This window comes from Hippopotamus amphibius, chromosome 16, assembly GCF_030028045.1.
Source record: "Hippopotamus amphibius kiboko isolate mHipAmp2 chromosome 16, mHipAmp2.hap2, whole genome shotgun sequence".
Taxonomy (NCBI): Eukaryota; Metazoa; Chordata; class Mammalia; order Artiodactyla; family Hippopotamidae; genus Hippopotamus; species Hippopotamus amphibius.
Window position 1 is genome coordinate 1163612 of NC_080201.1, and position 138230 is coordinate 1301841.

A 138230-nucleotide genomic window follows, 5' to 3' on the forward strand; every position below is an offset into this window, starting at 1 on the left:
CTAAGAGTTGGACCCAGGAGTCAATGGGGGATTGCTGAGAATTCTCCGGATTTTGGGTCTGCTGGGGCCTCTTTAGACGGCGGATGGAATCAGGGCCGTCAGGGCTGCCACGTTCAGAGACCCACCGGCCACACCCCCTGAAGGGGGGTGGGGAGCAGGCCTCACCCAGTGCTCCCGCGGGCTCCCTTGTGTCCGAGTGGCAGCCCCCGTGGCGGTGGTGGCTGGGCGCCCGCGTGGGCGGGGCGGGGGGGCTGGGGCCTTGTCCCGGGGTGGGAACCGGCTGCGGCAGCTACCTGTGCTTTGGTTCCCGTTGAGTGACTGGTGTTGGTCTCGGGGCGGCCCCTCCTGGGGGGGTCAGGTCACCTGTGTGTCCCTCAAGAGTTTGGTCCTCAGACTCTGGGGGTCTTTGAAAGGCTGTGCATTTTCGGGTCCTTGGAAATACTGGCTGGGGGCCCCCCTCGGGGGGGTGGGGAGGAGCGGCTCAGAGCTGGTGCTGCAGCCCCGCCTGCCTGCTGCGCGGAGTCTGCACCCTGTGAACCTCCAGACACCCTCGCGTCTCAAGTTTCCGCTTCTCATTCTCTGTGATCGCCCAGCGATGCGACCTCACGGAGTGTCACGTGGACGTCCCGGCGGCCGCTTCCCTCTGCAGGTGCCCCGCTCGGCGTCCCTGGGACAGGGTGGCCACCAGCACAGTGGCGGCAGGATCCTGGCCCCCGGCCCCTGAGCACAGCGCCTGGGCCACCTGTGCGGCGTTTGCACATGGTGGGGGGCTTGCTCCGCGCCTGGGTGTGTTGGGTGCACAGGGAGCCGTGCGCAGGCTGATTCTATCGGGGCGTTTGGTTTTGTGCTGCTCTTTGCGGGGGGGATGCTATCCATCTATCTACCTACCTATTGTCTGTCTCTCTGTCTGTCCATCCATCCCTGCGTGCGTGCACGCATCCCGCAGGCTCATGGGCGAGTGTGACAGTGGCAGGTGTGTGGCAGCAGAGGGGCAGTGGGCCTGGCCGTGCTCCCCGAGCACGGGTGCTCTATCACACCGGTCAGGACGCGGGGCCTGCGCCGCCGCAAGCGCTGCGTCAGGGATGCGGTCCCCTCTCCTCTCCTGGGGGAGCTGCCAGGCACCTCTATCCAGGACGGCTGCTGGGGGCGGCTCCCGCCCGTCAGCGCCTAGTTAACTAACGGGAGGGGACCCTGCGGAGCCTCAGCCTGCTGTCCCAGCCGCACGCCCTTCGGACTCTGCGCAGGGCGCCTCCGTGGCCTGGGCGCGCCTGCTGCCCCCAGCTGCCCCGCTCAGCAGTGTGGCCTGGGCTTAGCGGGGCCGGGGCGTCTGAAGCTCATCTGACGACGGATGAAGGCAGAGGGTATCGGGACAGAGCGCCTGGAATGTGGGGTTCTGAAGGGCTGAGGTCTGGCCCGGCCCCGTCCTCACTCGGTCCTGCCGCAGCTGACAGAGGCCCCTCGGCAGGGCCGCCCTGACCCTGCTGGGCTGATCAGAAGGCCATAAACAGTGTCTGAGCACTTGACCAGAGAAGAGTCTGCCGGCAAGGCCGATTCCCAGGCCCCAGCTGTCCAGCTCGTCAGGGGCCCCTGGAATGTGTATTCTCCTCGGGTGACTCGACGTGGCTGTCTTGGAGAAGAGTGCTCTCGGGAGCTGGGACCAACCGTGTCTCTCCTAAGTTGTCCCCCGTGGCGGTGGGGAGGCCGTCACATGGAGGCTGGGTTTGGCCGTGCAGGAGGGGAGGCCCGGGCTCAGCTGGTCTAAGCTGCTACCAGTGAGAGCGGGGCCGGGGCAGGTCTGCGAGCAAGGCTGGGCCGGGGTTGGGGAACCCTGGTGGCGACGGGAGGCGGCCGTGGTGGCCGTGTGCGCACTTAGCCGTGGCGCTCCCAGCACCGGCTCAGGCCACGGCCAGCCGCACCCCCTCCCGGAGCCGTGTCCTCCTGTGAGGATGGGGGTGGCGGCCGAGGCTGTGCCTCCGGGGATGCTGCACAGGCCGACTTACGGCCCACCTGGTGCTGCCGGGACTCTGCCCGGGGGCCCCGCCTTCTCCCGTGCGACCCCACACCCAGGGCCCGACCCTCGGGGCTCCTCCCGTGCTGGCCGGTCATCTCTGCTGCTCCTTCGCCTTCTGTGGAGACCCCGTGGCCCCAGACTCTGCAGGGGCTGCACACTGCCCTCCTCCACGCCCTCCCTGTTCCCTTTCCATCTGGGACCCCATGCCATCTCCCCCCCGCCCCTGCCCCCCTTCCTTCTGCCTCCTCAGAAGACAGGGTGGGCAGCCTGGCCAGCCGAGCGCGCGCTCCTGTGGCCTGGCCCGCTGGCCCCTGGTGCCAGGAACGTCCACCTGCAGTGATTCCTGGCGCAGGCTGTCCCCAGGGCTGTGCAGGCAGCACGGGCAGCGTGGGGCCAGGGGTGTGCAGGGCGGTGGAGAGCGATGACCTGGGTGAGGTTTGCACACAGGACTCGGGGTGGCCCAGTGAGGAGGAGATGGGGTTGGACGGTGGCCTTGATCGTGGACCAGGCGCTGTCCACGCCGTGTGTGCCTAACGTCACCTGACCGGAACTGGCGTGGGGAAGTGAAACCGGCAGTGTGGGGGGCCGGCCGAGGACGGGACGGAGGAGGGAGCCCAGGGCTCGGACAGGTGCGGCTGGCTTTGCGGAGGGCTGTGAAGAGTGGGGTGTGGGGGGGGGGGGCTTGCTCCTTTCTCTGCCGGCCCTTTCACTCCCGTGACTTGACTGACCACATGCCCGGCGCCCAGGAGGCAGTGCTTAAGGCAGGTGAGGCCCATGGGGGAGGCAGAGGGGATAAGAAAATTAAACCAGGCACCCCCGAGAGTGACCCCTGTGATGGGGAAATGACCAGGGTGTCAGGACGGAGGGTCAGGGAAGGTCTCTAAGCTGTGTGACAAAGGCAGCCCTCCGCAGGGGGCGGGTGGGGCCGAGGCGCCAGAGGCGCGTGCACAGGGCGTGGGGGCCAGGGCCTGGCAGCCCCCTCTGAGCAGCAGGAGCTTCCACGGGCCTCAAGCAGGGTGTGACACCACCGGGCCTCCCAACCACCCAACCCGGCCGTGAAGCGCAGTGCTGGCTGGGGCGGTGTGGCCAGTCCATCGGATGGGGTGTGGCCGGGGGCAGCCGTCCCCAGAGGCAGTCAGAGGCGCTGAAAGGTTGGAATTGGCGGCTGAGAAAGAACCAAGGTGGCCTGTGGACCTGGGATGGGCAGAGACAGAGGCAGATCGGGTGGGATCACCGTCACTTTGACAGCGAGGTGTGAGGAGGGGAGGGTGCTGCTGTCACCGGCTCCGGGGGCAGAGGGTTGATGGCCACATCTGCGCGGGTGTGGGGAGAAGACACAATGGGGAGAGCTGTTTTGGATGTGTCAGGGCCCTCGAGGGACATGTAGTGGGTGCACTGGTCTGGGTGGGGGCGGGGGCATGGCTGGGCTAGAGATTAGGGCACGGGAACCCAGCAGAGGGAGTGGAGCGAGCTTTGGAGGGGTTGGTGGCTTAGAGAACCGTGAAGCCCCGTGGGCAGGGGCGGGTCTGGGAGCATCAGGGCTCCTAGAGAGACCGGTGGGAAGCCCAAGCACTGCTGCTGGGCTGCAGCGGGCACGGTGGTGGCAGGTTCCCGGGGAGGATGTGGGGTGGCTTGAGGGAGCAGGGGGTGGGAAACGGGTCTGAGCATGAAGGAGGGCTCCGGGCTGTGGGGGGTGAGCCGAGCGCTGGGGACCTTGACCGGGACGAGGGCTGCAGGGTGCTGGCCACGCGCTGGGGGAGCGCAGGGGCACGTGACCCAGGATCCTGCTGCAGGGCCCAGAACCTCCTGGGCACAGGGCTGGGCCTGGCCAGCCGTGCAGGCCTGGGGTGGGGGTCAGGGGTCGGCTCTGGCTTCAGAGCTGGGCCCTCACAAGGGGCTTCAGGCGCACACCCCACCCCACATCTGTGGGCGTGGGCACGGAGGCCCTTTCCTGTGTGGCGCTGTCCTCCCCTCGGTGGTGCAGGGATGGGGGTGTGGAGGACGCCCTGTCCCACTTCCCCTCTGGGCACCTGCGCTCAGCACACAGGGACAGTCACCCTGCCTCAGGTGTGAGGACACCTGCCTCGGCAGGGGGTGGGGTGCAGAGGCGGGGCCTCGCTGTCTCCATGCAGATTCACGCAGGACAACGCACGTGAGCAGCAGGGCCCAGGAATCTGGGAGCCTCCCGCCCGCTGCAGGAGGGCAGAGCCGAGCACCGGCGGAGCATCTACCAGGAAGGCAGCTTGCTCCCCGCCCGCCTTCCCTGGTCCCACCCTGGTCCTCAGGGCCAGCGGAGGGCAGGTGGGAGCAGGGGTGTGCCATGGACCCGTGATGAAGCGTGGGGGCTGTTCTTGTTCAGACACAGGCTCCTCGGCCTGTCACCCCTGAGCGCGGGGGGGGGGGGGGTGGGAACCCGCCTTGAGCCGGCGGGTGAGTCCTGGTGGGTGGCAGAGGAAGGTCAAAGATCAGGTTTCACTCCTCTCTGCGGGGGGCTGCCAGGTGCACTGGAGACGACGTTCTGTACGTCACCCGGCGGCACAGGGCCGCAGCGGTGGACCCCGAGGGGCAGCGCCTGCTCTCCCCGTGCCCCAAGGAGGCCCCGAGCAGCGCCGTCAGCCCCCACCCAGGGTGCGGCCGAGCTCCGGGGGTCGGCGTGCGGCTCCGGCCTGCGGGTGGCCGTGCGTCCCCGGGGTCCCGCCCGCCCGCCCCGCGGGGCCCCCGCTCAGACAACGGCGCTCCGCACACCCAACTCCTTTATTAAGTGCCCAGGTGCGGGCGCGCCGGGCCCGGGCCCCCGCCGGCGGTCACTTCACGTGCTCGGCCGCGTGCGAGGAGCAGTAGTACTTCTTGTGGGCGATGAAGGTGGACAGGCTGCTGAAGCGGATGTTGCACAGGCGGCAGAACCTGTGGCCGCCGCTGGCCGCGGGGGCCGGCGCGCCCGGGTCCGAGGGCGGCGGGCCGGGCCGGGGGCTGCCGGCGCGCGGCTCGCGCGGGTCCCGGCCGTCGAGGCCGTCGCGGGGCGCGGCGGGCGAGGGCGTCCGGGCCTCGGCGGGGGGCCGGGCCGGCGGCGGGCCGTGCGCCCGGCGGAAGTGCTCCATGAGGTCGCCGCGCACCAGGCCGTTGGGCGGGCAGTAGGGGCAGACCACGGCGGGCGCGTCCTCGGGGGCGGCGCGCGCGCGGCGGGGCGCGGCGGGGCACGAGAACTTCTTGTGCGCCAGGTAGGCGTCGAGGCTGTGGAAGCTCACGCGGCAGGCCGTGCACTCGTGGTAGTCGGCCAGGGCGGCCAGGCCGGGCGCGGCGCGCGGGGGCTGCCGCCGCGGCTTCTTGCTCAGGTCGATGGGGCCCTCGGCCGGGTCCGCGCCGTCCCCGCCCGCGCTTCCGCCTCCGCCTGCGCTTCCGGGCCGCGGCGCCGGCGACGCGGGCGGCGTGGGGGCGGGGCCGGCCGCGGGCGGGGGCGCGGGGGCGGGGCCGGCCGGCGCGGGGGCGGGGCCGGCCGCGCGCAGCTCGTAGAGCCGGCGGCGTCTGCGCGTGCGCGCCGGCGGCGGCGCGGCGGGCGCGGGGGTCCCGGGGGCCCCGGCGGGCGCGGGCCGGCGCGGCGGCGGGTCGTGGCGGGAGGCGCAGTAGTAGCGCTTGTGCACCGTGTAGGTCTCGCGGCGGCTGAAGCGGATGTTGCAGGCCTCGCACAGCGTCCGGCGGGGGTCGTCGTCCTCGTCCGCCCCGCTGCCCGGGCTCGGGCTCGGGCTGCCCTCGCTGCCGCGGCCGCCCGCGTCGGCCTGGGCCTGGGCCTGGGCCTCGGGCGTGGCGGCGCCGGCCGCCTCCTCCCCGCGCGCCCCGGGGCCCGGCGGCGAGCGCGGCGCGTCGGCCTCGGCGGGCGGCGCGCGCGGCGGGGCGGGGGCCGCCCTGGGCCGGCGGGCGGGCGGCGCGTCGTCGGGCGCGCGGCGGCCGGAGCAGTAGAGGCGCTTGTGCACGTAGAAGTTGCTGAGGTTGCTGAAGGTGATGTCGCACTCGAAGCACGTGGCGCCCGGGGGGGCCCCCGCGAAGAGGCCGGCCGGCGCCCCCGCGCCCGCCCGCAGCCGGCCGTGCACCAGCTCGGACATCTTGGCCAGAATCTCGGAGGCCGGCGGCGGCGGCGGCGCGGGCGCCTGCGGCAGGAAGCGCGCGCCGGGCCCCGGGCTGGAGCCGGGCGTGGGGCTGGACAGCTCCGCCTTCACGCGCACGGGGCCGGGGCTGGGCGGGGACGGCGTCCGCGACGGGGCCGGCGGCCCTGGCTCCGCCTCGGGCTCCTCCGCCTTGATGCTCCTGGGGGTCGCCGGGGGCTCGCCGCCGCCCCCATTCTGGGCGCCCGCTCTGGTCTCTCCGTTGGTGGCCTCGGCTAGGACCTTCCTGTCCGGTCCCGGCGACGGGGAGGGCGCCAGGCCCGGGTCGGCAGAGGCCAGGGGGCCGTGTGGCGCCGCGTGCTGCTGGAAGCTGGCCAGGCCGTCTGCGGGGAGACCCCAGGGGCCACACTTCAGGGCTGGAGCAGGACCTGCCTGGGCCAGACCTGAAGGAAGGGGAGGGCAGGAAGGGAGAGCTGGGCGGGGCAGAGACTGTGGAGGGCCGACGCCGAAGCCCCCCCGCCCCGTGGATGAGCCTGCCTCCCCCTTCCCCGTCAGTCCTCGGGGCCCCCGCGGGCTCACCTGCGGGGAGCTTGGCAGTGGGGTGCCCGGCCCCTGGCGAGTAGATCTCAGCCTTGGAGCCCGGCTGGCAGACCATGTGGTTGGTCACCAGGTGGCTGTAGAGGATGTCCCTTGTGGTGGAGATGAAGCCGCAGCTGTGGCACACACCTGCCGGCGGGCCGTGGTCAGGGCGCTGCCCGTGGCGGGGCCCCCCCGCCGCCCCCTCCCGGCCGCGCTCACCCGTCAGCGTGTCTGTGTGCACCTTGAGGTGCCGCTCGCAGTTGGCCTTGGTGGTGAAGGCGGACAGGCAGATGAGACACACGAAGGGGCGCTCTCCTGGAACACAGGGCCCAGTGAGGGGCGGGCTGGCGGAGGACCGCGGCGCGGGCACGTGTGGAGGGCACCGAAGCTCTGCCTCCCGGGACCCCGGCGGGCGCTCAGTCCCCAGCTGACCACCCAAAGGGTTGCAGGCGGGCCATGTGCCCTGGGGCCCCCGTGGGAGGTGAGTGGTGTGGTGGGATGACCATGTGGGCACATCCGTGGCCGACGTGCAACCCCAGGACAGGTGCGGGGAGCATGTGTGGCTGGGGGGGGGGGGGGCGGGGCACTCGCTGTTCCCGGGGCGCTCACCGCTGTGGCTGCGCATGTGGATTTCCAGGGAGCTGGCGCTGGGGCAGCTTTTGCGACACTGGGGGAAGGGGCACACCCGCTCGTTGGGGTAGGTCTCCTTGGGCTTCTCGTCGGGGGCGGCCACGGCGGGGGAGCCGGTGCCCTGGCGGCTGGCGCAGTAGTAGAGGAGGTGGGCTTGCAGGTTCCGCTCGCTGCGGTACCAGATGCCGCAGTCCTTGCAGGGGAAGACGTCCTCTGTGGGGGGAGAGGCGGGCGCAGCCTGAGGGGGGCGCCCCAGCCGCGGTGCGGGCCACGTACCACCCGGGGCAGGCTGTGGGTGGGCCCTGTGCGGCACGAGGGCCGTGTCCTGCAGCTCGGCGTGTGACGGGGCCGGCCCCCTTCACTGCTGTGCCTCCTCGGGTGTCCCCTCTCTGTGGGTCCGCAGGGCGCCGTGGGGACCCGTGGGGGCGCCCGCGGGGGGCGCAGGCTGGGGGCCGTGACCTGACTGTGTGACGTGGTGTGGGCGACGGGGCGTGGGCGCGGTGCCCGTGGAGGTGGAGGAGACAGGCGTGTGGGTGGCCGGGTGCACGGTCCCCAGGCGCTGGGGCAGCCGGGCGAGAGGTGAGCGTGGCTCGGGGTGGGCAGAGGGCTGAGGCCCGGGGCTGGGAGGACGCAGAGCCTCCCGGTGCCCCAGCCCCACACCCCTGCCGGCTCCGCGCGTCCTGGGCAGAGCTTGCTGAGCTCCCCCGTCTCCCCTGGGGGTGGCCTCACCTGTCTGGCTTATGGGAGTCTGGACTGGGGGCAGGTTTCTCTGATGGGTGCTGCAGCAGCCCTCTGCGTCTCGGAATGTTAAGGGACGTTCTGTTTCTGCTCCTGCTCCTTGGCCAGCCACCCCTGGCTGAACCCAGGGCAGGGGGAGGCCTTGGTCTGTGTCTTAACCTTGACCTTGATGTGGAATGCAAGGGCCTGGGACCCCTTTTGGGGGTTTCAACGTCTGCAGGTTAGGATGTGTCTCTCACCCCGCTGGCTGGCAGTTCCTGAAGAGGCGGTCTGCCTCCCCACGGGGGCGGGGGGTGGGTGAGGTGGGTGGCAGGTTTCCACCTCTGCTTCCTTTAAGGACTTTAGGGGGAGGCGGCAACCCGTTATGGCCCCGTGCCTGCGGTTTTTCCAGCCCAAATCTCCCTGCTGTATTATTTCTGGTTTTCAGGTTTCCTTTTATTTGGGGGCCTTAAGGCAGCTCTCTTCTCTCTCAGCTGAGGCCTTGAGCTGGGTTCTGGATCTGAGGGGCCAGTGGTGGGCTTCTGTTTCTATCTGCAGGGTCAGCGCTGGGGACTGTGCTGCGGGCTGTGGCACAGGAAGGGGACTGGGAGCCTGGGAGGCCCGGGTGAGCTCCAGCCCTGAAACGTCACGAGGACGGTCATGGCCCCACGGACCCAGGGGCTGATCTCGGGTCAAGTCCTGGGTGGATGCAGCCCAGGTAACTTGCACAGATGCCTCAAGACTGGTATTAGCTTTATTCCTTTCACAGCTGAGAAAACTGAGGCCCAGAGGGGTGGAGTCTCAAGAATTAAAGCGGGTCTCATTGACTATAGGGCTGGGGTTCTTGAGGCCCTGCTAGACCACCAGTGGGAGAGGCCCACGTGGGGTTGGCGTGAACGACGGCTAGCACACCGTGCCTCGCAGATGAAGTGTGAGACCCAAGGGGAGGGAAGTGGAGGCCCAGAGCGGCTGCACCTGGGCCGGCCCGAGAGGAAGCCCTCCAGCGCCCGGGGCTCCCTGCAGCCCCCCACCCCCACCCCAGAGACGGGGAGGCGGCCCCCTGGGCGGTGGACGCCCTTCCCTCCCCTGGTGGGTGGCCATCCTGGCCTCAGACGCCCTTCCACCCGGCACCCTTTTTTCCTGAAACCTCGACGCTCCGACGAGACCCCCGCTGCAGGAGCCCGTTCTCCCTGGGGCAGCGGCCTTGCCCGGCTGGCCCCGTTCCTCCGTGTGGGCTCTGGGGACGGGCTCCCCCCCGTGCTTGTCCCCACTCCCTCTGGTGCCACCCCCCTCACTTGGCTGCAACTGTTTGGGTCACGGTGACCTCCATGCTGCCCGGTCCAGCGGTCACTGCCCTTGGTCCACACACAGCCAGGACGCAGCAGACCCCCGGCTCCAGTGTCTGCAGATCCTCTCTCCCTGGGGCCTCGTCCTGCCCGGAGCTCTAGCGCTCGGACTGCACCCTGAGCCCCGGCAGTGTCCGCCAGTCGCCCCCCTGGGCTCCACTTAGCGCTCAGCAGGCGTCTCGGGTCAGGCTGCTCAGAGTGGGCCCTCCTCCCTGGCTCCCTGCCCGTGATGGGATGGACCTCGTCCACCCCCACAGCCACGCCCAAGCCCGGGCCTCACGCAGCTACCTCTCCCCAGCAGGCCCTGCTGGCTCCAGTGGCCCTCTGGCCTCCGCCTCAGTGCCTCTGCCTGCTTCAGGCACCTGCTTCAAGCCATCACCACCTTCGACCTGCTTAGGAAGGTCACTTTTCTCCCAATTTTGCAACCCTACAGTTTCCACCTATCGGCCATGCAATTTTAGAACTCAGTGCTGCCCGAAAGCCCTCTGCTGGGGGCATTTCCCTGAGAAGGAACCCCAGCCCTCGCCCAGGACCACCCTGGAGTCTTGCTCTGGCCATGGCGGCCGTCTCGCGGGGCCTGGGCTGTCTGCTAGCTGCTCTCCCTGGAGCGCGGGTCTCCCGAGCCCCCAGGCCTCTGCCCACGTCACCGCTTTCCCTCCTTCGTGGGTGTGCCCGCGACCAACTGCCCCGGCACTTGGAGTGGTGGTGCCCGCAGGGCAGGCAGGTGCCCCCACCTTGGTGACCCCAGTGCCTCGACCGCTCGGTTCGGTGTGGAGGTCAAGGATTGGAGGAATACGTGAATCCCGTCCGCTTCTCAGACCCTCTGCCACTCGTGGGGAGGAGGGAGTGACAAACACGGCCCCTCCACCCCAGCTCTTCTCACGGGTGGCTTTGCCCCAGGGGACACTTGGCTGTGTCCGTCACAACTGGGAGGTGGGGGTGGTACCAACGCCTAGTGGGCGAGGGCAGGGCTGCTGCCGGCACCCCCCCCCCCCCCCCCCGTGCAGACATCAGACACCCCCCCCCCAAACCTGTGGGGCCTCTCCAACTGGTGGCCTAGAAGGGCCTTAGACCCCACGGGGTGTGTGTCAGACACGCACGTGAGGAGCCCGCTCTGCTGCAGGGCCCCCGGGGAGGCTGTGGGGCTGCCCGTCAGCATGTGCGGGCTCGCCACGCGCCCCCCCTGCGCCGGCTGCAGCCTGGAGCCCCACGCGCCCCTGTGGGGCGCACGCCCTCCCCCGCTCAGGTCCCAGCGGTGCCCGGCCTTTGCAGATCCTGAGCTGGGCACCGCCGGCAGCCCCGGGGCGGGGTTACTCACTGTTGATGACCGCGGTCGCGAGGATGGACGCCATGCCCGCCTGCTGGGGCAGGAGCTGGATGTCGGTGTGGGAGGGCGCTGGGCCCTCGGGCTCCGCCGGCTCCTCCTTCACAGGGCGGCTGGGGGCGCCGCGGGGCTCAGCTGCGAGGAGCACGCTAAGCTGTCCGCCCGCGGCCACCGGCCTGGTGAGCCTGCACCAGAGGGCTTCATCTGCGGGGAGAGGGCATCCGTGATGGGGCGCCGGCAGCGCCCGGCCACCACGGCCACGCCTCTGCAGAGACCCCCAGGGCCCCTCCGCACTGCCCCATCTTGGACACGGAGGCTTCGCAGCCAGTCGCGCAGGCTGGGGGAGGAGAGGCCACACCCCGGGTCTGCCGTTGTGGCCAGCTGGTCTCCGTGGTGCCCCTGCCTCCTTGGGGGTCACGGCGTGGTCCCCTGGGTCTGCCCGCTCCCGGGCCTCCCTGCCTGGGCCCATCTCAGCGGGAGGGCCCTTTTCCAGGAGAGGAGCTGAGTGGCTGGGAAGGCTGGTGGCCTCCCAGCTCCTCACAACTCAGCCAGCACGGCCGTTCACTTGGTGGCCTGCAGGGGGCAGCCTCGGCCAACAGGACCCAGGCCGAGCTGCCTGCAGGTCTGTCCACCTCCAGCGTCCGGCACAGAGGCGCCAGGAACCTTCCCGGAGAGGCGCAGGCCCGCAGGACCAGGCCAGCATCAGCACTGCCTGGGCAGGTGAGCCCTGCTGACCAGGCCGGCAGTGGGCGTGGGCCAGGCAGTGCTGACTGGGCCACGTCCTGGCCAGGCGCGCAAACCCCCTGCTGGTCACCTGCTGCCAGCCCGGGCCCTCCAGTGTTTTCTAGCTGTTCTCTGGGTCCTTGGAGCACCCCCAGCGGGAGGAGGGGCCAGGGTCCCATCCACTACGGAGGGGGAGCCAGGGACACAGGTGCCATGCGAGCCAGGTCCACGGGGTCAGTGGCAGGGCAGATGGAAAGCTCAGGCCCCCAGATGCTGACCTCAACCCCTGTCTGATCCCGTTGTGCCCCAGAGGTGCCCAGGTGCGGAGGGCTAGGGCAGGTGTCAGAGGAGCAGGCCAGCGCGGCCCCTGCCTGCCTCCAGCGGCCTGGGTCCTGAAACAAGGATGCCCACAGGACATTTTGTCCGGTGTGCGCAGGAGGGGAGGGTGAAGCCCCCAGAATGTTCTACCAGCGTGGAGCCCCTGCAGGGGGAGAAGGTGGGTTTGCCGTGGTCAGTGGGCACGTGGCCCTCCCAGGTGGCCATGCTGTGGTGGACGGCTCTCGCTTAGGTGTAGAAGTAGAAGTTATCCTGTGTCTGTCCCCACATCCTTCCCTGAGACCTGAGCTGCCTCATCTGTAATGGCTGTGGGAGCGGGTGGGTCCCCCTGCCCTGACGGCTGGGAAGGCCGTGCCGTGCTCTCCTCCACCCAGGGCAGGCAGGACATGGAAGGGGAGGATGGTGAGGACCCTGGCCTGCTCTTCCTCCTCCTGCCCAGGGCCACTCCTGGGCGGTGCTGGGACGCAGGAGGGGTGTGGGGGCCAGAGCTTTCCTCGGCCTCACGAAACAGAGGTCCTAGAAGGTGAGGGGACCTGTCCTGGGCCCCAGGGTTGGGTCTGGGTACGGCCCTCCTGACCGCTCCTGGAGGGAGCCAGGCCACACAGGGCCCTGGTGCAGCTGGCACCCCCGGTGGGCCCGCCTGGCCTGGTTCCTCGGCCACCCTGGTGGTCTCCCAGAGGCCCCCAGGGCAGTCCTGGCCTGGGCCTGCTCTCGGCCCCCCCTGGAGCAGACACCTGTCCAGCCCTGGACCAGCATGAACGGGGGAGGGGTGGCCAGCTGTCGGCCCGGCACGAGCCTGCTGGTTTCCCTTTAAGGACAGGCCCAGGGACCGCCGCGACCCCCGCCCTCCGGAAGGCCGTGAGGGAAGCGCCAGGATACCAACCCTTCCGGTAGATCTCCGCGTTGGCTTCGGCCTCGGTCAGGGCCCGGGGCAGCGTCCTGAGCCAGCAGGCCTTGTCCTCCAGCAGCAGGGTCAGGGCCGGGCTCTGGGGGCGGGAAGGGGGGCAGGCGGGGACTCAGGCGTGCCCTCGGACACAGCAGGAGAGAGGCTGGCGGGGCCCGTGGCGGGACGCCCGCGCGTCTGCCCCGTGGGTGTCCCGTCCAGGCTGGTGATAGACGCGCCGCAGGGAGCCGGTGCCTCCCGTGGGCCAGGCGCTGGCTACCCTTGGAAACAGCCCCAGAGAGGTCAAGCAACTTGCCCAAGGTGGCACGGCCAGTGAGCGGCACGGGGGGAGGCACGCCTGGATCTCTGCTGGCTCCTCGCTGCCCCTCCCCGGTGGGCCGCTGGACCGGGCACGGGCCCCTCCCCCACAGGCCCCCCGAGGGAACTCCGGGACTGGCCTGGGGGGGATGGCATCTCCCCAGAGGGGCCGACCTGTCCTCCCGCCCAGCTGCAGAGCCCGCAGGCCCACCTCGGTCCAGTCCATCCTGGGGCCAAGGCTGCCTCAGCACCGGGCCTTCCCACCGCTCCAGACGGCGGTCAGCCCCTCGACGCCTGCCTTGCGGCCACCCGGGAACCAGGCAGTGCCCTCCTCCCACCTCACAGGAGCAGGAGCGGCAGCTCATGCCCGCACCACCTTGCCTGGCCGTGCTCTCCCTGGCGGCCTGGTCTGCAAGCCGGGCCTTTGCGCCGCCCGCAAGGGAAGAGCTCTGAGCTCCGTCCTGCCTCGGGGCTTCCCGTGGCCTGTAGAGGGGTGGCCGGGTTTCCGGAGTACCCCCTCCCCCGCCCGCAGGCAGCAGAGGAAACACACGGCCCCTGTCCCAACACGGCCTGGTGCTGGGAGGGGGCTGGCCCTGGCCACACGGAGGGGATGAGGTACAGACTCTGACCCTGCTTGGCCCCAGGAGGTTAGGGTGACCACGGCTGCCCTTCAGGCCACAGCCCCAGGGCTGGACAAGTTCTGGACGGCTCCTCTCCCTGGGGGAGTCCCCAAGCTCAGCCACTGGGCGCAGTGTGGAAAGCACAGCACATTCGTGTCTGAGTATTTTGTTTTTTTGCAAATAAAAGCTTTTCACTCACACTGCGTATCAGGACCTCTAACTGGAGGACCAGTGTCACTCGCGGACACCCGGACGGGCAGGTTTCTGCACCCCAGAGGCACACGTGTCAGTCGGCCAGGATGCTACCGTGGTGGGATGGCTGGGGCAAGTGACGCATGGGGGTCCTCTGACAGGTTTTTGGACACCTCCCTGCCTAGTCCAAGCCCACAGCTTTACTGGGCTTTGCCTCCAGGGACCATGTGGGCCAGAGCTGGGCATCAGGTCCAGTCCAGACTCCCTGACTATGGCCTTGGGCAGGGTACCACCCCTCGACCTGCAGCAGCCTCTCTGTTCTCCTCTGCGTCCCCATCCTGCGGTGGACCCGGGCATCCCGGCTGGCAGACCAGTCCCACGGCTCAGTCATGGGACAGTGGAGTGGAGAATAGGCAGCGTCGTGCCCACCCTCCCTGGGCCTCAGCACCTCTGCAAACGGCGATGCCCTGAGCCCACAGGCTCCCTCGACCGTCCCTGTGCTGCCACCGGCTCTGGGGGCGGGTCACGCCTCTCTGTGACTCTGTCTCCCCTGGGGAAGTCACAGCCCACGTGAAGCCCTCCCTTGGGACAGTGCAGCCTGGCACGTGGCACACACAGGACAAACAGGAGCCCACCGCCCTTCTCCTTGCCCTTCGGCCGGTAGGACACCGCGGGCAGGGGCTGTGCCTTTGGACCCAGGCGGCTGGTGTCCACTGGGCCACCAGAGCAGCAACCACAAGATACCAACTGGGGGCAAGCATCTCCACCAAGAAGCCTGCTTTCACGGACGGCTGCAAAGGTTTCTGCCGCCCATAGCTGGGGAGAGGCTGGGCCCAAAGCGGAACCCGCGGCCCAGCTACCCTGACCTGGGCCAGCTGCTCGCAGAGAGGTGGAGGCCGGGGCCTCCCTGAGTCTCTAATGAATATTCATGAGTTGGAGGAGGGAGAAAAATTAATCTGCCTGATCCTCCGGTGGGTGCAGCGGTAACGGTATGAAATCTAATTATTCGTCCCAGTATTTCTAAACCCTCAACCTGAGACTGACAGCCTCCCGGCCGGTCTACTGCTTATCGCCACCGGGAGCGCGTGTTTGCCGCGTGATAAAAGCGCCCGCGCGGTTCTGCTGACGCTGCAGAACCCCCGAGCTTTCCACGCCCGTCCCAGCGCAGCGGAGACGGCAGCGCTGTGTCCCCGGCGGCCCTCTGCCTCCTGTGGGGAGCGGGCGCCCGTGAGGGTGGCCCTGGAGGGGGCTTGCACCCCGCACCCCGCGCGCAGCCCCCAGGAGGGAGACGGGCCCTTCACCCTCCCTTGGCCCTTACACTTGGGGGGGCCGGGCCCCCACTTAAATGCGGAAGGCTGAGCCCAGCACCCGCAGACTCCCCGCCCACGCCGGGACCCTAGGGGTGCCAGAGCCGGGACCCCACGACCCCGCCCAGCCTGCCCCGTCCCCGGGGGCGGCGCGCACAGGCCAGTCCTGAGCCGGCGATGCACCCCGTCCCGGGCAGCCGGAGCCCACCATGTGCTGGGGCTGCAGCCCGCCCCCCCCCCGACCCAGGAGGCCGCCCAGCCTTGGGGGGCAAGGACAGACTTCAGTCTCTGCTCCCCCCATGGAGGGGCCGACGCAGCACAGGGCTGCCCCATTACTTTTCCTCCCCAAATTCCGAGCAGCCCTGGAACAGAAGCCCTTTTCTGTGGTGGCGGAAGGCACGGGGCGGGGGCAGCCCCTTCCCGGCCCTGCCCTTGGGCAGTGGGGGGCGAACCTGGCGCGTCTGCCAAAACGATCAGAGACGCGCGTGCCGCCGGCCGCCTCTCCTCCGCGGGCGCCCCCAGGCTCACTGCCGGGTCTGGGGTCAGCAAGCTTGGACCCCACCCTGCCTGCACCCTGAGGGTCAGCCCCTCCCTCCCTCCCGACTCCAGGCTGCCTCACCCGGCCCCGGGCAGCACGCAGCCACTCCGCGTGCTCTGGGTGCATCTGAGAACCCTCCTGGTTCCCCCAACAAAGAGGTCAGTGTCTGGGTTCCGTGCCCGCCGACAACCATCAGAAACCCTATCTCGACCGCATCCGCGGTGACAGCCGCATCTGAGGCTGTTCCCAAACCAGCCGTGCACCGTGGGAAGCGGTGGCGAGGGGAGGCGGGGGCCAGACAGCCTGCATGCCGCCTCCGCAGGGCACGGTGGGCAGGTTCGCGGGAGGTCAGGGCTGGGACGCGCCTGGGGTGGGCTCTGGCCCGGCCGCACCCTCTCTCTCTGCCAGCGCGCCCTGAGAAGCCCCCGCCTGCGTCCCACTCACCCTCGCCAGAGGCGACGGCTTTCCGCCCTTGGCCCCCCCACCGCCATGGGCCGCTCAGACGGTTCTTCAGGCCAGAAGCACGACACGGGAGGCTCACAGCATGGCCCCGACCGGTAAAGAGAGACCCGTCGCACGCCATGCCGGGGCCGAGCATCTTCCTTGGGAATTATCCCCCATCACGGCCAGCGGGAGAGGGGCCTCACCAGGACGGCACCAGGCCGGCTGCAGCCCCACCACCCTCTGGCCAGGGCTCATCCTGCTGTGAGTTTGGCTCTGCCAGGCAATGACCGCTGACAACAGCCTTGGGAGGGGCTCCCATGTTGGGGGCCGCTCAGAGCCCGTGCTGCCCCAAGGGCCCAGCCCCATCTGTGTGGGGCCAGCGGACAGCTCGGCCCAGATGGTCCCACATCAGCCTCACGGGCAGGGGCTTTCTGCACAGACCTGCTGCCCTGCTTGCCATCCAGGGGGTACCTCCAGCTCTCACGGATGTCACAGTGGCCTCGTGGCTAAAGTAGGTGAGCCACGGGAGGACAACTGGACACAAGGGCCCAGCGAGTGTGGGCCCATTTGTTCATCCACCCATCCATCCACCCAACATCTATCTGTCCATTCACCATCCACCTTCTACCCATCCGTCCACCACCCATCAACATGCTACCTGTCCATCCACCATCCACCAACCCGTCAATCCACTATACACCAGTTCCTTCACCTTCCATCTGTCCATCCATCCATGCAGTCATCTAGCCATCCATCCGCCATTCTTTATCCATGCACACATCCACTCATCCACCTGTCCATCCGCCATCTACCTGCCCATCCACCCCTCTATCCACCTGCTACGTGTCCATCTACCATCCACCCATCCATTCACCATCCACCTGTATATCCATCACCCATGTATCCACTATGTACCTGTCCATCTACCATCCATCCCTCCATCCACATATCCACCTACCCACCCACCCATCCATCCACCCATCCATCCATCCACCATCAACACATTCACCCACTCATCTGGCATCCACCCGCCACCCACCATCCCTCCTCCCTCCACCCGCTATCCACCATCCACACGTCCATCCACCATCTACCCATCCATTTATCCATCCAGTATCCACTCACCCACCAACCCATCCGCCAGTCCATCCACCACCCCCGCTTCCAACTACCCTCTGTCCATCTATCCGCTGTGCATTTATCTATCCACACATTCACTCACCCATCCATGCATCCACCTATCCATTCACCCTTCCATCTACCCATCAAGCCACCATCCATGTATCCACCCACAATAAACTACCCACCCACCCATCCATCTTCTCCCCATCCATCTACCATTCATCCGTCCATCCACTATCCATTTATCCATCCCACATCTACTCACCCACCCTCCAACAATCCACCTGTCCATCCACCACACCCATCCATCTACCATCTACCTGTCCACCCATCTATCCACCCATCTACCCATCATTCACCCATCCATCCACCTTCTAATTGTCCATTCACCCTTCCATTCACCCATCCATCCACCATCTCTCCTCCACATCCATCCACCATCCATCCATCTATCCAGCATTCAACCTTGCACGCATCCATCTACTGTCTACCCGTCCATCCATCCATCCACCCGCCTGCTACGCATCCATCTACTGTCCACCCATCCATCCAGCTGGTCATCCATCATCCATGTGTCCAGCATCTACCCATCCACCTACCATCAACCCATCCATCCGCCATTTATCTGTCCATCTACCATTCATTTATCCATTCAATATCCACTCAACTGCCCCTCCACAACCATCCTTCGTCCATCCACCATCCACCCACCTTCTACCTGTCTTTCTGCCATCCATTTATCCATCCACACATCCACTCACCCATCCATCCATCCACCATGCACCCTCCCATCCATCATCAACTTATCCATCCACACACCCAGTCACACACCCATGCATTCGCCTTCTCCCTGTCCATCCACCTGGCCATCCACCTTCTACTCGTCCATCCACTATCCCCTGCAATCCACCAGCCACCTGTCTCTCTACCATCCACCCGTCCAACTACCATCAATCTGTCCACCTATCCACCAACTACCCATCCACCCACCATTTATCTATCCACACATCCACTCACCTGCCCATCCACCCACCTTCTCCTCATCCGTCTGCCATCCACCCCTCTGTCCACCATCCACACATGTCCATTCACCATCTTCCTGTCCATCCATCTTCTCCCCATCCACCCACCACTCACCCATCCATACACCTTCTGCCCATCCAGCATTCAACCTCCATCTACCATCCACCCATCCAACTACCATCTACCTATCCATCCACCATCCATCTACCATCCACCCATCCATCTACCATCTACCTGTCTATCCACCTTCCACCCATCCATCCACCTTCCACCCATCCATCCACCTTCCACCCTTCCATCCTTCCATCCACCTTCTACCATCTATCCGCCATCTACCTGTCCACACACCCATCCACCATCCACCCGTCCACCCGTCCACCCATCCACCCACCCATCTATCCTCCATCTACTCAGGCATCCACCATCCACCTATCCATCCATCTTTTACCTGTCCATCCGTCCATCCATCCATCCATCCATCCATTCTCCACCCACCATCCATTTATCCATCTACACATCCATTCACAACCCACCCATCCATCCTGAACATTTCTTCTGCACCTGAATACAAGTTGTAGAACTGCTGGGCCTCCAAGCCCTGGGTTTCTAGGGGTAGAGCCACAGCTGAGTCCTGAGAGACCTTAAGGTCTCACAGCAAGTTGGTTCCAAAACTGACTTTCGAGTCCTGGAAGCTCTGCACACTGTGACCTTTATGGGGTCCCACCCCAGATGCCCGCTGTGTCTGGGGACTGTGACGGGAGCCTCCTTGCCTCCCCTCCAGCCTGCGAGAGGCCTGTGCCTGAGGAGGCCAGCGGGAAAGGGTTGCCACACCCCAGAGTCGCCCCTCTCCCACTTCCCTCGCCAAACAGCGAAGACAAACTGCCTGGCGGGTGACGGGACCATCTGGGGCGGGAGGTACGTGGGGGAGAGGACTGGGGCCCATCAGCGGAGCTCGATAAGCGGCCCGCTGAAACGTTAGCGAAAATATTTAGACAATAAATGAAGTATCGGAAAGGCACGCGTATCTTTAAGAAATCAATCATCTTGTACGCGTGTCTGGACACTCGGCGCCAAGGCAGAGATAGCGCCTGCTGGGGAGATAAGGGTTAATCAGGGATTTAATTCTGTAGGAGATAAAGCTGCAGGGAAAAGCGGGCTCCTTCCTCCCTGGGCTCCTCTGCACCAGCCTCAAAGGCCAGCTTCTCCGGCGCGCGCACTCCCTGGACATTCTCTCTCCAACCTCATGCCAAGTCTCCCCAGGGACCGGTGGCCTGGGCCCAGGAAGGACAAACCCCCCTGAGAGGAGGCTGCAGGCGGGAAGGGGAGGCCGGGGTGGGCGTGCAGTGGGGATCCCAGGGCTAGGGTGGTGTCTCCAGCCCCCAGCCCCGTCCTGCAGCGGTTTCTGCAGTTGGGAAAACAGCCATTTTCCCTCTGCTATTTCGTCCTGGTGACTTTGGCAAGTTACCTAACCTCTTGGAGCCTCAGTTTTCTCACCTGGAAAATGCGAACAGGAGCACCCGCCTCAAGGGGGCTGGAGACCAGGACGGGCCAAGCTGCAAGGATGGGTGCAGGGCAGTGTCTGGAGCACAGCCTGCCCATCTCGGAAGGCCTTGACTGTCCCCAGGGAGGGAGCAGAGGTGAGAGGTGCGGGCCCTGCCCAGGACACACCGAGGTTCCCAGTCCGCAGCCATTCCACCTTTGTCCCCTCACCGCCTACAGCTCTTCTTGACACTCTGAGAGTTCAGACACAAGAGCCACGGAGCTCCCATTAACTCCCCCAACAGCCTACCCTCTCAAGAGTCAACTGCTGCTTGCATACCTCCAGTGACGGGGAGCTCACTGCCTCTAAGGACTGCTGTAAATACGACAGCATCGATCACACTGTGGAGCCAGAATCTGGCTCCTTCCAAGGAGCTGAAATCCACACGGGAGCTCCCACCGCCTCCTCCCTGCTTCGGACCACAGCACAAGAGGGTCACCCCTCCCACAGGGCTGCTGGCTACGCTGCCTGCTGAGCCACGCTGCCTGCTGGCTACGCCCTGTGGTCAATACCATGTGTGGATCATCGCGCTTAATTGCCTTGGCTGCCCTGGGAGGCCAGCTTCCCCGCTTCACAGACAAGCAGCCGCTCTGCCTGCCCTCTCCTCTGCGGGGAGCTTGCAGGCTCTGCCGGCTTGGCCTTCAAGGACCTTCTGGGCTCCCCTGTGTCCCCCGAGGTCCCAAAGGCTGAGGAGAAAGAAGCTGAGAGAGGTGGGGCCTGCCTGGGAGCACATGGAAAAACGGCCACAGGGTAGGAGGCCCCAGGATCTGGGCCCTGTGCCACGGGGACGGCCCAGCCTTGAAAGTGGGTGCCCTCGGTCCTGGGCCAGCCTCCCACCGCCTTGCTGCGTGGGCTGGGCAAGCGCCACCCTTTGAGCCTGGCAGCTCAGCTGGGACGGGCGGTGTGGGTGGCCCTGGGGCCTCCTCTGAGACGTCTCTGATCTCCTGAGGCCCAGGCTCCAGTTCTGAGATTCTGACGCTGTGTGACCTGCAGCCCAGGCTTCAGTGCACATGGGAGTGGGTGAGGGCTCGAAGCCACCGTCCAGTGGTGGCCGCTGGGGGTCCCGCCCACGACCCTCTCGCAGCCCTGCTGCCGGCCACGTTTCTGGGCCCCGGTTTCCTCGGCAGAGAGACGGGGGCTCTGCTGGGTTGGAGCTGGTTAGAGCTGTTAGGGCAGCATTTAGCCCCCAGGCACACAGCCCTGCCACTGGTGCTGAAGGCCCACCAGAGGCCCACGAGGCCCAGCACCATGGGGCACCTGCCAGCAGTGCGTACCCTGGATCCAGCCACACCTGAATGCCACATTAGGAATCAGAAGGGCCCAGGCCATGGCTGTGCCTGCACACTTGGGGCACCTGAGCTGGGCTTGAGGGGACCAAGCCGGGTGCAGCCTGCCCTTGCAGGCAAGTGTCACCACGGTGAGGAGGTGCTTCCTGACCTCTCACCATGCACCGGCCCCTCCCGGTACCCGTCGCCCTCTACATGCCCGTTCCACTGCCCCACACTTACTCACTCGCTTCCCACATGTCAACACCGTTTCTTCACTGAAACATATTTTAAAACGAGCATTTGTATCCCCTGCAAGAGGATGCCACACCGACTTGCCATAAACGGAGGCAGCTCAGCTGAGCCCTGGGCCAGATGCAGCCCAGGGGTCACGAGCACGCCCAAGGGCACGGAAACGCCACGCACCTCTCCCCCCCGGCTGCAGCTGCCCCCGCGTGTCCAGAAAACCACCTCGCTTACCACCGGGGACGGGGCACCTGGGGCAGTGCCTGCCGCCTCCCCAGCCCCACCACTCGGGTCCTTGTCACTTCCTCCCCTTGGCCGCCCTCCCCTTTCTCTGCCTGGCCAACTTCTACTCATCCATTAACGGCCTGCTCAAAGAACCCCTCCTCCAGGCAGCCCTCCTTGCGCTCCAGGAAGTGAACTCCTCTCTGCCCTCCTGGCCCCAGCACCTCATGCCTGCATCTCCTGGCACGTTTCACGTGTGGTGGCAAGAGCTCCTGGGCTGCAGTCTAGCCCAGGCCAGGCTCAGGGGGCTGAGGGGCCTGTACCCGGGGCTGGACGCTGTCCTGGCCGCTGCGGCTGCATGGGCTCGGGGCTCCTTACCGGTTCCGCCTGCCCGGGGGATGAGGCTCTGGTCTGGATGCTTCCACGGAAGGGGCCCCAGGACAGGCCCTCGGCCAGGCTGCACCGAGCCCGCACGCACCGCTGCCCGTCCTGCAGCTCCAGCTCCAGCTCATCTGCGGGGAGAGACGTCAGAGGCTTGAGGAGCCAGTCCCCTCAGGAGCCGCTGGGGGCTGAGTGCTGGGACGGGGGGTGGTCTGTGGCCCTGGCCCAGGTTCTGGGGCTGGTGGCTGCTGCCAGGTCCTGGGGCCAGGCCCAGCCCCTGCGTCGAGACCCTTTTCTAGGGCACGGCAGGCTCTAGAGGCAGGACAGCAAGGGGTGCCTGAGCTGGAGCTGAGCGCGGGGACCACGGCTGCTGCGTTGGGACACGTGTGCCTCGTGCAGCCCAGGACACACACACACGTGGAGCCAGGTCACCCCTCCTGCCTTACGTGGGGGTGGGCACGGAGAGAGGCTGAGGACGGGGACAAGACCCGCCTCCCATCCCCCCCATGGTCCTCCCGGCCACTTCCATTGGCTTGAGCCCCGGTACCCGCAGAGCATGCCTGTGCAGGCAGCTGTGGAAGTGCCGGCCTTGGGTCCGCGTCTGTGAGCCAGGGACCCCATACCTCCCACCTCCTGGGCTTGGGGTGAGGACCCAGCGAGTCCATCCTCTCAGCATTTCAGCACAGGGCCCGGCGGGGGAGCCAGGCCCTGGGCCAAGCGTCCCCCACCCCCTGCCCCCACCCCGAGGCCTTCAGCACAGCCACGCTGCGCCCGGGGGCGCCGACGTCACTCCCTGCAGGACCCCTGCCCACGGTCTGGAAATATCCAGACCTGACTCCTGTGAGGAGGCCCTTGGTCAGCTGCTGCCTGTCCGAGTCCGAGCGGCCTGTCACCCGGCTGGGGGGCGGAGGCCCTCGGGCCGCGGCCACCTGTGCTGTGGGCGGGGCCAAGCCCCAGACTCTGCCGGGCCGCGTGGCCGTGGCCGTGGCTCCCGTGGCGCGGCCAGGGTAGCGGCACCTGCTGCCAGCCCCCAGGAGGCTTCTGTTACGTCGGCGTGGACAGATGGGCCTCTGTCGGGAGCCCCGCCAGAGGCCTTCTCACGGGAGTGACCTTAGGGTCACACAGGGTCTGCCACTGGGCTCCCAGGTCCAGCCCGGCCTCGGCACGTGACCCACACGACCTGTGTGCTGGGCTGGATGGTGGCCCCCAAAAGACACCTCCGCCCGCAACCTGGATGTGTGCCCTTATTTGGAAAAGGGGTCTTTGCAGCTGTGACTGAGATTGGACCCCAAGGGGAGACAGCTGGATTATCTGCTGGGCCCTGCAGCCAGTGACAGACGTCCTCATAAGGGACACACAGGAAAAAGAGCCACAGGAAGAAGCCACATGAAGGGGGTGGGGCCTGGCGGGATACCGCGGGGCGGGGGGATGCCACGCCTGGAGCCTCTGTGAGAACGCAGCCCCGCCTACCCCTGGATCTGGGGCTCCTGGCTCCAGAGCTGTGGGGGTAGACTTCCCACGTTTCAAGGCACCAAGCTTGTGCAAATCCACCTGGCCGCCTGGGAGACACGCCCCTAGCACGTGACCCGCCCCTCGAGCCTCAGTGTTCTCACTGGCCAGGGCTGATGGTGGCCACACCCTCAGAGGGCGGTCCCCCCAGGCCACACGCCCTCTGCCCAGGAAGGCGGGGCCATCTTGTGCCTCGGTGGCCGCCTGGGCCGCCTGGGCCCGCAGAGGCCTCACGTGGCCTGGCCTGGGCCCTGTCAGCCCTACTTCCTGGATCCCTGATCCGGCAGCCTGTGGCCTTAATGGGCCCGATTATCAGATAACTGCCGGCCTAATGGCACAGATAACGTGTAAATACGCCAGGAGGCCCGGCTAAAACGTTCTAACTGGGTCCTTGTCTTCCCCAGGGCAGATAAGATGGCAGGGGACCAGGACGAGGCCAGGAGGCGGTGCCCTTTATCGGCCCTGCGGGGAGGGGGGCAGAGGCCGGCCCTGTTGCTTTGTGGCCCGCCCACGAGGGGCCGTGTCCTCTGCCCGCACACCCAGGAGGCCTGGGTCCTGGCCAGGGCTCTGCCCATGGTCCCCCTCCCCCGGGCCTGCAGGGTGCCAGCCGGCACACAGTCACCCGTTCCTGCCCAAACGGCCCCGTGAAGTGGGCCCTCTCCTTGAGCCACCCCCTCCCCCTCCCAGAAGCTTGCCCTCGTACAGATGAGGAAACTGAAGCCCCGAGAGGCCACACAGCTGGCAGTGGGATGCCAGGATCTGAGCGCTGGTCCCTGCTGTCCCCGGCGCATCTGGGCCTCTGGTCCCGGGGTATGGGCGTGTGGGGGAAGAGGCTGCCGGAAGGCGGGTTTGCCGGGCACTCATGTGTCCATCCAAATTGTCCACCCAGCCATCCGACGGGTCCACGTGCTACTTCTGAGGCTGCGGGAGGCGCCCCGTGGGCTGAGCAGTGTGCCGCCGGCCCCTCCCAGTCCCCCCACCCAGCAGCGCGGTCAAGGCAGAATCACCCAGAATCCCCACGCCACGGCCCATCCCCGTCCTGACAACCAGACCTGTCTAAGCCCCACGGGGTCGGCCCACACTTGGGCCTCCAGAGCAGGGAGGCCCACGTCCTCTCTGGACTTCAGCTCTGTGCTGGGGCCACAGATGAACCAGGGACAAGGGCCGCGCCTCCCTTGCTGCCACATCCTTTCCTTCCAGTGTCCAGGCCTGCTCCTGGCTTGTCAGGCCTGGGGACGCCAGCAGGAGGCAGTGCCGTCCACTCAAGGCCGGCACCCCCCTTCCCGGGGGGAGGAGGAGCGGGGAATCAGTTCAGTTTTCTCACGTGTGGGCCAAGTCCCACCCAGACTCGGGGACACAGCGGGGTCGGAGGTGGCTGGCCCAGGTCACCCTGTGGGTGAGAGGGGTGGGGTGCAGCCCAAGACTCCCTGTCCACCCCTGGCTTGCTGCTCCCGGGGGGTCCTGAGGCCCCTCTCTCAGAGCCCTGGTAGCCCCCTGAAGGGGCAGAGCCAGTGAGCCCCCGCCCACGCTGCACCACAGGCAAACTGCCGTGGCCCTTAATCGCAGCCCAGGGCTGGCAGCCCTGGCTCCCTGATAACAGCGTGGCCGGTGCTCCCCGTGGCAGCCGCTCTGTCTCCTGGGTATCACGCGCCACCAGAGAGAGAATGGCTCCCGATAAAGGCGGCCGTTCCGCACGACGGGCAGAACCCACCACTCAGGGCTTGCTGGTGGCTGGTCGAGGCCCGGGATCTGAGGGATGCAGGCTGAGGATCAGGCAATGGTTGCCATCGGAAGCCACTTCCCTGGTCCAGGGGAGGCCGCCCCTAAGAGACCGGGCATTAGAAAGGGAACCACATGTAGGTGGACGCAGGGCCATAGCTCCCCACGAGGGGAGCACGGCTGCATCTCAGCCCCAGCTCATTCAGTGCCCTTGTGCAGTGCACAACCTGTGCAACTGTCCATGGTGGTTCTGGTGATGTTCAACAAGCATCCACTCAGGTAACCTATTTCCAGCTCCCAGTTCCTGCCCAACCCCTTGCACAGTCAGGCAGGTGTTCAAGCACAGTCAGCACCTATCAGAGACCCTCTCCCAACCAGAAGTAAAAATGTATCCCAATACATTTTTGGGGTTGGAGTGGGAGAAGCCACCTACTCCTGGCAGACTGGGTGCCTGGCGAGGGCTCAGTTCAAGGCTGAGAATGAATGAAAGTATGAATGAGCGAGGAAGGGGCAGGAGACGCTGAGCTGGGGGCGGGAGCAGCCGGGAGAGGGACAGACAGGAAGACAAAGCTATGTTTAAACAGCCCCTGAAAGAGCCAGAGGATCTAGACAGTGGTGGCCGTGGAGATGGTCAGCTTCCAACCACACTGACAGGAAACCTGGGGCCCAGGGAGGCCCAGGAGTGCTCAAGCCACACCGCGAGCCCGGGCTGGAGGTGGGATTGGAACCCAGCGGGTACCTGGGGCAGAGCCGAGGGAGGCACAGCCTCCGCCCTCAGTGCTCCCAGGAAACACAGGTGGCGGCAGCGCCAACGGTGGGCCAGTCACGGTGGACTTCCAGGTGGAGGTGTCCTCCGCTCTGGCCGCCTCCTGTGACCCTTATCTCTGTTTCCTCCTCCCAGCTCCAGAGCAGGGCACAGAGGACTCCAGCTCCAGTGAGGTGCTGGTCGAATCCTCCCTGCCCTACGTACCGTGGCCTCCATCCCCATAAACGGACACCGGGGGTGATGCTATTTGCCCCGAGAACTCCCAGTCCTGACACAATTCCTGGCTTCTGTTTAGCGCTCCTTAGCCAAGCGCTTGGCAAAATCCACAGGGATTGCTCCCAGCCACGCTGAAGTTATTCCCCCCAGTGTACAGAGGGGGAGACTTCGGCTCAGAGAGGTTAAGCCCCTGGCCCAAGGTACACAGCTGGGAGGCAGGATTTGAACCAGAGCCCCATCATGCTCACAGCCAGGGCCTTGACGTCCTTTTCTGGGACTTTCTGGGCACAGGAAGGAGGCGACAGAGAGAAGTGCGTGGGGAGAGGCTGCTGAAGGGGAGGTGGGGGCAGCTGGCCAACCCCTGCTCTCCTGCCTCAGGGCTGACTCTTCCTGCGCCGCCTTCACTTTCCCCATCCGCAGCCTGGCGTCCTCTGGAGGAAGGGGCAGGCTTCGCGCTGCCTGGGTGGACCTCGCCACAGCAGTCAGGCCACCACTACAGGCACAGGGTCGGAACAAAGACTAATTTATTCCGGCAAACGACCCACACACGCTATTTCCAGAACAAGCATGCTGCACTGGGATTCAACTTCACCCCAAGCATCTGTGAGGATCGAGAAGAAAAAAATTCACCTTTTACAGATTGATATGATTTAAACATCTATGTAGGGGCTTCCCTGGTGGCTCAGTGGTTGGGAATCCGCCCAACCAATGCAGGCGACACGGGTTCGGGCCCTGGTCCAGGAAGATCCCACATGCCGCGGAGGAACTAAGCCCATGTGCCACAACGACTGAGCCTGAGCTCTAGAGCCTGCGAGCCACAACTACTGAGCCCATGTGTCGCAACTACTGAAGCCCGTGCACCTAGAACCCGTGCTCCGCAACAAGAGAGGCCACTGCACTGAGAAGCCTGCGCACCGCAACCAAGAGTAGCCCCAGCTCACGTGCACAACTAGAGAAAACCCGCGTGCTGCAACGAAAACCCTAGCCAATAAATAAATAAAGATATTAAAAAAAAAACCCAAACCAACCAAACAACAAAACATCTAGGTCTCAGAACCCTTCGATGGCATCCCGAGGGGCCAGGGAAAGGACGCAGGGCCGGGCATCGCCGCCCCAGGCCAGGCTCAGGACCCCATCCTGGGAGCTGGGGTCTGGCGTCGACAAGCTGGCCGCGTCCCGCTTCTGCCCACTCTCGCTGAGCCTCGGTTCACCTGCTGGGCTGGCGGCCGCGAGAGTAAAGACAGACGGTCGGCCGGTGCGGCCGGCCCTGTGCTTCTTCCCCAGGCGCCTGGGTGTCCCGAGGCCTGGGGCCCCCGCAGGGCTGCACAGAGCTGCCCTCAGACCTGGCTCTACCCCACACGCTGGAGCCCTTGGTGGCCTCCTTCAATAACACGCAAAACTAGCAGTGAGGAGGTTCTGATCTGCCTGCCCCTCCCACAGGGGCCGCCCAGAGAGCTCGAACGACCTGCTCAGGGCTCTGCACAGCAAGGGCTGCAGTCAACCCGCCAGACCTGAGCTCCACCCTGACACGGAATCCAGGGCTCCAACCCCGACCAGCCAGCCGCGGAGCCCACCGAGCCCAGCCGCCCCAGGCCCCAGGCCCGCAGAGCCTCGGCGCTGCAGCTCTGATCGGGCAGCCCTGTCGTCTGCAGGAGCGCTGCTGAACTCGGGGCTGCCTCCTGCGCGCTGCAAGCCGGCGCCTCCTTCCCGGGGGCTGTGCTGATGACCAGTGGCCTCCAGGGTCCAAAGGCCAGCCGCCCCGCAGCCCCCGCCCCGGACGGTGGGCTCTGGGATCGGCGTGTGGGTGCCCACCCTGGGGTCACTGCCAACACCCACGTATCTAATCAGCCTCATCGCTCCCGCCCAGCCCCGCCCTGTGGCTCCTGGGGGCCGGCTGGCCCTGGCTTTGTCGGGAGTGGCCCTATCTCAGGATCACGCTGTTTGCCTTTGATAAAAGTCACAAAAAAGGGACAGAAAAAGGAGAGGGAGAGGAAGAAAACCCCAGGGGTGAGCAGGCCCCGCCCCGGCGGGTTCTAGAAGTCTCCAAGGACCTGGGCCCAGAGCGGGACCAGCTGGGAGGCTGTGAGCCCGAGTGTGTGCGTCCAACATGTCCTGGACCAAATGGAAACCAGGCCCAGAGAGGGTGAGCATCTCCCTCAAGGTCACGCAGCAGACTTGGCGGTTGGGGTCAGTGGGGTGGGGTGAGCCCCTCCCACTGCAGATGCACCCCCCAGTCTGCAACTGAGGGCAGTGGGACCTGCCCACAGCCACCAGCTCTCAAGTCCAGCCCTACTCCTGCCTCCACCTCGACCCTCCTGACCGGTGGCCGCTGAGGCCCTGGGAAGACAGACAGACGCAGGGGACGGGGGGCAGGGGTGGGTGGGTGGGTGTCTGATGGTTCTCCTGCAGCCTCAGCAGCACAGCTGGCCCTGCCCCTCTGAGGCGGAGGTGCCTGGGAGGTGAGGGGTGGGGGCTCCTGGTGACCCAGCTGCCAGGGGATGAGGCCTGACCCCCGTCAGCCCCGAGACCCCAGGGCCCGGGTGCGTACCAGGGCGCGTTCTTCCCTGCCCGTGGCTGCCTCTTGTGTGAAGTGGGGGAGCGAGCACTCACCTCCCAGGTGGCTGCAAGGTCACATGACACAACAGGTGCAAGGCTGAAGGGCAGAGCCCGGCACGGCGGGTGCTCAGTTACCACGGACCGCTGGCGGGGCTTGGCTGGGGCAAGCGGCAGTCCGCGAATGACGCGGGCCAGGCTCTCAGTCCCTCTGGGCCTGGGGCCCCACCCCTACACAGACGACGCCAGCGCCCGCTCTCAGCGGGGACGGGGCTTCCCGCGGCCCTGATGCGGTGCCACGTGACCACCGTCCTCACCTCCACGGCAAGTGCCACAGTGGCAGGACACGGGTGCAGCCACCACCGGCCGCCTGCCTGGGTGCCCTGGTCCTGGCACGCTGGGGGGGTTGCTGCCCACGGAGGGACAGAGCCACGTGGATACACCAAACAAGGGCCACGGGCAGGCCCAGAAGGCCACCTCCTGGATGGTATGGGAGCTGAGGGCCTGGCCGTGTGGGGTGGGCACCACTGAGGCCGTGGGGGCCCGTGGCTGGTCACCTTCCCTTCTGCTCTGTGGCCACGGAGACTCTGGGCTGGGAGGGCACGCGTGGACACTGAGCTCTGCTCACGGGAGACCCTCCTGTGATCTGGCGGGAGGCTGCGTCGGGCCTGACAAGAGACGCCGGGCGGACGGCAGGTTCCCACCAGCTCCTTGGAGCACCGCCACTTCTGGGCCCCACCATGTTGGCCCGTTTTTTATTCCTGTTTACAGTTGGGGCAACAAGGCCCGGGGTGGGGTGCTGGGGACAGGCAAGGGAGACCTGGGTCCTGGGGCATGAGAAGGGCATGGGGCTGTGCCCCGGGGGGCCGGCAAGGTCAAGTGCGTGGTGGGCAGCCCACTGTCCGCAGGTGCCGTGCGGCTCCTCCCACCTGCTGGTCTCCCGGGCCGGGCAGCGCGAGACCCCCGCCCTGGCTGCTGACAGGCTTGGTGTCTTTCTCTGAGCTGTCCCCCCACCCCAGGGCAGGAAGAAGGCAGACAGGCCCATGCAGCAGGACCAGGAGACCCAGGGCCATGGGGCATTGACCAGCTGGCGTGTCCCCTGGATCAGGCCACGCCTGAATGCCACATCAAGAAACAAAAAGGGGTGGAGCTTGATCCTAACCCTGGCTGTCACCAGTGACCACAGCGCCTCTGGCAAGATTCAGGCTCCCATCTGTGACTCATGTGGACAAAGTGTCAAGGGGATGTGGTTAGAAAAGCTTTGGGGTAAAAACAGGTGGGGTCCATTTCTGCTGCTCTCTGCCGGTGGAGGAAAGCAGGTCTTGGAGAGGTCAAGGGATTGTCTGAGGTCACACGGCCAGCAAGTAGCACAGGAGACTGACGTCCACATCCCTTGGACCCTAAACCCAGACGCTAGCCGGGCTGTGTGCCCTCCCTTGCAGCACATCTGGCGCAGAGAGGGGCCAGGTGCTCTGGACCCTAAGTACAGCCCGGTCCCCATCTCACCGGCGGCGGCCACGGAGCTGAGCGGGGCAGGAATTGACCGCGACCCCACGGCAGGCGGCGCGGCCGAGATGGAAGGAATGATGTGACATGTGGCCTCCAGATCAGATGGGCCGAGGGGCTGCGGGAGCACCCGCCAGCTCAGAAGCAGAGCCACCTGAGCGCCTGCAGGACTGGCAGCTCTCCGGGGCTGGGGCGAGGGTGCCCGCCCTGCCTCCTGCCTGGGCGTCCCCGCAGAGCCCCTCGCAGGGCCTGGACCCTGGCGGGAGGGCCCGGAACTGGGCGAGGCGGCTGGAGGGGCCGGGGCCATGAGCTGAGGGCGAGTGTGAACACGGGACCGGCCCTTGCGGCTTAAACACCGGACGTCGCGTACAGCCTGGGACCTCCGGGCGCCGCGGCCGAGCCAGGCGCTGCTTCCCGCAGGGCCACGACCCGCTGGAGCCCAGCGCCCCCGGCCGGGGAGCCCCGCTCCCGGAGAGGCCGCCCCAGCCCGCCCCCCGCCTGGGGCTGAGCTGCGCCCGGTCGTGCGGTGTGGTTCATGCCCCTTTCACTGCGGGGAGACTGAGAGGAGGGCACAGGCCTGGGAGCTGCCCCCAGCGGCCCCGGTGCCCTCTGCAGGCACCCAGCCCCCGAGCCTCCCTGCAGCGGGGCGGCCTTCTCATTCCAGGCCAGGGGTTTTCAAAGGGCTTCGGGCCCAGAATGTCCTTCCTGAGCAGGTGCCCGCAGACGCTGCCCTCGCAGCAGCTGGTGGCAGGGGCGGGGCTGCAGGGGGTTCCAGAGCTCAGGCCCGGGACCCCTCGAAGGCCCTCCCTCGGGGTGGGACACACCTGCCCCGACACCTGCGGCCCCGCCGGCCTCTCCTCGCCTCACAGGCTCTGCTCGGTGGCTGCGTCGCGCGGGGCGGCCCGAGCCCGGGGTGGAGCTGGCGGGCAGGCGAGATTCCCGGAGCCGACGGCAGAGGGGGCTGTCAGGGCGGCGCCGCGGCCGGTGCCACGCGGGCCAGTGGGCTCAGGCACGGTGCCCGCCACGGGGCCTGGGCTGGGGAGGCCTCCAGGGGCGCTCTGGCCGGGCCCCTCTGTGTTCCCGAGTCCCCTCACGCGCGCCGAGGGGGCGATGCCACTGGCGGCCGGCCCCTCCCTGCCTCCGCCGGCTCGCTGTGCCCTGACCTCCCGCCCCCTGCCCCGTGGAGGCCACGTGCGCATGTCAGTCACTCCCAGTCCCTCCACTAGAATGTCAGCCCCGTGAGCCGGGGTCACTGGCAGCTGCTGTGTCCTGAAGGTGCCTGGGCCCAGCAGCTCGCGCGGCACCTGTGTCTGGAAGACAGCGGCCGGAGGCGGAACTGGGTGCCTGCGCCCTGCTGATGAGCCACAGGCCTGGGAGAAGGGACAGCTGGTCCTGCTGGGCCGGCGGCGGCGGGGGGGGGGGGGGGGGGGTCCTCCTCTCTGCTCTCACCTCCCCTGACCCCGGGATGCACAGAAGCTCTGCAAAGAGGTGGCACGGGGGGGTCGAGGCGGGGACGTGCTGTCCCCTCGGTCTGGAGTCCCTTGTGGATCGGCCCAAGCAGCCAGGCGGGTGACAGCCCGGCAGGGCGGGTGGCCCCCAGCTGCTGGAGCCCTGGCCCCCCACCCCCCGGCCAGCTGGTGCCTTGAACTTCTCCCCTTATCACTGGGACATCGCTGGGGATTATTGATTTTTTGACACAGAACAACAGCCTATCTTTATCGAGCTGAACCCTGGCCCCGGCTGATGGTGGAGCTGGGACCGCCTGGGAGTAGCCAGCAGCGCAGGGTGGGGCCGGCCCCATGCTAGGCTTCCGAGGGCCCCTTCCCCTCCCCACCCTGGTCAGAGCCTTGCCCCCCGCCCCGCAGAGGCTGAGCACCACGGCGCCTGGGCGCCTCAGAGTGGCAGGTCTCACGGTCTCTCCAGCCTTCTTGAAAAGATTAAAAAAAATAAAAGCATCCTGGGTCTCTGGGCCTCAGCCTTCCCACCTGTGAAGTGGGGAGAGGGGTCCCATCAGCTCCTGGCCCTGGTACTTTGGTCTTCAGAGACCCTGCGGCCTGAGGACTGGGGTGGGTGGGGGTCCCTGGCTCTCTCCAGCCCAGCCTTGTCCTGCAGGGTGGGCTGGAAGCAGGACCTGCGATAAGGTAAAGAAAATACCTCCTGTGCAAACAGCTTATCAGGCTCCTATCAGCCTGGGCCTCCCGGCCCCTGCCCTGTTTTTCCAGGGGCCAACCACCGAGGGCCCTTTCCCTTCCTTCCGGTCGGCCTCCTGCCCACCACCTCTCAGCCGGCCCGGCCCGCCCACCCTGCTCCCTGTGTCCCTGGGCCCCACCCACCTGTCCCTTCAGGCCTTGTCTCTCCGCTGTGAGCGGGCAGGAGGGGTGGGCATGAGGACAAGCAAGGGTCTGGGCAGAGGCTGGGTGGTCGATGGGGTAAAGGGAGGGTGCCCTGCCCTACCACTACCAGGGGCCTGCAGTGCCACCCCAGCCTTGGACAAGTCCTGTCCTACCCCAGCCTGGCAGGCACCACCCCTGCCCTACCACTGCCAGGGGCCTGCAGTGCCACCCCAGCCTTGGACCAGTCCTGTCCTACCCCAGCCTGGCAGGCACCACCCCTGCCCTACCACTGCCAGGGGCCTGCAGTGCCACCCCAGCCTTGGGCCAGTCCTGTCCTACCCCAGCCTGGCAGGCACCACCCCTGCCCTACCACTGCCAGGGGCCTGCAGTGCCACCCCAGCCTTGGGCCAGTCCTGTCCTACCCCAGCAGCAGGCACCGTGGTCAGCCAACACCCTGGAGGGTGTCCTGACACCGCACCACCCCCCAGGGCCCACCCCTTAGGGAATGAGCAGCTCCTTCCAGAGAAGATGCGGGCCCTGCGCACCTGAAGGCCCTTTATAAGCACGCGGTCCCTCCGCCCACAAAGGAGGCTGGGCCCGGGGAGGGGGGCTGGGCCGGGGAAGGGCCACGTCTTGCCCAAGGCCCCACAGCTCTAACTGGCTCACTGGGCGCCTAAGGACGACCCAGCACGAGGCCAGTCCCCAGGAACTGCGAACGCCCCTCCCGTAAGCCACGCGTGCTCACCGTACACGTGGAACCAGCAGACACCTGCTCTCAGGGCCCGGATGACTCATTCCTCAAACCTGCATGTGCCCTAGGGGGTGGTTCTTCTCCCCCTTCACAGATGAGGAGACCGAGGGTCAGAGGGGACCTGGCCACACAGTGCCATGGTGTGACTGAGCTCAAGCCCAGGCCCCTGACCCCGTCCGTTGCTCTGTTCTTCCTCCTGCCCCATCGCGGGGAGACAGGGAGGAACAACGCCTGGGTCAGGGCCGGGCAGGGGAAGAGGGGGCTTGCAGCACGGAGGGCCCTGCTCCAGGCACAGAGCGGGCCCAGGCTGGTCCCCTCCCTCCCACCGTGCCTCTGCCCAGGAGCCCCCAGGGCTCCCCCGCTGGGCCCTTCCGGGAGCCCTCTGCCGCCCGGCCCGCCGGCGCCCACGGCCGGGCTCCACGCCTCGGGACCTGGTGCCTGCTCTCAACGGCCAAGCTGCCCTGGGACCCAGGAGGGTCCCGGGGCTTCAGGAGCAGCGGAGGCAGAATTCTGGCAGAATCAGCCACGGCCCGGGACCCAGGGAAGGGGGCGGCGGGGCGGCCCCAGCGTCAGCCCCAGACCTGGGCGTCCACAGGAAGACGCACACGCGGGCCCAGCAGCACGGCCATCTGAGCGCAACCTGCTTCTCCTCCTGTCATCTCTCCCCCTTCTCGCAGGAATTCTGCAGAGCAGCAGAAATGAAGAAAGGCTTGCTATCTCCCACACGGCCACGACGCCCAGCCTCACCGCCCTGTGCCTGTGCGCACTGAGATTACTCTTCTGGGGTAAATTCCTAGAAGCGGAGCTGCTGAGTCAAGGCACGGGCATCTCAGCGCCGTGAGGGGCTCGGGCAGCCCGGGGCTGGGGCGGCTCCGGCCTGAGCACCTGGACGTGGGCGCGTGCAGGCTGGGGGTGGACGGCCCGGCGCCCCCGCATCCCGCAGCTCCCGGCCCCTCGGAAACCACGGCGGACCTGGGGCGGCCCAGAGGGTGCCGGGGCCACCTGCCTGGGGGAGCGGGGCTGGGGCGTGCTGTGGGGGGATGGGGCCAAGGAGGGGCGGCCACAGAGGCTCTGTCTGGAGAGGGAGGGGGTGGCCAAGGCAGCAGGGCCCCTCCCCCCACAGCACACAATAAGCCCCCGATAGCATCGCTCATTTCAGGCCCCGCGCGGCCCTTTCGGGCAGGATATGACCAGCCCTCGAGCCGACGGCGGCCCCTTTGTCCCATCTCCAGGGACCGATCTTATCGGCGGCGTCCACGGCCGCGGTCATGGGAACACGCGGTGAGGAAATAAGAAGCTACGCGCAGGCAAAGGCTTCCTAATAAATAAATAAATAAATGAGCCGGCGTCGCGTGGGGCGGGGGCTCAGGGCACAGCGTTAGACCAGGGGGCCGGGCTGGGTGGCCCCCTCCCTGGGCCTGGGGACCCTCGGCCACTCGTCCAGCCCTGGTCTCCTCACCTGGCAGGTGGGCCTGGAGGAGCGGCCCAGCCCCTGGGCCGTGGGCAGATCCCGAGACAGGTGGGCAGCACGGCCTCCGTCTCCCCCCAGGGCAGCGCGCCCCGGAGCCCGACGCGCCCCACCTGGGGCCGCGGGATCCCTGTGTGCGCTGGGACGGGAGCCGCCGCACCGCGGGCGCCGCCCTGCCCTCACCCCCTCGGCCCTCCAGACAGCCCGAATGTCCCGGCCCGGCCCGCAGCGCCGCCTGAGCCCAGCGAGGGCCGCCCGGCGGAGCGGGACAGCAACAGGGCCGGTGGCAGTGCTGGCTCAGTGGCCGTGACCGCACAAGCCCCGGTGACGGCAGCGGCAGCAGTGCCCGCACCGGTCCTGGGAAGAGAACCCGCCCAAACCAGCAACGGCACGGACGAAGGTGACCCAGCGGCGTGGCCGTGGCCGCCGGCCCCGTCGCCCCGGGTCCCCTGCGTGGGCATCCGTGGGCGTTCCACTGGCGAGGCCACGGGCTCAGGGAGAGGAGCGGACGCCCCCCCAGGCCGGGCCACGGTGCGTCTGGCTTTGGGCCCAGGAGGAGGACTGGGAGGGAAACTTCCAGAAGGGGCACCCGTCTCCAGAGGCTCCCAGGTGGGGCGGGGCGGACCTGCAGCCCCTGACGTCTGGGAGGCCCAGCCTGGGGGCGCGGCCGGGGCAGGAAGCCGGCGGAGGGCGGAGGAGGAAGCCGGCTGGATTAGCGCCCGCGGCGGAGATAGGCTGCCGGCCGCAGATAGCCACTCCCGGAAGGCGGTGAGGTCAGCGGGCAGCGCGGGGCGGGCGGCCAGGCCCGGGCCTCCACCCGCCGCCCGCCGGGGCAGGGGCACGGGGCCCCGCCTCTGCCGGCCCGGCGGCCACGCCCACCGCGCGGCCTGGGGGGCGGGGGGCGGGCTCCAGCCCCGGGCCCCCTGGCCTGGGCGTCCACCCCTGACCTGCGGGGAGCACGGCGCCGGCCGCCACGCCTCCGTCTGGGCCTTCTCACGGGGCCCCTGCGCCCACCCTGAGCCCCCCCGGGGCCCGCACCGCGCGGCCGCCAGCCCCCGGGCCCCCGACCGCTGTCTGCTCGGGCCGCGGCTCCAGAGGGCCGCGGCCGGTCGCTTTGGCTGGGGCTGCACCCCCGGGACCTGTGACGGGGCGGACGCACAGGGTTGCTCAGTACCTGCACGGGCGCGCGCGAGCCAGCGGAGGCCCCACCCGGGCGGGGCAGTCTCACGGGACGGCCGTCGAGTCTGCTAAAGAGCGGCCCACTGACCACCTGCCCCCCTCGTGGGTCCTGGCCCCCACCTGACCCCAAGGCCCAGGCCTCTGTCAGGGGCGGAGGTTGCGGTCAGAACTGGGCCAGAGGGTGGCTTCCCACTAGCCAGGCGGACGGTGCCGGGCAGCCGGCACCGCGGGGGTGAAGACCGCGGACCACGGGGAGGCGGCTGCCCAGGACCGAGGGGGCAGCCGCTTGGCCACGGGAGAGGCCCCGGCCCCGGCATCCCCTCAGGTTAGAGGCAGCAGAGGCCCCTCTGCTCAGGGCCTTTCTGCGGTGTCGGGCATGACCCGGTGCCTGGGCCCCTGGTGCCCACCAGGCAGCGCAGGACGTGGCATCCATGTGGGACAGGCCAGCCACGAAGGAGAGGATGCAGGCTCACGGCCCCCACCTCAGCCCTGGCCCGGGGCCTCCGCCCACGTGGCCCTGCTCGGGGAGGCGGGCAGTGCTGAGCCTCGGTGGTGGACGCTGGGCAGGGATCCGGGCCCCTACCCTGGCCTGGGGACCGATGCCCCGGGCGGGGGCTGGACAGGGGATCGCGGGAGAACTCAGGGCCGGGGGACAGCGGGCAGCCCAGGTATCGCTGGGCGGGCAGCCACCCGTGGCCTATGCTGGCCAAAGCCTGCGACCCCCAAACCCCATTTCTGAGACAACCACCTACAGAACAGGCTCCCCGCCTCTCTGAGCCCAGCTCAAGTCTTGGTCTGCTCGGCTGTGGGATGGGGGTGGGGGGGCAGGACCGGCGGAGGGCCCACCCAGAAGAGGTGGCTCTTCACGGAGCTGCCACGTCTGGCCTCTGGAGCTGACCCTGGGCTGACCCCTGCCATCCACATCACCCGCTCCTGTGCCCCTCCCCCTGCCCGCCTATCTAAGATAAATAGGCCTATCGGGCCGCAATGCCAGGCCCGGCGATAACAGAAAATAGCTGAAATGATTTTTCCCACCCACACACGCCACGCTGGCGGGAGGGGACGTGCGGCCCGGCCGTATCGGCCCATCTCCCCGGCCGTCCATCAGGACAGGCTGTCCTGCCTCAGCTGCCCACCCAGCGCCCGATAACAAACCTTGAGGTTTACTTAGAAACCCTAGGCGGCGAGATGAGCCAAGCACGTGCAGCCCAGATAGCCAGCCTGTCGTCGCCCTCACGCGCGCTCGCGGGACAAGGATTCCTGGCTTCCAGCGGGCCCTGGGGACCCCGGCGGGCGCAGCCTCCCGTCCCCAAGCAGGAAACAGCAGACAGATGGGTCCTCTGGCCCCTCCCAGCACCCCCAGAGGTGCTCTCCCACGGAGCCCCCCTCTGCACGGCAGCTGACCAAACGCCCCGCTTAACACGCTATTTTACAGCCACGAGAACGGAGGTATCTCCCTACAGTCCATGCCCTGTCCCGTCTCTCCCCAACCCTGCTCCAGCCTCTAATGCTCCAGCCACACCCACGCCGTGCAAACCTCAGGGCCTTTGCACGTGCCAGCTCCTTGCCTCAATACCCTCAGCCCACTCCAGTCTATCCTTTAGGCCTCACCTTGGGGATTGGGGGTTAGGGGGTGGGGTGGGCTGCCTATGGTGCTATCCTGGCCCAACCACCAGCTGTCCCCTCTGCTGACCTGCAGTGCAGTGGGGACACGGCCAGCCTTCCCATCACTGCCTCTAGGGCCTGGGATGAAGCTGAGGACAAAAAAAAAAGTGACACCTGACGTTCAGTCAGTCGAATTTTGTTCTGTAAACAGTGGCCACAGGGAAAGAGCTCCAGGCCCCAGGACACTCACAGGTGGAGGGGACCCAGCTACTGGGGCTCTGATCCCATGGCCAGGCCACAGGATGGGCCACCGCCTTCTTCCGTGGGCCCGTGGGGGCCGGGCCACCCTCACGGCCACTTGACGAGCCCCCAGAGCTGGTGGGCAGCCCCTGTAGGCCGCCCGGGTTCACCACCTTGCTCCCCAGCTAGGCAAGGCACCCCCGGGGGAAAGCCCTGCCCTCAGGGCATCTGGGCCACGTTGCCTCCCAGACAAGCAGCTGGCGACCTGGGTGGGCACCTGCTCATCCGCACCTCTCCTGTGTGGCAGGCCGCGGGCAGGGGCGGCACCGAGCGGCAGGGCAGAGGAGGGACGCCTACCGTGTCCACCCCAAGCCAGCCCCTGGCGGGAGGGGCCCTGCACAGGTCTGGCCGTAGAGGTGGCTCTCTCACCCCCGGGCCCTGAACCCAGGCCCAGCCCCCGCTCGTCTTCTCACGACCCGGTCGGGAGGCTGCGGTCTTGCCGACTGCCGCTGGCCAGAGGCTCCGACGGGGGGCTGTGAAGCGGCAGGCAGGCTCGGGACCCCCGCCGTCGGAGGGGGCCTCAGGGCTCGCGGTCCTCGTGGGGGCCGCCTGTCTGCCCGACCGTCTGCTTTTTCTGGATGCTACGTGGGCAAGACAGGTGACGGGGGGCCCCTGCCCCCTGCTGGGTGGAGACCCGGGGCCCGCGGAGCAAAGGCAGCGCAGCGGCCCTCCCGGACGCGCTTCGGGGGCTTCAGGTTGCAGCCCTCCCGCACCGGCGCGTCAGCACGTGCAACAGCCAGCCCCTCGTGCCAGCAGGTCGTTTCAGAGACAAAAACAGCCAGCCCCCCGGGCCCCCGCTGTCTGCGCCCCCTCCCTTCACACTCAGGCCGCCGGCGGCCCAAGGGAAGGCGAGGGCAGGGCGGCCCCCGGCCCACGGTGGCTGCAACCGTCCCCCACGGGCCCACAGCCGGGGGAGGGTCCCCTGCTCTGCTCTCGTCACTGTCCCTGCCGCAGCCCCAAGGGACCAGACCCCCCACCCGGCCCCTGCTCAGCCCGCGGGAGCCTGGCACCCTCCTCTCCCACGTCCACGTGGCCTCCCGACCTCCGTGCCTTCGTGCCGGCGGGCCCCTCGGGGTCACCCTTCTGTCTAGGACCCTCCCTTCTCCCCAGTCCACGGTCGGCTTGCTGGTGCCGTCTGGGCTCCGCGAGGGCGGAGGACGCCCCCGGCCACGCGTGAGTCAGCCAGCGTCTATGCAGCGCCACGCGGTGTGGCCTCTGCTCCAGCCTCACCCACCGACGTGGCGGCTGCTGCCCCCACGGCTTAGAGGAGGAGGGAGGTGACACCTCCGAGGCCATGCGGTCTCAGACCCAGCCTGCAGCCCGGGCTCCTGACGGTCAGCAGTGACCCCTGGGCCAAGGCGCCCGTCACCAGTAGGGGCGCAAGGGGCGGCTGCTCCCTGCTCCGTGGCCGCGGGCTTGGCCGGCTGTGGGGTGCAGCGCCTTCCTGCCCCGGAGCGCAATTCTGGTCGCAGAGAGAGCTGCTCCCTAGCACCTGCCCACGCACCCCTCCCCATCCCAGAGGAGCCTGGACCGCGCAGGTGGATGACGACACTGAGGGGAGCTGGCTCTGCACGGAGTCCCCATTGTACAGATGAGGAAACAGACCCAGAGAGGCCCACTGTGCTTCAGCAAAGCTGGACCCGGGCCCAGGCCAGCGGGCTCTGGCCTCTTCAGCACAGCTGAAGCAGCCCCGCCTGAGAACTAGCCACCTGCAGCTGACGACACTCACCATGTCGGAGGATGAAGACGAACCCTGACCACAAGGCAGGCCGGGTGTGGAGCCCTGGGGCGACCGGGGTGCAGGCAGGGAGTGGGGAGCTCGCGTGGGGGCAGCAGAGAGGCCGGGAGAGAACAGGCCCCTCGCACAGCCCGGGGCCTGCACCCTGGTGCTGACAAAGCCCTCGCAGGTCCAGGACCTCGCTGTGTTTGCAGCGCGTGTCGAGGGCCCCCTGGGAGGACAGGGGCTGGAAGGCCTCCCTTCTGCCTGCTGCCGTGTGGGTGTCTCCTGGGGGTCTGTGCGGCCACCGGCTCGGGGTCTTGACCGCTGCAGACGGGGCAGCCGTGCTGCACCCACCGTGCAGCTGGAGAGAGGCCCTGAGTCCCAGCCTCTGTGCTGGGCCGATGTCCCCCTTCCTGGGTGATGGCTCTGACCCACGAACGGGGTCCTGGCCAGAAAGGGGAGGCGGGGGTCGCCACCTGCACGGGCCACACCAGGTGTGTGCGAACCCCGGGCTCCCAGCTCAGACAGGAAACCAAGGCTCAGGGCCCAGCCACTCCCCAGGCCAGACAGCACAAGGCGCGCGGTGGTCCAGGCCAGCACCCCCATGCCGGAGGGACAGGCGGGGGTGCCCGCCAGGCTGGCCTCACAAGCCAGGTCCCCAGGGCTGCACTTTTGCCCACGGGGGACGGGGCAGGAGGGGCAACTGGAGATCAAGAGACAGACTCAGATGGGGAGCGGGAGACGCACACGGGTTGGGGGGCGGGGGTGGCACTCGGAGGGACAGCGAGGGGAGCGGAGCCGGGGAGCCACGCGGGGCACCGGGACCTACAGCAAAGGCCCCGGCTGGACGCCCCCGTCCACTGGCCGGTCCCTGAGCTGGGCGCTGCCCTTGGGGACGCCGACCCAGGCTGCCCCAGCAAAGCCTGCCGCCCCATCGCCAACGCGGCGGCCCCTGTGAGATAAGAGCCCGCGGGGCCTCCGGCTTCCCGGCCGGGTGATAAGCGTGGCCTGCTCGGGGTCTGATAGGGGGCGGCCACCACGGCGGTTGGCCAGCGGCCGCTTATCGGCCCATCGCTGCCCACTGCGCAGACATTCCCATCTGTGGGGGCCGACGGGGAGCCCTCGGGCCCCCGAGAATGCAAATAGCACAGGAAGCTCCCGGGGGCTCCCACCCGGGCCTCGGCCCCCACGGCTGCCCGGGGCCAGGTTCCAGTCTCCAGGGGCCTCCGCCTTCCCGTCTGTGACACGGGGATGGTGATACTGAGGCCGCAGGGTAGGCGGGGACCGCCTGGAGACCGGCTGAGGCCACGTCTACACACGTGCAGCCCGAGTTCCGTGGCCGGGTGGGGTCCGCGTCCCGGCGGCACCACCTCCCGGGAGGTGACGTGCGCAGGCCCCTCGGCTGCTCTGCGGCCGGGTCTCCCTCTAAAGGGGAGGGGTGCCTCGCCACTGCCTGGAGGGGCTGGTGCGAGGCCTGCCAGGCACACTCCTCCCCACGGTCAGCCTGTCCAGCAGCCACGGCCTCAGCCCCACCCCGCCCAGTGGCCGATCAGGGCCCACAGGCGCCCAGGTGGCCCCTGGAATGTGTGAGCCACGGGGCCGGGGCAGGGCGACCCGGCGTCCGCGGGCGCCTCCTTCTTACCCTGTTCCAGAGCTGGGGAAACTGAGGCGGGAGAGCGGTCCGACCGCAGGGCCCCAACGCCACGGCACTGCCCGCCTGCGTGGAAAGGCCCAGCCCCGGCAGGGAGGCATCCGGCTCAGCTGTGCCCGGGCTGTGAGGGCCTCGTGCACACGTGGCCGTTCCCTGGCCAGGTGCTCCTCATGAGGAGAGGACATCCCTGCCAGGGCACCTGGGCTCCCTTCCCTGCCTGTCACGGGGTCACTGAGGTGGGGAGGGGGCGGCCCAGGGGCAGGAAGCCAAGTCCATCCTGAAGGGCAGCGGTGTCGCTGTGCTGATGCCCGTTCCCGTCCCGGGGCAGCAGAGGGGACCCCAGCCTGTGTGACGGAGGGTGCTCCCCTCCCAGGCAGCACCACGGCCCGGCCAGGTGGGAGAGGCTGGCAGTGGGCGGTCTCCCTGCGGTCTGGGGTCACCATCTTGGTTGTCACCACCAGACCCATCCCTCCCTCACTGGGCCTCCACACTCACCTACTGTTAAACCAGCATGGGGGGCTTCCCTGGGGGCGCAGTGGTTAAGAATCCGTCTGCCAGTGCAGGGGACACGGGTTTGAGCCCTGATCCGCGAGGAGCCCACCTGTCGCAGAGCAGCTAAGCCCGTGCGCCACAAAGACTGAGCCCGCCCTCTAGAGCCCGTGAGCCACAACGACTGAGCCCATGTGCTGCAACTACTGAAGCCTGCACGCCTAGAGCCGTGCTCTGCAACAAGAGAAGCCACTGCACTGAGAAGCCTGTGCACTGCAACAAAGACGCAACGCAGCCAAAAAAACCCAAACCCAAAACCAGATAAAATCGGCAGGGGGCGGGAAGGCACACATACCACCTCCCCTGTTCAGTGCCGTGCAGACATCACTAATTGATCCCAGCACTTTTCCTTGACACCCTGGGATCCCCACGGCCACTCGAATTCCCGGCAGGAGACCATCTCTGACACCCCGGGAGACCACGGGGGTCCTCTCCACCCTGGTGAGGTCTTCTGTGGCGCCCCTGCCAGGTGAGGCCCTTGCCACGTGCCTCCTCTCCACCGGCCACCGACCGCACTGTGTTATCACAGCTCTCGGAGGACCCTGTCTGCTCAGAGCTGCACGTCTGGTACACAGCAGGCGCTCCATACGTGCACACGTGCCTGGCCTGAGTGTGCAGCCGTTCCATCTCGCCATTCACCGAGGACCGCGCCCTCCCCTCCTCCACCCAGCAGCTCCCAGGACCCCTCTGAGCCACTCGGGGTTCCCCGAGCCACGTCAGTTCTAATTAGGCACGGAAACTGCCGACACGCCCAGCCTGCCCTATACTCATACGTCAGAAGTGGGCAGCCGCGTGGAGGACACGTCTGGTGGGCCCTCTGAGGTCAGAATTCCAGCTACGAACCGGGGTGGGGGTGAGGCGGCGCCGGGAAGCACAAAACCGCCTTCAAAGACACTCCCCGCGGTCTCAGACCCGGTGGCTCTGAGCCGCCTCCTGCCTCCCTGTCACGCGCTGCAGCCACCGCAGGGGTGGGTCCTCTCCCACCAGCACAGGCCTGAGCCCCAAGCTGGGCTGGGAAGGCCCCAGCACGTGGGCGGCCCCAGACACACCCCCGTCTCCCTGCCTTTGCCCTGGCTGTGCCCACCTCCCGGGATGCCCTTCCCTGCCCTCGCGGCCTGCTCCGTTTTCCCAGCCAGACCAGGCTCTGCCTCCCGGCAATCAGTGAGGTCCGTCTGCTGCCAGGGCCTGGGGTGTAGCTCTGAGCGTCGGCACGGCCCGGTGCCCACCTCCAGGGAAGCCGCTGGCCCTGCAGACTGGCTGGACTTTGGAACGGGCACAGGCCTGGGCCCGATGTTCACCACCAACCTCCTCGGCCCATGGGCCAGGCCTGTCCCACCCGAGCCGTCAGGGTGTCCAGCCCCCAGGACCCCTGGAAGGCTGGGCCCCAGGCCGCCCTGAAGAGGCGATGCCGCCGGACCCCGGCTGCAGGGGCGCTTACCTGGCCCTCTCCAGGGGCTGCTGCCCTCCTCCGCCTCCAGCCTCGTCTCTGGCTCCTGACCCTCCGGCCCCTCGGGGGCTCCGGGGGGCGTGGGGGGCGGTGGCAGTGATGGGGGTGGAGAACTAGCGTCTGCAGGAAGGAAAACACCAGTAGGTTCCACTGAGCCTGGGGACACCGAGCGCCCGCCCGCCCCAGCCCACGGCCAGGAGGGACACTGAGGCCCAGGCGGGTGAGCGCGTGGCCGAGGTGCCCCCTCAGGCTTGCTCTCGCCGGGGGGCAGTCACACATCTCAACCCGCCCCCCGCTAATTGGCCTTTAACACCCCGCAGCCCCTCACCAATCGCAGCTGCGGTCGCTGCCGTCGCAGCTGCTGGGAATAAGCGGAGCCTGGCTGGCCTCCCGGCACGCCCAGGCCGGCGGGCACACGCGCGGCCCGGCTGCCGGGTCTCCTCGGCCGGCAGCTGTGGGCCCCTCCACCAGGCCCCGCACCCAATTCCAGCCCAAAGGGCATATTTGCCTTCCCTGCTGGGCCCGATAACCACCGCGGCCCCCAATCGATGCGCGCCCATAAAAGCCCCCCCCCGTGACGTCACGCACCCGGGAGATTATTAATACTCGCGATAAGGGCCGTGATTAACATCGAATAAATCAATCACACGGTATAAAAGTCCTATTATTTTTGGCTATAAATCAACGCGGCTGGCATCCGAGCTCCAGCCACTGCGCGGGAGCCACGCAGGGCCCGCCCGACAGCCAGACATCGCTCCTGCTGCCTTATCGCGCCCATCAGCGCGTTATCACCGCGGCCTGCGCCAGGTGCAACCCCGGCTGTTTTTTTCCAGCTCCTCCCCGGTCTCACCCCCACCCCCGCCCCGTGCAGCCCGGCTCCCAGATCAGATAAGAGGCCCGGCTCCCCGGGCAGAGTCCACCGGTAACCAGCCGCTTGCCCTCAGCAGAGCGCGGCCCCCGTGAGCACGCAGCACCCGACGGTGACGGTGCTGGTGCTGGGGCCCCCGCCACTCCCCGGGCCCCCGGAGGGGCTCGCGCCCAGTTACAGATGCAGAAACTAAGGTTCAGAAAGGCCAGGGGCTTGGGCCGAGACAGAATGGGGTGAGCCCTGGCCACAGCACTAGGCCACGGATGCTGAAGGCGAAGGCGGAGACGCCCACAGCTGCGGACAGGAGCGCAGGAGCCCGGGCCCCGCGCCCCCACCCGCCCGCCGCCCGGGGAGCCGAGTGCGACAGGAGCCCCGGCCCTGGGTTCAAGTCCCGCTCGCCTGGCCACCTCCTCACGGCACGGCCCCGCTGACCCTGATGGGATGCTGCTGGGGACAGGGACACAGGCCCGCAGGTCTCAGAGGACGGGGCTCGCCGGGCCTGTGGCCGTCCGGGGAGCCTCCGACACCGCACACTCCGGGGGCGGGGGTCCACAGGGAGGAGCCCCCCCCAGTCTGTCTTGGCCCCCCCAGGGCTCTCGTGCGGCCCCTCTCCGTCCCGGCTCAGGGCCTCTGCACCTCGGGCGGCTCCACGGGCCCCGCCGTCCTGCTCGCTGCCCCCCCCCACCCCGTCTCGCCTTCACTCCCAGTCCCGCCCCCACTCACCACCCTCCAGGACGGTCCCACGTGTGGCTGTGTCTCCCCGTTAGACTATGGCCTGGGGCTAACTCAGCCTCTGCGCACGGGGCCTCGAGGGACAGAACAGGGATGGGAGTGAGACCGCCGCCCTCGGCCAGCAGATGGAGGGCGAGAAGGGAGCGGGGCTCAGAGCAGAGGACCGGGCCTCAGAGCAGAGGACCGGGCAGAGCCCACCCCCCAATCCTCACCCCGTTAAACCCCCAGCATCAGCTCCCCGTTCCGGAAAACGGGGGTGAGGGTGCTGATTGAGGCCCCTCCTCCTGGGGGTCTTTGGGGGTCTCTGAGGGTGCAGCCGGCCGGAGAGGCGAGTCCAGCTTTGAGGCCCCTGCAGGGACCCGGCTACAGGAGGCCTCCCGGTGTCAGGTTAATTCAGTCCTGAGTGTGTGGGGGGGGGCCTCTCCTTTGAGTCCTGTTCTGAGCTTCAGAAAAGTGCCCCCAAACCCTGGGGAAACGGCCACCAGGAGGGCCCAAGGAGAGGTTCCAGGTGCCCAGGAGAGGGTGGGGTGGGGAGCAGGCAGAGGAGATGGGGGGGAACCAACAGGAATCCAGACTTAGGGTCACATCCTGCTCGTGTGCTTACAGGCTGTGTGACCCTAGGCAAGTCACTTAACCTCTCTGGGCCTCACACCCTCATTTGTAAAATGCAGTGACGGCCTCAACAGGAGAACCTGCTCGGCACCCACGTGTGCTGAGGCAGGAGTCCCCGTTTCATCAAGGGTACACGGAGGCCGGGAGGGGGCGTGGCTTTCCCCAGGTCACTCAGTGCTCACATGACCCCGGACTCACCCTGGACTAGACCTTCCCCACCGGGGCCTCGCTCACCCCACCTGTACTGCGAAGGGCTGGGCTTTCCAGACCCTCTGAAGGTGTGTGCGTCTCCTCTCCCCGGACCCCTCAGCCCCCTCCACGCCTGCCTCGCCCGGCCCCACGGGGCATGGGCAGCCCGCAGACAGCTCTAAACGCAACGCCCATGTCACAGGTGTGAAAACTTGAGTCCTTGGTGGGAACTGGCTTCTGTGAAGTCACAGCGAGGACGGGTGGCGGGGAGACAGGGTGCCAGGGCCTGTCCTGCCGTGCCCACCGCCTGACTCACCTGGACTGGAAGGGCTCGGGGGTTCGGGCTCCGGCACTGTGGCCTCCCGCTCTGGGAGGCTGGTGTCCGCGGCCTGGGCCTCTTCTCCGGCCTCCATGTCTCCAAGGGAGCCTGCAGACACAGCCCCAGGGGAGTCGTGAGGTGCTGCCCCTCACGGGGCACCCAAGACCGGCCTCCTGACCCCTCCCTGCACAGACGCAGCCCCGGGGCCGGGCGCAGTCAGGCCCGCACAGGGTCTCAAGCGGGCGGCCACCCGCACGGGGGCTCCCCCAGGTCCCCGTGATCGGATGTGCGGACCCCACCCTTGTACCCACCCCAATCCCTGCACCAATTCCAACGTCCGAGGGCCACCCGGCCTCCTGCTCACCGCGCCCGCCCTGGGGCCCGCGCCGACCCCACAGGCAGCTCTCGCAGGGTGCTGGCCCGAGCCGCGCCCCTGCCCTCCCCTCCACTCCAAGCGTGAGAGCAGCGTGGCGTCTTCTGGGCGGGGCCCCTGGGGCTGCGGCGTCCCAGGGCCCCAGGGCCCACCCGCAGCCCCCAAAGGTAAACGTCTCCTGGGCCTCCGCACAGCTGCCCCCTGGGCCTGGGACCCCTCCTCCAGGAGCCCCCACACTCAGGATGCGGGGTCTGGGAACATGCCGAGGGCGTGCCCCGACGCCTGCACCTGGGATGTGCTCATCAACCCGGTGGAAGGGGTAAACGGCTGATGCGACACAGGTGGGCGCACGGGGCTCGGCAGCCCCGCCTCGGGCCAGAGCGCCGCAGGCCTCGGACCCCTAACCCCCCCTTGAGGCTCCGGCAGGAGGGGCCCCGCGGGGCCCTGTGCACAGGGGGGACGACAGACCGGGTCCCCAGGCCACCAGGGAGGGTGGCGAAGCCAGGCCCGCCAGCGTGTCCCCGAGTGCGGGCCAGGGTGGCGGTCCCCGCCCCCCAGGGCAGGGGGCCAGCACCAGTGGGGTAGGCAGAGGCCAGTGGGGAACAGCGGCCCCTCTTCACCCCCCCAGGCCCTGGGCCCCTCACCTTCCCCCGCTCCTCCTCTGCAGACCCCCGGCCGCCCACCCCTCCCACGGCCCGGCTGCGCCCTCTGGCCCCGCGGGCCCCAGGCTCCCAGGACCCGTCAGAGCGGTCGTGACCGGAGGCGGGCGGCTGCTCCCTCCCGTGGCCGTGGCGGGGCTCAGACCCCACGGAACCAGCCCCAGGCGGAGCCTCACTGTCGCTCATCACTGTGCCCCACGGCAGGCTCTGCACACCCCAGGCGCGCAGCCCTGGGACCCCCCGTGACCGCCCCCGGCAGGTGCTGGGGCAGGAGAGCAGAGGCCGTGGTAGAGGCCCGCCTCCAGCCCCCCTGCCCGTGGGGTCAGCCCCGGGCCCGCAGTGCCGGTCCCCCTGGCGGGCAGCACACGGCCTGCGGTCGGCCTGTGTACCGGCCTCTTTCTAGAAGCCCAGGTGCTTCTGCGGCTGATTCAGCGCTGGAGAGGGTGGCCCGGAGCTGTGGTCCCTGCTGCCGACATCGTGGGACCCGAGGGCCTCCGTGGCCAGCTCTGGAGAATGGGTGTGAAGCCCCTGCGTCCAGGGACAGCAGGGACCAGAGCCCCGCGGCCGGGCGACGCCGGGCATGTGCCTCCCCCCACCGCCCAGGTGGGCCTCCGCCACCCAGGGAGACCACGCGCTCCGGCGGCTCGATTTATGGGAGAACAAAGGCTCCCGCTCCGCACAAAGCGTGACAGGAGCGTGAAGACAGAGGCGGCTGGCCACAGCAATGTATCCTCACGCCGCTAATTCATTCCAGCTCAATTAACGCGCTGATAACAGCAGACAATCAGCAGCCAGCAGATGGCCCCGGGCCCACACGCGGGACGTGGCGGGATGTGACGCGGCGAATCTGGCTCCACGTCTGCCTTGGAGCCCCTGCTGGAGCCCCCCCCCCGCCCCCGACAGCCCCTGGGTCGCCGCTCCATCCGGGGCTGGGGAGGAAGGTCTCTGCACTGGCCGGGGTGAGATGCTGCTGCTTCCCCAGGCACCCTGGGCTAGGAGAGACCCCGCTGGCCGGGGGCAGGGGCCCTTTACGCCCAGACACTCCAACAGCTGGGCCAGGCCGACCCAAGGCCAGGCAGGCGGTGTCCCTGCTGTGTGACGTCAGGCACGTCACTCCACCTCTCTGTGTTCAGAAGCCACAACAGCTCCGACCCTGCGGGATAAAACTTGTTTCACCTGCGTGGAGCCTTGGTCAGGCCTGGCACACAGTAAGTGCACAGGAAACACCAGCCGTCACCAGCATCAGTTACGACCACCCGGCGCCCGGCACCCAGCAGGGCACTGTTATGAAGCACCACCTGCGTGTGAGCCCTGTGCTCAGCGTTCTACAGACGTCTTCACTGAAGCCCGCCGTCCGCCCCGAGCCCGGGGTGGAGGGCAGCGGGGCAGCTGTGCGCGGGGAGGGGGCGGTGGGAGGCGGGCCCTGATGCCGGGCACGGCGGCGAGCGTGGCGCGTGCCGGGGAGCCTCCCGACATGCCAGGGGTGAGCCCCAGTCACGCCCACTTCGCAGATGAGTCGGCGGAGGCCCAGCAAGGTGGGCTGACCTGCCCGTGGCCCTCGACAGGAACTCCCGCCCCGCACACCCAGCCCTCCTCTGCGCTGGCGTGGCCTCGCGCCTCCCCTCCCCTGCCCATGACCTGGGGTGAGGGCGGCCCTGGCCCCACGGCTGGGGGGAGGGGCGGAGAGGCCCCGGCCCACGGCCGAGCACCTGTCTGGGGGGCGTGCGCGGGTGAGGACGCCCTGCTGCCCGGAGCACCCCCCCCCCCCCCCCCGCCGTGATCACGACGCGCAGATGCCCGCGAGCTGCTCCGTCTCCTGCTCATTAAGCCGGACGCCGAAATGGAAATGAAAACATAATAGCTATTTGATTGGGGGTGAGATATTTTGCATATTGGCTTGGCGCTGATAGCGGAATTTCATCAACTCCCTTTTTTCATGCTTTAAAACTGAATGACGGAGACAGGCTGTGTGCACCGGGTGATCTCCGCTCCCTCCCGCGTCCCAGGCCGCCATGCCCTCTCCACTCTGAGGGCGAGGCGGCCGGGGGTCCTTCTGAACGACCGCCCCGAGAGAGCCGGCGCTGGCGGTGGCGGGGAGGACAAAGTCCCCCGACGTGGCCCCAGGGTGAACCTGCCAGGTGGGGCGTGGGTGGCTCGGAGCGCTGGACGGGGAGTGCGGAGGCCCCGGGCAGACCCCCGCTGGCCCCTGTAGACTGTGCCCCTGTGCCCACACCCCACCCGCTGCCACTGGAAACATCACGTGAAAGAACCAGAGCAAAGCCCCTCGAGCCCCCCACCTGGACGCGGCGCGTGACCTCGGGCGTGGGTCTTTCCTGCGGCCCTGCTGTGTGACTGCGGTTACACGGCCATCTGTGCCTCTGTGGGGGGCGGGGGGTCCTCTGTGTTCCCGACGCACGTGGGAGGAAGGAGAGGTGGGGGCACCTGCCAGGCCCCTCTTCTGTGTTCGGGCCAGATTGTGAATGCAGGCCCACTGGCCTGGGGGTGGGTGGACACTGGTGGGCACGTGGCCCTGCTCGCCCGGACACCCCCAACTGCACATCCCGGAGTGTGGCGGACCTGAGTGCCCACAGCCTCCTCACCAGCCGCTGTTCACGCCCGCGTTCTTCATTCACTCGTGAAACCTCCCCCGAGTGCATCTCCCTGCATCAGGCCCTGCGAACCCTGCAGCAGCCAACACGTACCCCCCAGAAAGGAATGCGACAGATGCAAGTGTGGCTATCGCCACCAAGGAGAGGTGGAGGTGCCAGTCAGGGAAGGCTTCCTGGAGGAGGCAACAAGTGAGTGGCGATCTGGAATGGGACAGAAGGAGGTGGCGAGGCCTGTGGCCTTGCGCAGGCCATGCCTCCCGGAGCCTGGCTCCCTCATGGAAAGCAGGGGTGACAGCAGCCTGTGTCACGGGCTGGGGTCAGGGTTCAGTGAGGTGCTGCCAGTATGCCGAGCAGAGACTGAGGCTATTATTACAGCTGTTGTTACTGTTTCAACTCCCCGGGGAGGAGTCGCTGCTGCCCCTGGGGAGGTGAGGGGTGGGGAGAGTGGACGGGGTGTGAGGACTGAGGGGCAAGGCTGGAGGGCGGGGAATGAGGGGCTGGGGCCTGGGAGGGCGCTGCGGGCCGAGGGGAAAGGCCGGCCCCCGGGTGGGCGGAGGGCCAGGCCTGCTGTCCCACTGGTCCTGGTCAGCCGGCGGGCGGGAGGGGCACGGCGCTGCCGGGCAGAGACCCTGGCCTCTGGGCGGCACACAGCAGCCAGATAAGGCCCCGATAACGGAGAGAAAATAGCAACAGATTCAGACTTTCCCACCGCCGGGCAGCGGGGCAGCTCGGGCCACGGCGGGGACAGGGGGCAGTGGGGACGGTCCCGTTCTCCCTGGGGGAGCCGTGCTCTGTCCCAGGGGCTCGGCTCCCCCGGCGGACCGAGCGGGTCTGAAGCCTGACCTCTGGGCGGCGGGCCGTGGGACTTCTGGGGTCTCTGGTCCAGCTGGTGCTGGAGGACGAGGAAACCGAGGCCCTGAGCGCAGAGGCGGCCCGTCCCGCGGGACCACGCGACCCGTTCTCTACCCCCAGGTCTAACAAGGAGCTGAGCCGATTTCCAGGCTGAGCGGGAGGGAGAGAAGGCGTGAGAAGCGGAGCCCCCAGCCGGGCCAGGGAGCAGGGGAGCCCAGTGTACTGGGCTCTGGCGAGGGAGCCCAGGGCTGGCAGGAAAGGGGCGTGGGGCAGGGTGGGCAGACGGGCAGCTTCCCAGCTCCAGGGAAGGTCACCAAGGCCTAGAGAGGCTCCCATTTAATCAGAACTTCTCAAAACCTCTGCCAACACGTAGAAGGAAGGCAGGTCCCGGCCCCTGGTGCCCGAGGAGCGCGCACAACACAGGGGCGCAGGCGTCGTCAGGCGCAGCTGGGGGTCCTCGCACGCCCACCCCCCGCCAGGGTGCCGCGGCCCAGCACGGACGCCGGCGGCCTCGGCGGGTCCACCACACGCCCACCCCCCAGATGTGGCTGGAAGGGGCCCACCGCTCTCTGGGCCCCTGGCCGTGCCGGCTCCGAGCTCCTCCCCGCGGCCTCCACCCTCCGCCCCAGCGTGACGGCCAGGCTCCTCCCGCCACCCCGGCCCCTCCCGCCACGGGCCCTCCGCCCACGCCCTCTCCCTCCCTCCCTCCCTGAACTCCACCCCCCCCCGTCCAGGGGTCCCTGGAGCCTCACGTTTGGTTGCAGCTGTGCCCTGGGGAGGGGGTGCTCTCGTGCTTTGCCGCCCGCCCCCCCGGTGCCCAGCGGGAGGGCGAAGGGACACACGAAGGCCGACCCCGCCCTCCCCGCAGCCCGCTTCACAGAAGGCGTTGCTGCCGTCACCCCCACAGGGCTGTACCCGACGCGACAGGTGCACCAGTGGCTGTCAGGACGGGAGACGCGGCATCCCGCCGGTGCAGAGGGGCCTCCGGTCCTTGGGAGGCTCGGGCTGGGAGGGGCTCCCAGGCCCAGGCTGTGACCCGCCAGCGGTCCTCATCAACCCAGGATCAGTTCCCGCTGACAGCCGGGTGACCACAAAGAGGATGTTGGCGAGATAATCTTGGCTTATTCGAGCGGGCAGCCTGCCCCACGGAGGGGAGAGGGAGGGTCTGAACCTCCGTGTGTGCTGGGGCCTGGGCCCAGACACCCTCCCTCGCTGGTCTTGCCCCCCTGGCCCCTGGTGGCAGGCGTGGCCCTGGGACAGAGGAGACGGGGCGTGGGAGTCGGGGGGCAGCCTGACCCCGCCAAGGCTCAGGTGGACGGTGCTCGGGTGCACCCCGCAGCAGGGCGCTTACTGCCCCTTGCAGAGGAGCGGACGCGAGCCCAGACCCTTGGCCTCTCAGGCTCGGCCCCCACCTTGGATGGTCAGGCCCCCACCACGGCCGTGGCTGAGTGACTGCGGGTGCACCCGCCTTTGCTGCCAGGCTGTGAGCTGGACTTCACACGTGCAGCCGCCGTGCCCCGCGAGCAGCCAGGCCAAGCCTGGGAGGTGCTGGTGGGCGCACGTCCGGAGTGAGCCGGGCCGGGGGGTGGGGGAGGCGAGGTGGGTGGCCGCCGCCGTCCCAGCACACTCAGGCCATCGGAGGGCGAGGAAGGACTCGGGTGCTCAGAGCGGAGCCCAGCAGGGGCCCCGCACCGCGAGGAACAGCAGTGCCGCGACCTACTTCAGCTTCTAACAGAGCATCGTGGGGATGCTGGTCCGCATACACTTCGTCCTTTTAAGTGTCACTCGGCTGTTGGAGGCGTGGTCACTGAGAGATGAGCAGGACAGCCCTGTGTCACCCAAACAAACCCAGGGCCCCCGTGGGCCCAGGCCCACGCAAAGAAGCACTCCAGCAGCCCACAGCCCGTCGCCTTGTCTCCAAAGCCCTGCAGGGCTCAGTCAGGATCTCACACCCTTCACGGCAGCGACCACCATGCCCTGTTGCTTCTCCGTGCCCCCAGCTGCCCCAGCGCCTGGCACACGGGCCCTGAGCTCAGCCATGCGCCCTGTTGGCTGCGCCCCGTCCTCCCCCAGACCCCCCCCCACCGCGTTCTGACCCCTCGCAGGCGGCCAGGCAGCTGGGCTGAAGGGTGTGGAGGGCAGACCCGGGTGCTGAGGAGACGGTGGGCGGTCAGGGGTGGACCCAGCAAGCGTGCTCTTGGATCTGCTGTCCCCAAGTCCCCAGAAACGGGAGCCCCGCCGTCCTCCCGTGCGGCTGCGGAGCCCAGACGATCACCGCCTGGGCCTCAGGCTCCCCCCACCGTGGCAACCCGGCCACGGCCGGTCCGCTCCCCCAGCCCCCGCCCTTGGGGCTGTCAGCACGGATTCTGAAGACGCACGCGCTCCCTGAGTGACTGTCTACACCGTCTCCCCACGGCACTCGCCAGAGCCCCCGAGCCTCTGCCCGCCCTCCTCGGTTCCGTCTCTCGAACCCTGTCCGTGGGCCCTGGCACCCCCGACCCACACCAGCGCCCACCCTCCCCTGGCTCTAGCGAGGCCGTCCTGGCCCCACCCGGCCCCTGCCCGCGCCGCCCTCTCCTCACAGCACACGTGCTCCACCACCACCTCTGTCCCTGGACACTGAGGCACCTCAGCCCTGGCACACAGCAGATGCTCAGGGAACGCTGGTGACCGCATGATAGGACGGGGAGCGGACAGGCTGGGCTCAGAGCCACGCGTGGCCGGGGGCTGCCTGAGCCCACAGGGGAGGAGCCGGGCACAGCGGTGGGGGTTGCGGAGTCCGGTGTGGCCCCAGAGGGGAGCCTGGGGGCTGAGCCGGCCTGTTGGGGGGGGTGTGACCAGGGATGAGCCCCAGGGACCCGAGTGGGCCACCAGTCCCCAGGGGCGGAAGATAAGCTGGCTGGCCCTGCCTGGGCCCTCTGAGGCCTGGGAGAGTGTGGGGGCCCCAGGAGGGAGGGGAGAGACGCAGGCACATCGGGTGAGACGCACCCCCTGGGGGGAGGCCTGCACCGTATCTCGCCCCCAGCCACCACCACCTCCCCCCGTGGCCAGCCTGGCACCCACGGGTGAACCGCCCCAGTCCCAGGGCAGCCCCGGGCGCCTCCCAGGCAGGAGGAACGCCGCGGCCCCCGCGGTGACCACGGCAGCCGCACAGGTGCGCGGGTGCCCTCCGCAGCAGGCCCGGCTCCGCCCTCACCCACACGGGACTGCTGGTCCTCGCAGCGGCCCTGACTTCGTGTCGCCCCATCATCCAGGTGAGGAGACCGAAGCCCAGGAGGTAAAGAAACGTGCTCAAGGCTGCGCGGCTAGCCAGAGGAGCGGGCGCGCCTGCTCTCCCATCCCGCGCCCTGCGCTCTCCCCGAGGCCCAGAGATGGGGGCCCGCTCGGGGGGCATCTGGACCCAGGTCTGTGTGGCTCCCAGGCCCCCCCTCCCCTCCCCGAGCCTCGGTCTCCCTCCCGGGCTCCGCCTCACACGCAGCCTGAGGCTCAGAGGAGGCCTCCCTTCCCCGTCACGCTGTGGCTGCTGCCTGTCTGCCCCGACGGTCCCCGGAGGCCACGAGGGGGTGTCCATGTGCCTGCCTGGCTGTGGCGGGCGGTCAGCAGGGGTGTGACGCAGCTGGCACCCAGGGCCCCTCCCTCCAGGAGCTATCGCTGCCTCGCGCTCCGACCCCAGGACGCGCGCGCGCAGCCCCAGACAGCTCTGGAAGCTCCGCCGGGACCCAGGCCGGCACCAGCCTCTGGGGAACTGGCTCCACGGTGCAGATGGGGAAACCGAGGCAGGGAGCAGCCACCCCGAGAGAGCAGGACCCTGGGCCACCTGCCCGCACGGCCGCTCAGGACAGCGCAGAGCGGAGACTGTGCTGGGCTCTGAGGCATACGGCTCTGAGCCTGGGGAGCCTGCCCAGGCCTCGGTCTACCCACCTGGGAAACGGGGATCAAACTACCGACCTCACGGAGCCATTGTGAGGGTGGATGGGAAAGGGCTTTGCAGAAGATACAGATGCCCCCGCGTGGGGGTCCTTCCCAGGAGCCCTGTGATTCCTTCCACCAGGCCTGCCACGGGCCGGGGCACCCGTGAGCAAGCAGGTCCAGACGGGGGTGCACAAGCTGGGGGGGGGGGGTGAACACACAGCTTGGATATCATGACGGGCCAGGATGGGCACAGGATAAAGAACGGTGCGTGGGTGTGGGAGTGGTCACTGAGGGCTTCACGGAGGAGGCGATCCTTGAGCTGTGACTGTGAACGGGGAACTCTAGACAGAGGGAAATGCCAGCGCAAAGTCCTGGAATTGGGAAAGAGTTTGGTGGATTTGGGTGCTACAGCTGAGGACGGAGCACCAAGGCTGAGAGAGAGGCCGAGAGGCCGGAGCAGCGGGGTGGCCGGCCGGGGTTATTCTCAGCACCGTGGGAAACTACGCAGAAGAATGTGGATGCTGGATGGCAGGAAGAACCCCAGGGTGCAGCTGCCACGGCCCGGCCACCGCCTCCAGGCAGTCCCCAGTTTTCTGCCACCTCCTTGGTCCGGCTCTGGACCCTCCCCTGCCCAGAGCCTGTCCCATCCCCTGGTGCCTGGGGCCAGGGGCCCAGGTGGGCGAGGCAGAGAGACAGGGGAGGCAGAGCAGGCGGGAAGAGAGAGCGGGGCCTGAGAAAGCCCGGCCCAGCTGATAGGGGAGATTGGTTTCAGCCGGAGCAGCGGGCCTGCCAAGTCCACATCCTATCGGCGGCCTACACTTACTCAGCATTCATCACCGCTCAACGCGGACACTTTATCAGCGCTAGAGCTTGGCGCCATCTCTGGGCCTGGCCACTCCCGGCCTCTGATGGGCCCGATAGCTGCTGATAGATTACACGAGATTGTTTCACTCAGGAGAACCGATTACAAATGCCCCTCGGGGGAGGGGTGCAGACCACGTGGCCTGGGTGGGGTGGGGAGGGCCGGGGCGGTTGTCAGGAACACACTTGGGCGTGTGGCAGAGACCCCACGTGTGCCTGGTGGGGGAGGGCGGGCCACAGCGTGGGCGGGAACTGTGGTCAGGGCCACGGCGCATGGCAGGGCGGCCGAGGCCACGGCATAGAGCCGCGCGTACGAAGGCGGCCCAGGGAGGAGGCGGGGAGTCGTGCTGGAGAACGGGGGCCGCAGGCTCCACTCTCTCCAGATGGGCTGATGGGGGCTGACGGACGGGAGGGGCCACGGCTAACGGAGGCGCCCTGTGCGGCCTGCTGTCGGGTGGATGGAGGCGGACAGCTTCCCAGAAGGCGACGGGCTCTGCGGTGACAGGGCCCTGCCATCTGATAGGCGGGGGTGAGAGACCCCGAGGGGGATGGGCCAGGCGCCGAGCCCTCCTCAGCGCTCGCCCCTGGGACTGCAGCCCCTTGGGGCCAGTGGCCAGGCACTAGGAGGGCAGGCCTGCCCGGGCTCGTCCGCAGACTCAGCCCCTGGGCACGACTGCCCCGGGTCCCGCGCCAGGGCCACATGAGACAGTCTTCTCATCGTGGCACTCCCGTGTGCACTTGGGCTCTGGGTTTCATTCTCGCCACGGCGCCGCGGCCCTGGGGGGTGGCTGTCTCCTCTTCGTCCAGGCAGGCCTCCCGGTGCTCCGCAGATCAGGCGCAGGACGTGCACTGGGCCTGGGAGACACCAGTGTCCAGACCCGAGGCCACTACCCCAGGCGTCTCTCCAGAGCCCCGGGGGCGGCATGCAGAGAGGAAGGAAGAAGCACAGTCCTTTGGGCGGGCCCGTGTCCCTGCTGGGTGTGCCTGGGTCGTGAGCAGCTGCCTATTCTGCTCCTGCTGCACAGATGGGGAAACCGAGGCCCCGAGGTGGAGGGGGCTTCCCGGGCCCACAGGGAGTTGGTGGCTGTGCAGGGCCTGAGCCCAGACCTCCTGGCCCAGAGCGTCCCTCATCCCTGTGAGGCACACGCCGCAGCGTCCAGGAAGCTGGTCCCGGGGGTGTGGGGGGGACCCGGGCTTAAATCCCACCAGCAAGCCCCTCACCGCCCTGAGCCCGTTTCCTCAACTGAAAACTGGGAGTTAAAACATCAGCCTCAAATTCACAGATAAAAGTGGAAGAGAGGTCGCCGAGGGCTGGGGGAACCGGAGTCCGTGTTCAGGGGGACAGAGCTTCCGTCGGGAAGACGGGAGATTTCTGGAGAAGGATGGTGATGACGTCTGCACAGCCTGTGCACGTACGTGCGGCCACCGAGCTACATGCCTGAAACGGCTAAAGGGCACGTTTCCTGTCACGTGTGTTTTACCACACACGCACGCGCACACACGCACACGCACGCGAGCACACACACGCACACACGCGGTCTGCCGCCCAGCGCCACGGAGCACACAGCAGGCGCCCGCGAGAGCCTGTTCCCTGCCTCTGGGATCCAGGGACACACGGCCCTGCCCCGCGGCGCCCTGCCCACCGCGCCGCACAGGCCACGTGCTGAGTGGGAGACGGGCCGGGGCCGGGGATGCTGTGGAGCGTGTCCACCAGGAGGTCAGACGAGCTGACCGGTCCCGTGAACCGTCCCGGGCGAACCTCTGCCGCCGGTCCCGGCGCAGCCCTGCGGGTCTCCCACAGAGGCGGCCCGGGTGTCCCTGGCCCGGCGCACCCCCCCGCCCCCCACCTCAGGCATACCCCGCGAGCCCAGACCGAGCACCAGGCCTGGGCCAGCTGCTGGCCTCTCTCCCCAGTCGTCACGTGTCAGGGCTCTCGCCTCTGCCGTTCCCCCTGCCGGAACGCTCTTCCCCACACACGCCGTGGGCTGCTGCCGAGCCTCTCGTCCATCTCTGTTCCCAGGCAGCCAGCCCCGAAGCTGCCAGCCTCAGCCCTGCCCAGCCTCCCCGTGCCCACGCCCCACGACGGCGCGCCCCCGGAGGGGCTGGTTTTTGTCCAGTTCCCTTAGTTCCTCGGGTGTGCTTTGCTCCCCGGGGGCAGGGCCCACGGAGAGGGCCCTTACGGAGTACCTGCTGTGTGCCCTGCACGGTCCTGGGGGAGACAGGGCGGCCACGTGGCGGTCACGGCGGCAGTCTGGCTCTGGTCGGACGGCCCCCTCCCCGTTTCCTTCCCCTTGATCTCAGCCCAAACTCCTTCCCTCCTCACCCCTCTGCTGTTTTCCACGTATGCATTTTTGAAAAACGCCCACGCCTGCGGCTGGTTTTCAGGTCACGGAGCCCTGTGGGTGCCGTGGGCGCGGGGGGCCTCTGGCCGGACCCTGGACCCCAGCCTGCCAACGAGACATCCCAGGGGTGCACAGTGCCTCTGAACGGCGGGAGAATCCCCCCCAGTTTCCCGAACGCTTCCTACAGATACGGTCTCCTGTGATACAAACGTCTAAAATGGGGCTGTGGAGCACCCTGTTTCCAGAATACACCACAGCTGCAGACAGAGGACCCCGCCCCGAGAACGTCCTGTGTGAGCCCTCGCTGTGTCGGTGGGGACACAGGCCCGGGGACCCCGGAGGCAGGCAGGCCAGGCCCTCCCGCTTGACAGACAGGGAGGCAGGTTTGGCCAGTGGGCTGGAGCGCCTCCTGAGGGTGTGCCGAGGCCCCGCCCCCAGCCAGGTGCTGCGCGGAGCCCTGGGAGCAGAGCGAGGGTTCAGGGGACGATCCCGGCGGGGGAGGGCAGAGGGGTCTGGGGGTGCCCCAGCCACGTGGAGCGGGCGGCGGCGGGGGGAGCCGGCTGGCCTTGAGCCGTCCCTGCCCCGCTCTTGAACCCGTGTTCCCGTCTGGGAGTGTGAGCGGGCGGCACGGGTCCCGGGAACACCCAAGTCCTGGCCCCCCCGACGCAGGCTGTGGGGGCCTGGGCTCTGCAGGTCAGCAGGAGGTCATCCAAAGGCCCTTCTGTCCATCCCCCCGCGCCCAGCTTTCCACCACCGAGGCCAGGTCCTGCCGGGGACAGTGTCTCCCCACGTCAAGGGCTCCCCTGGAGGAGGCCCCGCCCCCCCCCCCCCCCCCACGGTGCTCAGCCCGTCCCCAGGCCTCACCCCCGCTCAACTCCACGCCGGCCGGGCTTCCGCTGGCTGAGGACGCACAGGTCAGGCCCTGGGTTCCCTGGCCGTGGGGCAGGGGCCTGGGGGACCACACTGGGCGCGGCGGAGGGTGGGGGCGGCCCTGGGCTCTGAGGGCCCTGCGTTGGGTCTGGGGGAGACTGGCTCTGCGGGGCCATTCCGGGGAGCCTGAGGGCTAGGGGGCTCTGGCAGGCGGACCAGGCTTTGGGAGGTAGGTTCTAGGGCTGCTGGACTCAGGGTGACCTGTCAGCCCCAAGTCTGGTCAGAAAGGGCCACCTGCTGCATGGGGAGAACCCTGGTGACAATGCAGCCTCTTCCTTAAATCCTTCCCGCTCCCCGCCATCATGAACGACTCAGAGCAGGAAAGGTGCTGACCCAAGGCCACACAGCCAGGACGCAGCAGCACAGCTGGGACCTTGCCTGCAGCCCTGGCTCCCCACGCCAAGGCTGGGTCCTTCCCTCCAGGGAGGGCGTGTTCGGCCACTTCTTATTTTTAGCTGCCTCGTCTCAGGGAGGACTATTTTTCGGCTTCCTTTGACACTGATGATGTCTAAGAGAACCTGGTCACCCTGCTTTCCCCTTCGATCTAGGGGCACCACTTTCGCGGCTCTGAGCTGCAGGGCGGTGGGCTCGCGGGCGTGTGAGTGTGTGTGCGCGTGTGTGTGCGCGTGTGTGTGTGCGCGTGTGTGTGCGCAGGCTTTGTTCCTGGCATTTTGGTGGGTGAGATAAGAGGAAACAACAGAACCGCTCGCGGCAGCAGATAGATAACGGCGATAGGGCTGCTCCGCGCCAGGCCTATCTGCTCTTTATCGCAGTTCCCTTTTCTTTCTTTCTGGTTGGGGGGTGGGGCGTAACTCCCCCGCCCCCAGAGCCAGGGACCTGAACCGAGGGGCCTTCCTCTCTAACAGGGCAGCACAAGGCCTCCCGGATGGAAGGGGCAGGGTCCCCAGGGCTGGGGTCACCACTGAGATGGGAGACAGGGCAGTGGGGGGCAGGGGAGCATCTGTCCCCAAGAGAGAACCCAGATCCCTCCCATCAGCCCCGCAAAAGGGCCCCGAGGAGGGCTGACTCCCGTTTTAGGACGAGGGCAGGGAGGCCCAGAGAGGCTGACACAGCAAGGCCACGCTAGGGCCAGGATTTGAACCTGGGCCTCGCTGGCTTTGAGGTTGGTGGTCTGCAGAGCAGGTACTGAGCTCCTTCCTTGAGAAGTCCTGTGAGCCCCGGGAGGGCACGGCCGGGAGGGAACAGGGAGACCCCAGAGGAGATGGCCAGAGGAGCCACTGACTCCCAGGCCAGCACCTGCAGGGCAGGTCTTAGCATCTTCAGCCCGTTTTACAGATGTGGAAACCGAGGCTCAGAGTAGGGAAGTGCCTGTGAACCCCAGTGATAGGGGCAGGCTGGACCCCCACCCTCCCTCTGTGTCCTCTTTGGCTCTGGTGAAAGCAGAGGGTCCGAGGGGAGGACTCCCAGGGCCACAGGACAGATGTTCCAGAACCACCCGGGTCACTGTGTGAGAGCACAGGGGCCTGAGCCTCTGCAACCTGGAGGCATTTGCCACAAACTGCCCACAAAGGATGCTGGTGGGATTTGAGGAGAAGGTGCGGTAAGCACGCCTGCAAGTGCCCGAGAGAACCCCGCATCCCCAAAGCACGTGGCCTGGGAACCTCTCCCCACTCCTCTCCCAGCTCCTCCCTCAGGGCCGAGGCAGCCGGAAGTGCAGTCATGCCCACTGCACAGGTGAAGAGACAGTAAGTCACTTGCCCAGGCCCCCTGCCCACGGGGCAGGATTCAAACCCAGCCCCCCCCCCACGCTGGTGCCCCTCCCCCACACATGCACCCATTTTACTGGAAATAGCTGACTTCCTTTAGAATACTGAAACAAAATAAAACCCCAAAGACAGCAAGAAACCAACTTTGTCACCATAGGGAACTATTTTCTGAGGACAGTGAAATGACTCCCAGATGGAAGCAGGAGCAGAGTCGCCCCATCATCCAGTGCTCTTGGACAGGGCTGTGTGGCCCTGAGCACTCACTCACCCTCTCTGTGCCTGGGCATGTCCCCCAAAAACAGAGAGGGCGGTCCCCTTAGGGCAGGTGGAAGTCCATGGCCACTAACCCCCCCAAAACCTCTAGCCAGGATGGAGACTCCAGGCCTCTAAGCCAGGTCTCTACGGCTCCCTCCCGTGCTGTGTAACCTTAGGTGGATTACTCAACCTCTCTGAGCCGTGAGTCCTCCGAAGAGAAATGAGGTCAGAGGTGTCCCTCCCACGATGCCGGGAGGACACTACAGGTCACGTCCAGGCCTGGCATACAGCGGGCGCTCAGCGAAGGCAGCTCTCAGCTAACAGTGGCTCCACTCGGATTATAAGTGGAGAGTCCCAGAGCCACCCGGAGACGTCCCTGACGATCCAGTCAGGCCTCCTGCCTCCGGGATCACAGAGAATCTCATTCCTCAAGAGTTGCTTAAAAAATAGATGCAGAAAGCAGAGGAAACGGCCAGCTGCCCTGCGCCTGCTGGGCCTTCTGGGTCGAGGTGGGGGGGTGCCTGGTTTCCCTCTGCGGCGCCCCCCGCGCCCCACACCTGTCCCTCAGCGGGAGGATGAGCCCCACGGAGGCCCTAATCGCGCTTACCGCACCATCAGCGCCAGATCTCAGATCAGCTGAAGCAGGCGGCTTTATCCAGACAGACGCGGAGATGGCACCTCAGCCCCATCCGGGCGCCAGCTGCCACACGTGGCGGCCGGGCGGGCCTCGACGGCAGGGCGGCCAGGGGCGGGGGGGGGGGGAGACAGCTGGGAGGCCCTCCCCTTCCCCAAAGGGCTCCGCTGGGTCCCTCTACATTCACGGGGCACCCACCGCATCACCAGGCACTGCTTGTTCTAGGGGCCGGGGAGAGAGCGGAGACCCAGATGGGCAAAATTCCCGCATCCTTGCCCCGCGCCGGGGCCCACGGACAGATGAGGGCACTGAGGCACGGAGCCGTGTCCCGGGAGACGGGGCCCAGGCAGCCGGGTCCAGACGCCCGGCTCTGGGCGGGAGCTGGTGACGCCTGCCCCCCCACGAGGGCCCGCCCCGCACCCGCCCTCCCGCCAGCGCGGTCCCTCCCGCCAGCCCGGCCGCTGGACTGGCTTTGCGCAGAGGCCTGGGAGGTGCAGGCCGGACGTGCCAAGGTTCGTGACCGGCCCGGGGGGCCGGGAGAGGCCGGGAGAGACCGCCCCCACCCTGCCCACCCTCCTCCCTACCTTCTTTTTCAAAAACATAATTTATCTGTGTATTATCAAGAAATCCAGACACTTTAATCAGTGAGCTATGAAGTCAGAATTTCCATTCTTATCTGCGGGAGGAGTGGAAATGGAGGAGATAGCGCAAGGGATCGCTGGTGGGGAATGCTAATGGGGGGAGAGGCTGGGCCATTGGCCGCGGCGACGCTATCTCCCCCATTATCAAGGCCGTATCTCGCCAACCATCTCAGCTCGGTAATGGGGCCAGTTCAACTTTCCGAGTTATCACAGGAGCTGAAACCTGCGCCTGCCAGAGGCCTGGACCGGGAGACAGTTCGGGCAGACCAGGCCCCGGCCAGCAAAGCCGGCACGGAGAGGGGGACCTGGCCGCCCACTGACCATCCGGGCCACTGCAGTGAGCGCAGGGGGCCCTTCTGCCCTCTGGGAAGTGTCTAGCTGTGGCGGAGCTGGGCGCCGGCACGCTGGGCGGGAGGGGAAACCGAGGCAGGAGGCCTCCCAGGGTCCCAGTGGGGCTGGGGTGGTCCCAGCCCTCCCGAGCCACGCCAGGCCCACGACGTGGGAAGTGTGGGTGGTGTGGGGGCGCAGCGGGGGGGGCCCGGGGTGCGAGCAGCCTGTCTCCTGCCTTGCGGCCTGCAGGGTCCCCATCCCCCCTGCTGGAAGCCTCTTCAGGTCCCAGGCCCTGGGAGCAGGAAACACCAGTAACAGAACTGGCCGGGTGGGCACATCCTGGTGGGCTCTGCCCCTGCAGGTCCCGACCGGAGGCTCCACGTGGCCCTCAGGGCCCCGAGCACCTCTGCCCATTCAGAGGAAGGGCCCCCAACCCACCCACTCCCTGGGGAGTACTGCAGCTGAGCCGTGGAGCAAGGGTCTCCACCAAGGATCCCCCGCCACTGCCCAGAGGCCCCATCTGGCCAGGAACTGCCCCAGGCGGGCCTGGCCATTGTGTGCCACTTCAGCGGTGACTCTGGTCTCTCTCCTGCAGCTGCAAGGCTGGGCAGTGGCCACTCTGACACCGGAGGGGAAGGGACTTGCCCAGGCTCACACAGCCAGCAAGGAGACCAGAGCTGGACGCTGTCTGCAACTGCAGGAAAGCCTCAGTTTCCTGGACTTGAACGTGGGCAGCACTGAGCCTGGCAGGGAGAGCTCTGGGCCTGGATACCACAACTGGCACCGTCCTCTCCTCCCTCCCAGGGCGGGGCGCTCGAGCCACGGTCCTGAGTCTCACCTCTAAATCCTCTAAGCCTCAGTTTCCTCTCCGTGCATTGGGCTAACCGCTGAGCCTCCTCACAGGTTGTGAGGGTAGGTGTGAGCTCCCAGCTGTGAGTGCCGGGCACTGAGCAGGGGTTTAGGGAATGCTCAGCTAACGCCTGCTCCGATGACCAACGAGCCAGGGCTGGTCTTGGGATGAGCCTGGGGCCCCAGTAAACTCAGGTCAGACGGGGGAGGCCTCGGTTTTTCTCCCTCTCTTTGCAAGGGGTCGAGTACTTGACGCCAGAGGAGCCCAAAGAGCAGCGAGGGGCTGCGCCACGCCCACCGAGCCCTCCCTGGGGGGTGAGAGTACAGCAGCGCCCAGGACGGGCCTGCCCGCACCCGTGGGGGCCTGGTCTAGCGGAGGGCTCTCGGGCAGCTCTTCCCCGCTGCCTGCCGCGGGAAGCCGCCGAGACCCCCGGCCCCGGGGCCCCTTCCCCTCCCGCTCCCTGGGTCTGGCTTGCAGGGTGGAGAAAAGGGAAATTAAGGCAGGAGGCTGCAGCAGGTGCAAGTGGCCAGGGCGCCCTGGGAAAGCTGGAGGGCTTGAGGTGAGGCACCAAGAGGAACCAGCAGGAAGCCGCGCAAGGGAGACAGGGGAGGGGAAAGGTGCCCCGTCCTCTTCATTTGAACTTTGACAAACAGCACAGACGACGCAGTGGCTCTGGCCCAGGCTGAACCTCTGCTGTCCGGTCTCACCAGCCTGGCTGCCCTGCGAGCTCAGCATCACAGCTCTGCTTTGTGGGGGAACCGAGGCGCGGGGGGGCCCACTGACTTGCACTCAGTCCAGTGTCCCCAGGCCACCGCCACCCTGCAGAGGTGGAGACAAGCTCAGGAAGGCAAGGGAACGTCCGCATCCCTGCAGAGCCTGAAAGCTCCATCCCGGGGAAGCTCCCGCAGCCCCCGCACGCAGGCCCGGCTGCGGCCGTCCCCTCCTCCCCGGGAAGCAGCACGCCTGCCCGTGCTGGGGGTGCCCAGGACGCAGGCGCCCAGACTGGAGGCTGCCACAGGGCTGGGCAGACCCCCCCACCAATCCCACCTGCACAGTGTTCACGTGCTGTGTGACCTGGTGTGACCACCCCCCCTCTCTGATCCCCCATTTTTTGGGGTGCAAAATGGTCTGAGAACCCCCGCCTCAGTGGGTGTCTGGAGAACCGCAGGGGGGGATGCCGGCAAAGTGCTTACGAGGGGAGGGGTCGGAGGCTGGCTGGCTGGGTCTCTCCCCGCTCCAGCCCCGGGGTGGGGACCGTGGGGACCAGGAGCGTGGGGGCTGGGGCTGAGCTTGGACCACGCCAGGGCTCATGGAAGTCGCACACCAGCACCCCGTCACCTCTCGCATGGGAGGGGAAACCAAGGCTCCACAGCCGGCAGCCCCAGGGGAGGCAGAGGGGAGGCGCCTGCCTATCGCACCCCGGCTCCGGCGCAAGGTCAGCCACCACATTCCTGCCCCAGCGGGCGCTGCCTTCTCCCAAACAGGAGACTGGGGGAGGGAGGAGGGAGGGGAGGCGGGGAGGAGCTGGGCTGGAGAGGCCCCGGGAGGACACAGGACGACCGAGGAGGACAGGGCAGCTGGCTCCCAGAGAAACCTCAGCCCACGTCTGGGGTCCACAGACCCAGCTCCTGGGTCACAAGGTCTCGAGCATGTCACTGTCTCCCAGGGCCTCAGTTTTCTTGCCTGTAAAATGGGTCAGTCAATAAGGGTGAGGGGGACTTTCCTGGTGGAGCAGTGGATAGGACTCTGCCTTCCCCCTGCAGGGGGCCCGGGTTCGATCCCTGGTCAGGGAGCTAGATCCCACATGCGTGCTGTAACTAAGAGTTCGCATGCTGTAACTAAGGAGCCAGTGAGCCACAACTAAGACCCAGTGCAACCAAACAAAATAAAATAAAATAAAATAACAAGGATGGTGACTGTAACAACAGGTGAGACTCCCGGGCAGGAAGGGGACTGATGGGGCCTGGGCCCATGCTGCCCAGGGTGCAGGCAGGGCACCTGGCCCACAAGCCCCTCCCTCTTCAAAAGCTAACACAGGACGGGGAGAAGGGCGGGAGGCAGGCCTCTGTGAGACGCGTCCAGCCCTCGGGGCTTCTGGCAAAATTTCAGTAACGCAACCAGCAGTTCCCAGGGCTTCCACGTCCACCAAGGATGTGACCCCGGGACAGCACTCTACAGTTTGTATCTGGGAATCTCAAGGACCCCACACACAGGCCCCAGGAGGGAGGTGCTTCAAAAACAGAAACCAAGGCAGGAGAGAGGCCACCTGCCCACGGGGTCACAGCAAGGCCAGGACTCGAGGCCACGTGGCAGCCCCCCTGCAGCGGCCTCCCGCTCTGGAGACCAGGGCTGGCCTGAGGCCCGGAGCCCTCAGAGGAGGGCGGGCGCCCGGATCTCAGAGCTCCCACTCCCTACTGTCCTCAGCCCGCCCCGTGGCCCCAGGGACAGCTGCGGTGGGTGGGAGCAACACAACAGCCCAGCCCCATCGGACCCAGAAGCCCAGGTGTGCCGACTGCTGTCACCTTCTGCGTCCCAGCCCCGCGTGAGCACCGGACACAGCCTCTGCGGTAGGCGCCGCGTCATGTGTCACAGGTCACACCCGTTCTACAGAGGAGCAAACAGGAGGTGCTCCCTGAGGCCACGCAGCTGGGGGCTGTGGTGCCCGCGGTGCTGGGATGGAAAGCTGCAGGGCGGGGAGCAGGCCTCAGACCCGGACCCCCTCACCGCCTCCTTGCCTGGGGCAGGTCGCAGGTCCCGGCCTCTCGCTGTCTTCACAACCTCGTCTGAAAAATGGGGTGCTGGACCAGGAGATGCCCACTGAACCAGTGGGCAAACTGAGGCAGAGAGGGGACCCCACACGGATACTGCCTGGGGACGCTGGACAAGCCCCCGTTCCTCTCCGAGCCTGCGGCTCCTCCTCTGTGAAACGGGCACAGGGACACAGGGAGGCCCTGGGGTGCTCTCACTGGGCTGCCTGACCCCACAGCCCCTCAGCTCTGGGCTGGCTTGGTCCAAACCCATCCAGAGCGCAGGCAGGGAGGCGAGGTGGGGAACAGAGGAAGACTGTCAACAGTTCCCCAGTGCGTCCCCTCCTCTCTGACGAGGAAACCCCAGCCCAGAGAGGGCAAGCGGCAGGCCGTGCTTGCACAGCCTGGGCACCTGCTTGACGAGTCGTAGCTGGAATGGCTGGAGGCAAAGGCCAGTCATGAAGAGGAGTGAAGGGAGGGGGCTAGGCTGGGGGGCCCACTTCCTGGGCAGGATCTTTGCATGAGTTTTCCTCTCCAGAGACAGTTTAGGAGAAGGGAATTTTCCATCACAGATAAGCTGGAAACCACAGATCTGACTTGCCCCATGGACCACAAAGACACGGCGGGGGAGGAAGAGGAGAATGGGATGCTGGCGGCTGTCTGAAATGAGTGTGTTTCCCGTCCATGCTCCCAGCGGTGCTCGGGGATGGCTAGTGCCAGCATGCCCATTCTGCAGATGGGGAAACCAAGGCAAAGGCACTGAGGCTGGAAGGGGCTCAGAGAAGCCAGAGAGAGACCCTGCAAGTCTCGGCTTGAACCCAGGCCCTGGCGAGCGGTCAGCCCTCACGGGAGCCGGCTCTCCCCTCCTCGCAGCTGAGCCCTCACCCGCGGGGCCGCCCGCCTCCTGCTGCCACGGCCGAGGACGCCGAGTGCGGGGGGGGGGCCAGACGGCACAGAGGCCGACGCTGCAGGTGTCGCTGCCCCCGCTCCCGCACCCCTCTCGGCCCAGGCCACTCTCGCCTGCGCAGGCAGCAGCACACGTGACGGGGCCCTCAGTCTCCCCCTCTGTGAAATGGGGACAGGGCCACGCGGCAGCGCCAGGAAGACCCGGGGGTATGACGGCCGGCGGGCAGGAGCCCGGGCAGCAGCCTACGTGCGGGCCCGGGCCCAGGTCGACGGTGTTGGCGATCTCCGTTGGCGAGGCAACAGCTGCCTCCAGGAGGAGGCCTGTCGATGGCAGATAGGCCAGCCGGGAGTATTATTCACGAGCCCGTCAAGCCCCAGGAACGTCTGGTTGGCATAGAAACAGGAGATAAGGGCACAATTGATGGCATCGTGTTCCCTCCTCCTTTCTTCCCCAACTGACCCACTTAAACCCCCGGCAGTGCTGGAGCCACGCTGGGCTCCCCGGGACCTCTGGGGAGGGGCTGGCCAGGTGGGCGGGACGCGACGGGGCTCAGGCCCCAGGCAGGGACGGATGACGCCTCCTGGCACCACCACCCCCCGACCCCTGCGCACGGGAACAGCACAGGAAGGAGGCCACGGGGGGCTCAACAAGGGCAGGGCTGGGGAAAGACCTCTGGGCACCTCTGCTCCCAGAGGCCAACTTCACAGACGTGGAGACTGAGGCCGGGGAAGCCCAGAGGCAGACAAAGGCGAGAGACGGTAGGAAAGCAGTGCGATGTTCGGACGGGGCCGGGCTGCCTGCTTTCCAACTGCCACTTTCTCGGGCGAGAAACTTAACTTCTCTGCGCTCCAGTGTCCCTAAGATGTAAACAGTAAGAACAGGACCTGCCTTAAGACAACTCGTGGCCTGGCGCAGAGTAAGCTCTGCGAGTATTAGCTGCTACTGATATCATTATTACTATCTAACTAGCGAATAAGCTGTCCGTCTTCCCTCAGGCCCAGGAAGACAGGAAAACCAAGAACCTCCTGGAGCCAGAGTGAAGCCCAACCTCAGGGCCTGCGAGCTCAGTCCAGCCACCGCCCCCAGGGCTCTGCTCAAGGCCAGGTTCAGGGGCTGGGGGCCAGGAGCCAGTCTCTGCCGTCTCGAAGGCCCTGGTCCCCGGCTCACTGTAGCTTGGCCCTCATGCCCCCAGGGCTCTGAGGAGGGGAGGAGGCCAGCTGAGGGAAGCCACAGTGCCTGTCTACCCGCAGTGGGCAGGCACGGTCACCCCTGATTTCCAGACAAGGAAACCAAAGCTGCGGAAGGCACAGCAGCCTGCCCCCGGGGCTCGCGTCACGGGCAGCCAGGTTGCCAAAACCCCCTCTCCCTGCTTCTCCATCATCACGGCGGGGTGGCGGGTACTGCAAGGTGGTCCCCGGAAACCAGGCCGGCTCCCAGGGGCCTCCCACACCTGGCAGGGGGCTCTGCAACGCTCTGTGCAGATGATCCCCCTCAAGTTCCTAAAGACGCAGAGAGAGACCACCTCGTCCCCCTTCTGGCCCACCCAGGCTCTCCCCCGAACTTCCTCTCCAGAAGGCACTGCCAGCCTCCAGGTGGGCGTCCGCTGCTGGGGAGAGCAGGCAGGTGGCTGAAAGCTCGGAGTGAATGAGTCATCCTGTGGTCACCAATAATTTGCTTAATCAAACGCTTGAAAACGTGTGAAAAACACCCCCATCGGCAATGGAGCAGCCGCTGGGGGCTGGGACTTCCTCCGGGAGCGCCTGGCCTGGCGGGCCTCAGTGTCCACCCGACATCTGGAGCCAGGGTCCCCGGGGGCCCTCCCACTGCAAAGGGGCTCTGTGGCCCCTCAGCCCCCGTCTGCCCTGCGGGCTTGTTCCTGTCCCCACTGTGCAGAGTTGGAAACCGAGGCTAGCCCCTTGTCCCTGCAGGCACCCCCGCGGCTGGCCTCTTCCCTACCCCTGCTGGAGGTCCCCCCTTCCAGGCAGGGCCCCAGCTGCCCCTGCCCCCCTCTCCCGTTTCCCACCCTGCTCTCAGCAGGCCCCTGGTCAGCTCACCCCTCCCTTGGCTCCCCGGGGCAGGGGCTGTGACCCAGTGCTTGCAAACAGCAAGTGCTCAAGAAAGACCTGCTGCGTGACTCAAGGCTGCGTGAGTGGATCTTCCCTTCTGACTTGGGGGACCCGCTCAAAAACAAGCCAGCACACTGGTTCCCCCAACCACTTTCTTTTTTCAAGAAAACTCCAAGCCGGTTACACCTACCACTTGCCAGGAAGAACACCAAGCCCAACTTGACTCAAGCGGGAAGACACCCTCTCCCGGAGGTGACAACCCCGCCTCTGGCTATCTCACACCATCTAGCAGGAATCGGGGTCGGTGTCCTCCCTCCCACCCCCCCGCCTCCTGGCCGGCGCACACTCAGGTTTCTTTCATTTTGACGGACCGTACCACCCGCAGGGGGAGGACCAGCTTCTTGGCAATGAGGCGCGTTTGGGATGAAAACTCGCCCAGACGGACCCAGGCACGCACGCCCCTCCCGCCCCTCCCCGGCCGGTCGCGGGCCCCCCACTCACCCCAGCCTCGACGCCCCCGCGCTCTGGTCGCCTCGACCTCGGCCGGGCCTGGTGGCCAGAGATAAGGCCTCTTATCGCTTTCGGAGATCGCCATCCGGCCGACCGGCCCGGCGCTTATCTGAGCTCCCATCGACCCGGGCGGGAGGAAACCTCGGCGGGCCGGGGGCGCCGGGGGTCCCGAGCCGCGCCCCGCCCCGCGCTCCCTGCCAGCGCGCCCGGCCTATCGCCGCTGCCATCTGGCCGGCCAAGGCCGCGCTCCCGCCTCGCCCTCCCCCGCTCCCACGTTTGAAGTTAATGAGTGGGAGCGCCTATCGCCGCCGCCATCGGGTGTGCGCCTTATCAGCGCGGCACATCTATCTCCGCGCCAAACAAAAGGCGCACAGAGGCGCGGGCAGCTGCGCCCCGGCTTCGGTGGGGGCGGCCCCAAGCGCGCGGCCCCCTCCGCTCCACACCCGCGGCCCGCTCGCAGGTGAGGCCGGCGCGGCGGGCACCCGGCTGCGAGGGCCGCACGCGCAGCCGCGGGCAGAGGGCGGCCGGGCGCCGCCGCTGGGTGACGGTCGGCGCCCGCATCCTAACGCGCCGAGATCGGCCAGGGGAGGAGGCGCCCGCGGCCGCGAGCCGACGGGAGGGCGCTCAGCCCCGCCTCCCAGGGCCGGCCCCCTCCCCCCCCCCCCCCCCGCCGCCAGCCCGGTTCCCGGGTGCTCGGAGTGGACGGCGCGGGCTCGCCCGCTCGCCCGCGTTGGTCCCTGTCCCCAACGCGCCGCTCGGGCGACCCAGCTGCGCCGGAGCGCTTGCCCCGCTCTGGGCCTTATCGGCGCTGGCGATCGGCTCCCAACCTGCGATCTCCCTGCCCGCGCTATCTGCATTTCTCATCACGCTGAAGCGCGCTCACACACACACACACACACACGCGCGCGCACACACACACACGCACACACGCACACACAACAACAGCCCGAACAGAGGCGTACAGCGGAGGAGGGGAAAAAGAAACCAGAGAAGCAGCGCAGATCGGGACCTGTGGGTGGTTTTAATACTTGAGTTGACTTGATAGAAGGCGACTTTCGGAAAACAGGTCCCGCTGCACACTGAGGAGTCAGGTTACGGGAACCCAGATTCAAGCTTGCCTTCCCCCTCTCCGGACCTCGGGAGGAGACACTGCCCCAGCAGCGCGCACACGGGGTCCCGGTGGCAGCGGTCATGCGGACAGAAGAGGCAGTGCCGGGGAGCATGGGGCCGGGCAGTGATTTGGCCCCTTCTTTGCCTCCTGGGCAGCCCCAACGACCTGTCGGGCTGGCCCGAGGAGATGTGGCCCCCGTAGGAAGCCCTGCGTCCTGGCTGCAGAGGCGCGAAGTTATTATTGGCCTGAGGTGGGGAGCCCTGCTTCCTGTGCACTGCCCTCTCTAGCTGCCTGGGCAGCCAAGTGCCCCCAAGAGTACAGGGCGCTCTTATCTTCGGGGAGTGGGGGGGGGGGAATCAGCAGTGTGGACATAGCAGTTGCCTGCTCCCCGCCCCCCAGTGGCCTGCGGGCCAGATGGGTGAGAAACTTGGACTTGTGCAGAGGCGACCCTGGTCCAGGACTGAGTCTCAGGATATACCTCCCTGACTAGGAGCAGCCCCTCGGCAAGAGAGTGTGTGTGACCACAAGGCTGGGAGAGCACAGTGCCCCTGAGTCCCGGTTGGGGGGGGGGGGCGTCGGGGGAAGGGGGGAGTACCTCCAGGAGGTTGTCCCCGTGCAGGGAAGGCTCGAGTTCAAGACCCGGGAGACAGGGCTGGAACCCAGCGCACGGGCTGCGATAGCTACACCTCCACCTCACCCCACCCCACCCCCAAGCCAGGCGGTTCTGCGGCCAGCAAGAGTGGTGGTGGGCGCCGGCGGGTCTCCGCCACTCGGCCGTGCACTTCCACGCGCCCCGGGTGCCCCCTCTCCCTCCCAGGTCTCTTTCTTTCTCCCTCTAGATACAAAGCCTGGGAGAGTCAACCGCGCGAGATAAGATCACAATTTCAGCCCGTCCCGACAGAGCGATCTTATCAGGATGGGACTTGCAGAATGGAATATTTTAAACTTTATCTGAGCCCAGATCGGGGCCGCACTATCGCCGCACCATCTCGGGGATGCGGGGGAGGGGCAGACCGCGAGGTGGCCGCGCCCGCAGCAACCCCGTTCAGGCCCTCTGGGCGGACCCCCCCCCCCCAGGCCGGACCCCCGGTGCCGGTGCCGGTGCCGAGACGCGGGGGCCCGGCGGCCGGCGGAGAGCAGATCGCGGCGCGCTCGGCACACAGCGCGGGGCGGGGGGGGGGGGGGGCGGGCGCGGGGTGAAGGTCGCGGGCGCCGCGGGCAGAGCGGGGCGGGCGGGGGTCGGGGCCGCGGCCGGCGGGCAAAGTTTGACTCACGCTTGATCTGCCGGGGGTTGCTCTGTTTCCTCCTGGACATGTCTCCGGCGCCGCGCGCCCTCCCGGCGGCCGCCTCTAGCCCCTGGCGGGCGGCGGCGGGCGGCGGGGGCGCGGCGGGGCCGCGGGGCGGCTCATGCCCCCGGCCCCCGGGCTCCGCGGCCGCCCCGGCCCGCGCCCCCAGCCCGCCGCGTCCGGCCCGGCGCCGCTGCGGAGGCCGGAGCCTCGGCCCTGCCGGGCGGCCGCGCGCACCGCCGGGGGCGGCGGGCGGCGGGGTGCTGCCGGCTCCTCCGCTCCGGCGCAGACGCCGCCGCCGCCGCCGCCGCCGCCGCCGCCGCCGCTCGGCTCTTCTCAATGGGACCTGCGGGCAGCGCGCGGCGACCAGGGCGGCCTCGGCCGCGGCGCTCGGGCCGTGCGGGCGGGGCGTGCGCGTCACGGCGCCGCGCCTCCGGGCCCGCCCCCTCGGCTGTCTCCGCCCCCTGGGCGGGCCTCGCGGCCCCGGCCCGGCCCCTCCCCGCCCCGGATGTCCCCGCCCCCCGAGCCGCGGCCCCGCCCTTGCTTCCTCGCCGCAAAGGCCCCGCCCCCGAGAGCGGGCCCCACCCCCGGCCGTAGGTGGACCGAGGGCCTCCCCGACTCCTCCTTCGGTCCTGCCGCCCTGTCCCCAGGCCCGGCTCAGACTCGGCGACCCAATGCATCCCGCCGCGCCGCGACACCGCGTCCAGCCGGGCTCCAGACCTCTCTGGACCAGCGCCCCCCCCCCGCCCCTCGCCCTCCCCCGGCGCCAGCTCCGCCCCCAAGCCTGACCTGACCTGGTTCGGCCCCCGGACACCGAGACCCCGCCCAGACCACGCCCCAAAGCCGTGGCTCCGACCTCGGCTGCCCATGGCTCCTCCCCCCGTCCTATAACTCCGCCTCCAGGGCCTCGGCGCCGCCCAGAACCCCCGGGCTCTGCGACCACCCTCCCGCGCCCGCGGGATGCGGGACCGTGGGGGCCGGTCAGCAAGCCCGAGGCCTGACGCCCCACGTTGCCTTGGACCAGATCTGGCGTGTGGAGCCGGCTCTGGCGAGGCTGGGCTTCCGCCCAAGCCTGTGCGGGAAGCAGGATCCCCGGGGTTCGCCCCCACTGGAGACGGGGGTACTTCGGTCCGCTTCCCTTGGGCTCAGCTCTGGCTGGATATCTGGGGGGGAGGGGTTGGGCGCAGAAGCCATCGGCCTGTGCCCCTCGCAGCAGCCCCCGGGCGTTGCCCCTCTGGGCCTGTCCTCCCCAGGCCCTGCCTCTCCAGGGCGCCCCTGCTGGAGGCCCAGGAAGAAGGCCCTTCCGCGGGCTGAGCGAACCCCACGCCCCCTCCCCGCCTGGCACAGTCAGAAGGGAGCCAGGCTCCCAGGGTCAGGACTGCCTGTTCTAGCTGTGGAAATGGATACCGACCCTTCTGTCCTTTGGGATGTGTTCATGGGATCCCAGAGGTCCCCCGTTTTCCAGCGAGGCTCAGGGTCACACAGCATTAGAGTTGTCCCTGGGAGCGCAACTGTATTCTTTTAATGGTCTTGGCTGCAGTTGGTGCCTGACCCCACCCCCCATATTCACAAGAAATAGGAAGTTAGCCGGGCCAGGGGCTAATGGGAAGAGCTCTGCACATAAGACACCTGGGTGCCTGTCCAGAGAGCTGGGCGCACCGGCCTGCTGGCAGGTAATCATCACAGCTGTCACACGTGGAGCCTGGCTAGGTGCTGAGCACTCTGCCCGTGAGGCCCCCTCATTCTGACTCTTTGGCCCTGCCCCACAGAGGAGGAAATGCTGCCCCCACAGCCTGGGCACTCTCTCCTGCCCTGCTGCTGCTCTCAGGCGGGCGGGGGATTGGCAGGCAGGACAGAAGGCTGCGGTCTGCCCCAGGAACAGCCACTGCCACAAGAACACTAAGGCCGGGAGGCCAGGAGACCTGTCATGTGCTCGCTAGCTCTTCCCACTTCCTGCCCAGGGCCAATGGGTACAGCCGTCCTCCAGTTGCCTGGTGCTGCATCCCTTCTCTGGAGAGCATGGGGCCCACAGCTGGCTGGTTCACATGGCCCAGGGCTCCGGCAATGTTTGTCCACTGGACAAGGGACCCCCACCTGTCTGGGTTTCCCACTGGGCCTGCTGCCTTCCCAAAGGGGGACCTCTTTACACGACGGGGACCTGGCAGTCGGGGGCATTCTTAGAAAAGGTGGCCAAGCCTGGACCTGTGCTGTGCATAGCAGGTGGCACCCAGGTTGGTGCTGCTGGAAGGGCTGGAGGTCTGTGTTGAGGAGGGTTCTGAGGGTCAGCAGGTGAAGGAGAACCGGGATCAATTACTGATGTCTGTCTAGGGTGCAGGAGGGGAGAACTGGCAGCACTTCACCCACTTCAGGCTCTGAGAGGAGAGACGCACACCAATTGCCCAGGGACTTAGAGGCGGAGGCAGGTGAGAAACAGAGCCTGCTGACCAGTACCCACTACATCATTCTCAGGGCTCAGTGGAACATGAGCATGTGGGGCCCCTTGTTCAAAATTAAGAATTTCCAGGCAGCAACACAAGAGTCTTAAACCAAGTGCAGGGCTCCGTGCACCTACGCGGGTCACGTGCCCGTGGAACGCCAGGACAGCCCTGACCCAGGCCCGCGCTGTTTCCGGGGCACTTTGCCCCCGTCTGCCCTGCCAGGGGGTGTGATTCCTGCCACCGTACAGACGAGGAGACTGCAGCTTGCTCGTGACCGACGGCGGCGTCACAGGGCCTCGCTCACACAGGCCACCTCGGGGGAGGTCCGCTGATAAGGCCGATACAACTGGGGGGGGGGGGCAGCGAGAAATGCCGTGGAGAAGGCCCAGCTCAGCCCAGAGCAGGAGCGGTCGCCTCTGCCTGGGGAAGCCAAGGAAGGCTGAGTGGAGGAGGTGCCGCCTCCGTGGGGTTTTGCAGGGGTCCCTGCTCAGATGGGAGAGGTGGAGCAGGGTGTGGGGCTGCTGGCCGCCCGCATCCCCCGTGGGAGGGCCAGGATTCACCTCCGAACGCCACTGGTGGAGAAGACAGAACTGCATTCGGTCCACGTGGTGGATGGCAACACCCACCGCGGAGCTGAGAAGCGCTCGGCTGCGGAGCTGGGCTGCCCTGACCACGGCCTGGCTGCTTCCTGCTTTGCTGGATTTCAAGGTCTCACAGCCTGGAGGTCTCTCGGGAAGGTGCCGAGGTTGTGCGGGCCCAGGAAAGGCTCCCAGGGATGCCAACGGTATCATCACCAGCCTTTTCCAAGCCCTTCCTTTGGGCTGGTTCACGGTCTCTCATGATGTCCGTGTGCAACCCTCTGGTGGTCACCCGGGCAGAAAGTGGCAAAGCTGGGCCTAGGACACAGCTTCTGAGGCTTTTGTGGTGGTGATGCAGACACTGAGGTTCAGAGTGGCCCTACAGCTCTGAAGTGGTGGCGCTTCCTGTGATCCCAGGCAGTGGCACTCCAGAGCCTGGCTTCTGAACCCTGGCCGGGTCCCGGGAGAACAGGGTTTGAATCTTGGCTCTGCCATGTTGGAGGCTGTGACCTTGAGCAAGTCCTTAAGGAATTAGGTCCTTGGTTTCCTCATCTGTAAGTGGGGGCAGGAGGCACGACCCTCAGGGCTCCTCTACCCTGGATGCCACTGTGGCTCTGGGCTCACGTCTGTTCCACCTTTGCCCTCTGCCCTCTGCCCTGTGGGCTGGCAGTCTGTGGGCCTGGGTCTGCTGCTGAGCTAGCTCCCTGCTGCCCTGTCCCAGGACAGCCCGGGTCCGGACAGTGGCTGCAGGTGGGGAGGGGCTGACCGTGGCGCTCCCCACCCCCCGTGTACCAGGCTCTGCACTGCTTGTGAGGTGATGACCAAGGGAACCACGGAATGTTCTAGACACTTAAGCTGGACCCTGAAGGATGAAGACTGTTCAGGAGAGAGTGCCACCCTTCTCCCACGAGGAGGGCATTTTCAGCTGAGGGAGGGGCAGGCGCAAAGGCTGGGAGGGCTGGACAGACTGTGGGGAGTGTGTCCCAAGCCTAGGCCAGGTGAGGGGCCCCTGACCACCAGGCCACACTGCGAGCCCTGTTTCTGTTTCACTGTTCCCGCCGTGTCCCCGACTTTACCTCCTTATGGCTCTGAGATGCCCCGTGGGAACACTGCCGTCACCCCCACCCCCTGCTCCGGGCCTCCCTCACCCACCGTTCTACCTGCTGCTGGTCCCACCACAGCCACTCCTGGCCCCGCTGCAGGCTGAAGCCAGTGGGACCGTCCACAAAGCAACTGTGATGACCTCAGGCCCTGCCCTGCCCCACTCTTACCTTCTCCTCTGCGCCTCCCTGCCTGTGCGCCAGGTGTCCTGCAGCCATAGGGCCTTTGCACAAGCTATGCCTGCCGCCAGGTGCACCCTTCCCTCCCACTGCCTGGCCCCCTCACCCTTCCTCAGGGAGGCCCTGACTGCCTCCAGACCACATTAGGCCTCTACTCTCTGGTCCAGCCTGCAGGGCCAGGTGCCTTTCCTGCAGTACTCAGCACATGGTTACCTCGCACTTGCAGTGACAGCAGTGAGCTGTGGACGGTTCCCTGGTACCAGGTCCCGTGCTGAGCACCGTCTGCTCACGACAGCTCTCTGAAGAAGGGATGCTTAGAATTCCCATTTGCCAGACAAGGAAACTGAGGCTCAGAGAAGTGAAGTCCCTCCCCCAAGGCCACACAGCAGGTGAGCAGCAGAGCGGGAGCCTCCCTCGGAGTCCGCACCTGCTGCTCCAGAATGGGCCCTGGTGGCTGTGCTGGGGGGCAGGGGGTCCAGGCCTCGCTTCCCCCGCTGCCGGCCAGCCCAAGGCCCTGGAGCCGCCGGGCATCCGTGCAGGGGCCCTCGCCGAGCTCGTCCACACCGGCTCTGCGAAGGGTTTAATTAACTTCCTGTTTCAAGGGGGGGATAATGAGTTTTAAGTGCCACGTGACTCTATAAGGAGGTCAAACGGCAGCGAGGATGTCAAAATAAATGAAGTTAGGAAGCAGAGGCGGCCTGCGGGAGGGGCAGCAGGGGAGCCGGGCCATGCCTGCGACGCCGCCGGGGCCACCCCGGTGGGTGGCAGGGGGGTCTGGGTGCTGCTGCCTGGCTCCCCGTGGGGGCTGGGGCTGGGGCTGGCTCTGGCCTGGGAGGTGGGCCCAGGTGGTTCCTGTCTGACCTCCCCCGTCCACCCCTCAGAGGTCCCTGCGGGGAGCAGAGAGGGTGGGACAAGGCTGGTCTCCGGGCTCAGTGGTCCTCTCTGAAACCAGCACGAGACCCTGGGACACAAAGGTTCTTGCCTGGAAACGGTCCTCAGGTGTTGGTGAGACCTACCCCTTCGCGCAGCTGCCCAGGAGTGTCCCATCTACCAGCCGGGCACAGACAAGAAATAGTATCTGGACACTTCTCAACGAAGAGAGTGGGGGTCATGTGGGCTACGTCACTGGTTAGGAAGTGCACACTTCCTCGTTCACCTCCTTCCTTCCTTCTCTCCCCTCCCCCGCCCCCCTTCTTCCCACAGATGTGGATTGGGCTCCCACACTAGGCTCTGGGGGTACAACTGTGAATAGCGCACAGGACACGTCCCTCCGAGTCCGACGGCAGGACAGCAGCCAGGATTGAGGAGAGGGGCGCGGGGCACATCAGGTCCAACGTGCTCTGTGTACAGCAGGCTGGGGCTGGGGCACTGTGCGTGCAGCTGCCATCTGAGCAGGTGCTTAGGGAGGCTGCAGAGAGGAGGCGCCATCTGAGCAAAGACCAAGGGAGGGGAGGAAGGGACCCAGTGGACGGTGGCAGTGGGGAAAGGGTCCGGGCAGAGCCGGGGAGCCCCAGCACTCAGCCCTCGGAGGGGCCCCAAGTGGCAGGGCTCAGGGTTTTTGGTGATCACTGTGCCCATTTAATGGGCGGGAAAACTGAGGCCCAGAGGGGCTGGTGATGAGCCTGGTGTCTCTGGCCCCTGCTGCTCGCCCTCCTGCCTGGGCCCCAGCAACGGTCCTGGGCCTCTCGGCAGCTGAGACTGGGGTGCTGTGTGTTCACGTCCAGCGAAACCCTGGGCCCTGGGAGGGCCCCGTCTGCATCCTCTCTCTGCCTGGGCCTCAGGGGAGAAGGCCGGTGGCCTTGAGTCACAGTCCACAAGGCCACACCCGCCGGTCAGCGATGTAGACGTTACCCTGTGGGAAGGGGCTGTGGCCTTGGGCACGGCTGTAGCAGCAGGACCTCGGGCCACCGCCCACCCACCAGACAGGCAGAGACAGGGGTCTTGGGGGACGCAGCCTCAGGCTCGATTCCACAGCCCACCCGCGGCACATTCGCAGGTGACGTGGACGGGACCCATGGCCTCCAAGTCCCGTCCCCCCACGGGGGGTGCCTGGAGGGACCCCGGTGAGGAGGACCCACCCCTTCCCTGGCAGCCCTTTGCGCCTCTGGGGCTGCCTCTGTGGCACCTTTACAGGGGATTCTCCCGCCTGTGTGAGTGAGGCCATCTACACACCCTCCCTGGGAGATGGGCTCCTCGGAGGCGTCCGTGGCCCCGAAGCCCAGGAAAGCCCACTTTAAGGATGTTCTCCAGTCGGTTCCCGCAGACGTGCTCTCTAGCCATGTGGGCGAGCCCCCCGCTTTATGGGGTCAGCTCTCTCCCGCCCACTGCCCCTCTGCCGCATACAGGCAGACCCCCACGTGCTCCCCGCCACGCCTGGTCCCAGGCACCATCCTCTCTCCCGCCTGTCTCCAGGCTGGTGGGACCGAGGGGTCGCTGGGGTGAGGCTTCGGGACCTGGCGGGAGTGCAGCTGTATGATTCGGGGTTCCTGTGACCTTGCTGCGGACTCTCAGTCTCCCCTGCTCCCCTGCAGGGCAGCCCTGGGGGCCCCGCAGTCTTAGGGCGAGGGGTGCTCTGGCTTCCTAGATGGGGGAGCCAGGCCTCCAGGCTCCGCCCGAGGACAGCGGGGGCTCGACTCGGCCTTCTCAGCGTGCTCGGGTCCTCAGGGAGCCGCGGCCCCCGCACAGGCCTGTGCCCGCCCGGCCCGCTTCCGCCCCCTCCGGCCACTCCCACAGCTCACACGGGGCCGTCAGGACGCCTGCCCGGGCCCCTGGAGGATCGGGTCCCCCAGACGCGCCCGCAGGCACTTATGCGGTTGTGTGTGTGTGTGTGTGTTTGTGTGAGGCTGAGCGGTGCACTCGCGTGTGCCCTGAGCGTGTGTCTCTGAGCCTGTCAGCGAGCGCGGGGTGCCCAGCGTACCTGTGACGTGTGCGCGTGGGGCTTGGAGGCGGGCGCCCGCGGAGGCCTGGCGACAGAGCCGCCCGTCCCCGCCGCGCGGGCGAATGCTGCCACCTGCTGGCCAGGCCGGCGCCGGCCACGCCGTGGGGGCTCCTGGCCGCGGGGCGGGCTCAGGGTCCAGGAGGGCGGGGTTCGCTCCCGTCCCGCCCTGAGACGACCAGAGCTGCGGGGTCCCCGACGTGGCGCGCCGCGGCACCCCGCCCGCCGACTCACAGTCTGGGGCGGGCCTGGACTCCCTGTCCCGTTTCCAGAGCTGGGGTTAGGCCCACAGCAGGTGTGGAAGTGCCCGATGGAGGGAGGCAGCCCACCTGGGCAGGGGGCCTCGACGGGAGGGGCTGAGACTGAGCGAGAGGGCAGGGCAGGGCGTCCCTAGCGGAGGGACGTGCAGGGCCGGGGCCTGGCAGCATGAGGGGGGCGCGTGTAGGGCAGGGGTGCAGGACCCCCTCCCTGTGGCAGGGCTCGGCGAGGCTCCCCTCCCCTGCCCAGCACGTGCTGTTGGGGGCCTGCCCTGAGAGACCCCCACGCCCAGGCCGCTGTCGGGGGCAGGACGGGACCAGGGCTGGTGCCGGACTCTCGACGGCCCCGCCTACCGTGCAGGCCTCTGTCCTGGACGTGGGGGTCTTCGCCGAGGGGGTCTGCAGGACACGTGGGCCCCGGGCTCTGAGCCCGCGGTGGGGGTTTGGTCCCTTCTGCTGCCCCCCCCCCCCCCGCCCAGGTCCCCTAACCCAGCTGTTCTGGTTCCTTCCCAAGAGGGTCGTCTCCAGTGCGAAGGCACCATCCGCAGTGTGTCAACACGTCTGGGGGCTGGGGGTCCGCTCCACTGCTGGGGCAGGACGGGGGCAGCGGCTCAGGCGGGGCAGGCAGGGCCGGCTGGCGGGAGGACAGAGGCCACAGCAGAGGCACCCTGCGAAAACAGTGGGCATGTATTTGACGGCGGGGGTTCGCTATGATTTTTACAACCTCAGAGCCCGGGCTGATCTGTCAGCACGGGAGAGGCATTCTGAGTGGCACACGCACCTTCTACAAAGGCAGCTGGGGCCAGATCTGGTCTCTTTCAAAATATCAAAATTAAAACTTTTGACATACACGTTGCACCCAAGGTTTAAAATGAAGAAACAGAACAAAACAAACCACAAACATCAGAGACACCTAAGAACAGGAGGAAGCCTCTCCCCACCTCAGGCCCCCATGAAGACAGGATTCTGCAAAAAGGATGCCCCCTGGGCCGTGTCAGTGCATGAGCGGTGCCCCTGCCGGAGGCAGCGCCACACCTGGCCCCGAGGGGCTCATCTGGCTGCTCGACCTGACTGCGGGGCTGCAGCCTCCAGGCCACTGCTGCCTGGGGTTGCCCGTGTGGCACCTCACACCTCCCCGCCGACCACGTCCCCCAAATGAAACAGATCAAGGAAGCCTGTATTCACATTACAAAATGAAATAGCACCAGAAACTTCAGAGTCAAATTGCTGATACTTGCAGCAGAGAGCTCCATGTAGGAGGAAGGCTCTAGAGAGGGCAACCGTGGAGGCCGGGCTGGGGGCGGTAGGGGTGGGAGGGAGGACCAGGGGTCAAGGTGGACCGGAGACCGGCTTTTCCGTCAGCCCCACAGACAGTGGCTGGCAGACCTGGTGGTCGGAGAAGGCCTGTTGTGCTCTGGGGGGCCGGGCAGCTCACAGACGGCTCTTCTGCCCCCGTCTGATGTCTAGGGTCGCTTTGGAATTCCAGCAACAGCAGCAATGACACCAAGACAGAGGCTGCCACCATCTGACTGGCGGCTGCCTCAACTTACTTCCTGCTAGATGACACAGGTGGGGGGCCCTGTGCAAACCCTTAAAGTGAGGGGTTCTGTGGCATACGGGGCTGGGGGCAGTAAGCTGCTCTCTCTAATTTCTTGGCTGCGTGGTCTCAAGGAGGCTGCAGCTGTCCCGCCCCTCACCCTCACCTTCCGGCTACAAAGAGATTGCTATCCACCCCAGGCCCTGCTCAAGGCATCAGAATCGCAGCTCTAACACCAAAGTCTGAGCATGTGCACGGTACGTCAGGTGGATTAAGATGTGGCCACCAGGCAAACCCTCGGAGGACCAGAGCCCCTCCGCATAGACTGGGGTCCCCCATTTGCGAGTTTGTCCCCAGCCCCACTGCCAGGCACTCATTGGCTCCTATAAATTACTCAGAAGAGTCCTTTTTTAAAGGGATCTTGAAGCTGGTTAGTCTCTGCCCAAAGAGCTGGCTGAGGAGGTGGCTCTGGGACTCGGCTGTCCGGCAGGCTCGGGAGTCGGGGGGCTCAGCTCCGTGGACAGTCCCGCCCCTCCTGGGGGGCCTGTGCAGGGGTCTCGCCTGGGGGAGTGCCTTGCCCAGCACCTCCCTGCCTCGCCTGGTATTCCCGTGGGTGTGGCTGGCCCCCCCCTTCCGCGGCTCTGAGGGCTGGGGGGGCATCGTGCCGTTCTGGCTACTGGGCTTGGGCTTGGCGGGGAGCACGCGGCTGGGAGTCGCCTGCTTTCGGGGGGCCCGGGGGGGTTTGTCAGGGACCGAGAGGCCTCTCCCCAGGCTCCCCGCACCTTCGCTCCTGGCTGGCCCCGGGGCCCGGCCCTTCCTCTTCTTCTCATTGCTGTCCCCATCCTCCCTGGGGCCCAGGCTCCCTCGCGGCCCCTGGTCATCAGCTTCCCTTGGGCCCTTGGGGCAGCCCTTGGCTGGGGCTCGAGGTGGGGCCTTGTCTGGGGCGGGGCCCTGGCCTGGGCAGTTGGGCTTGGCTGGGGTGGTGGCTGTCTCACTTTGGAGCTGCCCGCTGGCCGGCTGGGGCTGGCTGCCGCCTGCTGCCTTGGTGCCCTGACGGGGGCCTCCAGCACCCTGGGAGCTGGGGCCTGGCTTGACTTTGAGGGCGGTGGGCTTCAGCCTGTCCTCAGTGCCGCAGGGGAGCTCTCCGGGCGTTGGGCCGGCCACCGCCTTTTTCAGTTGTACTGGGAGCTTGGGCGCTTTGCTGGGGGTGGATGAGGCTGACCTGTCCTTTGACGAGCTCCTGCAGCCCCCAGGCTTGGTGGCACTGCCCCTGTGGGAGGGGCCTCCTGTCCCCCCCGCAGGCGCCGTGAGACACGTGGACACCTGCTTCTCCTTCCGGAGCAGAGAGGGGGCTTCCGGGTGCTGGTCAGGGGCACATGTGCCAGGGGCACTCGGTGTCCTGTGTTTCCCTGAGAATGGGCCAGCTGCCCTCTTTTCCTTCACGTCTTGGCCTCCAGCCCCCGGCCGGGGCAGAGAGCCCCCCAAGGGGAGAGCCTGCTGGAGGAGGCGCCCAGGGCTGCCCGGGGAAGCCTCGTCCTCGCAGCTCTCCAGGGCCCGGCCCGGCTTGTGGCCATCCCTGCCGTCAGCCGAGGCCGCCGGGAAAGGAGACAGAGACGGGGGCAGGAGCTCCGGGAGGTCGGAGGCCGGGTCCCCGCCCCCGGCCAGGCGGCCCACAGGGTCTCCGGGCCTCTCCGGGGTCCCGGGCGGCCCCGCGGGGGTGCCGGGAGCCGCCTCCGGGCAGGGCGGGAGCGGGGCCGGGAGGGACGCCTCGCTCAGCGCGGGGCTGCCGCCGCCGCCGCGGGGCGGAGGCGCGTCCACGCCGGCCCCGGGGGAGCCGCCGGGCGTGGCCGCCCCGCGCCGTCTGCCGGGCAGCGAGCCCTCGCGCGCCGGGCCCTTGTGCCCGGGGGCGCCGGGCCTGCGCACGCCGCGGAACGCGAAGGGCCGCGGCCCGGTCCTCCGGTGCTTGTCCATGTGCCGGTCGAACTGCTCCTTCTTGGCGAAGGTGTAGTTGCAGGCGCTGCAGGCGAAGGAGCGCCGGCTGATGTGCGCCACGTCGGCGCAGAGCTCGCAGGCGAAGAGCGGCGTGTGCGGCAGCTCCAGCGGCCCGCGCAGCCCGTGCGCGCCGCCCAGGTGGGCGCGCAGCTCGCGGGGCGCGGGGTAGACGCGCGGGCAGCGCGGGCACAGGTAGACGCGCCGCGCGCTGTGCACCGCCAGGTGGCGCTGCAGCTTGAAGGGCTTGGGGAAGCGCTTCCCGCAGTGGTGGCAGTCGCGCGCGGGGTCGCGGCGGTCCCGGGGCGCCGGCGGCGGAGGCGGCGGCGCGCCGCGCGGGGGGTCGCCCGCCCGGGGCCTCGGGGCCGCGCGCCGGGCCCGCGGGGCCCCGGCGGCCGCGCGCGCGGGGGGCTCCCCCGGGGGTGCCCGCGCCGGCCCCCGGCGGGCGAAGCGCGCGGCGTGCTCGCGCAGGTGCTCGTTGTACATCCAGACGTCGGCCACCTCGCGGCGGCACATGCCGCAGGCCCACAGCCCCGCCTTGCTCTGCACGTGCTTCTCCTGCAGGTGCTCGCGCAGCAGCTCGCGCGAGCCGAACCTGCGCGCCACGCACATGTAGCAGGTGGGGGGCGGCGAGGGGCTGTGCGCCAGCTTGTGGAGGTCCAGCTCGCCCAGGCCGTGGAAGCGCTGGAAGCACACCCTGCACTTGTGGGACGCCCTCCTGGCCTTGGCGGGCCGGCCTCCTCCGGGGGCCCTTCCCGCCCCGGCCGCCGCCGCCGCCTCCTCCTCCGTCCTGCCCTGCGGGCCCCCGGGACTGGCCGCGGTGGCCGTCAGGCCCGAGCAGCTGGCGCCGGGGAGACGCACAGGGTCTTCGCGGGGCCCCAGGAAGCACAGGTCCTGTATCTCCAGGTCCGCGGCGCTCCCGGGGACACTGCAGTCGTACTGCTCTCGCACCAGGTCGGGGGGCTCGGGGCTCGTGTCGCCCGGAGAAGAAGTGGCCTCGTCGGCGGGGGCCCGCAGCTCCAGGCCTCGCCAAGCCGCGGGGACCATGTGCAGCTCGGGGATGTTTTCTGACAGGTGGTCCTCGGCACAGCAGGGGTCCACCTCCGGGTGGGGCTCTAGGGCCCACGGGCTGGGGCCCGGGGCCCAGGGGTCAATGCCAGGCACCTTGCTGCTGAGGAAGCCCTCCAGGAGGAAGGACTCGGGCAGACCCGCAGCCTCGTCACCCCACGGGTCCTCGTGGGACAGGCAGAGCGAGCCAGAGTCGCTGAGGTCTGTGGGCAGGCGGGCGGAGGACAGAGCGACACTGCCCTCTGCCCGGCTGCTGGGCTCGGGCCGGGGAGGGGGCTTTGACTTTCTACAGCGCTTCCCGTAGACCCGGGGGTTCTTCTTCCGAGCCAGGCGGTCTCCCAGGGGGAAGAGCTGGGAAAAGGAGGCCTCATCATCAAACAAGCTCAGAGGGTCTCTGAGATCCGGGCTGGGGGCTTCAGGAACGGTGCCCTCCTGCTCCTGGATCCCCTCTCCCGGACTGTGCAGAGGGTCCTGGAGGCAACTGCTGACGGGGCCGCCTGCTTCCGCACCACGCATCTCGGGAGGGCCCTGGACGTGCCGGGGGGGCTCGGGCCCCTCCCAGACACCTTGCCCTGACCTCCTCTCGTCCACTCTGCTGTCCCCTGTAGGCGTATCCCCAGCCGCCCTCGACGGCTCTTTGCAGACGCCAGGTGTCCTGGTCCCTCTGGGTCCCCCGCACCCCCTTGCCGGGGCTGCCTTCCGCCCCGCTGGCCTTTCCCCAGGAGGCGCCCCCTCCACCATCCCTGGACAGGCCACCCAATCCCCAGGTGACTTCTGTGCAGCCGTCTCCTCCAGGTCCGTGGGCAGGAGAGGTGGCTGCGTGGCCTCCGCCTCCTGCTCTGCCTCTGGTGAGAGGCGGCGGCGGCTCGGGAGAGCCGGGCCGTTGCCAACGGCAGCTGATGGATTCCAGCGTCTTCTCCCTGAAGTCACCCCTGCAGGGACCTGGGGACCGCTCTCCTCCCGGCACCTTCTCGCTCTCGGCTTTCTCGCTTTCCCGCTGGATTTCCCCTCTGACTCGCTGGGGAGGTCTGCGGGCGGTCTGCCCCGCCTCTGGCCCCCGCCTCTCCCTGCCTGTGTGGGACGGGGCTCATCCCTCTGTGGCTGGTCCCATTTCCTGGGCTCTGCAGGCCTCATGTCCACCCCTTGCTTGACCACGTCCGGGGGCTGTGGTTCCCAGCCTGGGGGACAGCCTGGTGCTCCCAGAAGGCTGAGCCCCCGCCGAAGCCCTTTGGACACATCGGGACCCTGGGCAACCTCAGAAGCCACAGAGCCAGGAGGTGGCCCACCGGCCTGGCTGGGCTCTCGCACCACGTGCCTGGGTTTCTCCTTCCCTGGCGCCCTGCGGCTCTTCTTCCCTGGGGGGTGGTGTGTCTGGGGAGCAGGCGGGGCCGTTGGGCTCGGCTGGGAGGCAGCCCGCCCGTGCAGCCCGTGCTTCCGGGCTCTGTGGCGGCTCAGGCCCGGCCCGGAGCAGAAGCAGGCCGAACAGACTTCGCAGGTCGCAGGCCGCCCGCTGGGGGCTCCGCCCCTCCAGTGGCCGTTCTCAGTGAACACAGGCTCCTTTTTAAAGCCACGAGGCTTCTGTCTGGGGTCCTGGGGCCTGAGGGGATCCCCCTGGGATCTCTGGTGGAGGACGTTTCCGAGGCTTTGTGGGGCGTGGGGTCCAGACGCGCCGGCTGTGCTGCTCAGAGGCGTGGTTCTGCCCGGGTGGGGCTCTGCGGAAGGAGAGGTCACCCCCAGACCCCGGGTGGCAGCTCTGGGTGCCTCTGTAACGGCAGGGCGCCCAGCCCCAGGCGTCTCTAGGCCCTCCTGTCCTTGGAGGCTGGCCTCTGCTTCGCCTTCCTGGCAGGTGTGGGGATCTGGCCCTGCGGCCCCCCGTGTGGAAGGGCCAGGGGGCACAGCGGTGACACCCTGGCCTTCGCTGTTGCCTGGGGGTTCTGCGGAGGAGCCCTCGGGCACCCCATCTGGGTGGGTGTTGGATGGCGCTCGCCCAGGGCCTGGCCACTCAGCCCTGGGCCCTCTGACTGTTCCCAGGCCACCTGTGCTAGGGGTGTCGGGCAGGGCGGCGGCCTTGACAGTCGCTCTCGGGGAGGTAGCCCCCGCTGGATGGGGAAGGGTCGCACAGGCAGGAGCCTCCCTTGGCCTCTCTTTTCTGGAACCCTCTAGGGTTCTTGCCATGGGATCTGCAGGGCAGTCCCCTCCACGGGCGGGAGTGAAGACACTGATGAAGCTGGGCTCCTTGGGAGGGTCTTCCAGGAGGCCACAGGGGCTTGTCCTCACCGATGGGGGCACTGCCAGGGGTGCCCCAGCGTCTGTGGGGGCTGGGGTGCAATTGGCCCTTTTTGGAGGTGCCCAGGCAGAAGGCCCGGCTGGCAGGAGCTGCGGGCTGGCAGGGCCCCGGCAGGACAGGGGCGCTGGGTGCAGCCCCTCGAGCTCCCCGGAAGGTGCCGCAGGAGTGGTGTCCTTGGGCAGGGGCTCGAGGTGGTAGGGATTAGGGGTGGCTGCAGAGGTGGGTGAGGGGGTGCAGCTGGCCAGGTCCCTGGTGGGGGCTGCTGGGCTCTCCCCAGCGAACAGCAGATGCTTCTCCAGGCCTGGGCCAGCGGCTGCCTCTGGAGTCTGGTTCTCAGGCCCCTCTTGGGTGTTGGCTACCGCCCAGGCCGGGACGGAAGGTTCTGCCTCAGAGGAGGTGGGGCTTGGGGTGGCCCGTGGCCCGTTCCAAAGGCCCACGGCCGCCCTGCTTCCCTGCAGCTGCCCCTCTAGCTGGTCTGTGGCCCCAGCCAGCCCAGCCGCTGTGGTTTCAGGGCCAGCACGGGCTGTGGCGAGGTCGTCTGGCTGCCCAGGCCTCCCCTGGTCACGTGGCTGCAGTTGGCCGGCTTCGACGTGACCCTTGGGCGTCCCGGCCTGGCCACGTGAGCCCGGACGTCCATCTCGCTCTGGCCCCAGGTGGCGTCCGGCTACGGCAGGGACAGCTGTCGTCTGCACACCCCCCGGGAAGCCCCGGGCAGGGCTGCGGGCCATTTTCCCACCTTCCACACTGTCCCCTCCCAGATCTAAGGGGTCGCTGTGCTGGGGGCTCTGGGCGTCGGCGGGCGGGGGCCCCTGTGAGCCCTGGGCGTCATCTGTTTCAGCCGCCCTGGCCACCAGGAGCTGGAGCTGATGGAGGGGGCTCGAGGCTGGGGCCTGGGGCCTCGGGCCAGGGCTGGGCCTGGGCACACAGGCACGACTTGGGGAGGCCCCGGCGGGTACAGACTCCTCCTTCCCCTCCGGGCCAGGGCCCCCTGCTACAGGGGGTGGGAGCCCTGCTCCTCCTGGCCCAGCTGTGCTGCTCACAGAGTGTCCCTTGGGGTAGCTGCTATGACTGGCACCAGAAGGTGAGGTGGCACCCAGAGGCACAAGCCCGCCACCCCGAAGGGCCAAGCCAGGTGGCAGCTGGGCAACAGGGCTGCCAAGTGCTTCCGGCTCTGGGGGGTCACGGCAGGGCCCGGGCGCCATGCAGGGTCCCGGGGAAAGCCCCCCTCCCTGTGGGCAGGGAGGGAGCAGCGGGAGGCCTTGGCTGTGCTGTGTCCTGGTGGCCCTGCTACCCTCAGGAAGTAAAGGCTCAGGGTGTGGGCTGCACTGTGTTAAACTCCATACGTCCAACGGGGGGTCTGGTAAACAGACTTGTGGGCGGGCCCCGGGGAGCCCCGCCTTGGAGACTCTGTCTTTTTGCACTGGCTGGAAACGGAGGCTGGCCCCAGTGGGGCTGAAAGGACCCCCAGGAACCATGTCCTCGTGGGTGCTGGGGGCCAGGGCTGTGTCTTCTGGGTGGAACGAGAGCCACGCCTCCCGGGGCCTCCCCAGGGTGCCCCCCGTGGTGGCCACAGCTGCTTCGGTCTCCTCTGGGTGTGGACGTGGTCCCCGAGGACTGGGGACGTGGGCTCTGCTCGGCTCCCGCGGGGCCTCCTGCGCGCCTCTGCTGTGCAGCTGACTCTCCAGCTCGGTGACCAGCCTCTTGATCTCCAGCTCCGCCTCGGACAGGCCGCCAGCACGCGCGGTGCTGCCTTCCACAGCCTCGTCGGATGAAGCGGGGAGGCTGGAAGCCACGGTCCCTCGGCTCGGATGCTTCCGATGGGATGCCTTTTCCCCCGAGAAGCTGGGAAAAGGGCCTGGAGGGCCGGATGGTACGGAGGACACGTCCTCCAGCAGGCACCAGCCCTTCTCGGGCAGAAACGAGGGGTACAGTGGGTCTAGCTGGGGTTTTCTTGGGGGAGGGGCGGCACACGCACACGGCACGTGGGTGTCTCCATTTCCAGAGAGGCTGCCGTAGATCGGCAGGTCGAAGCCGTCCCTGGGCAGCCCCGGGAAGAGGGGCCCGGGCTCCAAGGCCGGTGGCCATTCGGCTTTGCCTGGGCCCGCGACAGTCATGTAGGGTGGGTTCCTGGGCGGCTTTGGCTCTTTGGAACTGGCATCCTCGCCACCCTGGCGGAGGCATACCCTGATGGCTGGAGGGCTGTCTGGGGCTGAGGACTGGGAACCCAGGTCTGTGTGGAAATCGCCCGCCAGGTCTTTGGGTTCAAGGAACAATTCCCTGGGAGGGCTGCTGCAGGGCTGAGGTCCCCTTTCGGTAGCTGGAACCCCTGCGGAATCTCCAAGACCCGGGGTCTTCAAGAAGAGGGTGCTGGGTTCAGGGTAGGCTGTGTCAGCGCTGGCAACAGGCGCCAGTGGGTCTCCTGGCAGGGAGGCAGGGGGGGCCTCTCCATCCTGGAGGACAGCTGGCTCTGAGCACCGGGCGGCACCCCGCGTGGGTGAGCGCGCGAGGGGCAGCCGGGCCTCCTCCCCGCGGGGCTGCAGTCGCTCTGGCCTTGGGGGGCAGGGGCCTCCTCCCCCACAGCTGGCTGGAGAGGCGCTCAGAGCCTCCCCGCGAAGCTTTGTGGCGTCAGGCGGAAGCTCTTCAGCAGTCCTTGGGCTCTCGGGGTCTTGGGGGGAGGCCGGGGGTGGATGGCTTTCCTCTGGGGTCTTGGCGCCAGTGAGAGCCTGCGGGAGGTGCTGGGGCCCTCTCTGCTCGGGGGCCGCTCTAGTCTCTGGGCTGTGGGACGGGCCCTGGGCCTTGGGACTCTCGGTGGGGCCTGGCCAAGGCCTGCCCAGCTCCTCTGGGCCTGGGGAGCCCCCGGGCCTCGCGGCCTCCTGCCTCACGACCTTCCTGGGTTTCTGCCGCTGCCCGTCTTCTCTGGGACCCGGTGTCAGGTCCACTTCCTTCCTCTTTTCGCCCCGGCGCCATCGCCGGCCATTGGGGCAGGGCTGGCTTCTGACGCGGGAGCCCCGCGGCCGTGGGCCGTCCTCCTCCTCAGACTCCGAGGCGCAGTCGCAGTCCTGGGGCCCGCCGTCCTCGGCGCCTGGGGCTGGGCCGCGCTTGCCCGCCCGGTTCTTCTGCTGCACGATCTTGTGGATGAGCTCTTTGCTCCAGGTGCCGCCTCGCGCCTGCCTCCGCCTGCAGTCCTTGCCGGGGGACAGTCGGAGGCGCCTGGAGCTCCTCGTCTCCACCGGGAGAGCCCGTCCCCCGGGGTCTGTGTGGCTCCTGGGGGCCTGGGTTCTGAGGTCCCGCGGACGGGACGGTGGATGCTCAGCCCGGCCTCTCCTCCTTGGCCTCAGGCGGGCGGCCCTGGAGCCCCTGCCTGGCCTCTTGGCGGTGTTGACTGTGTCCAGCTCTTTCCGGAACAACTTAAACCGCTTTCCTCTCCTCTGCTGGCCACCCAGGCCGGCCGCGTCTGCCTCTGCTGGGGCCGGGCCCAGGGAGCGGGTTTTGGGCCTGGGGCCGGCGGGGTAGCCCCCGTCGCCAGGCTGGGGGGGCTGGGGCCCCAGCGGGGCGTCTGCCGCTGGGAGTGGGGCCTGGGCCTTGTCCTCTGGCGTGGCCCCCAGCCTGGTCTTGGGGGGCTGCCCAGCGGCGGGGCCCCTGGGGCCGGAAGGTTCCTCGTCGGTGAAGACATCGATGAAGCTGCTGTCGATCTCAGGGCTGTCTGACTGGTACTCCAGGCCGTTGAGCGCCTCCGTGATGAGGCTGTCCAGCTTGGCGGCGTCCTCCAGGTCCAGGTCCCCCGCCGGCAGTGCAAAGGGGGCGGTGGCCAGCCCGGGCAGGAAGCTCGTCCTCAGGGGGTCGTCTCTGCCATCGGGCCGGACGTCCCCGCCCAGCAGGAAGGGCGCTGTCCTGGCGTGGCTGAGTGGGCTCGGGGTCCCGCGGCCCGGCGCCTTGGGGGCGGCCAGTGCAGAGGGGGCGGCAGGGGCCGCGGGGAGCCCTGGGGGCTGCTGGCGTCCCCCCTTGGCCCGGGCCGGCAGCAGGCTGCAGAACTGCCGGTGCCCCAGGAAGGCGGCCAGGCTGCTGTAGTTCCGGTCGCACTGCCTACAGGTGAGTAGCACGTCCAGCTGGTCCAGGCTGGCACTGCTGAGGGGGAAGTGGTGGGCGGAGTAGGGGGGCGGCTCCTGGGGGAAGCCCTCCAGGCCCGCGCTGCCGGCCTCGAGCCCCGAGCTGGGGAACGGGGTCTCCTCCAGCCCCTCTGTGGGGAAAGGGAAGGCCTTGACTGGCTCAGGCTGGTAGGGCACGGGGAGGGCACGCGAGCCCTCGGGGGGCGGGAAGGGGCTGCCGGTCTCCTGGGGGTGGGTGGGCGGGTGGAAGAAGGCGGAGGGCCCGAGCGGCCCGGGGAGCTGGCTCTCGTCTGAGCTGGGGTTCGCCGGGCTGCTGGACAGGGGCGACAGAGAGGAGCAGGTGCTGCTGGCCGTGTGCGTGGCCGGCGAGGGCAGCGGGGACTCGCTGGGGGAGGCTCCCACCACCCTGGGTGGGGGCAGGCCGGGGGGGCCCCGGGGTGAGGCCTGGGGCTGGGCCGCCCCGAAGAACAGGGGCTGGGCTCCGGGGTCCTTCAGCCCGTTGTAGGTGAACAGCCCGGGGGAGCCACCGCCGCGCCGGCCCGGGCTGCTTCGCAGGACCGTCAGCGTCTCGCCTGGCCCGGGCGTCTTGCTGGTCGCCCCCAGGGCGCCCTGGCTGCCCGCCTGCCACTCGGGGACCCCCGGGCGGAAAGGCAGCCGGTTCCGCATCTCCATCTGGTGGGGGGTGGGCCCGGCAGCAGGGAGTACCTGGGGCCAGGGCAGCGGGGGGCTCTGGGGGAGGCTGAGCCGCTGGCCTGGGCTGGGCTGGGCTTCGAAGAATGCACTCCCGGCGGTGGCCGGGGGGCCCAGGGGAGGTGTGGGGTGAGGGGCTGGGGGGGGGTCCCACCGCTGGGGCAGCCGGGCGGGGGCGGGCCCCGAGACGGTCAGCTCCGCGTCCCGAGGCCCCGGGCCGGTGCCCGCCCCGCCGGCTGCGGGGCTGCCGTACGCCTGCGTGGGAACCTGCCTCTGGGCCAGACAGTGTGGGGGCCCCCCGGGGCTCCCCAGCCCGTCGTGGGCCGAAGGTGGCCTCTCAGGGAGCGCTGTGGTCACGCCCGCGTGCGGACCGGCCCGGAAGGCGGCTGTGTTCTCCGAGAAGGGGCCGGGGGCCGGGTGCGCCGCGCCAGGGGGAGGGAGCGCGCCGCCGAGGCCGCCGGGGGGGCCGGGGTAGCAGGGCGGGTGTCTGGGGGCCGGCCGGGCGGGCGGCGGGTAGGCCGGGCCGGTGCCCGCCGGCTCCTCCGGCCACGCTCCCCGAGGCTGGTGGAAGGCGCGCGCTAGCGCCCTGCCCGCGTCCTCGGGGAAGGGTTTGGGGCCGGCCCCGTGCAGCTCCGGGAAGGGGAACTGGAAGGCAGCCACCCCGGGGCTGCCGCCTGCGGGAAAGGGCTCCGGCTCAGGGGGGGCGACCCCAAAACGAGCACCTGGGAAGCTGTCCTCAGCCGGAGGAGGCCAGGCGTCGGCCCCACGGGCCTGGAATTCCACGTAGGAGACGAGCCGGCGGGCGCTGGCGCTGCTGCTCCCGGGGGCCCTGAGGGGCGGGGGCCCGGGGCTGGCGGTACAGCCGGACGGCGTCTCCTGGAAGCACTTTGGGAAGCCGAGCTCTTGCGGGCCAGGCGAGGCCACGGCCCTGGGGCGCCCGGGCCCGTGACGGGCACCATTCCCTTGGCCTGGGGGGGCCTCCACCTCTGGGGGCCGGGGCGCCTCTCGCCGCGGGCCCTCAGGGGTCTTCTCGTCCAGGGCGGGTTTGGGCCTCGAGCTGGCGATGCTCAGACTGTAGAGCTGCTGGGGGCTGCCGTCCGACCTGCCCGCCCGCCGTGCGCGGGGCTGGGCCAGCTTGCTCCCTGCTGGGGCCTGGGGGCTGCCGCCCTTGCCGGGGGCACGGCTCAGGGCCTGGGCTCTGGGGAGGAGGACCTTGGGTCCCACCTTCCCAGCCTGCCGCACCTGGGTCTCAGAGGCGTCCACGGCCTGGGCCCTGCTGCCCGTGGCCTTCAGGGTCCTGGTGGCCGGGACACTGACCTCACTGGGAGATGGCGGGGGGGCCCCCTTGCCACTGGCCGCTGGGCAGGGCTGCAGGTCTCCGGTCATGGTTGGGGGTGGTGCTCCGAGGGGCTGCTCCCCAGGCATGGCCCCTCCGTCCTGGGTGCTAGGAGGATGCTGTGGTCTGAGGCGGGCCGCAGAACGTGGGCTGGGCAGCCATCCCTGCCCCTCGAGGGGCCCTGGGGGAGCCTGCTCTCATGGTCCTGACGGGAGCCTGCAAGGAAAGGACAGAGTTGAGTCGGGGACAGTGGGCCTTCGTGGCTCCCGTGGTGGTGTGGCGGGCTGGGAGAGGAAGCAGCGGGCATACAACCTCCACGTCTAGGGGAGGGGGCTTGGCTCTGACAGCACCTCGAGAGAGAAGAGGGGAAGAGAGCTGCTGCCGGACTGGGAAAGGCCTTGGTGGGAGGCGGGCTGTGGTTGGGGAGGAGGAGGAAGGAAAAGAGAGAAAATCGTGTTGGGGCCTGAGGTCTGAGAAGACCCCTGACCGCCCCCGAACAGCCCTGCTAGGCGCCAGCCAGGCCCTGAGCAGGAGATGCTCTGTGTGGCACATGGCTCCCAGACCTGCAGTGGCCCTGTGGTGGGGGTGACAGGCACCTGACGGCCAGGGCGGAAGGCCCAGGAAGGATGGAGGGGGTGTCTGGCCAAGGCTCCCACCTGGTCCTTCACCTGCCCCATCCCCGGCCCCTGGGGTCACACAGGACAGGAAGGCCTCGAGGCCCTCGCCCTGCAGACCCCCAGCCTGCAAAAGGTGTCAGCTCCTTTCCTGGGCCCCTGAGCAGGGCTCCTGTGTTGGGGTGCACGTCTCTGGCCTATGCCTGTGCCCCTAGCCCAGAGCACCGCCCCCACAAGTCTCTGAGAAAAGCCCCACCCAGAACACGGCGCCTCTGGCGCGCGGGGAGACGCTGGTGAGGGGAGCCCTGGGGGCATGGCCCTCACCCCTCTCTTCTGTCTCCCTGACCCCGCGCCCATCCCCGCAGCGGCTCTGGGGGTCTCGTCCTCACGGCAATCCCGGGGCCACAGTCAGCCTCACGGACGCTCTTGGCTCTCCCCAGTCTGAGCTGAGCCACGTGCCAAGGCCGCTAACGCTGACGTCAGGGCAGGGGCTTCCCCCTCAGCGTGGGTGTGGTGTGGGCACCAGCCAGCAGTTGGGGCCACGCTGCCCCACTGCAGCCCCCTCCCCCGCCACTGGACCCTTCCCCTCCCACCAGCCTGGGGGGGGCCCTCGCTCCCAGGTGGAGGCCTCCCCCACCGGGGTCCACGGCCTGGGGCGAGGCCTTCCGCCCCTTTCCACACGAGGACTGAGAGCCCTTGGGGCAGGGCTCTGGGCTGAGTTTGTTGAATGAATGAGGGATGGCGTTCACAGCAGCGTGAGCTCCTCCTGAGCCCGCGCGGGGTCAGGGCACTGAGGGCTTCCCCATCGCTCCCCTCGTCCTCGCAGTGGCTCGAGAGGTCAGACGCGCCACGTCCCCCCGACGGACGGGCACGGGGAGGTGGACAGCTCGCCCCAGGCCTCACGGCCAGTGGAGGGCACCGGGGCTCCCGGGCAGCCTCCTCCCAGCCCCGCACGGGGCGGCCTCCGGGCTCTGCCAGGCCACACGCAGCCGGGACACCTGCCGGGGGCCAGGCTGTGCCCGGTGTGGGGACGGCAGCCACCAGGGCCCCAGGAAGGTCCCGCCCGGGAGCCGGGAGGTCAAGGGGCGGGCAGGCCGCGGCGACGCCCCCCGGGGCACGTCCCTTAGCTGCTCTGTGGCTGGAAAACGGGGATCCCAGCGGAGCCCCCGGTGGGGCTGTTGCGGGGATGACCTCTGCCCGCCCTGGGGGAGCGCGCGCTGGCGGGGGGCTTGCTCACTTGCGCTGCCGCTGGCCGAGCCTGGGCCCCCGTCTGGGGGCGCCTGCATCTGCTCCCCCGCCTGTGCCCGCGGCCTGGAGCCTGGCACACGGTAGGGCCCAGGGCTGGGGAAGCGGGTTTGCAGGCCCGCGGAGCAGTGATGGTCACAGCCTCCCTTGCCGGGCCGTGCTGAGGTTCGACAGCCCACGGAGCCTGGCCGGGCGCCCGTACTTGGGCTCCCCCGACGCCTGCACCTCCCGCGCCTTCGTGTCCCTCTCTGTGCACCGGCTGCCAAGCTGCCCCCCCCGCACTGCTTGAAGCCAGAGGAGAGTTGGGGTCCATCGGGGTCCCCCGGGCTGCCCTGTGTGAGTTTTTAAGGAGGAGCAGAAGCCCCGGGCCCACGCCCCCCAGCCCCCACCCCGCTCTCAGGGTGCCTGCAGCCTCGGGCCCGCACGCTCGGAACGCCAGCAGCCCAGGGGGCTCCCCGTTGGGCTCAAGGGGACCCAGGAGTCGGCTGTCCTGCGTGCAAGGGTTGTCTGTGTGTCCCGCTGCAGCAGGACAGGCCGTGAGGCTCCTCCTGGCCGCTGGGCCAGGAGCCGCAGTGCCTCGTGCGTCTTCTGGGCAGAGACATCCAGAGCTGAGACTGGGGAGTTGCCCTGCCGCTCTCGAGGGCCGAGCACGCAGGCCGTGGTTGCCAGGGGCACCGCCTGGCATCTCTGGGCTCCCTCTCCCCATCCGCCGAGGGGGATGGTCGGACCAGGCTGTCTGAAGGGTCCTTTTGGTTCCAGCAGCCGTGAGTCATCTGCTCCCGGCGGGAAGGCCACGTCCAGGACTGACCCCTTGTCCCTGTGGTCAGGTTCCCACGGCACCTCCAGAGACCTGCCCCACGCCCAGCGTCCGGGGGGCAGATGCGGCACGGCTGTGGGGACCTGACCCTGACGCAGAGCTCCCGGACGCCCAAGAGGCTGGGCATGGGGGGTGGAGGACGGTGTTTACGGAGCACCTACTGCATGCCAGACGGGGCTTCACCTAGCGCCTGCAGCGTCAGAGGAGGGACTCCCGCGTGGCAGGCATCAGGGGAGGCGGGGGCGGGGGGAACGGCTCTGAACCCACTTGGGGCTGGTGTCCGCCCCACCCCAGGGGCGAGGACGGGCTCTGGGCTGCGGGGCCTCTGCTCCGGACCGTGCCAGGCAGTGACGCCAGGGGCCAGGCAGGCGGCTGTGTGAGGGCCCCTGGCCACGAGGGGCCCTCCTCACGCCCGCGAGCGTGCCACCTGGACGCTGGTGGGAGGAGCGGAGAGGGCCTGGGGCCTGGCCTCCCCACAGCTCCCAGAGCTTTCCAGGGGTGGCTGGTCGGGCCTGCGTAGCTGTCAGACACCACGGAGGCCCCGCGGGTCCAGGTCCTGAGCTGTGTTCCCTGCGAGCGACAGCGGCGGGCGGTGGGGGTGGGTAGGCAGGGGCTCAGGCCTGGGAGGCGATGGCCCTGGTCCTGGTCCCCCGGCCCCTGCAGCTCCCCCACCTCCATCGGCCTCGGTGTCTCCACCTGTGACCCGGGACCAACACTGGCCGGCCCTTAAAGAGTGCAGTGAGCAAGGTCTGCTGGGGGCGTTCGGCAGGTGGCGTGCCGGGAACCAGACTACTGACGTCTCCCCGTTAACGCCAAGCGCTGGGTCCCGGCGCCCCGAGCCCTTCACTCTCATCGGCACAAAGCAGAGGTAGGAGGGCCTGTGGGGAGGGCTGGGCAGGGCCTGAAAACAGGAATAAAGGGTCATTTACTGGTTTGAAACAGCTGTGCTGCAGGCCCCTCGGGAAAGAAGCTGGCCGCCGAGGACGGCGTCTGGTGACAAGCCCTGCCCAGGGCCGCCGTTCGGAGCGGAGTGCCGGCCCTGACCGCTGCCTCCGGAGGTGTTTCTGGGGAGGCAGCTGGCAGCCCCAGTTACCGCCCGAGCCAGTGAGATGGAAGGAGATGGGCAGTGGGGCAGGTGACGGGGCCTCCGCACCCGCGGTCCGCTCTACGTACCTGGGAGTCGGCCCGCGGCTGGGACGCTGCGAAGCTTCCACGGGGATGGGGATTTCTTGGCTGCAGAGAAAATGGGAAGCACGTCAGCATCAATCTGGTGCTTGCTGCGCGCGCCGGGGGGGCCGGCAAGGGAGCAGGGAGGCTGCGGGGCCCCAGGAAGCTGCCTCGGGCCACGGGGAGCCAGGTGGCCTCAGGAGGTGCACAGCCGGCTCAGCCCAGCCCGGGGTGGGGGGCCCTGCGGGGGGGGGGGGTCAGATGGCCGCCTTCCCGCTAGGTTGACGGTGAGTTTACATTTCTTTTCGTGACGTTTCGTGTGCACAGATCACACGTTCCTGAGGTGTGGAGGTCTGCAGTGACAGGTCTCCCCCCGCCTGCCCCACGGACCCGCTTCCCCTGCACTGCTGCATCCGCACAGGGGGCCGCTTCTTGTGTTTCCCTCCAGAATTTCTTGACGCAAAACCCAGCAAATATGAATACATATTTCCATTCTCCCCTTCTTCAACAAAAGACAGTCTATTACACGCAGCGCACCTTACGTCCTGCATGTAACAGTGAATCTTGGAGGTAACCCCACAGCACCCCATAAAGAAATGCCTGGCCGACGTCTGCCTGTCCATGTCTCCACCCACATGCAGCTACGGGATGTTCTGCAGGACGGCTACTCATACAGCCCGATCCCTCTGGGTGCATGGACGCCGGGCTGTCCTTTGTGGGCCTTTACAGATCGTAGAGCAACGAAGACGCGTCAGCGAGACCAGCAGGGTCAACCCAGGGGAGGAGTGGCGAGACAGAGGGCGCATGTGCTTGTGATTCGGAGAGAGACTGTCAAATTCACCACGGTTGCCACAAACTCTTTCATCCTCCTCCTTCCTAAAGGCGGAGCCCAAATCCCTCCCCTTGAACGGGGGCTGGACCTGGCGACTTGTGGCTACGGCGCAGAACACGTGCCCAGGTCCGGAACCCGTGCACACCGTAGACGACGGTTCGTTGTTTCTAGCTGCTGTTTCTCGCACAGCATCGCGGACTCCTGGGACAACTCTGGGGGGCCGTACCGACGCGCGCCCCTCCTGCCAAAGTGGAGAGTCCAAGGCTTTAAAGCGCGTCCCGGCGTCACAGGGCGGGAAGCCTGCCCTTCCCCGGAGGCGGGCGCCGAGGCCTGGGGAGGGCCTGCAGGAGGCAGAGCCTTCCCTGCAGCTCCCATTCCCTCACTCACGCGTTCACAGACCTTCACGTTCCTGCCAGACGCTGGGCCAGGCGTTGGTCGCACAAGGGTGAGTGACTGACTCACAGCCTCTGCCGTGAAAAGTCAACGGGAATGACAGATGAGGAAACCGAGGCTCAGAGAGGTTGTGCGACTTGTCCAAGTCACACAGCGCGTGGTGACCACAGAGGGGTGTGAGGCAGGCCTCCGGGGACCAGGCTCGCCCCGTGCAGGACAGAGTGGCTCTGCTCCTCAGCCCCCGACCCAGGGGCCCCTCCCCTCCCTGGGGTGGCCCTGCCTCCACCTGCTGACCTGCGGGCAGAGCTCATGGGCTCAGCGTTCTTCCTGCAGCCCCCAGGCACCCCGTGCTGGCTGCCCCTCCAGGAGCGCACGGGCCTGTCTCGGGTGCTCAGACCAAGGGGCAGGCGGGGGGCAGCATGTGCCCGGGTCTTGGGTTCCCACCCCTGCCCAGGCTCTTGGCAAAGCCGCTCGGTGCTGGCCGGTGTGGGTTTCAGCAGGCCTGGGGCCCCTTTGAAGTGGGGAGATCCAATCCTCCAGATCCTGGCCTGCCCCTGGGAGCCCAGGAGTGCAGGCGTCTCCTTTTCGCTCGGAAACACCACCTGGTCCAGCCTCTGGGTAACTCAAGCCCGTGGTGGTGCTGGCTGGCTCCAGCCAGGGTGTGGGCCGCAGCTCCGAGTGAGGGACGTCCCGCCGCGGGCCTGCGCCCCTGCCCTCCGGTGCGTCCCCCCCATGGACCCCAGGCCTCGCACAGTGTCTGGCCTCTGCTTCTGACCTTCCGACCCTCACCTCCCCTTTCAACCTGCCCGTGTCCGCTGGGGCCTCTCTGTCCTCGAGCTGGGCCCTCCTGGCCCCACGCCCCCGCCTCGGGCCTTTGCCCAAGCAGTGCCCCCGCCCTCCTCTCCCGGCTTTCCACGTCCCACCTTCAGGGAGACCGTGCGGGGCGCGTCGCTGGGCCCGAGCTTGAATCCTGGCTCTGGCACTCCCTGGCTGTAAGGTGGGGCGGTCGCAGCTCTGGTGTCCCAGGCTGTGGCTGGGAGCTTGGTCAGAACAGCAAACGATTCACACGGCCCCACACACACTGAGCCCGCAGACGTTCGCTCTGAATGTGGTCCCTGCTCCTCCGGGCTCCTCTCCAGCCCACCTCTTCCGAGAAGCCCTCCCCGTTATGTGTGTTTCCACCTGCAAAGCAGGTATGATCTCGGGAGCTCTTGGGGGCAGGACTGTGCCCCCACACCCGGCGGGCAGGCAGCTGAGCACACAGATGGCTCTGTGCGGCAGAGCTCTGAGCTCCGACCCCCACGTGCACCCCCGGGCCCCCCAGCCTCCGTTTCCCCGGCTCCAGATGAAGGGCTACGGCCGATGGCCCCTCAGGCCGCCCTGGCTCCCATCGTCTGACACGGGAACACCGCAGCTCGGGGGTCCCCCGCCGGCGCCGCGTCTCGCTCTCGCCTGCTGCCAGCCTGCCAGACGCGGGCGGGTTTGGTTTTCCTGTTACGATGCCTCTCTCGGCAGGGTGGGGCCGTGGCGTCTCAGCGGGCAGAGAGCGAGGCCACACGGCCTGGTGGGCTAGCCGTGTCTGCCCTCTCGCCCCCTCGCCCTGTCCCGGCGGTGTCCCAGTGCCCTTGGGAGGCGGCCACACGGGGTCCTGAGGGTGGGCTCATGTGCTCGCTCTGCGCAGCCCTGGCCCCGCAGCGCCTCGGTGTGGCCTTCGCTGGCCGGGCGGCGGCACGGCAGCGGGTGGTAGGACAGGGGTGGGGAGGAGGGCGCAGGCAGGGGCAGGCCCGGGGAGCTGTCTCCTCGCCGTCACTGTCCACCCCTCCCCGAGGAGCTCGCCGCTGCAGGGGACAGTGCAGAGGTAACAGCACGGACCGCAGCGGACAGCGTGGACACCGCCGTGACCTCATGGCCTCCCTGCAAGGTCAGTGCTCACACCCTTTACAGCCGGAAACCGATGCAGGTGTGGTGCCTGTCGGGGGGGAGCGCGCAGCGGCCAGCGGCGAACGGGGCAAAGGGAGCGAGTGGGGTCCGGCTGCGGGTGGCGGGGACACGGGGTCTGAGAGGCCCCCGTGAGGAGGTGACCTCGGCCGTGCGTGGCCTCAGGTGAGGGTCCCTCAGGCGTGGTGTCAGGGATGGGTCTCCCGGCCGGGAGGCGCGGCGAGGCGGGGCCCGCCAGCGCGGTGCTGGCGACGGGTGGACCCGCGTGCATGTTGCTGGCGGGTCAGAGATGCCGCGGACACACGCCCGCCCCGGGCCCCCGCCGCCCGCCCTGGACACCGACCAGGAGGCCAGACGCGGGCGCAGCCAGCCCCCAGCCCGAGCCGGTGCAGACGGGGAAACCGAGGCTCCCGGGAGACTCTGGCCTGCCCCGTGCAGAGCCTGGGGCGGGACCTGCCTCCCCCACCACGGTGCTGTCCTGGGGCCCTGGGAGCCGCCAGCCGGCCCCCTGCGCCGACACCTGCTCTGCCTCAGGCTGCCCATCGTGGCCTGCGCGTCCGCACGGCGCCTCCCTGGGCGCTGGCCTGTGGCTTGCTCCAGCCTGCCCCGCCGGCCTGCTCCGCGACGGGCGCCCTGCGTGCCAGCTCTGCCGGGCAGGTCATCCGCAACCAGCGGGGCTGGGCACGTGGGAGGGGCACAGCCACGGGCACCCACGGCCCCGCCTGCCGGCCTGCTCTCGTGGTGCCCCGCGCCCACGCCGGCCCCTTTCCCGGCCAGCCCGACGACGGCCCCAAATCCTGGGCAGGGAGCGGAGCGGAGCGGAGGCGCAGAACGACGTGGGGTCCCCGTCGGCCGACCCGGCTCTGAGGGGCCGCGGGGGTGTCTCGTTCGGACGTTTACCTCACAAACATCCCCCTTTCCTCCTGCTTCAAAAGCTGCCGCTTCGCTTAAAAACTATCTGTTACCCGAGCGCTCAGATAAACCTCAGCAGGTAAAATTATATCCGCGATGTGGCCCGAGGGTCCATATAAGAATACCAGGCAAGTTATCAGCCGCATTTATCTTAATTACTTTGGGGGAAAGTGGAGGCTGCCGTTGGACGGGGCTGGGAAGCCGGGTGCGCTCTGCCTTATCGGGGTGCGTATTTGAGATCCTTTAACAGCAGAGAGATAAGAGGAGCACGTGGGGAGAAAACGGTGTCCTCGAAATTGACGGGGAGGCAGTCGCAGGGGTGGCGGGGATTCGCACTTAAAGGCAGGACCCGTTGCCCACGGAAGCCTCCAGGGGCTGGCGCCGGGCACCGGCCAGTAGCTGCCGTCCTCATGTTCCTTGGAGACCGACATTCGGGCGCTGTGCAAAGGCCCCTGACTCAGGTCTTGGCCCAGTCCTCCTAGGACAAACCCCTCAGCCCCCTGACACCACAGGCCCTCGCTCGGGACACGCCGCGGACCCAGGGCCTTAACTCTGAGTGTGCTGGGGACCCTAGCAGAGGTCCGGGGGATGCTGCGCAGGACGGAGCTGGGCTGCAGCATGGTTCGGGGCAGGGTGGACGCGGGAGGAGACGGGGCTGGCTGTCCACGCCCGGCTCTGCCCGGGAAGCTGCTCCCTGACCTCAGCCCCAGGACGGCAGCGGCTCGGCCGGCACATCCCGACGGCCAGTGTGAATCTGGAATGCGCTTGCTGGCACAGCCAACCGCCTGGCATCCGGAGGGCCGCCAGAACTCAAAGGCGGGATTCCCGGCCCAGCTGCCACTTCCGCGAGGGGCAGCCCTGACACGGCACTGCCCGGCTCTCTCTGGACCCCTGGTCACCAGCCGTTCTCCAGGGACCTCGGTGCCTGAACTGCAGGACAGGAGTGACCACACCGGCCCACACAGGCTGGGCAGGCAAGGGCCGAGCAGCGAGACTGGAGACTCGAGAGGAAGAACCGTGCACAGTCTGCGGAGCTCAATACGCCGGGCCCCCAGCCTGGTGCCCTCAACGCTGCCCGGGGCCGTGGGGAGTCCTGCACCCTCGCCCCTGAGCGCCTGCTTCAGTGCCCACCCGCCGAGAGGGGTACACCTGGGCCGCCTGGGCCCTCCCGCCCCACTGCCCTCTGCCCTCACCTGCCACCACCCTCCCTGGCACCTACTTGCCTCTGCCACCCTCTGCGTTGCCGCAGGCCAGGCCAGGTGCTCTGGCTCAGACCCCTGCACGGGCCAGGCCCTCCCAGGAAGCCTCCCTCCCTCCCCCCCGTCCAGCTCCAACGCTGCCCGCACCAGGAAGCCTCCCTGAGCCGGAAGCTGGCACAGCTTCTGCCCCGAGGCCCATCTGTCGGTCGCTAGGGGAAACGCCCTTTTCTTGCCATCTGCCTATGGCCGCACCAGCCTGCTCCGCAGGGCAGGCAGCTTGAGGTGGGCTCGGCCACACTGGCTCAGGCCCCGCGCTGCCTCTTCCTGCGCAGGGTCCGGTCCAGGCTGGAGAGGAGCTGGTCTGCCCAGCTCTGCTGCCGACCTCACCGGGCACCACGGGAAGCGCTGTGGCCTCTGCCAGTAAGGGGGCGCGTCCCCAGCCACCTCAGCACGTCACGGAACAGGACGAAACATGCGTCAGGGAGCTGGGGCCCAGCCCCCATGGGGGAGGCTGCTCTTCAAACCTGGGGCTCCATGGACTTTCTAGGTGGCACAGTGGTTGAGAATACGCCTGCCAATGCAGGGGACACGGGTTCGAGCCCTGGTCCAGGACGATCCCACATGCCGCAGAGCAACGAAGCCCGTGCACCACAACGACTGAGCCTGCGCTCTAGAGCCCATGAGCCACAACTATTGAGCCCGTGTGCCAAACTACTGAAGCCCGTGCGCCTAGAGCCCGTGCTCCGCAACAAGAGAAGCCACTACAATGAGGAGCCCGCGCACCACCATAAAGAGTAGCCCCAATCACCACACCTAGAGAAAGCCCGTGTGCAGCAACAAAGACCCAACACAGCCAATAAAAAATAAAAAAATAAATTGATTAAAAAAAAAACCCCAAAAAACAAAACCTGGGGCTCCAGGTCCAGGGGGCCCGCGGGGGGTGTGCAGGGCGGGGCCAGGTCCCATCAGCGTGCCACGGGCACACGCGTCCACAAACACGCAGACGTCCTCCACCTCGGATGTGCACATGTGCACACACGTACACACGCACTAACACACTTGTTCACACACATGCGTGCTCACACGCCCCTGGCAGGGCCACGCAGGGGCTGCCCGCTCTCTGCCTCTGGCGCTTGTTTCTAAATGAGGCCTTGGGGGTGCTCCGAGCACAGCAGCCAGTGGGCGGGGGGCCGCGGGGGGCGGGCGTGGGGAGATGGTACCCTTGGGCTCCCCATCTCTCCACGTAGGGCCTGAGTCCAGGAACGTGCGTCGGCACGGTGACTTTTTGGGAACAAGTCTTGCACCCTAGAAGTTAGCAGTGTACTAAGCTCGGCCAGGGCACTCCGTCTGCCCCTCTCGTGGCCCTTGGAGGGGCCTCTCCCCTGCCGAGAGGGACCGCCAGGGTCCGGGGTGCAGGAGGTACACTGGGACTCAGCGGCGCCTGGAGACTCCCAGCCACGTCTGGGGTGAACGGAGCCGACTGCCCCAAAGCTAAGAGGCCACTTGTCCGCAGCAGGGTGGTCAGGGCATGGAGGGCAGCGGGGCTGTGAGGACCTGGGGCAGTGGCTCCAGGGAAGCCACTCTGAAAGCCAAAGTGGATGGGGTGTTCGCTTCAGACGGACCCGGTGGGCCGCTCAGTCTCGGAACTCCAGCACCAGGACCTCTGGGGGCACCTCCTCCAAGGTGCTCCCTTCACAGATGAGGAACGGCAGCTCAGAGAGGGCGCTGGCTTGCCCGAGGCCACACAGCGGCGGAGCCGGGCCAGAGCAGCTGCCCAGCGATGCCTGAATCAGCTGACAGCAGAAGCTGGGGGGCGGGGGGGGGGGGCGCCCTGGCCTCCCGGGGAAGAGAAGGGAGACCCCACTCTGAATGCTGCATAGCGGGTCTGGAAAAGCACCAGCAGCACCCAGGCCTGCCCTTGTCTGGGAGCTTCAGCTACACGAGCCCCATCCCGTCCACCAAGGAGGAAAGGGCAGGCGACGGGGAGGGGCCCCGAGGGACCCGGAGGGGGACGCTGGAGGGTGGAGGCGGCCCCCAGTACGGCTGCAGACTCAGGGCTCCCTGGGCTCAGCCCCGAGCGGATGTCCCCTCTGGGAGCCTGAACCCCTGTCCTCCGTAACCCCCCTTCCCCTCTCGAGAGCCCCAGCAGAAAGGCAGGAAGCCCAGCGCCCCGGCCTCAGCGGGCGCTGGACCCCGGGCTCGGGGTTACACTGGGAACACCCTAGAGGCTGAAGGGTGTTCAAGGCTCCATGTGATTTTGATGTTATGGAAAAAGTTGTCTCTGTCCTTTCCCCCAAATGACCCAGCCACACGCGACTGCTGATTGTAAACACCGAAGTTGTCCTCCATCACTTTAACTGTTCCACACAGTGTCGCGGGCACGGGCAGCCCTGGCACCTGGAATGGCTCTCTCCGCGGCCCTCTCGGCTCCACTGCCCTCGGGTGAGAGAGGGGCCTCCAGACCTTCGCTGCCCACGGTGGGCCAAGGACCAGCGCCTGGAGGCTGAGTCGGGGTCTGAAGCCCGGGCTGGGGCACACTGTCACCCCGTGGCCCTGACGTGTGACAGAGAAGAGCTGGCATCCAGGCGGGAGGAGGGAGAGGTGGGGACGCTGAGAGCGGGGCTGGGGACCCCAGAACGCATCGGGCCTCCCCGCGCGCTCCGCAGGCCTCCCTAAGGCCGGGCTTGGTTCTGGTTCCTCCAGGCCTCGGGACAGGGCGCCCCCGGCGGTCCTCTCACCTGCCAGTCAGCCCGCGGTGCAGGGCTGGGGCCACGTCAGGCCCACTTTACAGGAGAGGAGGCTGAGGCTGCAGCTGGTATGAACCGGGACGCGGCGGTGGGATTCCCACCCTGTGCCCCAAGACCCCCGGACGGGGTTTGGAAAGCCTCTGGCTTCTGGAAGCAGCCCATCCCGCCCTGAGGGGGCCTCCACATGGGAAACGGGGCCCGCGCCGCGGTCCCTGCGCGCGGCGGGGACGGCGGGACGGCAGGCTCCGATGAGCTGTCTCCTGAGTGACGAGACTGACGAGCTGCCTTGGCCGCGTCATTCCCTGTCCCGTCGGCTCCCGAGCCCTCCGGCCTCCTTTCTCAGGGCAAAGGGATCACGACGTCACTCCTCAGGACCAGAGAGGGGGAAGCCCCCAGGCGGCGGCCGGGCGGGAGGCCCTCAGCCCTTGGGCTTCTGCGGAGGCGGGGGCCTGGGACGCTGCGTGCCAGGGGAGGCACCCCGGGCATTCCGTCCAGTGAGACGCCTGCTGCCCGCTGGGCTCACGGCCGCAGCCCCGGGAAGCAGGCAGGCGCTCAGCCCAGTTGACAGAGGAGGAAACTGAGGCTCGCGAGTGGGGGCCAGGTTCCTCTGTGCCGGGCTGGGACGGGCGCCCCGCTCTGGCCACTTCCAAGTCCTGTCCACGCTCCTGCTGCCCCGTCATCTGTAGACAAGCCAGGCCAGTGTCCTGCGAGGGACCCAGGGGTCCTGCTGCGGGTCCCAGACGCTTCCGGGGCTCCCTCGGCCGCGAAGGGCATCTGCCATCGTCCCGGTGCCCAGATGGGACAGGAAGGCTCCGAGAGGGTTCACGACCTGCCCGCGACCACACAGCCGGAAGCAGCCGCGGACAGGACCACCCCCTGCTGTTCCCTGAGAGGCTGTCCTCTGGGCAGCCGGGCTCCCAGGGCCTGGCCGAGCTCTCCGCGGGCCCGCCTGATCCAGCTGACCGAGCCCCTCTGAGAAGCACCCCTGAGGGCGCCCTTGCTGTGGGTGGGTGACCCGGGCTCGGCAGGGGCTGAGCTGGGTGGCGGTGGACCTCTGGCTGCAGCGCCTGGCTCCGAAGAGCCCCAGACCCCAGGAGTAGGGAGGCCGTCCTCCCCGGGGCCTCCTCCGGGCTCGGCTGCTCTGGAGGGCGGGAGGCCCCAGGGCAGGAGGGCTGGCCGCCTCCCCCTGCAGCCTCGTGGCCTCACTCCCGCCCCATCACAGGCCCCGACCCACCTGAGGGCCTCGCCTCTGCCACCGTCCGCCTCCCGGGAGCTGCTGCCCGGCTGGTCCACCCCCACCCAGCTTCGGACCCCAGCTCTGTGGCCCCCGCAGCCTCCCTGGGCCTCTGTGGGCTCTCCCGAGGGGCACGAGGTGTGACACAGTGCAGGGCACCAGAGGCCCCGATCCCTGAGGCTGAGGGGGCCTGACAGCTCCACCCACAGCCTCCAGCCCGTCTCCGGCCGCAGGGGCCGCCGGCCTCCCCGTCCAGCCCCAGCCCTCACACTTGCTCTGCCGGAGCTCAGCCAGACCGTCTGGCATCCTCCCTGCCGGTTCCTCCCTGCCGGTTCCTCGCCACACGGCACCTGTCACCTCCCCTCCTAAAATACAGAGCTGGGGGGCGGGGGTGGGCAGGACTGGGCTCCTCCCGCCATCCCCAGGGCTGCCGGGGCCGGGGGGGGGGGCACTGTCCACAGGTGGGAAAGCCGAGGCCAAGACCACAGAGCCAGGGGTGGCACGGGGACGGAGCCATGCCGGCACTGAGCCACCCACCCCGGCCTGGCAGGACACCCCTCGGCAAACTCGCCCCGGGCCCGGGCGGGGAGCCCCCCGTCGTGGCAGCCCCAGCTCTACACAGAAGGGGACACTGAGGCCCAGAGGGGGGACGCGCAGCTGGCGTGGCGCGGAGCGGGGCCACGGGCCGGCGGGATGGACGTGCACCCACACAGCCCGGTGCTGGAAACAGGCTGCAGGGGGAGACCCCCTCTGGGTCTGTGCCCGCTGCTCCTGCCGCGGGCGGCCTCGCTTGCCCCGTACCCCCCCAACTCTGCCAGGTCGGGCAGCCCCCCCCACCCGGTCTCCCTGCCGGAGGGACTCAGCAAGCGGCCCCACCCCCTCAGACACACCGTATGGGGCTGTTTCACCCCGTGGACCGGGCTTTTCATTAGTTTTCTGCATTTCCACGCCCCTGGTGCCAGGGACCCTGCCCGGATCAGTGTGCGTTTCTTCAAGGAGGGAGAGGGGACTGGACGGCTGGCACCTGCCTGCCACCCTCCTTCCGGCCGACGGGTTCACAGCTGCAGGAGTGCCCGACGCCCGCCCCGCCTGCTGGGCAGCTGCTCCGGCCAGGAAATCCAGCAGAGGCAGCTCTCTGATTTTTCAGGAAAAGCCAGAAATCCAGGTTTTAAAGTGAAATCTCCCCATTTTAAAACTCTGGCAACAAATTCATTTAAGACAAAATAAGTACTGTGGGTGACGCGGCTGGGGCGCCTGGGCCTGCGGTTGGTCTCACGTGACATTTCTTCGGGCGCCCCCCCCCCCCAGGCTGTACCCACAGTGGGGGGGCAGGTTCACCCACCCCCTCGCTCATTCACCTGGTGGCCAGGCGCCGGGACAGGACTGTGGACAGGACACGATGACACGGGCCCCACCCCATCCGGAGGTGAACACAGGTCCCCTGACACCATGCCTGGTGAGGGCCTGCGGTGCCCGGGAGACTTCTAGATTCCCGGAACCCCTGCTGGAGTGGGAAGATCCTTACTGGCAAAGGACCCTGTGGTCAGGTTATGCCCCGGGTGCCGGGCCCCACAGTGGGCTGCAGAGGGGGCCGGCTGCAGGAGGCTGTGCAGACGGGAGGGCCAGGCTGAGCGCTGTGGCCTGATGGAGGGTGGGGTGTGCCAGCCCCACCCCAGGCATCTTCCTGGCCTGAGGCTGGCCTGGGTTCCAGCAGGGACAGAAGCGTTCAACCTCTCCTCCCGGGGGACAGATGCCAGCGGCTGCCCATCACCTGACCACCACCACCAAACACTCGGGCCTTGCCCTTTCCAGACCTACCACCAGTGGCCCGCCTGGTAAGGGTGGGGCTGCTCCCTGGGGAGGGCAGGGCTGGCTGGTGGTAGGGCCTGCTAGGTCCCCAGGACACTGGAAGGGGGAGGGGGCCGAGATCTGGATGACACTGCGGTCTCCCTAGCGGTGTGGCACGAAGGGGCCCTTCCTCCTCACTCTGCAGATAAGCCCAGAGGGGCTGAGACACTTGCCCATGGACACACCGGCGACAGGCTGCAGGACCTGGAGACCTGGGCTGGCCTCTCTCCGGTTGCACCCCTGGTGCCCCGCTCTCGCTGGACCAGGCGACTGCAACGCCCCGTCCGCAGCTTCCCTGGCGGCTCCCGCACTTCACTCTCCCAGAGTAGCCCAGGGCTCCTTCCAAGCACAGGTGGGCAACGTCCCCTCTGCAAGCGCTCCACAGCTTCACTGGTATTGGAATCAAGTCACACCCAGGCCCAAGAGTCCCTGTACCATCGGGGCCCTGCCTCCTGGGCCTTCTAGACAATCTCAAGCTCACGCACGCCTCGGGGCCTTTGCTCTGAGGCTCCCTGTGCCGGGAGCGCCCCCGAGACCCCCCCACATCAGCTACCTGGGCTCCGGGCCCCTTAGCTCAGCGCGCCTCCTTGGAGAGACGGACGGGAGTGACTCTCCTTTCAGGCTGTACCTTGCTGCTTGTGGCTCCACCCTGAATCTGTCTTTGCTCAGGTGGTGTGCGGGGCGGGGAGACGGGGGGTGCTGTGGGCTGAACTGTGTCCCCCCCGAAAGACATCACCGAGTCCTGACCCCTGGCACCTGTGAATGCAGCCTTACTTGGAAATACGGTCTTTTTAGAGGTGCCTGAGTTAAGATGAGGTCATCCTAGGTTAGAGTGGCCCTAAATCCAATGAGACCGTCCTTATAAGAGACAGAAAAGGAAAGGCAAAGACACAGAGGAGGGGCCACGTGAAGACGGAGGCAGAGACTGGAGGGAGGTGACCATGAGCCAAGGACGCCTGAAGCCCCCAGGAGCTGGGCGAGGCAGGAAGGACCCTCCCCCAGAGCCTGCAGAGGGAGCGTGGCTTGACCAACTGTCCACTTCTCCGTGAACCGTCCACTCTGGCCAAAATGCTGGGGGTCATGCTGTCCCCCCCCACATCCGGTCCATCGGTAGCTCCCATCGGCTCCACCTGCAACCACGTGCAGAGTCTCACCTCCTCTGGGCACCTGCACCCCCCTGCCAGGCCACTGAAGTCACCTCCCTGCGCCCTCGTCACCACCTCCACATTCCGTTCTCCCCGAAGCTGCCAGAGCAGGGCCCCTGCCCGGAGTTCTTGACACCTGGCCAGGGGCCTTCACCTTGGCCTCCTCTGCCCGCAGGCCAGCCGCTCAGCGGGCACCTCTGGCCGCCGGGTCCACCGCGACACCTTGCCTCTGGCACTTTCCATCTCTTGCCCTGCCTTACCCAGCTTTAACTCGAATTTCATCATGAAGTGTTCCACACACATAAAGGCACATATTTACATATATTCAAAAAGCGCATACGTTTATACAGCACACCTGTGTGTGCACATACGTGTACGCGCGCGCGCGCACACACACACACACACACACACACACACGCACACACACACACACGAGAAGGAGCAGCACCGCCCTGGAGGCTCCTGTGCCCCCACGCCTCTGCGGCGGCTTCCCCACGCGGGCAGGCCGCCAGCCCCCAACACAGACACCGGTCTTCCCGGGTGAGATCAGACTCCGCGGTCTCGTCCCCCCACCTCAGTCCCCCACCCACTTCACGCTCTGTGCTGTCCCCCGGGACGCTGACATGGCACCTGCAGAGCTGCGGGATCCCGAGTCACAGGGAGGTCGGAGACGCCCTTTCCCCACACTGACCTGAGCCCGGGGTTCCCAGGGGGCCTCCACGGACCGCACTCTGCGGGTCTCTGGAGGCACGACCCCCGCTGTGGTCCTCGAAGGCCCAGCCCCTGTGCCCTCGCCTCCCTGCAGAGGGGCCCGATGCGGAGGGCTGGCCAGGGAGGGGCCCTGGCCCCGGGGGTGCAGCCCGAATAACGCGGATACTCATCCCAGACGAGCCCTGGCTCTGTTGGCCTCCGAGGGCGGCGCTGGCTGAGGCCCGCGGAACGTCCCTCCCCCCCCAGCCCTCTGGCTGTTTTTCTTTCATCAGCTGGAGAAAAGCAGGGGAGAAAGGAAGAAAGTGGAACACTTTGCAGGGACTGAAAAGGCACTGTGACCCTGTGCTTCTCTGATGGCCGCGGGGTGTCTGGCCCAGGGAGTCTTCTCCCTCTGGTCTCTGAGGTGGAGGTGGTGCAGGGAGGGGGGGGGGGCTGGCCTTGAGCCAAGGGACTGCGGGGACTGGAGGGGGCCAGGCCTGTCCAGGAAGCCTGTGAGAGCCAACCACTGAGGACCGGAAGGGGGCCTGAGAGGCAGAGACACCGAGGAGAGAGAAGATTCCAGAAGGGCAGTGCTGTGCATACAGCTGGCGCTCAATGCGCACCTGCTGGACTGACTTCTGGGAGGCTGGCAAAGCCATTCTGAGGCCCCTGGAGTCTGCTGACGCTGACTTCTGTGTAGCCTGTCCCCTCACACTGCCCTGATGGCAACACACCCCTCCGTCTCTATCTTCAAGCTTCAACTCCCCTCCTGCCAACTTGCTTCCCTTAAAGCTTGTACTTCTGCTCCAGAGAGGACGAAAGGGGGCTTGGGAAAAATGACGCCAGCGCCACAGGTGGTCAAGACAGAAACCACGGACTTCCCTGGTGCCACAGTGGTTAAGAATCTGCCCGTGAGCCACGACGACTGAGCCTGTGCTCTAGAGCCCGCAAGCCACAGTTACTGAAGCCCACGCGCCTAGAGCCCGTGGTCCACAACAAGAGAAGCCACCGCAATGAGAAGCCTGTGCACCGTGAGGAAGAGTGGCCCCCGCTCACCACAACTAGAGAAAGCCCACACGCAACAACGAAGACCCAACGCAGCCAATAAACAAACAAACAAACAAACATTTATTTTAAAAAAGGACAGAAACCAAAAGCCAACAACCTCATAGGAGGTCCAAATTAAGCTCCGAGCTTCCTGGCCACAAAGGCAAAAAGGGAGCACAGCACAGTGAGCTGGTCTCTCCCATTATCTGAGCAGAGGGAAGCACGCATGGTAAAGTCTCCCCGCAACCCTGCTAACCAACCCCTACCCCCCAGCATTGTGGCGAGACTAAAAGAGGTGCCAGGCATCACAAGCCGAGTGCATACTGTTTGCTCAGCAGCTGTGACTCCCTCCTCTGTGTTACAGGTTGAGGAAACTCAAGCTCAGAAAGGTACATGGCTTTTGAGGTCACTGCACAGCGAGCGAGTGCACGAGGTTGGTGCTGAGACTGGCTGCCAGGGCTTGTCCTCCACTTTCCCTTCGTGGGAGGGAGGGGAGCCCTGGCCCAGGTGCTGCCTGTGTCTGACTGTGTGCCCAGCCGAGGTCTCAGAGCTGCCGTGAGCCTGGAGGGGCAAGTCACCCAGGCCAGTCGCTCCCCAAAGCATGTGTGGCAGCTCTGGGTGCCATGGGTACAGGGACCTGCCACATGTGGTCCTGCCCTCCCAGGCCACTGGGAGCTTCTCATCTTGCTAGGAGGGACCCCTGGAGATCCAGACTGTTAGAGGTTCTTGAGTGGGGAGAGCATAAAGTAGGGAAGGACAGGGCGGTGCACGCTTTTCTGCAGGAAGGTGACCCTCCAGGGGTGTCATCGACCCAGAGGTGGCCATTTCCTGGGGTGACCCTGACCTGGGGTGACCCTGACCTGGGATGACCCTGACCTGAGAGAACCTTGACCTGGGAGTGCTCCTGATCTGGGGTGACCCTAACCTGGGGGTGACCCTGACCTGGGGGTGACCCTGACTTGGGGTGACTGTCGCACTCCCTGCCCAGCTGACACATCCCCATGGTCCCCTCTGTCTCCAAGGTAGTGGGAGTGAGCCGCACTGCATGCCCTAGAAAGCCAGACCCCGCCCTTGACCTGCAGGGTGGCACCGGGGACCCCACGCTAGCTGCTGTGCATAGGAGCAAGTCGACCCCAGAGAGAGGGGGCGCGGCTGGGGGCCCAGGCCGGTCAGCTCCCTCTCAGGAGAGTGGGACCGAGGCCATATGGTGTCATGGTCAGAGCACACGCACCACCATTTCTGTGCTGTGTGACTTCAGGCAACTGACCTAACCTCTCTGAGCCTCATTTGCCCGCCTGTAAATGGGTCTGACAATTATCCCTACGTCACACGGACTGTGGGGTTACATCAGACAGGATATATAAACCGCTGAGCTCGTGATATGCCTCAGTGCACGTGGGTTATTATTTCATTATTATTATTTTTATTTTATGTCATCTCTCACACTACCCTGAGGATGCACGGACAGGCCTGGATATAAGACACGAATTTAGATATTTTAAAAGTGATATTATGAAAACATCTCTCTGGGACTCCATTTCCCATCAGAAAAATGGGTATGACACCATGGGCCTGCCGCCCCCAGGGCTGTGCTGGGAGGGTGGTGCCTCTGCTGAGCTGGTCCTCGGGGGCCGGGTGACTCCCTCCCAGCCTGTGCGCCGTCCATGCCCCAAGTGTCCAGCAGGTGGGGCCTGATACAAGGTTCCTGGCCAGGCAGGCTCTGGGGGAGGCGAGGGTGCGTGTGTGCCATGTGCACACGCGTGTGGGGGGCTCTGGTGTGCACGCACACGCGCTGGCACACACACACAGGCAGCTCTGGGCCAGGCGCTCCTGCCCGGGGACACCGGCCCCCCAAGGCCCTGCCACCTGCCTGGCCGAGGCTGGTCACCGAGGCGGGAGAGCAAAGGCCGGGCGCCTGCAGGGACAACTAATGGACGCCACCACCTCCAAGCCCGTAGGCACAGCCTGTTGATGTCTTTTCTTTTTTCCTAAAACAATGTGTTCATGCTAATTTTAAGACAAATATTGGAGGAAATGATAGAAAAGCAACCTGGCAGCCCAAAATGCCACCGATGGGACTCGGGCACCGTGGCACAGCTCCCAGGTGTCCTGGGGAGCCGTGGTGGAGACTGGGGGGAGCCAGCGGGCTGCGGCTGAGACACCCACCTTGCGCCGCCCGATGGAGACGCGCGGCGCCGGTGGCACGCGTGGGGTGATCTGTCTCGTGAAAAACAAACAGACGCCGTCCAGGTGGCGGGCCTGCGCGCACAGAGAGGGTGCTGGGGACCGCCAGGGCCTCACATTCTGGCTTTTTAAACATCTGTGTCTGAGCTTCTGACACAGAGCTGGAATCGCGTTGCTGACGGACAGAGTCCACGGGGGACCTTCTGGAGACGCTCACTCCCCTCCGCTGAGCACGAGGCGCGGGCCCTGCCACAGGGGAGGGGGCTGCGTCCTGGAGGCCCTGCGGGGCACCCTCAGGGAAGGGCAGGACCGCTCCCAGGGCGGCCCGGCAGGCACGGAGGTGCGCAGCCGCACCGGGCCCTCCCCCACGCCACCCCGGACCCCACCCCCGCCCTGCACGTCTGCCCTCCCACCCCGGCCCCCACGCAGCTCTGGGCCCCGCACGGGGGCAGCCTCCTGGCCGGACCCGCCTCTGGCCAGGCCGGGCACCGTGTCTGGCGGTGGCAGTGCGCCGGCTCCGGAGGCCTGTGGAAAGTTGTCCCTGGCCCCTGCCACCTTCCAGCTTCCCATCTCAGCTGGTTTTAATTAGTTTCCTTCAGAGTCCCCAACAGCAATTCAGCCACGTTAGCGCTCTCCAGCTGCCAAGACGTGTGTGTGTCTGTGTGTGTGTGTGTGTGTACACGGGCGCGCACCTTTTGGGGGGCGGGTGGGCGGGAGAAGAATGCAGGAACCATCTTGAGCTATTAAACTGCAGGGGCTTTTCCGCTTCTGGGGCCAAGAGCTGTGGGCTGGAGGGCGTTTGGGGCCTGGGCTGTGGGGCGGGCCGGCAGGGCTTGGCTGGGCGGGCGATGGCCAGGACACTGGGGTAGCTGGGAGGGGCTGGCCTTCACTGCCTGGACACTCCAAGCCTTGTCTGCACTTCCTGGGGCCTGCAGGGCCCCCCACACCCTCTGCTCTGCTCCTGTTCGTGCTACCAGGCTGGGGATCTAGGCCCACCCTGTCTCAGACTCTCCCACCCACGGCCTCCTCCAGGCCCTGATGTGCAGATGCAAATGCCCACGGGGCGGGGCGAGAACACAGGTGAGGCGGGTGCGCTGGAGGTGGGCGACAGCGAGTGCTGGGGACCGTGGCCAGCGGGGGCTTCAGGCCCCGTCCCAAGGGGCAGCAGCTGCTGAGCCTCACCTGACTGTTTCCTGGACGCATCAGGGGCCCAGTGTGGATGCTTCTCTTGGGTTTCCACCAGAAGCCTGCATACCCTTGTGGATTTCTATGGTTTTAAAACCAGCTGCGGCCAACTAAACACAGCAGGCGGACGCGACCCGGGGCTGCCAGGCTGCAAAGTCCACCCTGCCTGTGGCCGTACTCAAGGCTCAGGTCTTGACTCGCCCTCCTCTGTCCTGTTTCTATCCCTGGACCATCCCCGCACCCGCAAATGCTCCCCCATTTGCCGGCACATCCGCTTCCTGCCTGGCCAGCACCCATCCTCCTGTTCCTGGCAGCAGCACGCTGGGTTTCCTCTGAGAAACCACCCTCCCCTCTGCTGTGAGCATGTGGTTCTGGTGGGGCTCAGCCTCCCTTGCTCTATGAGACTGGATTCTGATGCCACTCTCGGAGCGCCTGGACCCAGCTATGCCTGAAGCACGTCCTACGTAGCCCAGGGATGTGAGCCAACAGTCTCCTTTTTACGTAACCTATTTTGAGTTGAGTTCTATTACCCTGTGGCTGAAAAGCATCCTGACCAATATAACCTCACAGGGGTGGGGGTGGGGGACTCACAGGTGACCCTGCTGGGTGTCAGGTTTGTTTTGGGTCGGCCACTGGCTCTCCTGAGGGGCCCAACTTGCCCTGTGATCTGCTCGTTACCTCCCTCCTCATTCGGGCACACGGCCTAGCCTCTCTCCCCGTGGTCCGAGCCTCCTTCACGCAGCTCCCTGCGGTCCCCTGCCTGTCCGCTGAGAGGGGGCCCACCGCCCCGAGTGCATGTGCTCCGCAGCGGCGCATGCCTCCTGCCTCCCGAGGGCTGCACAGCAGCGTCCTGCACCAGAGCATCCCACGTGGTTCCCGTCCACACTCCCGGAGACCCACAGCTTCCAGGGCCCAGCCCTCCTCCCCTGCGGGTCCGCAGCCTGTCAGGAACCGGGCCACACAGCAGGAGGTGGGGGTGGCCGAGTGAGCGAAGCTTCACCTGCGGCTCCCTGTCGCTCACATTACCGCCTGGACCGTCCCTCCTGGAAATCGTAACTCGCAATATCACCGGAACCATCCCCTGGCGCCCCCCACCCCCCACCCCCACCAGGGTCCATGGAAACACTGTCTTCCACAAAAACGGTCCCTGGAGCCAAAAACGTTTGGGGACCCCTGGCCTAAGGGAATGAGACCGTAAAGGGATACAGCGACAGGATGACCCCCGATTCGTTCTTGTTTAGGCTAAAAAGGCAAACAACCCTTCACACCGGACACTAACACACCGTCTGAAACGCCTGCACTGCTGAGGGCCCGCCTGTCTAGCCTCTGAAGGACCAACGGCTCCCCTTGAAGTCTGCACAGGCGAAAGGATGCAGCATCTGGGATCTGCTTTTACAAATGCAGCAAGAACAAGCATGGGGGCGGGTCCCCAGGTGCCAGTAACCACAACAGTGGGGGATGGGCACGCGCGCGGGGTGCCTTTCTCACTATCTTTGTTTATGTTTCAAAAGGCCCACCATAAGAACGTGGAAACCGTCATCCTATAAAACAAGCACCACCACAAAAATTCCAACTGTTTTTCTAAGGATCCCAGAATGGCCAGGGAGCTCTGGGTCACCTGACAGCTCGTGGACACCGTCTGCGCTGTCAGCTCCTGGAGGAAAGGTTTCCGGGAGCAGGGCCCCTCCGTGGGGGCAGGGCAACGGTCGGTCCCTTCTCGCTTCTACACAGACCGAACCGCGCCCTTCTGAGAGCGAGAGGGTCGAGAAGAATCCAAGCTATACATTCATAACAATTGCAAAACACAAAGGGTACCTGCTCAAGATGATAAATGAGCAGGTAGAGATTGACACAGTAAAAAGTCGGACGCACGCGGGCGGCACCTGAGCCCTGTTCTGGGGGCTCTCCCTGCCCCCATCCGCCCCGCCCCGCCCCTCCCTGCGTCTGGACCACGTAGAAGCGGAGTGTCCTGATCTATACAGACCACATACTTGAGCTCTGGTATGCGTGGCTGGCGCTGGCATTTAGGATCTTATCTTCCCAGGGTGAACTGGCCTCTTTATGGGGTCTTTCTGTTTGCGGGTCAGCTGAGACTCAGCAGAGCCCAGGAAAGCGTAACTGGCGCCCTCCCCGCCCCCACCCTTCCCAGCTTGTTACGCCACCAGGAAAACAAACCGGGTGAGGGCAGACTAACAGGAGGCAGACCTGCTCGGACAAAGGGCCCCAGAGACAGCAGAGGGAGGCCGTGAGGCAGTCGTGGAGGCCTGGGGCATAGAAGGGGACCCAGGTGCACTGTGGAGGCATCAGACTGTGACTGGCGGCCAGGCCCCACTGGGAGGCCAAACGTGTGTCTCCATGGGGCCCCTTGAACACTACATGCCCACACGGCACCCTCGTCCCCACACACTGTGCTTTGGAGCGTTTATCACCTTGCTGCAGGGCAGCGTCCACTCCCGGTGCCCGGAGTCCTCCATTCACCTTCCACCTGGGCTACTCAGCCTCCTGAATTGGAGGGGAAGCTCCTGGAGGACAGGGCCTAGTTTGAAGGGTTCACCCTTGTCTGCTACTTGGCACAATGTCTGGCAAATGCAGTCATCCATCCACCCACCATCCATCCACCCACCATCCATCCATCCATCCACCCACCCACCATCCATCCATCCATCCACCCACCATCCATCCACCCACCATCCATCCACCCACCATACATCCATCCACCCACCCACCCACCATCTATCCATCCACCCATCCACCCACCATCCACCCATCCACCATCCATCCACACACCCACCATCCATCCCTCCATCTATCCACCCACCATCCACCTGCCCACCATCCATCCATCCATCCATCCACCCACCCACCCACCATCCATCCACCCACCATCCAGGCATCCACCCATCATCCAGGCATCCACCCACCATCCATCCACCCACCATCCACCCACCCACTATCCATCCATCCATCCATCCATCCACCCACCATCCATTCACCCACCATCCATCCATTCACCCACCATCCAGGCATCCACCCACCACCCAGGCATCTACCCACCATCCATCCATCCATCCACCCACCATCCATCCACCCACCATACATGCATCCAACCACCCACCCACCATCCATCCACCCACCCACCATCCATCCATCCATCCACCCACCATCCATCCACCCACCATACATCCATCCATCCACCCACCCACCATCCATCCCTCCATCCATCCACCCACCATCCACCTGCCCACCATCCAGGCATTCACCAACCATCCATCCATCCACCATCCATCCAGGCATCCACCCACCATCCACACACCCACCCACCATCCATCCATCCATCCATCCACCCACCATTCACCCACCCACCATCCAGGCATCCAGTCACCATCCACCCACCCACCATCTATCCACCCACCCACCATCCATCCATCCACCCACCATCCATCCATCCACCATCCATCCAGGCATCCACCCACCATCCACACACCCACCCACCATCCATCCATCCATCCATCCACCCACCATTCACCCACCCACCATCCAGGCATCCAGTCACCATCCACCCACCCACCATCTATCCACCCACCCACCATCCATCCATCCATCCATCCATCCACCCACCCACCATCCATCCATCCACCCACCATCCATCCATCCACCATCCATCCAGGCATCCACCCACCATCCACACACCCACCCACCATCCATCCATCCATCCATCCACCCACCATTCACCCACCCACCATCCATCCATCCATCCATCCATCCATCCATCCACCCACCATCCATCCATCCATCCATTCACCCAGGCATCCACCCACCATCCATCCAGGCATCCACCCACCATCCACTCACCCACCATCCATCCACCCACCATCCAGGCATCCACCCACCATCCATCCATCCATCCATCCATCCATCCATCCATCCACCCACCATCCACCCACCCACCATCCATCCATCCACCCACCATTCACCCACCCACCATCCAGGCATCCACCCACCATCCACCCACCCACCATCCATCCACCAACCCACCATCCATCCATCCATCCATCCATCCACCCACCATCCATCCACCCACCATCCATCCATCCATCCATCCACCCACCCACCATCCATTCACCCACCATCCAGGCATCTACCCACCCACCATCCACCCACCCACCATCCACCCACCCACCATCCATCCATCCATCCATCCACCCACCCACCATCCATCCATCCATCCACCCACCCACCATCCACTCACCCACCATCCATCCATCCATCCATCCATCCACCCACCATCCATCCACCCACCATCGATCCATCCATCCATCCATCCACCCAGCATCCATTCACCCACCATCCAGGCATCCACCCACCATCCAGGCATCTACCCACCATCCATCCACCCACCATCGATCCATCCATCCATCCATCCACCCAGCATCCATTCACCCACCATCCAGGCATCCACCCACCATCCAGGCATCCACCCACCATCCATCCACCCACCCACCATCCATCCACCCACCCACCCACCATCCATCCACCCATCCATCCACCCACCATCCATCCATCCATCCATCCATCTACCCACCATTCACCCACCCACAATCCAGGCATCCACCCACCATCCAGGCATCCACCCACCATCCACCCACCCACCATCCATCCACCAACCCACCATCCATCCATCCATCCATCCACCCACCATCCATCCACCCACCATCCATCCATCCATCCATCCACCCACCCACCATCCATTCACCCACCATCCACCCACCCACCATCCATCCATCACCAGGACCAGAATTCTAGTCTTGGGGCCCTGAGTGCTGCACTCTACCTCCCAGCTCAGAGTAGGGCTCACGGTGCTGCAATGCTTTGGAATAAGCAACTGCCCCCTCTCCTGCCAGATGAACTCCTTCCCCTAAGAAAGGACCTGACATGATTGGCACTGGACGGCATGGGTGCCCGCAGCACAGACACCACCTCTGTCACTGACAGCTCTGTCCCGAGGCTGGGAAAGGGACAGGCCCTCCTTCTTCCCAAGGAGCTCACCCGTGCTCAGCTCTGCGATCCTGTGCGGGGAGGGACATTACGCAGCCATCTGGGGTCTGGGTCCCTTTCCTGCTTGAACCTATGGAGGGTCCCGGGGACTCGTGGGCCAAAGAGCCGGCAAGGGGCCTGAGGTGGGGGAGCCAGACCAGATCTGGGACATGGCCCGTCCCTCTCCTCAGGGCAATGTCCCTGCGTCTCCCAGAGGGAGCCTTGCTGTCTCTGGGCCTCTTCCCATCCCCGTCCCATCCCTGGCCATCTTCCCTGGGCTGGTACAGCCCCTGGCTGCAGTAACCTGCTGTGCTGGGGGTCCTTGAAGACCTTCCCACGCCACCCACAGAGCAGGGCAACTCTGCCCGTTATCAAGATGCCGAGAGGCACAGACGGAGCCAGGGTGCGATCTCAGCTCAGCCTCCGCCTCTGGCTGGGGTCCCTGCACTGCGGCCCTCAGCTCACCCACAGCCAAGCCACCCCTCCTGTTGCTGTTGCTCTGTTTTCACAGCTGAGAGGAGGGACTGACTGGAGAGGCCGGGTCCCAGGCCCCGAGGAGGCTGCTGGGCTTGGAGGTTCCAGAAAGAAGGCATCAGCAAAGCACTTCCAAGAACCACAGTGAGTGCGGGACCGTGCTGCTTCCCAGCCAGCCCGGGTAGGGTGCTCCTGGAAGAGCAGAAGTTGCCCTCAAAGGCCTGAGTGTGGGCCCCTCTGCCAGCAGGCAGGGTCTCAGTTTCCCCATCTGAAGAATGGAGCCAATTTTCGAGCTGCCAGACCCGGGCGGCAGCCGTGGTCACGCAGGTGCTGAGTTTCAAAGGCCACCGTGGGCTGGGGCAGAATCCGGGCTCAGGTGTGCTGCCCCTGGAGGCCAGGCCGTCCCCTGGTGCCTCCACCCCCTCCCGCCATGAGAGCTGATGGCTCTGGGCTCCCCAGCGATGGCCACGGCGGCAGGTGCTGATGGGAGCAGCTCTCCTGGACCCTCCATTCATCCCAACCCGCCCCTCCATCGCTTGGGCTCATTCTCACGCTAAGCTGTGAGCTGGCACAATGACATCATCCCAGCTCCTCACTGAGGAATCGAGATCCAGAGAGGTGGGGAGAACTGTCTGGGGTCACACTATGCTTGTGTCACCCTGAGCCAGGCAGGGGTGGGGACTGGAGTGTGGCTCCCACCTTCTGGGTGCCCTGCCCTGGGGGTCCCAGTGCTCCTGCTGGCCTGTGGGCATGGTCCAGCCCTCCCTCTTAGGTGGCCCTGGACACAGCCAGGAGAGAGAGCTGCCTGGCTGGGGTATTCTGAGCTGGCCTCTGCCCAAACCACCAACCACCAGCCATGTGAGCACAGCCAGCTGGGTCCAGCCGGCCTCCCACCAACCCAACGCCGCCCTCTCAGGGGCCTGGGCAGAACCAGCAGAAGCACCGCTGCAGGATGGTGAAAAGTGGTAAATCACAGCTGCGTGAATCCCCTAGGCTGAGGCTGCTTGTTACACAGCAGAGGGTAGCTGTAGTCCTCAAAATCTCTCAGCTTTAGTTTCTTCTCTGAGCGGGGTGTCAGGTGGACTGAACAAGATGGTGCAGCCCCAGCTCTTGGCACAGTAAGCGCAGAGCAGCAATGGCTGCGGTAACTTTATCACCATCGGCTTTGCCCCAGGACCCATGAAACTGACCGTTTTCCTGTGGGAAAGCGACTTGGATCCCATCTGACCGTCTGGTCACAATCCCCATCGCAGACACTCCGGGCTGCTGCCAAGGGTGCAGATCCAAGTTCACCCGCAGAACTCCTGTCTCCCTCCCTCGGGGCACTGGTCAGCCTGTCCTCCTCTCCAGCTACCACGTCTCTGCGCCCAGACGTGTCCTGAGCAGGGGACCACAGTGAGGAGCCCCTCCGACTCTGCAGCGGGAGGCAGGGATCAAAGCCTGTCCGAGGGAGGGGAACACGCGCGTCCTCCGATACTGTCTTTCTTTGCTGATAGAAAGCGCTTTCCGAGGCCTCTGTTTTGTTTTCTCTGCGCAGCTTTGTCCAGTGTGCTGACGGAGCGGGGCCATCGGCCATGCGCCACCCCAGCCAGGACAGGATGCCTCTGACCTGTGCCTCAGGGTCTGGGCACCCTAACACCCAGGGGCCTGCAGCCCCTGACGGGAGGCTGGGGGGCAAGGGCCAGGTTCGTCTCTCGACTGTCCCTCCCAGACCCCCTGCTCGACAGCATGTCTGGAGCAAGGGGTCTGAGGTCGTCCTAGCCTGGGGGTTTCCAACTTTGTAGCCACTGAAAACGTGGTTCTTGTCTAAAAGAAATCTCACAGAGAAAATCAGTCTATCTATCGATCTGTCTATTCATCCATCCGTCTGTCCATCCGTCATCCAACCGTCTCACGCGGACACACAGGATACCTGTGTGAACAAACATTCCGATTCACGCTTACTAACACAGGAAGGCGCACAGCCTTGCCCTCTCCACCTCCTGACATCTGCCCACCTCCCTCTGTCCTCATCCTCCCTTCCGTAACAGCCAGGAGAGGGGCGGGCAGACCCGTGAAGAGGCATGGAGGATGTGGGGAGGCAAAGGCCCAGGCCGTGAGCCGGGGATGGCCACTCCCACCACAGGTCGGGGGTGGGCACACGACACAGGCCTGCCCTGGGGCATCCTCAGGCCACGGAGACGCGAGTGGGGGTGGGCGCGGATCCACAGAGGAGTGGCTTCCCGGGACCTTTTGCTGGACTGGCAGACGGGACAGAGGCCAGAGCTGTGGGGGCCTCTCCAGCCCCTCAGGAGGGTCTCCTGGGAGGCCAGTGCAGCAAAGGCAGAGCCAAGAGGCGGAGAGGTGTCGCCTGGGAACCCGGCAGATCCCAGGGCCTTATCAGCCGCACAAGCCCATCAGGACTTCTGCTCTGTCGCGTGTACTCAAGAGAACCAACTCTTAAGAGCACAGTCAGGCTACAAGTGGGGTGACAAGGAGGAAGAACCCAGAGTGGGGGTGTAAGACAGGAATGGAAGAGGGGCGAACGGACAGCAGACACCCCTGCGGGTGACTGCCCGCGCGGGGGTCTGGGTGGAGGGGCCTCGGCCAGCAGCGTGACGACCCGCGTGGGCTGAGGTGGCAGAGTCCGCCCAGGCCACCCCAGGGCCGTGGCCTTCGGGGACGGGCGTCCACGGCGAGGGGCAGTCGGAATGCAGTGAGTGCCCTTGGTGGTGGGGGCCGCACGTGGGACGAACAGACAGCCTCCCGGGACCGAGATCTGGGTTCCAACCCCTACTCCCTGCTGGCGTGCAGCCTCGCACAAGCCCCTGCAGCCTCGGGGCCCCACCGGGGAATTACGTGTCTTAACACTACGTGTCCAGAGGGGCACAGTGAGAGGAACGCCAGCCACCTGGGCAAAATCCCAGCACGGTGCCTGGCACGAGGTTCCCGGGATGGCACACGATCCCAGTTACCCAAACGCGCAACTTACACAACGTCACACGAATACTTACACACAGCCATGTATTTAGTATGATACAACGTATACAATACTACCTAACACACAGTGTTATACTTGTAACGATATATCATATACAGTAACTACGACCTATGTGTCTTCTCTGCCTCTACCCGCCCACCTCCAGAGCCTCCAAACTGGCTGGCTGTGGTCATAAGAGAAACTCCTTCCTTGCCACAACTTCCTGGTGCTCTGCCTGCAGAGTCTGCCCCAAGGTAGGTGGTCCCAGGGCTGATTCAGCCCTGGGGGGGCCGCCTGAGCCAGCCTGAGGCTGCCCGGGCCCAGATGGCATCTAAGGGACAAGGGAGGGGTTGGGCGGGAAGGCGTGCAGGGCAGGTCAAGAGGTTTGGGTGCCCGGGGTGGGACCACAAGGACGGAGGCCCCATGGATACCACGGTGCTGGGAGTCCCCGAGCCCTGAGTCCCCTTCACCCACCCACTGGGACCTGCACATCCCCGGCCATGAACCCACCAGGCACAGCCGGGCACCAGGACATGCCAGGCATGACCCGAGGGAGCACCACCAGGGAGCTGGGACGGGAGTGTGACCTCCTGCCCCATGCCCCTGGGCTGCTCTGAGTGCATGCGGTGCTGGCCCCTCGCCCCCCAAACCCAGCCTTCGAAGATGAGCCCAGAAGGATGGGAAATGCCTCTGTGGTGGATTTTACGGACGATATGTTGAGATGCTGGTTAGATAAAACACATCATGGAAGTTCGTGCCACCTGTTTCTTTCCCTCGTGCAGCCACCAGAAAATCAGAAGCGGCCCCCATGGCTTGCACCCCCATTTCCCTCGACGGCACTGCTCTCTGAGGTCCCGTTGCTACTCTACACTTCGGGGCCGAACAATCTCTCCGGAAGGCACATACCCGAGACACTTGGTTGCCAGAAGGTGTCCATTCCACCTTCTGGGGGAACTAGGCCAGCCACCGGACGCCAGGCCTGGCCCGTGGCTGGCCAAGCCCTTTCAGACGAATCGCCGACCACACAGGTCTCTGCCCCGGCGCCAGAAGGCGCAACTGTGCTGCGCAGACAGTGGGGAGACTGAGGGTCCAGAAGGCGACACACTGAGGAACCCCTTGTCCCGCCTGGAACGACGGGGGCCCCTGGGCTCTGCAGGGCTCAGCTCACAGCCACCTGAATACAGCCCAGCTTCACTCTCTTGCTCAACAGGCTGTGGGCAACACGGCACAGGAGGCCTCGGGCCTGCACGCACAGACCCAGCACCTACCAACAGCAGGCAGGCCCCTCCAAGAGCCACTGAGACTTTAATTATTCCCCAGGCACCAGCCCGGCATAAAGACAGCCTAGACATCCAATAAAAGCATGCTGCCGGCACGGGGAGCCCTTCTCAGAGCTAAATGCAGCCTGGACGCTGGTCTGCCGGTGAGCGCGCTTAGATACCAATCAGACTTCGGGGGCCCTGAGCTGACCCTGCTGCGGGCACGGTCCCACTCGCCGGGAGTGACCACCCTGGCCAGGCCTGGAGGGCCGCCGGCTGCCTTTCTTCCGCTGGGAGGGTGCTCTGGGGCGTGGAGCAGGAATGCACGTGGGCTGGTCCAAGTTTAGAATGTATTTATAGACGGCTGCCAGCCGAGTGGTACCCTCGAGGTCAGCTTCCTGCCAAGCCCTGTGGCCAGATGTTTACTGAGATTGCAGAGACCGACCCACCCACACATGCCCGGATTCATTCCACTTTCATGCTCAGAGGCCGCTCCACGCTGGGGCCTGGCCAGGTCTGGGAGCTCGGAGAGGAGGTGGCCCCAGGCCCCAGCACACCAGGGACGTGAGACATGGAACCATTGTGCACAGGGTGGAATCAAGAAGGAGCAATGCAGGGGAGGGGACTCGAGCTCCTTGGGAGGGAAGCCTTCTCAGAGGAAAGGCAGGGCAATGTTGGAGCTGGGTTTTGAAGGATGAATAGGAGTTTTCCAAACATCCCAAAGACAGAAAAATAGCATGTGCAACGATATGGTGGTAAGCAAGAAGTGGTGTCCGTGGGGACAGCTGCTGTCCAGTGCATCTAGAACATGGCATCTAGGGACAAAAAAAAAATAAGGGTCTAAGAGGGTCTTGAACTTCAATGTGGATAAAGCCTTAAAGGTACCAGGGGAGCTTATGGAGGTGCAGACCCCAGGCCCTCCTCTAGCGGTTATGACTCAGCAGACCTGGGTGAAACGGGAATCTGAGCCAGGGTCACAAACCCCATTTTGAGAGACCGAGGCCCAGAGAAGGAAGTGCAGTCGGGAGAGGCTTTCTGGAGGAAGCAGGTGAGAAGGCTGAGGAGGACTTGCATGGAGGAGGGGCCCAGCGCTAGGGGTGGGCGTCAGGGATTCCACAGCTGAAGGGCACTGGAGACCAGCCGCGCATGGTGCTCGCCAGCACATGCCAAACCTCAAGAACCTGAACTGCCTCACTGATCTGGTACTGATCCCACATCGAAGTGATGGCCTTTGGACCTATTGTATTTAATATAACTATTTTTACCCGTTTTTTTTTTTATTTTTAAATGTAGCTTCTTGGGACTTCCCTGGTGGTCCAGAGGTTAAGACTTCCCAAGGCAGGGGGCCCGGGCTTGGTCCCTGGACGGGGAACTAGGTCCCACGTGCGTGCTGCAACGAGAAGGAGCCAGGGTGCCGTGACTGAAGAGAGATCAGCACGCCACACAGATCCCGCCTGTGCAGCTAAGGCCCAGCGACGCCAGAGACACATAAATAGTAAACACAGAAATAAATGCAGCTTCTAAAACATTTAAACTTACCTGTGTACTTTGGTTATATTGTATTATACGTGTACACGCAATACTCATGACACAATGTCATACACGCATGTAACACATATGTGCACACAGGCACACACGTGCATCCCCCAAGAGCACTCACATGTATACGTGTGCGCGACACACTCGTGTGCACACTCACCCAGTACACGCACACCCCACAATACACACGCACGCAGCCGTGTGAACACACACCCTCACACCCCGCTCTGACGGCTGCACACGGCCACACGCTGTGGCAGGAGCAGCCCGGTCTCGGGCTCCCGTGACCTGAGGCAGCCCCGCCACAGGGCGCGGGCGGTGACGCTCAGGCCTCTCGAGGGTTCTGCGGGCGGGAGGTGAGCCGGACGCACCAGCTGTCTGCGCTGCCCCTGGCCAGGCCCAGCCCCTTCCCTCTGCGCCTCAGCTCTCTCACTTGCAAAACGGCACCAGCGGCCCCGCTTCCCGGGTGATGTGGACCCGGCCACTGCCAGCTGCTCCGCCACCTGCCAAGTGCCCGCCTTCCCATCGTGGTCAGCCCAGCCCGACCACCGAGCGGGGGCTGCGGCTGTCTGGGGGACACGGCCCCCTACAGCCCTGGCCAGGGGCCCCACGAGGGCACTACCCTCCCGACGAAGGGTCTGTGCTAAGAACCAGGGCGGGTCAGGGTCCCTCTCGACTCTGAGCTGTGTGACGGAGGCACCGCTTCACCTCGCCCTTTCCTCCCCAAAGCAGGGGCTGGCCAGGGCGTCGCCTCGCAGCCTCCCCTGGTCTTCTCTCTAGGATGGGCCCCCAGAATACCTGCTCCTTCCGGCCTCACCTGATCCCACCCAGACGCCCCCTTTTGCACCTTTCCTGGAGTCGCTGCCCCCAGGCAGACGGATGGGGTGGTCCGGTCACAGTGGCCCAGGCCTGGAGCACGGCCTGGCCCGGGCGGCCCTGCACAGATGACTGCTAGACACAGGCTCGAAGCACAGAGGGGGCCAGCACGCGGCGGCGTCCCGCTGTGGCTGCCGGGGAGGACCTCGCCTCCTCCCACTCCCCGCGTGTCACAGCTAAGGGCTGTAGGGTGGGGGCCGTGCACCCCAGCCCCGCGCTCCCTGTGCTGTGCCCAAGCACGACATGCCCGGTGGGAGCCAGCCTGGGAGTGCCCGGGGCAGACTGCCCCGCCGGATGGAGCTGGAGGGGGCGCTTGCCCGAGCCCCCTGCCCCCTCTGACTGCTCTCTGCTGGGTGGGCTTTGGGCAAGTGTCATAACCTCTCTCGGGTGAGAACCGTGGACTCTGCTAGTTATTGGGTTTGTCTTTTCCAATGGAGCATTCTGGAACTGGGGGAGTAACCACAGGACAGGTTACTGGCCCGACTCTGGGACGGACCTGAGCTGAGACTCCACAGGTCACCTGACGTCAGTAAGTGGCGCTGGAGTCTCCCGGGATTAGTGTCAGTTCAGAGCCCGCGTGCCCGAGTGATGTGCTTGGTGTCTCTCCGAGAGCACAGTATCCTGGGAAAAAGCCCCTGGGGGGAGGCTGGGGGAAGGGTGAGCAGAGCAGGGGGGTCCCGCCTTGAGGCGACCCGGCCTCGCCTCCATTCAGGGGAGACGCCTCTGGGAGGGGCAGGGGCCAGAGGACAGAGCCTCCTGCAGGACAGGACCGTCCCATAAAGATGCGGCCTTGGTGTCGCGACGGTCACTTTGCTTCAACCTCCCCTCCACGTCCACACAGAGGTTGAATCGGGGTCCCTCTTCCCGGCACCTGACCCCGAGCCAGTGCCTTTGCCTCCCGGTCCTGGTTCCCTCGTCCACAGGAAGAGGGTAAGTGTCCCCACCCCCTCACCCACTGGTGGGAACGAGAAATGGTGCGGCCGCTCTGGGGAACAGTCTGGCAGCTCCTGGACAGGTTAGTGACCATGTGACCCCACAGGTGTCTACGCACTAGACACGAAAACACACGTCCACACAAACGCCTAAACACATGTGTTCACGGCAGTGTCGTCCACGCAGCCCAAGGGTGAGCGCCCAAGTGTTCATCAGAGATGATGGAAACACGTGGTGTGCTCCTCCACACGCGGGAATACTATCCAGCCTTAAAAAGGAGCGAAGAGCCACGCCCGGCTGCAACGTGGATGAGCCCAGCGGGCGCCACGCCGCGTGAAGAGAGGCACGGAGAGGAAAACACCGTGCGGTTTCGTCCATGGGAAACGTCCAGAACGGGCAAGTCCACAGAGACAGAGAGCAGCTCGGCGGTGGCTGAGGCTGGGGGAGGGGCAGGAGCGACTGCCAATGGGGACGGGGTTTCTTTTTGGGGTGATGAGAATGTTCTAGAACAAGACGGTGGTGACGGTTGCACAACCTTGTGAATATACTAAAACCCACTGACGTGTACACTTTAATAAAAGGGTGAATTTTATGATACACGAACTATATATATTTTTTTAAAAAAACAAAGTTCCTGCTGAATAGGGCTGATGTACGATGTGGACGCCCACCAGCCCGCAGCACCACAGCCTCCGCCAACAGGCCACCTCCTCCAGTACCGGGACCTGGTCCTGGCTCCCTCGCCCCGTCTAGCCGTGGCCGAGGCAATTCCACACGGACCACCCCCCGGCCCTGCCCCTCGCCAGGAACCCAGAGAGGCCCCATTCTGTAGCGTCCCCAGAGGGCAGCGCCCGGCTGGCCACATGCAGGGCCTGGAGAAGCAGGCCCCGTTTACACACAGCCACCTTGGCCCGGCTGCCCTGGAGGAATGCAGAAAATGCGATGGTCACATTCTGCAGGGCGGCCGGGCCTGGCCTTCGGAAAGACTCAGGGCCGCTCATGAATGTGGATTCTGTTTGGCCGCTGGCTGGGATGCCAGCCTGTGAGCAGCCCGGAGTCGGGACAGAGGCTGTTAGCAGACGGCCAGCTGCCGGCTCCCGCCCGCCTGCCCGCCGGGGGGCTGAGGACGGCAGACGAGGCTGCTCTGGGCGCGGGCCCCCATCCCGTCCACCTGCTCTCACCTCTGCGGTCCCTCAGTCCGCCTCCCTCCTCCACTGGCTGGGTCCGGGGCGGGGGCGGCCGAGGGCAGGACAGGCGGCTGCGTAGCACACCTCGACGGCCGCCTCCCCGGCCCTCTCTGCAATGCACGCCTAGGCCCCAGGGGCCCACTGCCTCCTCCTGGCCTTGGGGAGGCTGATCGGGCCTTGACCCAGGGCTCTGAGTTCCTCCCAAACCCACTGTTTCACTTGAGTGACTCCCACCCCAACCTGGGAGGGTGAGAGCCGTGGCTGTGGGGACGCCTCTGGGGAAGGAGAGCACAGCTGTGCTGCCAGGTCCTGGGGACAGGCGGTGCCCCCCTTGCCTCAAGCAGTGGGTGACGGGGAAGATGGGGAGGGAAGGAGGCCCTGGACGATGCTGTTGGGATGTGGCAGGTAAGCCCCCGGGGCCTCCCAGACAATCCCTGCCTTCCGGCCTCCGCCCTCAGGCTCTCCCCACGGTCGTAGAGGGAGCTTCTATTTGGATCCGTCCCCTGGAAAGCCAGCTTCATGTAGACAAGGAGGTAATTCTCAGAGACCACTTCAATCCTGACAAGAGCTGGGATGAGCAATGAGCAGAAACCTACAGTTTGATGCCGGGGTCACAGCCCCCGACGTCCTGCCAGTGCAGTCACGGATCTCACTTTCTGGTCGCTGGGAGCCAGACCGGCATCCACAGGCCGGCCGTGTGCGGGGGTGGGGCCACGGGCTCTGGAGGCCATCTGGAGGCAGGAACTCACAGTGCCCACCACGGCCAGGCCCCGGCCCCCAGCACCTCGGTGGTGGCGCGGGGGGGCCCCGCCCAGCCTGCCGCCCCGCCGCCCCGCCTCCCCTCCTTCCTCTAGTTGGCTTTGCACACCTGGGCCAACGGGGCGTCTGCAGGAGATGTGAACCCAGAAAAAGGCTGAGGGGTCTAAACGTTCCACAGCACCCGAGCAGGGAGGAGAGGGTCCCAGGTCAGAGATGACGGAGCACTCGGCCCTGTCAGAGGGCAGCTTCCAGGGCGTGCACGTGACAGCGCTGTGTGTGGAGTCCTCAGCAGCAAGCAAAGCAGTCTGTGCAGGACACACACGTCTAAACCGGGGCCCCTCTACTCGTGCTTCCAGAACCTTTGGGTGTGTAGGGCAAGGCACCCCCCAGGGCGGACACAGCCTGGGTGTGCGGAGGCCTGGTGAGCAGAGTACAGGCTCAGCGCACTTGTGCAGTGAACAATCTGCCCAACTGTACAGGCCCACCTTTCTTTCCACCCAGGGAAATGGTGGGACTGAATGAAGTACAAGATTGCCATCAGTCTCGGAAGACAGCGTCTGCCACCCTGGCCATGGCCACCAGGTGAAAGGTGAGGAAAAACTAGCCAGAGAGAAGCTCCAGGCAATTGCAAGGACGCCTCACAGAGCTCACCTCATGCCCACCCTCCTCCCTCCAGCACGCTCAGTTCAGCCCCCGGCTCCATCCGAGGATGAGGTGGGCAACACAGTCCTGAAAGTCCCCCAGGCAGGTGCTGCAGAGTAGGCTGCACAGCCCGGCGGGGACAGAGCTCTGAGCACAGCCTCATCTTCCTGTTCACGGGGGACAGCCTGGCGGGGCACGGGCAGGCCCACAGGTGACGAGAGCTGGGTCCAGAAGGACCGAGGGCGGGACAGAGGGAGAAGCAGCCTGATGGGGAAGGTGGGACGGTGGAGATGGGGGACAGGACACCAGGTGTCCAGGCCACGAGGTGGGAAGCAGGAGACAGTGTCCTGGATGCTGAACGGAGCAGGAGGGCTGTCCGGGGCGGACGGGGTGGGCCGCGGCTGGCCTGCAATGCCGGGCTCCAGCTCCAGCTCCGTCTGCAGTGGGCAGGCGAACGGGCTGGTCACACACTTCCCCACCTCTCTTCCCCACCACGCATCTACAACGAACCAAAGCCAAGATGGGCAGGTCAGCCGGGGCGGGGGGCGGGGGGGCTGGGGAGGCCAGCCCACCAGGCCCTGGGCTGCGGCCTGCCTTGGCTGCACGACGGTTCCCCATGACCTCCCCGTCCCGGACTTGCGGCTGGCACCTCGCACCCTTTCCGGTCCTCTGCGTTGTCCAGACCTCTCCCACAGACCCTGCAGAGTCTCTGGGAGCCCGAGGGCAGTGCCCACACCGCAGCTGCACGCTCGGCGCGCCCGCCTGTGCCCGGCGCTCCGTCCCTCAGCCCGTCCTGGGATGCCCTGCGAGGCCCCCACTGTCCTGGTGACTTGCCCACACCACCCCTGGAGAGCTGTTTCTGGAGCCTGCACGCTGGCTCTGCACCGCCTTCCCCTCACTCTCAGCCCCTCCTTCTGGAAAAGGAAGCAGAGGATAACTGAATTCTTAGAGTCAAAACCAACAGGGATGGGGTGGGGCTTGGCTCGGAAGTCTCAGGGCTCCAGAGGAAGCCGCAGCGTGAGCTGATGTCCAGGAGCACATGCGTCTTTGGCACCATCAGTGGTGGCAAGGTTCCAGAAGAAAGGAGGTGAGGGCAGGCCTCTGCTTCCAGGCCACCCTGGTGCTCACAAATGTGAAGCTGGGCGGAGACCCGCTGACCTTCTGCCAGGGAGGAAGGAGGGAAGGTGCCTGGCCTGGAAGTCAAGTCAGAAAAGGCGCAGGCCCTGAAAAGATTAGGCTAAGAGGGGACATAATCTCTCCATTAACATTCTCCGGAGGCAACCGCGTGTGAGCGTTAACCCAAGTGCGCTGCCCCCGGAAGACAGGACCGGAGTCGACAGACACCACAGGTAGGAGGCTGTGTGCTCCACCTGCAGCAGAGCTTTCTCAGAACCCTTCGGCGGGGCGGGGGGGGTGGGGGTGGGGTTCAGGGGTGGAACCTGACCGCTATGACAGAAGTGAGTTTCCCGTCACTGGGGGAATTCAAGAAGAGTCGGTAACCCAGAGGCAGGGTCTGGTGGAGACTGAAGCCCAGATGAGGGGACCGAAGTTCATGACCTCTAAGTCCCCCGACCCTGAAACCCTGGGACCTGCTGCTTCCACGCCGCTGGGGCTGGGGACCAGCCTGGGTCCAGCTGTGGGACCACACATCCTTCCCCTGTGCCTCCCAGGCTGAGGTGCTGTAGGGCCACGCGCCACGGGCCCCTGGGAGATGGCCCAGCCCTCCTATTTTCTTCAAACAGGATTCCCCCTCTTCCTCCTCATCGGGAGGCTCCCGGCAGGCTCTGACCCGCGGTTCCCGACCTGCGAGGCTGGGCACAGGCACGTGAGGGCATGTCCCCCCAGGTCACCTTCTCAGAGACGGCCCTGGCTGCCCTTCCTAAAACTGTAACTCCATCCCTCCCCCGCCCCCCAGCTCCCTGTCCGTACTGTCCCGGCATTTTGCCTGTTACCTTGCCTGTTATCAGGAAGGCAGGGGTCTCTGCTGGGTCTGGGGGCGCCTGGGACAGGGCGGGGCACAGAGACGGCTCTGCACGTTTGCTCAACCGAGAGGCAGACGCGGGGTGTATCAGACCAACGGAGAGGGGCTCTCCGCCACTGCTGTCACCAGCTGCGCTGCGCCGGCCCAGTCGCCTAACCTCTCGGACCCTCGGTTTCTTCGGCTAGAGTATGGGGCACCACCTAGCTCATGATATGAGGATTAAACGCAGTAACACGTGGCACCGTCCCTACAGAGCAGTGACTGTCTGCTCAAGCGCCAGCCGGGAACGGGTTAACGGCCTCTGCAGCGGCCTGGGCGCAGGAGCCCCCCATCGCGCCCGCTGCCCCCGGGGCCGAGGGTGCAGGGACGGGGGGCTGGTGGCCGCGAGAAGTCCCCGCGAGCCCCGCCGGCCTTCCCTTCCGGCCGCCGCCGCGCGTCCCCGCGGGTCCCCGTGGCCCGGTTCCCCCGGCGCGCCGGGCCAGCGAGGGGCGCCGCGTGGCCTCCCCCGCAGGGCCGCAGCGCCGCGGAGTCCCCACGGCCGCAAGGACCCCAGCCCGCTCCGCGCGCCGCCCCCGCCGCCGTGTGCGAGTGCCGCGGCGCCAGCACGCCCGGGGGGCGACCCGCAGGAGGCAGCGGCCCGGCTCCGGGACCCGCCGCTGCGCTGCGCTCCGCAATGAATGGCCGGCCCGCGGCCGCTCGCGCCCCCGCCCGGCCCCCGCCGCCCCGGAACGCCCCGCTCCCCGCCGTCCGGCCCGGCGCCCCCCGCTCGGCGGCCCCCCGCGGGCTCGCCGCTCCCGGCGGCGCCCGGCGGCACGTTGCAGAGGGTCCCGCGGAGCCGGCCCGGCTCTGTCAAGGGCGCCCGGCAGGGCTCCCGGCCCGCCCTGCCGTCCGCGCCGCCGCACGTCCCGGGCCCGGGAGCGAGGCGGCGGCAGCCGGGCGGCGGGGAGCGGGGGCCGGGGGGGGGGTTCCCGTCCGGCCGCGCCACCGAGGGCGCGGGGACGCGGCGGGGCGCGGGCGGCCGTCCGGGGGCGCGGCGCGTTCGCACTCACCTCCCGCTCCGAGGGCCCCGCGCCGCTCGCCGCGCTGGCGGATGCGAACGAGCTCCCGGAACGGCCGCGGCGGCCGCCGGCGCCCGGGCCGCGCGCAGCGCTCTGCGGCGCGGAGGCGCCGTCCTCATCCCTGACCGCAGGCCCGCCCGGGCCGCGCAGCGCTCTGCCCCTCCGGGGCGGGGTGGGGAAAGGAGGGAAGCAACCTCCACCCGCTCCGCAGGTCGGGCCGCGCGGGCCAAGTCCTCTCCAAACAAGCTCCCGGCAGCCGGCGGGGTGCTCCGGAGGGCCCCCCGCCCAGCCCCGGGCGGCCCGCGGGGTCTGCCCCCAGCACCGGGCGGCTTCGGTTACAGGCGGCGCTCCCCCCAGCCGCACCCCTCCCCCGCGACGTTCAGCACCGCTCTTCCTAGGTGTCTGTTTCAGGGGGTCGACCCTAGTGATGGGGGTCCGGATGGGAAAGGTATGAGAGCCAGCGGACCCGGCCCAGGCCCCCCTGCCAGCCCACCCCAAAAGTGGCGCGGCCGGCTGCTGCGCAGAGGCAAAGGCTGGATTTAGCACGACTTTCCGAGCTGCTGGCGCGAGTGTACCCATGTGTTTTCCAGTCGCTCCCCTAACTGCATCCCTGCCTGCCTTTTTCCAGCCCAAACCAGGTACCCGCATGGGAAACACTTGGCCCTGGCCGCACACTCCGCTGTTGCTTGGCCACCTGCTTGGGGAACTTCAGTTTGAGGTCCCCCCCAAGCATTGAAGGTGGGAGGTGATGGTCCCTAAAATCACAGTGCCTTTGCTCTGGGTCCCCCATCCAGCTTCTGGCCTATCACAGACTGGAACACAGATGGTGGGGAGCTGGAACAGGCCCCTAGTGCGGGAGGGGCCCTTATTAGGTCAGCTGCTCGGTGGTTCATTCACAGATGAGGCCATCCAAGCCCCGAGAAGGCAAGGGGCCTGCCCAGAGCCACACAGCCCAGTGCGTGTGACACGGGCTACCCTGGGACCGGCGAGGAGCAAGAGGCCGGTTCCCGGTGTGCACATGTGGGTCCTTCAAGGTTGGGGGGTGGCCCCCACAGGAAGCGTCCACCAACAGATGCAGCCCCTCCCCACTTTGGACAAAACAAATCACAGGCTTTGGGTGCTTCGGAGCAGTGAAACGGGGGGGAGGTCTTCACTTTACAGAAAGCCATGCTTTCAGAATCAGCCCTCCGAACCACGTTCCCCCCGAGAGTGCTGCCAGCACGCATGGACCACAGAGTTCAAGTTTCACACCCTCTTAGGAACACCTTTATTATGTAAAGCAAGGTATAGGTGACGCGGGGCCTTTGGCCCAGATCCTGCACGTGGGTCTGGAGGCGCGCGGCGGGGCCGCCCTGCCGGCCTGTGGCCTGTGGGTTTGCACCAGTGGTCGAGCGCCGAGCTCTGCACGTCCAGTTCATGATCAGCGAAAACACACTGCAAATCGAAGTGGATTCTCCTACAGCTGCTCGTTACAGCATCCGAGGAAACCCCCGCCAGTCGTCTTGAAAACTTAAACGGCACCAGGGGCGAGCGCTCAGAGGCCCCGCTGCCTGGGCCTGCTGGTGCTCAGGGGCTCCGAGCCTCAGCTCACGTTTCCGTGGCACCTTTCTGGGCCTCGGGGTCCTGGGATCGCCCTCTCCGTGGAAAGCAGCACGGGAAGGGGCTAAGAAACCCCCTGCAGTTAATCGGTCTTTCAATCAGTTGGTTTCCTAAAGTTTCTAGCGCCGGGGGTCCCCTGGCTCAGACAGAGTTCCCAGAAGGTATTTCTCTCTTCATCCTTCCTAATGGGTCTATTCTTGTTTCTAAGAAAGGCCGTAGTTTCAGAGCTCACCCGTGTGTGTGTGTGTGTGTGTGTGTGTCCAGCCATGGTACACCCGCACACCCCTTGATGTGAGAAGCGAGCTCCTCCTCCCGAGCACGTGGAGGCGACAAAGGCCCTCGCTCTGCTCTGCCACCGCGACCACGGTCCTAAGAGCAGATGCACAGGTGCTGCACGCGTGACTGCAGCCGACCACGCTAGGAGGCAGCCTGCTACCCTCCCCCTCACAGGGGGCTGAGAACACGCCCGAGGCCGCACAGCAAGGCTCTGCTGCTCCAGGGCCACCACCCTGCACACCGGGGGGCCCAGCCCTCCAGCACCTGCTCGGGGGTGAAAACCCGCGCTGCTCCATCGGGGGCTGCTGTGGCGTCTAGCAGGCAGACGCCAGAGACGTTCCCGAACCTCCTGCGAGGCTCAGGTCGTCCCCCGAACAAAGGATCCTCTGGCCCCAGACGTCAGCGGTGCCAAGGGTGAGAACCCAGGCCAGCGGCCTCCGGGTGGTTGGTGATCGAGGCCTCTGGACCCCAGAGCCTCCTCCTCCTCCTCACGGTCCCTCATGCGGATGCGGAGCCCCAGACCCCTTCTCGGGGAGGGCTGCCCGACGGGACACCCCCGTGGGGCTCTGTGGAGGGGCGTGGCCGGCAGGGTCTCCCCCATGAGAGGCCCAGCTCCCGCCGGTTTGCTCGGCGACGCAGCAGAGCTGGAAGGCTCCCTGCTGTGCTGAGCCTCCACTCTGCACGAGGAGACGGCCTGCAGGGGTGCGGGCTCGCTGCGCCTGAAGTCACAGACACAGAGCCCGGCTTTCCCACCGCCTGCCGGCCCCTCACGGCTGGGCGCTGGCCGCCGCCGAGGGGCAGAGGCGCCCTCGGGCCCCCGCGTGTGCTGGGACAGCCAGTCGGCTCCTGAGGCGGCCCTGCACTTTTGCCTGATGTCAAAATGAAACCACGGACCCAAAGCCAGAGTGAGGGTGGGAGGAGTGAGAAACCTCCGGCAAATTCCAGGGCCGTAGTGTCGCATGGCCACGCCGCTCCGGCTGGACACCGACGGCCCGGCATGTGGACACCCGTCCGTCCAGGCAGCCTCGCACCTCAAAAGCGATGTCCACCCCTGCCCTGAGGGTGGGTCCTCTTCGGTGGGGTCCCCAAGGACGAGACCCTCGTCCCCGGGAGATGAGACCTCTGACCGCGGACGAGGCCTGCGGCTGTGATGTGCCGGTTGGGCGCTTCCACCCTCCCGGAGTTTTCCCAGCGAGCGTCGCCCGGCATCTCGGGCTCCTCAGCCCCCGTTGCCGGATGGGGAGACTGAGGCTGGAGCGCAGGGAGACTGCCTAAGGACGCGCGAGGGTGTGGGAAAGCCTGTCCCAGCCCTGAGGGCCTCTGCCTGCCAACGGCCTCCTGGCTGAATCCAGGGTGAGGGCGTGGGGGTGGGAGCTGCCCAGAGCCCTGGGGGCCCGCCTACAGCCTCACAGAGATGCCTTCTGGGCGCCCCCCATTCTCCCAGGGGTCCTGGCTGGTTGATGGGGGTGCGTCGACATGGCGGCTCTTGGGCCCGTCCCGTGAAGATTCTCTTCGGCACAGATGCAGCAAACATCAATGTGTATGCGACCCAAGACCTGCCCAGGAAGGCGCGCCCTGTGCACCGTCCCTGTGGGCTCCAGGGAACCCACGCTGGGGACATAATGTTGGCAGAATGTGCCAAACAGTCCGTGAACTCAGGGAGGCTGGCACAGGCAGGCCTGGCGTCTGTCCTCTGCTGTGCCCTGTCAGCGATGTGTCCTTGGGCAAATCAGCAACCTCTCTGAGTTTCTGCCGTCTGGTCTGGGAGGTACCGACAGCGATGCCCCCCACTCAGGGAGGACGTGAGAGGCTGGGAGGGCAAAGCAGGACCTGTGGAGTGGCGGGGCAGCCCCAGCTCCTCCAGACAGAGCTGCTGGACGCAGTAGCGACGTCCAGGGGAGGAGGAGACGTGGTCCCAGGACACGAGGGCCCTCAGCGACCCCTCTGGCCCTGACAGTCCCCTGTGCCCTTCAGACCCCCAGGTAGGGCCTACCTACGAGTGTGCTTCCTGACTTCAGGGGAAAAATAATCTAAAGGACATGGAGGAAAGTGCAAAACGGAAATGAATAAATCTTTATCTATAAAGTGTGGTGTGAGATTTACTGCCCGAGGGCAACTCAGGTTCCCAAAAGGAGGGCGTCAAAGCTGCTTTGATGAGCTGTCTGGGGCCTCTGCAGGGTCTGCTGTGATGGGGGTGGCGCCCCCAGCGAAGGTGGGTCGGGGGAAGAGGGAGGGGGAGGGAGGGAGGCCAGGCCTGAGCAGAGGCTGCACGGGTGGGGCCTGAGCAGAGGCAGCTGCTTTCCAAGGAGACATTCCAGACTGACGGTGGCGTGACTCAGACACCCGCCCGGAGCGCGACTGTTTCTGCCGTCTTCCTGTCTTCCAAGTGGCCCCATTTGTGAGCAAAGAGAGGGAGAGGAGAGGGTGCCCTTCCCAAGGAGGGTCGCACACACAGACACAGGCATACCCTCCCACCACGCGCCAGGCACCACCCCGTGCTCTCCCGCGTGGGGCTGCACGCCCCTGGCCAGGCAGGAGCCCAGCCCCGGCTGAGGGGCCCAGGGCTTGGCAGAGGGTCGGTCTGTGCAGGACTTCCCAGGGCAGACCCTCCCCAGGACGGACAGCCCTCCTCATCCCCTGCTCCCAGCACCAGCTCCTCCACCTCCAGGAAGCCTTCCGTGCCCTGCTCACTGGCTCAGGATTCCCATCTTTCCAGGCTCCTCCCAGCAGGGCAGCAGGCAGCTAGGGGCCCAGGTCCAAACCCCAACCCTGCCATCTGCCAGCCATGTGGCCCGCGCCTCCGTTTCCCCATCCACCGTGGTAAGTCAGACCCGTTCGTGAAGGTGCTGGGGCCCACAGGCGGCCCTTCACCGCCCAACACTCTCAGCCTGAGCATCTTGGATTCAGCCCCCCGTGGGCCTTCAATATGGGAATCCTTCTAATGAAAAGAAAACAGAGGTGGCGGGGACCGGCTGGCCGCGGTAACCCAAGCCAGCGGCCTGGGGCATGAATGCGCCCTTTCATGGGGCAGCCGCAGAGTGAGGGCCTGGGGTGGAGATCTCCGCGCTCGGCCCAAGGAACGGCAGTGCCCGGGGCAGGCCCGGGGCAGGGAGGAGGCCCACAGCGGCCTGCAGCCCCGGCCTCCTCCCCCTCCCTGTGCGGGACGCCCCCCTGACACCCAGCCTGGCTGCAGGAAGGGAGCCAGCCGTCCCCCGTCCAAACGCCACTGTCCTCGTTTTTCTCCTGTAATTACGTCTCCCAGGGCTAAGCACAAATCTGCACTGTGCTCAGCCAGGCCCTCCGTCCGGGGCCCGCGAGGAAGGCCGGCTGTAAAAGGCGCCTTCACGTGTGGGTCCCTGCTGCTCGGGGCGACCGGCCACGGCGCGCGGACACAACGGGCCCTTGTCGCCGGGGCGGCTCTGGGAGCAGCGGCGCCCTCCCCATCTGGCCTGTGTAAACGCCTCCACGCCGCTGGCCGTGAATGACTTCAGTGTACGGAGGTTTTCTTTTTCCATACCTGGCGACCAAAACTTCCAACATTCTTGTAGAAAAAATGTGGCCAGCTTCCCTGGGACCGTCTTCCCTCCGAAAGGCTTCCCCACCCCCGTCCGGCCCTGACACAAGCCAGCTCCTCTTCCGTCTGCAACCCGGGACGACAGTCGTGCTTCCACCTTTGCCACCTGCTGCGAGGGCCCCAAAGGCAGTTTTTCTCTGCAGTCCTGGGGGCAAGGCCAGCAGCGAGACGCTCCTCCTGGGGCTTTGAAGAGACGTGCCGGGCCGTCATGGGCCCTGTGTTCCGATGGCCTGGGTGTGTCCAGCCTGCAGGGGCGAGCGGCCCCCGTCTGGGCACGAAGCCGGCGGGTCTGGGTCTGGGACCAGCCCAGGGAGCCAGGTCCCTCTCTGGACGCCAGCGGACGTTCAGGTGGCCCTGGGCCGGGCCGTCCCTGATGTCCCCTGCCTGTCCCTACCAGGCACCACCGGGATGCCGCCCCTCCTCCCGGGGGCTGTGCCCGCCACGGACGCCTCCTCAGGGGAGGACACCGACACCAGGGCAGGAGGGAACACGAGGGGCCGGTGGGTAGGCGACCTGACCTCAGCTTCGTGTGCGTGTGACCGTGCGCCCGTGTGTGTACACGTGGACACGCGACGGTGTGTACGTGTGTATTTGCAGGTGTTAGGGGATGTGTGTGTGTTCGTGAGGGCGAGTAGGTGTGTGTTTACACGCATGTGTTTACCTGTGTGTACGTGCATGTGTGAGGTGTACAGCATGAACACACGTGTCAGTGTGTGTGTGTGAGGGTGCGTACACATTTGTCTGAGTGTATGCATGTTCCAGAGGGTCCATGTCACACACGAGTGTGTCTGAGTGTGCAAACGAGTGTGTGTGCGCACATGTGCGTGCCCGCACGTGTCTGTGCGTGTACGTGTGTGCTCGCGCCCAGTGCTCCGGGACTCAGCACCCCTGGAGCAGAGGCCGGCCTGTGCCCACGCTCGCAGC

The 138230-nt window shown here is 66.9% G+C and overlaps 2 protein-coding genes across 2 annotated transcripts; both read right to left on the minus strand.

Moving 5' to 3' along the window:
• Nucleotides 1-4753: 4753 nt before the first annotated feature.
• Nucleotides 4754-72138, minus strand: ZFPM1 (zinc finger protein, FOG family member 1). The gene is given in 11 exon segments (XM_057712966.1): nucleotides 4754-6491; nucleotides 6688-6834; nucleotides 6907-7002; nucleotides 7297-7530; nucleotides 10699-10908; nucleotides 12647-12749; nucleotides 21862-21995; nucleotides 43128-43256; nucleotides 45854-45964; nucleotides 71447-71979; nucleotides 71981-72138. Coding segments are annotated over 11 exon segments (3531 nt in total). The 3' UTR covers nucleotides 4754-4815.
• Nucleotides 72139-80102: 7964 nt separating this feature from the next.
• ZNF469 (zinc finger protein 469) lies at nucleotides 80103-95870 on the minus strand. Its single transcript, XM_057712705.1, has 2 exons — nucleotides 95809-95870; nucleotides 80103-92175 (listed from the first exon to the last, which is right to left on the minus strand). Exon 2 carries the CDS (start codon nucleotides 92046-92048, stop codon nucleotides 80874-80876), a length of 11175 nt encoding a protein of 3724 aa, XP_057568688.1. The 5' UTR covers nucleotides 92049-92175; nucleotides 95809-95870; the 3' UTR covers nucleotides 80103-80873.
• Nucleotides 95871-138230: the final 42360 nt, after the last annotated feature.

Coding starts and splice junctions, on each gene's coding strand:
- ZNF469 (XM_057712705.1), bottom strand. CDS start 92,048: ATGCCTGGGGAGCAGCCCCTCGGAGCACCACCCCCAACCATGACCGGA.